This window comes from Muscardinus avellanarius (assembly GCF_963383645.1).
Source record: "Muscardinus avellanarius genome assembly, chromosome: 11".
NCBI classification, from domain to species: Eukaryota; Metazoa; Chordata; class Mammalia; order Rodentia; family Gliridae; genus Muscardinus; species Muscardinus avellanarius.
Genome location: NC_137797.1, coordinates 51,989,853 through 52,134,031, shown reverse-complemented (window position 1 = coordinate 52,134,031; position 144,179 = coordinate 51,989,853). Strand labels below are relative to the sequence as shown.

Below are 144,179 nucleotides of genomic sequence, written 5' to 3'. Positions count from 1 at the left end.
GCTTCGGACAGGCGCGCGGGCCCCATGGTGCCCCGCCCTGATCCCCAGGAGAGCCGTGCAATTAAAACTTTACATGCCATGTGTACCGGACCTCTCTCGTGTTTTTCACACTCCGCCGTACGCACATTATTTTTATTTTACTCGCATTAATTTTTTATTTTACTTATCAGTTGAGGCTGGCCTTGAACCTGAGATCCTCCTGTCTCAGCCTCTCAAGTACTGGAATTACAGGCATGTGCCCTGTCTTTCATCCCACCCTACTACACTAACACTCAACCCACTCTATCCACAGACCTTCCCATGGTTTTTTGTTTTGCTTTTTACTACTGGGTATTGAATCCAGGAGCATTCTACATCTGACCTACACCCCCCGCCCCAGCTCTTTTTACTTTTTATTTTTGAAACAGGATCTTCCCATAATTTCAATTTTCGCATGTGTGGTACTGGGGATATGACCCCGGGGGCATTCTACCTCCAAGCTATACCCCCAGCCCTATTTATTTTGAAACCGGGTCTCACTAGGTTGATGAGAGTCTCACTACTTGCTAAGGCTATTCTTGAACCCGTGATCCTTCAGTCTCAGCCTCCCAAGTACTGAGATTTCAAGCATGTGCCATGCCTAGCTAATTTCAACATTTTTTATGGCGTAGTTTAAAACTACACATTGTTATCAGCTACTGATATTCCCATTAATGTGCTGTCTTCACTGAAAACTCACATGTCTCTTCTGCAGATTTCAAAGTGCCCATTCATTCTGAACTTGACAAGGAAAACTCCCTGTCTGTACCTACACACTGTCTGGAGTGTCAATCACAGAAACTAGCCTCTGTAGTCAAACACCGAGACAACCTGACCTCACACAGGGTTGTGGGATCAGGTTGCCACGGTAACCTCTCCTCTGATCTTCTCTAAGCTGTATTGTTCAGTTCTAAAATTGTATGCTCTTGGGGTCCCTCATGCTTCAACTTCGCCAGGCCTCAGCTGGCAGGAAATTAAGTGGTGGTGTTATTACTCACCATAATTATTTGCTAGTCATAATTTATACTCAGAAAAATGAGCAAATATAGAAAAAGGAGAATTTTTAACAGGGCATTTCAATCCACCTAATGCTGCTTTGGGCTTTAGGACTGAAGTTGCATGTTCTAGGAGCGGTCTCCTTACTTTCCTGAACCCCCCCCCCAAGTCACTGTACCCCCTCACTTTTCTCTAACTTGCCTTCATTTGTTTTTCAAGATGAGAACTCATTGAACTTGCCTTCTTGGTCTTGTCTTTTAGAAAACTAAGCCAAAGAAAAAAGATAGGAGAGAACACACGATGGACCTCTTTTTTTTTTTTTTTTTGCGATACTGGGGTTTGAACCCAAGGATATTCTACCTCTGAGCTATACCCCCATGTACCAGTATTGGGAATGGCCTAGGAAGATTTGAGAAAGCTGTGATTATTAATATATTCCAAAAACTGGGTGAGAGGCAAATCTGTGAAAGGACTTGGTTTCTGCCTAGAAGCAGGCAATTATTCCAATGTAATTTAACCTAGCTAAAGGTAATTAGCAAGTCTATAGGAGAGGGGAACTAGGACTTCCTCATCCTCATTCTAAAGACAGGTTTACATAATAACTGGATGATCTAGCTAGGATGGGAGGAGGGGTCGACCTTCCTGAAAGTAGACTCCTTGCCACACCTTGCTGGGGGAGGCCCTTACAAGAACATTTACTACTCAGAATTACGTAAACAAGATGGAGGTCATGAGTATAAAAAGTCTGGTCCATGTGCTGTATCTTTGGTGGGGCATTCTTTTGAACCACCCCCCCCCATACCATTCTGGCATGGGGCTGTAACTATCTTCTGTATTTCTATCTTTTTAATAAACTTCTTTAAATCTTCAGCAAGAGTCCGGGCTAATGTTTATTTATACTTAGCTCAGGACAAGAACCCGCGCTTTTCCTTTTCTGGGTTTTTTTTGTGTCCTGAGGGAAATTGTGTTCAGAACTTTAACAGAGGTCCTCGATCACAGTTTCCCTAAAACCATTTCATCTCACACCATAACACCCCAGCCCAATTTTTCTTTTCTTTTTTTTTTTTGTGGTACTGGGGTTCCTGGAAGCCCTTTTACCTCCGGGCTACACTACCAGACCTATTTTTACATTTTTATGTAATCCTATCTCCTAAGCCAGCATGCGCGGCTGGCTTCGAACCTGCGCAATCCTCCTGTCTCTGCCTCCCAAGAGCGGGGATTACAAGCGTGCACCACCATGCCCGGCAGCCCAATTTTTATTATTTATTTTGAAACAAGATCTCATCAAGTTACGGAGGGCCTTACTAAGCAGCTGAAGCTGTGCATGAACCATGATCTTTCTGTCTCAGCCTCCTAAGTACTGGGATTACAAGTGTGCTCTACCATGCCCAGCCCTAAAATGAACTTCTTTTAAGTTGTGAGAAGTGAAAGGCCTAGTTTTTTGTTTGTTTGTTTTGTGGTACTAGAAATGGAACCCAAGGAGCATTCTACCTCCGAGCTACACCTCCAGCCCTATTTTTTAATTTTTTTTTTTTGTGTGTGTGGTACTGGGGGTTGAACCCAGAGGCTTTCTACCTCCGGGCTATACTCCCAGACCTATTTTATACTTTATTTGGAGACAGGGTCTCACTAAGTTGCTGAGAGCCTCACTAAGTAGCTGAGGCTGGCTTCGAACCTGTGCGATCCTCCTGTCTCAGCCTCCCAAGCGCGGGGATTACAAGTTTATGCCACCACGCCCAGCTTATATTCTTTATTTTTGAAACAGGGTTTCACTGAGTTGCAAAGGGCCCCGATAAGTAGCTGAGGCTGTCTGCGAACCACAATCTCCTTTCTCAGCCTCCCAAATGCTGCGATTATAAGCATGTGCCACCTCACCCGGCTAGGCCTAGTTATTAAAAGGAAAATGAAGCCAAGAAGGTGACACACACCTGTAATCCCAGCTAATCTGGAGGCTGAAGCAGGAAGATTCCAAATTTAAGGCCAGTCTGGTCTATTTAGCAAGACCCTGTCTCAAAATTTAAAAAAGCCAGGCATGGTGGTACACACTTGTAATCCTGTACTTGGGAGGCTGAGACAGGAGGATCACAGGTTTGAGGATGGCCTCAGCTGCTTAATGAGGCCATTTGCAACTTACTGAGACCCTGTTTCAAAATAAAAAATATAAAATAGGGCTGGTGGTTTGGCTCAGTGGTAGAATGTCCCTGGGTTCCATCCCCAGTACAATAAATAAAAAATAAATAGGTAAATAAATAAATAAATGCTATAAGAACTGTGAGTAGACATGGCTTCCAAGGCCCCAGTATGGTGTCTATACGGGCGAAGAATCTGAAGGTCCTGAGAAGCAAAACCCCGACTTGGTACACTGTGTTTTAGTCTCTGACAGGCAGAACTTGGGGTCGTTAAATAAAAACTATAAATAGCCATTGTTTTGGATTAGGTCCCCTGTACTGTTCCCCAACAGACGAGATTAAAAATCAGAATGGAATTACTTATGCGGAGGTTCCATGTCACCACCAGTTGCCATCTGGCCTTCTGAGAAATCAGGAGAGAGAACAAATTTCCAAATTTACCAACAGGCCAGCTGCAGTTGGTATCGTAATGAAGTTCCCTCCGCTCCAATCCTTACAAAAAGTAACCTGGAGTGACCTGTGTTAACCACTGAGTCGTTTCTCTCTCGTTCTTTTTCCTTGTCCCTACCTTCCAACGTCACCTTGAAAAGACTAATCTTCTTCTTGTTTGTTTCTGCTTTCTTTAGCCCTTCTCTGTCTATAAAAACAAGCACTTCTGAACATTTATTCTAATTTATGGAAAGAAGTGTTGTTTGATTCTAGAATAGAAAATAAAGCCAATTAAGATCTTTAAGCTAAATTGTAATTTTGTTCCTCGACAGATCAATGTTCCAGGAGTCAAGGGCTCAGAGTTTCAAGGAGGCAGAGTGTTCTACTGTGCCAAGTGCTACAGAAAGGAGTTCAATTGGGGACTAAAAAAGAAAAAAAGAATCTATGAGTTTGGCAATTAGGAGGTCAACATGCCCTTGGCTAGACAGATTTTATTCTTTTGAGCCAGAGTAATGCTTGACTGAAGAGAGGTAGAGATAGAAGTCTGTGTGTATTGAGCTGGCAAAAGGGAAGAGTCACAGGATTCAAGAATTTTCCTCAGTCCAAAAAGTATCATTTATGATACACACACACACACACGCACACACACACACATGCGCGCGCACACACACACACACACATACATATACATATATTATAGTTTACATTGAAATTATTTGTAGGGGTGTGTGTGTGTGTGTTTCTGGGGATGAAACTCTCAGGGACATTCTACCTCTGAGTAGCATCCTCAGCTCTATTTTATTCTTGTATTTTGAATCAAAGGCTCATTAAGTTGTGGAAGACCTCTCTAAGTTGCTGAGGCTGGTCTTGAACCTGTGATCCTCCTATCTTAGCCTCAAGTACTGGGATTACAAGCATGTGTCACCACACCTGGCTTTCTTTATTATTTTTTAACAGGGTCTCACTAGGTTATTAAGTCTTAGTATGTTGAGCTTTGAACCTGTGATCCTCCTGTCTCAGTCTCTCAGGTACTAGGATTACAGGTGTGTGCCACCACACCCAGCTGTGGTGTTCCACTTTTTCTTTTCTTCTTTAAATGTTTAATAATATATCCACATTATTTTCAAAATGAAAACATTTAAACACAATAAAGGTATATCTTGCAAGGAATTGGTTGGTAATTACTCTAAAAAAGTCATAGACCCATTGTTTTGGACTAGTGTCCTGAGCTAGGGACCAGCAGACCAGACCAAGCCAGAATGGAGTTAATCTATGAAAATTATCAAAAAGCTTTATAATGATTCAGTTTTCTAAAAATGAAAGAAAAGGAAACTCTGGAGACTTACAGCAATCAGTCAGATGAGGCCTGGTTTACTGGAGGCGCATCAGAAGCTCCCTCTTTTATTTATTTATTTATTTATTTATTTATTTATTTAGGTGGTATTGGGGTTCCTGGAAACCCTTCTACCTCCGGGATACACTCCCAGACCTATTTTTATACATTTTTTAAAATTTGGAAACAGGGTCTCTTAAGCCACCGTGGCTGGCTTCGAACCTGCATGATCCTCCTGTCTCCGCCTCCCAAGCTCAGGGATTACAAGCATGCGCCACCACGCCCGGCAGAAGCTCCCTCTTTTAACAGCACTTGACATAACCAATCCACTTTTTGTCACCTGTTTCTGCTTTCTTCAGCCTTTTTCTGCATATAAAGCCAACTACTTTCAGCTCAGCTCAGCTCAGCTCAGTGGAACACACATTCAGAATTGTAGATGAGATGTTGCCTGACTCTAGGATTGCAAATAAAAGCAGTTTAATCTTTAAAGTAAATTTGCTGTAATTTGATCTTTTGACACTCCAGTTGAGTAAAGAATGACAAGTAAGTGTTGTTTTCAACATTTGAAACTTTTAGTTTGATCTATTCCAGCAGAGATTCTATGCATTTGAGTATCAGGTAAGTGTAGAGCATTGAAACCATCAACCTACAGGTTTAATCCACTAAATGCTTAACTCTGAGTGCATTTTAGACTCACCTAACAAGCTTTGGAGAAAAATGTTAATGCTCAGACCAATCATATCTGAACTTCTGGGGGTGCAGCCCAAATGTGGGTAGTTTTTAAAGCTCCCAGGAGATTTTATGTGCAGCTTGCATGAGAATACCGGATTAAGCTACGTGCACAACAGTACTATATCTGGAAATCATTGGCTTTTTTTTCCTCTTATGCCAGATTTATTTTATTTTATTTATTTTTGAGACTGGGTCTCACCAGGTTGGCATTAAACTCAAATTATCCTCCATCTCAACCTCCCAAGTAGCTGAAGCTACAGAGGTCTACCATCATGCTGGCATGGGACCAGACTGAGTCACCCTGACACACTTTCAAAGCAGCTTTTGCTCCTCTGTCAGTCACAAATTATTTATGCATGTATTTGTGTGGCTTGCCCATTAACGTCTGCTTTTCCAATGTGTTGGGTGGTTTTATGTATTATAATCTGCTTTAAGCACAGTGCCTGGTATAGAATAGGAACTCAATAAATACTTGTCAAGGGATGAGGATGTGGCTCAGTGGTATGTGTGAAGCCCTGAGTTTGAGCCCCGGTATCACACACACACACACACACACACACACACACACACACACACACTATTTAGTTAACTGAATAAGTCAATATCAAAATATCTACAGAATAGATGGTGGATACTGAAAAGTTCCTTCCAACACCATCTGGGTTTTCTACACTTCAATTCAATTCCGACACTATCTGAAGTCAGTGTTAGAAGCCACAGGTTTGGGCCCAGTTCCACAAGACTGCCCTCAGTTCAGAGACCAGTCACAAGTATCTGGTCTCCTGGTTATTTACAGTTCTCTTTTATTTGGTTACAAAGGTGGGCGTTCCCACAACCTCCTTCTTCAGGTTCAATAATTAACTGAAATACTCATAGGATTCAGGAAAGTTCTTTACTTACCAGATTATTATAAAAAAAAAATACAACTCAGAAACAGCCAAGTGGAAGAGATGCAAGGGCAAGATCTGGGAGGGGGTTAATATTTAACTTCCAGGCCCTCTCCTTGTACCAGTATTGGGAATGGCCTAGGAAGATTTGAGAAAGCTATGGTTATTAATATATTTCAAAAACTGGGTGAGGAGCAAATCTGTGCAAGGACTTGGTTTCTGCCTAAAAGCAGGCAACTATTCCAATGTAAATTAACATAGCTAAAAGTAATTAACAAGTCAATAGGAGACGAGAACTAGGCCTTTATCTAAAGACAGATCTTAGGAGAGGAATGTGCTAGTATTGGGAAGAGGTTTTAAAATGTATTAATGTATCAGTATTGGGAAATATTTCCAATTTAAAAATATATCTTTTATAGTAAGAAAGCCAGGGCTAGCTAGCAAAAAGGGGGGACTTGTAATTTACATTTCTAAAAGAGAAAGAAGAAAGCCAAGCCAGGGCAGAGGTTTCTTTACATTTCTAAGGAAAAACAAATGGCCTAAGGGAAATCTGAAGAAAATCCCAGACCCCTGAGAAACAATTTAACACATCTTGGGAGGGATTAAACAAAAGATAGAGGCCTGTGTTTGGAGGCAGGACAGCCTCCACAGAGCCGGCTGGAGATAAGGGGTAGCATATCTACAGATCAAAGGACCTGCTGCTGACAGATAAAACACTTAGTAAACTGGAGTTCTGTGGTATTTTGATTCGAATTGCCTCCCTGTGCCCCTCTTCAGCACAGGGCTGTAACTATCTCTGTATTTCCATCTTTTTAATAAACTTCTTTAAATCTTCAGCAACTGTCCAAGCTATGCATATTTATTCTTAGCTTAGGACAAGAATCCACGGTTTTTCTGTTTTTGTTTGTGTGGTTGTGGTAGGGGAATTACTTCTCCCCTCACACACCAAACACATTTCATCTGCAACAAGGAGAACTAGGCCTTTCTCTATCTAAAGACAGATCTACATGATTAGATAAGCCAGCTAAGATAGTAGGAGGGGTTGACCTTCACGAAAGGAGACACCTTGCCACACCTTGTTGGGGGAGGTACCTTACAGGGTTAAGGCGAGGTACCTTACAGGGATGTTCACTACATCAGAATTACACAAACAAGTTGGAGGTCATGGGTATAAAAAGTCCTGTCCACATGTGATCCCTTTGGTGTATTCATTCGAGTCACCCCTCCATGCCACTCTGGTATGGAGCTGTACCTATCCTTTGTATTTCTATTTATTAATAAACTTCTTTAAATCTTCAGCAACTATCCAAGCTATGTATGTTTATTCTTAGCTTAGGACAAGAACCCGCAATAATTTTCTGGTTTTGGTCATTTAGGATTTTGTTGTGGTTTGAGGGAAATTGTGTCCGGGACCCTAACAGGGGTTCCCAGGAACAGTTTCCCCAAAACCATACTCTCCCAATCCATAACACTCCCCAAAAGTTCTTCCTAAAAGGTAAAGAGGCTTCACCAAAATTGATTAAATCACTGGCCATTAGTGATTAACCCAGTCTCCAGCCCTTCTCTTCTACACAGAGAGGTTGTGAGGTAGTCAATGCGCTGAAAGTTTCAAGCTTCTAATCAAGCTTAGTCTTTCTGGTGACCAGTTCCCATCCTGAACTGCCTAGGAACCCTCAGGTACCAATCATCTCCTTACCATACAGAGACAATCATCATTCCAGAGATGCCATCTTAGGAGCTGTGTGCCAGAAACCAAGCACAAAGACCAAATGCTATTATTTTTATAGTATTTGTTTGCTTATTGTGTGTATACACATACATATGTATATTTTGTTTGTTTGTTTGTTTATTTATTTATTTATTTATTTATTTATTTATTTATTTTTGGTGGTACTGGGGTTCCTGGAAGCCCTTCTACTTCTGGGATACACTCCCACAGGCTACACTCCCAGACCTATGTTTTAACTTTTTTATGTGGAAACAGGGTCTCTTAAGCCAGCGAGGCTGGCTCTGAACCAGCGCAATCCTCCTGTCTCTGCCTCCCAAGCGCAGGGATTACAAGCGTGTGCCACCACGCCCAGTGTCCATACATATATATTTTAAATAGTTTTGTTCCATTTTTCTTCATGACATAGGCCAGGCTGGCCTGAGGGGGGAAATAAACCTAACCATAACCAGAGCCTAGGGCAAGGCTGAGACTAAATAGAGCCAAGATCAAGGTATGTACACAATGGGGAGCCAGGAAAAGTTGAAGCTTCAAATACTAGAAACAAGAGAGAAGAGAAGTGTGAGATTTGCCAAAGAAACACAGGAAGACATTCAGAGGGAGGTACGAAGAGCTACCATCATCCCCAGGGCCAAAAGCCTTTTACAGAGACCCAAGGCCAAGTGCCTGAGCAGGGCGGTGCCTAAGAACACCTACATTGTTCAGATGAATTCCAAAAGGGATCTTTGATTCCTGAGAGTCTATGATACTTTGACACTTATTTAAATAGCAACTGTCAAGGAGCTTTCCTGATGTTGGGAGCATGGTTTGTAGGGGTGCTGGAAAGCAGGCTGGAAGAAGCGCTTTCCCCTCAGTATGAGAAGTTAACTAGAGAAGTCTTCTTCCGTATTAGGATTAGAAATAAGGTATTAAAATGTAGAGTTAAGATATAGAAGTAAGGTAGGATTGGAAATAGAATGAAGATCCATAAGCCCAGCTGCCCAGGTTGCAGGATTCAAGGACGAGGGTAGGGGACCCACAAGGTCAAAGCCTCTAATCTCCAGCTTGCCGGCCAAGGTCTTTGTAAATGGGACCCCATCCCCATATCTCTGAGCTAGATCAGCAAACAAGGCCAGGCTAATCTGCTCTCCAGGCAGATTCTTCAGTGCAGAGATAAGCCTGGCCCAGCCAAGGTGGGTGGGAAAGGCAGCCCTAGGGAATGAACACGTGTGTGGATGCATGTTTTAAAATTATTGATTGTACTTGTTTGCCCTTGTATCTGATTTGTTGTATTCTAAGGTTGGCAGGCTCGAACTTTTGGCGGGCTCTGACGTGTGTAACCACTCCCTCGTAGGGTTATAAAATTCAGAGCGTGGAGTGGGGAGGGGTCGAACCTCGACCATTTAGTGTCTTGGTCTCGACCCCTGTCTAGCCGGGACAGAGCTGCAGCACAATAAACCTCGCTTGCATTTTACATCTCTTGTGAGTCCTTCAATATTTGGGTTGGTGGGCGATTCTTGGACCCTTCAGGTTAGTCAACTACTTTGGGGTCACCTCATTCTGGTTTGAGAAGGTTACAAACTAAACTGCCCACCCAAGTGGGAACTGTTTGCATGCAGACAAGTTTCCTAGGACCTAATAGGACCAATAACCAGGGACCCTGACAGTTTCCTTGTTTACCCTTGATCACAGATGAATTACCCCATGATTCCCTGACTCACCCCATGATTGACTTGTTATTTTTTGTGATTGATAATATGATGTTTTGCTTATAACCCTCAATAAAAGCAAAATGCTAGTGGAAGGACGGTAGGAATAGAGACACCTCTCTTCTCCCTGGCCTCCCCAGCTGCCTCCGCAGTTGCCTTGTTGACTCCATTGTCATTCATGTGAGAGACTACTTTTCATCAATCTCTCAACATCAAAGCCATCTGCTATACCCAAAGCAGGAGGAAAAGGGAGAGGAGAATGAGAAAGAAGAAGGTAGACAAGGAAAGACTATTGAGAAAGTGCAAGGTTTTATTCTATAAACCAAAACCCAGAATCAGTGAATTAATGTTGTGTAAAAGTTTTCTGCTTCAAAAATGTGCACAAGCTGGGGATGATGGCGCACATCTGTTGTCCCCAGCTACTTGGAGGCTGAGCCAGGAGGATCACAGGATCACTTAGGCCCAGGAATTTGAGACCAGTCTGGGCAACATAGCAAGATGCCCCATTTAAAAAAGAAAGAAGAGAAGAAATTCAAATGGCCAACAAATGCATGAAGAAATGCTCAACATCATTGGCAATCAGAGAGATGCAAATCAAAACTACCCTGAGATTTCACCTAACTCCAACTAGAATGGCAATCATTCAAAACACAAACAACAAATGCTGGCAAGGATGTGGAGAAGTGAGAACATTGTTGGTAGAATTGAAAATTAGTGCAACCACTTTGGAAAACAGTATGGAGAATCCTCAGAAGAATGGGAACAAATCTACCATTTGATCCAGCAATACCACTTCTGGGTATCTACCCAAAAGAAAGAAAACCAAACTACCAAACTAATGCATGTGTATCTATGTTCATAGCTGCACCATTTATACCAGTATTGGGAATGGCTTGGGAAGATTTGAGAAAGCTCTGATTATTAATAGATATATTTCAGAAATAATTGTGTCAAAATGGCAGACCTGGAGAGAGAAAGGCTTGGCTTCGGTGAGGAAGCAAACAGCTATTGAAACTTAGATTGACTTAGCTAAAAGTAATCAGCAAGTCAATAGGAGAGGGGAACTAGGCCTTTCTCTGTCTAAACACAAATCTACATGATTAGATAAGCTAGCTGGGATGGGAGGAGGGGTCGACCTTCATGAAAGGAGACACCTTGCCACACCTTGCTGGCGGAAGTACCTTACAGGGACATTTCCATCAGAATTACGTAAACAAGATGGAGGTCATGGGTATAAAAAGTCAGGTCCACGTGCTGTATCTTTGGGTGGTGAATTGGCTCGAACCATCTCGCCATGCCATTGGCATGGGGCTGTAACTATCTTCTGTATTTCTATCTTTTTAATAAACTTCTTTAAATCTTCAGCAAGTGTCCAAACTATGTATACTTATCCTTAGCTCAGGACAAGAACCTGTGGTTTTTCTGGTTTTGGTTCTTTTGGGGTTTGTTGTGGTTTGAGGGAAATTGTGTCCGCGACCCTAACAGGGGTCCCTGGGGACAGTTTCCCCAAAACCATATTCCCACACCATAACACAATTCACCATAGCCAAACTATGGAACCAGCCAAGATGTCCATCAACAGATGAATGGATTACAAAACTGTGGGATATGTACACAATGGAATTTTACTCAGCCTTTAAAAAAAAAAACTCAATTACATCATTTTCAGGGAAATGGATGGAACTGGAGGACATTATGCTAAGTGAGATTAGTCAGTAACAAAAAATAAGAAAACAGATGCTTTCCCTAATATGTGAGAGTTAGGGAGAAATGGGTCATAGGAGGAACTCTAGATGAAAAAGGAAATCCTATAGAGGAGCAAACAAGACAACCTAAAGGAGGGAATGGAAGGGGAGAAGAAGGAAATTCTCTAAAACACACAATGTACTTAAACATATCAAAGTCAACCACTAAGCCAAGCAAGGGAAGGAGGGATGGGGAGGGAATGGGGTGGGAATTGGGTAGGGGTTAAATCAGTGATGTGCACATGTATGTACACACAAGTTTTTTACCCCAATATGATGTATGAATATAATGCACCAATAAAAATAAAATAAAAAAGAAAATTTTAAAAAAGAAAAAAATAAAGAAGAAAAAAATAAAGAGCCAGGCGTGGTGGCACATGCTTGTAATCCCCGCGCTTGGGAGGCTGAGACAGGAGGATTGCACAGGTTCGAAGCCAGCTTCAGCTCCTTGGTGAGGCTCTGAGCAACTTAGTGAGACCCTGTTTCCAAGTAAAATGTAAAACAGGTCTGAGAGTATAGCCCGGAGGTAGAAAAGCTCTGGGTTCCACCCCCAGTACAACCAAAAAAAAAGAAAAGAAAAGAATGAAAGAAAGAAAAAGAAAGAAGGAAAGAAAGCAAGAAAGCAGAAGCAGAAGAAGCAGAAGAAGCAGAAGAAGCAGAAGAAGCAGAAGCAGAAGCGGAAGCGGAAGCGGAGGAGGAGGAGGAGGAGGAAGGAGGGAAAAAAGAGAAAACTGTGTGCAACTTGTGGATGAATGGCTTAAGTCAAATGATAAATATAATGCCTTATTTAAAGAACATCTTAAGTTTGTAATATCTCCCAAAAATATAATATAGAGGAACAAGTGCTTCAAGTAACCCTCATTTCTAAAATGACTCCAAGACATGATCGATCCAGTATTTAATAGTGAGTGGCTCAACATTTCAAAGGCTGATTCTAAACACATTCACGTATTGCTGCAGATACCCTCTACCTATATTCAAAGACAAAACTGAAAAATGCCAAGGACACATGCAGAATGTCCCACAGCCTACTTATTAAAGGATGGGTTTTCTTTATATTCAGATAACCATTTGCTTCTAAGGCATTTGTCTGAGTTGGTACAAAGCCTCGTAAAAAAAAAAAAACAACAGAAATTTGAAATAAACTTTTTTATTGTTAAAAGGGACAAAAATATTAAAACTTATCTTGCATAAACATCTAGAAATGAAAATTCTAAGTAAATTAAAAAAGTAACAAGTATCAATGTTTGAGACCTTCATTGTATATACTAAAATTTTTAAGGTTGTGGAACTGAGGCAGAGACAGGATTTTACAATTTTTAACTAGTTCAAAAGAAAGTTCATCCAAAAAGAAAGCATTTTTTCATTAGGGATCAGTGCTGTTTTTACAAAACAATTGTAAAATTAGGGATTGTGGATGAATGAGGCAACCAAAACAGTCACTGAGGCAATTCTTTTAATCAATAGAAACACAGCTATACAAAGAATAGACAGCAATGTCGAGTCTCCAACCTCTTCAAGTGCCTTGGGTATACCAAACAGTGCACACAGGAAAGCCCTCCTCCTGACACCCCAGTTTCCTCACTCACAAAAAACTCTCATTCAGAAGCACATGAAAAAATTGAGCGCGCCTTCCTTCTGCTAGATCCCCTGCCTGGTGGGAGTGTGGCTGTCTTTGTTTTCTGCCCTAGGCAGGATGTCATTTGACCTGCAGTTGGGCAGCTCCCTGGCCACTTCTCTCAGAGCCTGCTCCAAGACAGTAACAAGCACATCCTAGCTGCCTGCCACCTGCCCTGCCGCCGTGCCACCCGTGTCTCTGCAGTGTGACTAGGCTCCCACTTTGCTTCCTGAGAGCGGCTTCATCAGTGTTCTCGCTGAGCAAATGACAGTCACCACGAGCAAAGCGCAGAATACAGATGTTCTGCACAATCCTCCAGGTACTAGCCGTCGTCAGTCGGTCTCCGCACTGGACACGACTGCAGAATAAATGATTGGCACGGACGCTGCTGCTGCTGTTGCTCAATGCCAGGCAGGCAGCAACAGGACCGCAGTCCCAGGCAAAAGCCTCGGGGATTCTTTATCTGCTACCTGAGTGTTCTTGCACAAAAGGAAAGCAGTTCTTTGGGTGTGAAAGGAGATGCCATTTGGGGGTCTTAGGTCTTCCATTGGCCAACTGTGTGATTTCTGGCAGGGCATAATTTCTTCATTGGAACCATGTCCATGTGCTCCAAAGCTCCCTCTCTTGGTCGGTCCATGTCAAGCTGCTCTAAATTAATCCAACTCCCACTCCCACCCCCACCCCACTGACCAAGTACAATTTTTTGGGAGCAAGTCTTTTTTTTTTTTTTTTTTTTTTTTTTGCAGTACTGGGGATTAAACCCAGGAGCATTCCACCTCCAAGCTGCATCCCCAGCCCTTTTCTTTTTTTTTTTAATTTTGAAATAGAGTCTAAGTTGCTGAGGGTCTCATTAAATTGCTAAGACTGGCATTCAGTCTGCGATCCTCCTGTCTCAGCCTCCCAAGTACTGAGATCACAGGCATACACCACTGGCCTCTTGCCTAGTTCACAAGCTAGCAGACCCTCCACACTCTGTCTTTACCTAGCTCCAGTACTCTTTTTATTTTGTTTTTGTTTTTTGTAATGCTGGGATGGAACCCAGGGGCATTCTACCTCTGAGCTATACTCCTAGCCCATTTTCTTTTTATTTTGAAACAAGGTCTTCCTAAGTTGCTGAGGGACTCACAAGGTTTCTGAAGCTGACCTTGTTCTCATCACTTATACCTGTGGTATTCATAGGTTAATTCAATATATATTTAGGGTTTTGATAAGTCGGGTCCCTCCCCTCCCCCACGTGATCTTGCAGCGGGAACAGGAGGTGGAACCCTGGAAGCCAGAAGCAGAGATATTGCGAGAATCCAGGTGCCTCGAGACTCCAAATATCATTGAGACTACAGATGTAGCAAGAGAATCAGCATGCCTATAAAACGTGCCTCCGATCCACCACGTGACTCAGGCAGCCGATCAGGCCATGCCGCAGGCCCGGCAAGCCACACCGCCTGCCTGACACTGCCCATGCGACTATGTGCAACTCTCTAGACAAGTGGTGCATCGGTCCCTTCCCCTACAGCCGCTGACTCCCCAGAGGGTACCGGGGTTGGGGCCAAATAAAGCAGCGGTCTCTGATGACCCGGTTGGTGTTTTTACCTCCCTCCTAAACTCTCTAACTCTATTTTCAACCCTAGTACCATTACACACACACACACACACACACACACACACACACACACACACACACACTTGTAATACCAGTACTTAGTAGGCTGTGAGAGGATGACAGGTTTGAGGCCAGCCTAAGCAAATTCATGAGACACTTAGCAACTTAGCAAGAACCTGTTTCAAAATACAAAAATAAAAATGGCTGGAGGTGTAGTTCAGAGGTAAAATGCCCCAGGGTTCAATCTCCAGTATCAAAGAGAAAAAAAAAAATCTTAAAAAAATCATCTTAGTTTATAGCTTTTAGAAAACAGGGAAATTATAAATTCTCATTATAAGACATTGATGCTAAATTATTTTTATGTTGTAATACTATTATAATAGTTTTGCTAATGTACAAAAAGGCAAAATAACTCTAGTACATTTTTGTTGTTATTGTTCTGGGGGTTGAATCCCCTATTTTCTTTATTTTTTTATTTTGAAATGAGGTCTCGCTAAGTTGCTGAGGCTGGCCTCAAACCTGTAATCCTGCAATCTCAGTCTCCCAAGTACTGGGATTATAGGCATGTGCCATCACACCCAGCAGAGAGCTAGTGTGCATGTGTGTATGTGTTATTGGAGGTCAAACTCAGAGACATTCTAACGCTGAACTACACTCCAAGCCCTTATTTTAATTTATTTTTTTAAACAGGGTCTCACTAGGTTGCCGAGAGTCTCCCCACATTGTTGATGCTGTCCTCAAACCTGAGATCCTTCTCTCTCAGCTTCCCCGTCCCTGGGATTACAGGGATGTGCCATCGCTACCAGCTGAAAGCTAGTACTTTTAAATGTACTTATACCAAATATTTATTGATATTCTTTCCTAAAATAGGAGACTTTCTTTAAAAATTACAACTACTGTGGCTTTCAATTTGGGTGTCAGAGGATGGAAGGAAATGAAGATCCTGATAAATCTCATGAAAATAAACTGTAATAAAGAAACAAAAAATGAATTTTAGAATAAGTGATTAATCATGACTTGTGCATATAAGAACTTCCATATGGTAGGGTGTTAATAAATTGAGCGCACATTTAATAGTGTATTGCTGAATGACAATTTACATTGATGATGTCCTCGCCCTTGCCAATTCAAGCAAACTTATTAATGAGCAGCTTCAAGAAGAAAATAAGATGTTAGCAGAAGCTGGAATCATGATTAATTCACAACTGCAATCAACACCTTGCAAGGTCTCAGTAGAGAAGCAGCGGTGACATAATTTGCTTATATCAGAATGAAACCGCAGCCGTGATGTGGGGGCAGGTCATAGACTCTTTTTTTGTGTGTGTGGTTCTGGGGATAGAACCCAGGAGCATTCTACCTCTGAGCTACACCCCCCCTCAAGCCCTGTTTTTTATTCTTTATTTTGAAACAGGGTCTCACTGAGTTGCAAAGAGCCTCACTAATTAGCTGAGGCTGCCCACAAACCGCAATCCTACTGTCTTAGCTTCCCAAATGCTGGGATTACAGCCACCACTCCTGGCTACAGACTCTATTTTATTTTATTTTATTTTATTTTATTTTATTTTATTTTATTTTATATTTTTGGTGGTACTGGGGGTGGAACCCAGAGGCTTTCTACCTCCGGGCTATACTCCCAGACCTTTTTTATATTTTATTTGGAAACAGGGTCTCACTAAGATGCTAAGAGCCTCACTAAGTAGCTGAGGCTGGCTTCGAACCTGTGCGATCCTCCTGTCTCAGCCTCCCAAGCACGGGAATTACAAGCGTGCGCCACCATGCCTGTCTCAGACTCTCATTTTAAAGAAAGAGAAGACTTAGTTTTTCTGGAACTAGGTTTATATGATCATTTGTCTTAATATTTTAAAAGAAATTCTCAAACGCAAGTAGTATCTCTACTTACACACACACACACACACACACACACACACACACACACCTCCTGGTTTCTTCAGGAAACTAACAAAAGAAATGTGGGGATCATAAATTATCACATCTACTTCCGCCTCTCCCTACAGTCTGTGCATAACTGTAATTTGTGTAAATCACTTCAGTGTCTGAATTAAAATTCAGTTTTTAATTTGCGTTCATAGGCCAAGAATGTGCAGGTGTTACTGAAACAACTGGTGCACAACCAACGTTTTTTCCACACGAAGCACAAATAAAGGACTGTCCTGTGGTGCGTGGCTTCAGCAGCTATTCATAGGACCGGCCTCTGCAGTTTTGCTTCTGAGCCAATAGGAGACCAGCTATCAGTCCGATTGCCTTTTATATGCTAGTTCACATTGCCTGCCACTCTGCATAGAGATCTGTTCCTCAAGACAGGCTCCAAAGTGGTTGATCACTGTGAGACAAGCTGTGAGACAAGCTAACCAGTTGCTTGAGAACTGGCTGCTAAGGCAGCAAAAGCCACCAAACCATCACAGGTTGGCGCAGCTGAGCAGTGGCACTGGCAGCTGCTACCTTGTTCACGGAGGGTCTGTGTGAGATGGTGCTGAAGGAGCTAAGGATGCGCCATCTCAAACCATCTCAAATTATGCCAGATTGGTATATTGATTATTTCATGGCTGAAATCACTTGAAGAATTATCATTTCTGACTTCAAATGGGCCATTTGACCTTTCTTCTTTTTCTTTCTTTCTTTCTTTCTTTCTTCCTTCCTTCCTTCCTTCCTTCCTTTCTTTTCTTTTTTTTTTTTTGTGATGGATGTGTGTGTTACTAGGGGTTGAAACTAGGAACATTCTACTTCCAGCCCTATTTTTTTTTTTTTTGAAACAAGCTCTCACTAAGTTGCCAAAGCTGGCCTCAAACCCACAATCTTCCTGTCTCAGCCTCCCAAGTATTGGGATTACAGGCATGTACCACTACACTGTGCTTGGCCTATCTTTTCTTACATACAGTGAACCATAAAGATTCTTTCAGGATGGGGAAGAGCACCCTTCACATACCAAGGCTGGAAAATGGTTTTGATCACCAGAGACTGGTAATTGGGACTACAGTGAAACTGAGTAAACACATTTATCTTCCACAGTCTTCTCTGTAACCATCTCCCCAACCTGTCTCTTACTAACATCCCTAAAATGTACTGCCCTGGTCCAGAGATCCATCTGTCCTGTCATTTCTTCACATATGTATTGTTCTTGTCTAAAAAGTATGAAAGAATTATGCTTTGGTTATTTCTTCAGACTTCACTCTCTTGTGATGATCCCCACGTACATGTACTTTTGATAAAATTTTTATGCTTTTCTCTTGTTCATAGCATTAACTAGTATTAATTTGGTTCCAAGATCCAGTCAAAGAGCCTTCAAAGGAAATAAGAGATGGGGCAGGAAAAGAAAAAGAAAAAAACACTAAAGGTGGTTAGTCAGGCAGTCAGTCACTGTGACCAAAATGATTTACATAAACAACCTAGAGAAGGACAGGTTTATTCGGCTCACAGGTGCAGGGACTCAGCCCAGGGTTGGCCATCTCCACTGTTTGGGCCTGAGGTGAGCAGAGCATCCTGGTGAAAGGAAGAAATCTGCTTGCCTCTGGGAAGCTGGGAAGCAAAAAGTGCCTTTCCAGGGAACACCCCACAGCCCTACTTCCTCCAACTAGACCCCACCTCCTAAAATTTCCACCACCTCTCATAATGTCACCAAATTGTGAATCCATCAGTAGGCTAATCCACAGAGGAGGTCAGAGTCCTCAAATGCAATCACTTCCTGAAAGCCCTCTTCTGAATGTTGCTGAACTGGGGGATGAGCCTTCAACACATGAGTTCCTGGGAGACATTTCACATCAAAATCTCAGTGGGGTGGAGGAGCTCTCTCTCACTATAATGGAGTAAGGGCTTACATGAAAGTCAGATCAAACTGGGAGAGAGAGAGAGAGAGAGAGAGAGAGAGAGACAGAGACAGAGACAGAGACAGAGACAGAGAGAGGATTGTTACTGGAGATTGAACCTAGTTTCTCACAGCTAGGCAACCATTCTTTCACTGAGCTGCACCCCCAGCAGTGGGCTGGAATTTTGGCTGAACCTCCTGTTAGCAGGATGGCCTTGAACTATTTCTTGATCTCTTTGAGCTTAAATTTTCTTGTCTGTGAAAGGTAGATTTCTATTCTGTAGAATGCCACAATGATCCGAGATAATCTATTCAAAATTTCATCACAGAGCCTGGCACATAGCAGACACTCAAGAGAAGAAGGCTGGGCATGGTGGTGCACACTTGTAATCCCAATACTTGGGAGGCTGAGACAGGAGGATAGCAGGTTTAAGAGGCCAGTCCCAGCAACTTAGAGAGGTTCTCTGCAACTTAGTGAGACCCTGTTTTGAAATAAAAAAATAAAATAGGCCTGGAGGTGTAACACAAAGGCAGATCACCCCTGGGTTCCATCCCCAGTAACACACACACACACACACACACACACACACACACACACACAAGATGGGCAGCGTGATGAATGCAGATGGTGGACACTAGTACTTGGAAGGGCAAGCTGAGATCTACATCTGTGGCTGGCAGAAGTAAAGAGTGATGGCTTCCCAAATGGAGATAAGCCAGACTTGGCTGGAGAAGACAGTGAGCTGTGTTTAGTAACTACCAAGTGGCCAGGAATTCTAGAAATCCAGTAGCAAGAGAGAATGCAGTTGTTGGAGAAACAAAGGTGGGACCCGGATCCTGGGATGGAGAATATACAGAACACTGGTGCTCAACTGGACAACACACTCCAATCACCAGGGAATGTTTTTAAATTGTGATATCAGGCTATCAGGCTCTCTCCCACGTAGATTATAATTCAGTTAGCCTAGGCAAAACCCAACCAGTGTGTGTGTGTGTGTGTGTGTGTGTGTGTGTGTGTGTGTGTATGTTTAAGTTTCTTAGGTGATTCTATTATAAATTCAGCATTGAGAACTAGTGGTCTAGGTTAGTTGAGGCTCTTAAGAAGCAACTTGCTTAGCTGGGTTTGGTAACACATATCTGTAATCCCAGCTCCTCAAGAGGTTGGGGCAGGAAGATTGCAAGTTTAAGGCCAGCCTGGGTAACTCTGTAAGACCCAGCCTCAAAATAAAAAATAAACAACCTTTTTCTTTATAGCTACATCCACTTAACTGCAGTAAGATAATTTCTTTTTTTTTTTTTTTTTTTTTTAGTGGTGGTACTGGGGTTTCTGGAAACCCTTCTACCTCCGGGCTACACTCCCAGACCTATTTTATATTTTTATTTGGAAACAGGGTCTCTTAAGCCGGCGCATCTGGCTTCGAACCTGTGCAATCCTCCTGTCTCCGCCTCCCAAGCGCGGGGATTACAAGCGTGCGCCACCACGCCGGGCCCAAGTAAGGTCATTTCTAAACTAGTTCAATCCCATTTTCAAATAGTTAATCTTGCCAAGCATGACAATAGAGAGGTACTGCTGATTCCACTCTGACAGAAGCTAAGTACAACACTTACACCTGGGCAAACAGGGCCCCAGAGCTGGACCTTATATTTCCTCTCTCTGTGGATCTCTTCCTCAAATTCTTCTAGTTCCTGTTCAGTTCTTGGAACCCAAGTCTGGACTATGATCCAAGTAGCCTTGGTCCCTATCTCTTCTCTTTGGGGTACTCCAACACTGGACCGCCACTTCCCTCACACTCCCTACCCAACAAGTGGGTGTCACCAGTTGCCCCCAAGAGCTCTGGCCCCACCACTCTGGAGCCATCTTGGGCCTCATGAATGGCCCCATTTTCAGGAGGACAGACTGGTGAGCAGCTGGCTTCACTGGCCAGTTGGCACTTTTTCCTGCCATGTGAGGCTGAGCCATCGGAATGGCGCTGACACACTGCCTTGGGGAGGCTCAAATTGCTTATGTAGACTAAGCCATGCCTCAGGGTGGTCCTGCACAGGAGAATTTTAACTTATTCTCTCAAAATAAATTCTTGCTTCTGCCTAGGTTCCTGGATAATTTCTCCTTTTTACCAACTTCCCCCAAACCAGATTCCTTCTGGTACCTCACAGTCTGGATTCCTTGCCTCTCTAAAGTCCATCATTCTCATGATTGAGTCACGAATATCAGCTGATGTCTGTCTTGAATGCTAGCTTCATACAAAGCCCCTTCTATTTAAGTGATTTCGGGATGACCTGTCCTCTCCCTGGAGATGGGACGCAGGGCCTCATTGCACTCTACCTCTGAGCTACACCTCAGGAGGCCTGCATAACCAGGATCTTAAATTCAGTATGAACATTTGGCTAATGGCATTTCGTACTTCTTTCCCCTTTCCCACTCCTTCTACTTCTTTCTCCCACCAATGATCTAAAGTCAGTCTTAAATACATATCCTCAGTCCTTGTTTCCATGTTGAGACCTACAAGCTTAACCATGAATCTGTTTACATTCTGGTCCTAGCCTTTTCTGCTCTACTCTAGTTGGTCCCATCAAAAGCCATGTTGTGATAGGTGCTAGAAAGCCCTTGCTAGAGCAGGAAGAAGCGTGAGGATGTGGAGAGTTCTGGGTTTGTAGACACAGGTAGTGGAGGGACTTTGCTGGCTAAAAAATTTAAATAACTGGGTTGGAGATGTAGTTGAGTAATAGAGTGCTAGCCTAGCATGTGAGAAGCCCTGGGCTCAATGTATATAAAATAGCTGCTATCTACTGAAGTTATGGGCCAAGATAATCATGAGGATGGTTCACATTTATTGCACATTTACTCCAAAATCACTTCTGACACTTCAAAAAGTTACTATTTACTGAGTGCTCACCATAGTCCAAACAAAAGCACACTATGAATTGGGTGTTTAATCATAAGATAGTACCCATTTTTTCCCGATGAAGTGATGAAGGCACAGAGAGGGTAAATAATTTACCCATGGTCACACAGCTAGTCAGAAGCAGGGCTGAAGCAGGAGACCAGCTGTATCTGACACAGAGCTGTGTCAATTAACCACCTCATAATACAGTACCATCTCCCGATGAGTTCTGCCTTTAAAAAAGAAAAAGAAGCAGCTTTTTTTCTATCACGCAAATAAATTTCAACATTTGAAGGATGATAATATCCTTTGCTACTTAAATATGCAAACCCCTAAGGCCACTGAAGATTCTCAGCCAGGAGTCTAACAATACATGCAGAAAAAGTGAGAATGAATTTTATATTTAACTAAGGACATTTCTAGAAAATGAGATTTCTTTTCCCATCCTTTAATGAAAAATACATATTAATAATTATTTGTTTTAAGTGTGAAATTAATTTGTGTCAGATATTTTATTGTTCTGGAAATTAATGTCAGTTTAAGTTGAGGTTCCCAGCCAACTGCTATTCTGGCAGATTTCTGAGAAAGAAGCAGCAGATTGATGCTCTGGTACAATTCAGAATGTCTTTCCTTTCCCTTTACACTTATGCCCCCACGCTATCCTTTCATCTGAACTTGGAATTAATCAAAATGTATCTAAAATTTAAGATCAAGTAGCATGTTTTTAAAAAGGTGATTTTATTTATTTTCTTAGTTTGAACACCTGACACTTACGTTCCTGTCCGTGGTTGCACAGCCAGTCTAAGTTAGAACTTCCTCCATGATTTATTCATATTATTAAAGGATTTGTGGGAATGGCCATTCCTTGGTGGTTATAAGTCTGTGCTATATTTTATTTTTCTATCTAAGAAGTTCCAAGGTGTGACATTGACTCAGGAGGAGAGTTCCACTAAAGGACATTCAGTGGTAGATTTTTCGATGATGCCATTTGCTTGATAACATGAATCAGCAGAAGAATCAGCTTGGACATGGTACAGAGAACAGAAAAACAAGCTGCTTTCTTCCTAGAGGAACGCTGTGCCTGTAGGATCGCAGTCTTCTCATGGCTGATGCGCGATGGTGGTCTCTCTACATAGCCTGATTATTTCTAAGTTACTATGAAATATGTATTATTTTATGTTTCAAGGAATCTGGTGGATTTTTTCTAAGTGGCTTTTTATTGATCTGTTATTTTAAAAGGACAATTTTATTCCCTTCTGGGCTTCTGGCCAACAGTTTGATAGGCTGACAAAAATTCAGATTTCACTTTGGCATAGTTTCTAAGCAAGATTTCCCTTGCTCTAGAAGCAACCGCACTCTGTGTCTCTTACTACCCTCTCTGAGCTGGAGCGAGAAGTTCAGGCTTGGTGGAATTGCATCATCAGTAACCTAAGATCTGTTTAGAGTAGAAATGCAAGACACTCTGCTCCAAAAAGGTCACCTGCCAGAATGATTTGACTTTTAGTATCTCACAAACTTAATCTCTGTTTTTGCAGACATAAGATTAACATCCCCATATAGTGTGGTGGTATTGGAAGATTGGAAGATCTTATAGGCAGACCTCCTATTTCTCTCTGACCATGGGAAAGATAGATATAGCTATAGATATAGATATAGATATAGATATATAGTCTTTCCTAATTCTTTGTAACCCAGACTGACCAGGTCATTGCAGAAAAGAATGAAACAGTGTTATAAAACACCTAAAATTTCTAGGAACAATAAGGTGCCTAATTAATGTCGATCTTTCAATCATCCTCCCCGACACTTTCTCATGCACGCCTACAAATATTTCTAGAGATGAATTCGCAGCAAAACACTTGCTCTGCATGCTTTGCTATGATGCATGACGTGACCTTACAGTACTGATGTACTACTTGATCTTAAAACTACATCCTAGCCTAGAAAATCAATTGTAAAGCTCAACTTCACATAAATTGGATTCCAAGTTTTGTGTGTGCCGCATCACACTTGCTTCTCCTTTGGGTAACTATGAAGTATGGTTGCCTTCTGCAACCACCATTATTTTTTGTTTACTAATTTTTTTCTTTGCTTCCTTAAGGACAATGGACTGATGTTTGTGTACGTGTCCGATCACAATTCACATGTTGAAATCCTAATCCTCAATGTGACGGTATTAGGGGTGGGGCCTTTGAGAGGTAATTAGGTGATGAGAGTAGAGACCTCGTGAATGGAATTACAGCCATTAAAAAAGGTCTCTATAGAGCTCTCTCACCCTTTTTACATCACTCCAGGACAGAGAGAAAATTACCATCTATGAACAAGGCAGCAGGTCCTCAACAGACACCAAATAAATCTTTCCATGTCATCATCTCAGACTTCCCAGCCTCCAAACACTGAGGGAAAAAAAAATTATGGTTTATCCATTTTATGGTATTTTTAATAGCAGCCTGAACAAACTAAGACACTAGGTTTAGTCAGGCATGGTGACACGCACTTGTAATCTCAGTGATTAGGAGGCTGAGACAGGAGGATCGCAGGTTGCAGCCAGCCTCAGCTACTTAGTGAGGCCCTCTACAACTGAGTGACACCCTGTTTCCAAATAAAATAAAATAAAATCGGGCTGGGGGTATAGTTCAGAGGTAGAATGCTCCTGGGTTCTATCCTCAGTAACACACACACACACACACACACACACACACACACACACACGGTTTGGTTTTGTTTTGGTGGTGCTGGAACTCCCGGGAGACCCTCTACCTCCGGGCTACACTCCCAGACCTATTTTATACTTCTTTATTTGGAAACAGGGTCTCTTAAGCCAGCACGGCTGGCTTCGAACCTGTGTGATCCTCCTGTCTCCGCCTAACAAGCGCCAGGATTACAAGCATGCGCCAACACACCTAGCCACACTAGTTTTTTTTTTAAAAAAAAAAAAAAAGACAAGCCGGGCATGGTGGCACGCACGCTTGTAATCCCAGCATTCGGGAGGCTGACACTGGAGGATTGCGGTTCGTGGACAGCCTCAGCTACTTAGTGAGGCCCTCCACAACTTAATGAGACCCTATTTCAAAATAAAGAATAAAAAATAGGGCAGGAGGTGTAGCTCAGAGGTCAAATGCCCCTGGGTTCCATCTCCAGACCCACACAAAAAAAGACAATTCTTTGTTGACGTTTCATCTTTAATAACTGGATGCCACTAAATATTGATGAATATTGATAAAACTAGAAACAAAGAGATTGTGTTTACAGAAAGCGGTTACCTAGTGGGAGTGGTGCTAGAGATCAGCTGGAGAGGGAGGCAGGAGACTTTTACTTGGATTTTAGAATCTCCTGCATTGTTTACTTTTTTAATGTGTATGCGATAATTTCACTTTTTTTTTCTTTTTGAGGTACTGGGGATTGAATCCAGGGGCATTCTACCTCCAAGCTACACAGTCCTATTTTTTAATTCTTTTCTTTAGAAACAGGGTTTCACTATGTTGTAGAAGGCCTCACTAAGTAGCTGAGGCTAGTTGGGAACCCAGAGCCTTCTGTTTCGGCCTCCAAGTACTGGGATTACAAGCATGCATCACCACACCCGGTTAATTTTACAGTGTTATTTTATTTTATTTATTTATTTATTTATTTATTTATTTATTTTGTGGTACTGGGGTTCCTGGAAGCCCTTCTACCTCTGGGCTACACTCCCAGACCTATTTTTATATTTTTATTTAGAAACAGGGTCTCCTAAACCAGCGCGCGCGGCTGGCTTCCAACCTGCGCGATCCTCCTGTCTCCGCCTCCCAAGCGCGGGGATTACAAGCGTGTGCCACCACGCCCAGCTACAGTGTTATTTTAAACCGTTTAAGTCTTTCAAAAGTAGTGAGTTTAGAGATACTTGAGCCCTAACTTCTGTACCTGGAGCATGTTAGTGATTTATATGGTAGGCGAATCAACCCCAGAGATTGTAATAGTCCAAACACCAGAGAAGTTTATTTTTCAGTCTCTGGGCAAGGTAGTTCCAGGTGGAAGAGATGGAGCTGGAAAAGTGGGAGGAGGTGGAGGGAAGGTACTCCGTTCCACACATTCAGGGACCAAGACTGGCAGAGCCTCCATGTGGTCCTGAAAGTTACCTAAGCATCAACACCCTGCCAGCAGAAGCATGAGATAGTATGCATAAGAGGAAGAGTGTGGATCAGGCCCAATAGTGCTCACCAAAGGCCATGTATGTCTGCTTACACTGGGTGGACCTCCATGAGTTGGTTACACCTACCTAGAAAAAAGGCTGGGAATACCCTACACAGAGGAGAGCATGCACTCAGTCAGCAGCTAGCAGTTCTGTCACAGAGGGTTACTGAAGATCTGAAGATTCACCCTCAGATCTAATGATGCTAAGATTAAACCCTCACTCCAAAGACAAAACGTACAAGATGGTTTGGGGCATATCTCCTCAGCACACCTTTGATTTCAGCTGATGCCAAACAGTTTCTGTGGTGATATGGATTTTAAATGTCCCCCAAAATTCATGAGTTGCAAATGCAACCAGGTTCAGAGGTGGAGCATAGCTAGAAGAAATGGATTGCTGGGGGCGTAGCCTTGGGGATCTATGTGTCATTGGCCCCTTCTCCTTTCTCCCCTTGACCACTATGAGCTGTATGTGTCTCTTTCTCCTCTATTCCTTGAGCACTACCACTGTGCTGTCTCTGCCACCACAAACCAGCAGATCATGGGCTGAACTCTGAAATCACAAGCCCCAAATAAAACTTTCTTCCTCTAAGTTGTACTGGTCAGGTATTTTGGTCATAACAATGAAAATGCTGATAAACCAGAAATTGGTAGCAAGAGTGGTTTGCTGGCTGCAAACCCAGATCCTCCTGTCTCAGCCTCCCAAGTACTAGGACCATGGGAAACAATGGTTTGTAGGAGTTTGAAAACATTTGGAGATGCAGCCTGGAGAAGCCTTAGAGTGTCCTAAGCAGAGCATAATGGGTGGTGTCAGTCAGAAGGCCAGAAGAGATAGGGGAGGAGGAGTGAGGGACAGACACATTCTCCAATGCTACATCCTCAGGGACCCACCTCCAGCCAGCCACACCCTGCCGCTGCACCTGCCTGCATTGCCTAGCACATGAGCTTTGGGGACAATTTAAATCCAAACCATAATACCCATCCATGGATGAATAAATACATTGTAGTAAGCTGGGTGTGGTGGCACACACTTGTAATCCCAGTACTTGGAAGGCTGAGACAAGAAGATCACACAAGTTCAAAGCCCTCCTCAGCTACTTAGTGAGGCTCTCAGCAACTTAGTGAGACCCTGTTTCCAAATGAAAAATATAAAATACGTCTGGGAGTGTATCCCAGAGGTAGAAGGCCCCTGGGTCCCATCCCCAGTACCACAAAATACATACATACATACATACATACATACATACATACATACATTGTGGTATATGCATAAAATGGAATACTACACAGCAATGAAATAGAACAAACTACCGGGAATAAGAAGCAACATGGAGGAATCCCATAGATGTTGAGCAAAAGAAGCCAAATTAAAAATATATACTGGGCAATTCCATTTACACAAAGTCCAAGAATGAATAAAAATAGTCGATGATGACAGAAGTTAAAATAACAGATACTTCCCCATGGGGCTGGAAGATAGACTAAGAGGAAGCCAAGGGGAACCTTTGGATGTGATGAGAAGTTTCTATACCTTGTCCTGTGTGACGCTGACACCAGGGTATATATATGCAAGAATTCAGCACGCTATCCACTTGGGATTGCTACTGGTAGTGTATGTGTATTCTTCATCCATAAGTTTCAGAAAATGCTGACAGTTCTTTCAGTAAGGAACTGTTGGAAAACAGTGAGTGGTTTCTGTCACCCGCTCCAGAGCCTGGAAACAGCAGCTCCTGGGAGGCTGGTGGAGCCAGGGTCCTGTGAGCCCAGAATTCTAGTCCAGTGTTCCTCTGATTGTTGTTAGATTAGTACCATGGCATGCAAAAAGAACTCGGAAGAATCAGCTAGAGCGCCTCAATTTGAACCTATTATCTAAAATTCTATTTCACAGGCATTGTGGGAGGCCCAAGTTTTGGTGTTGGAAGCTGCAGCATAATTCTCCATGGTAAGCACAAATAAGGGCAGCTCTCGGTTGACCACGAGGAGGCCTCCCTTTCTTCCTGATGTTCTCATCCTAAAACTGCATTGTTATCTGTGGTTCCTAAGGTCTTCTATGGGGGAACCTAGGAGTAGCTCCTCATGCATTTTATTGGATTAGAAGGCTCCATTTAAATAGAGCAGCAGGTGTTTCTGCTGTCAAAATTATTCAAAGTCTGTTCTAAATGACTTCCTCCAAAATACAGACCCATCTGTTTGTTAAACATTCCATTTAAACTCTATGCCTATTTCAGATCGAGGATTTCTGGGACAGTATTTTATACAAGATTCAGTGGAGTTTCAAATACAGATAACTTCTCTGTTACCTAACAGAAAAAAACATTCAAGAATGATAAAATACATTGTCAGTTGCCTTATATTCTTTTTGGAATTTTTATGGTTTTTAAAAAGTATGTGTCTGTATACAACTCCATACATCTGTGTGTGTGTGTGTGTGTGTATATATATATATATATGTGTGTGTGTGTGTGTGTGTATGTATATATGTATATATGTATGTATATATACATATACACACACATATGGATATGTATATACATATATATATATAACTTTTAAATTTGTGATCTTATTTTTATAAATTTTTAAAGAACATAGGTTTCTTTTTTTTTTTTTTTTTTTTTTTGGTGGTACTGGGGTTCCTGGAATCCCTTCTACCTCTGGGCTACACTCCCAAACCTAATATATATAATTTTTTTGTGTGTGGTACTGGGGGTGGAACCCAGAGGCTTTCTACCGCCAGGCTATACTTCCAGACCCATTTTATATTTTATTTGGAAACAGGGTCTCACTAAGTTGCTGAGAGCCGCACTAAGTAGCTGAGGCTGGCTTCGAACCTGCGTGATCCTCCTGTCTCAGCTTCCCAAGTGCGGGGATTACAAGCGTGCACCACCACGCCTGGCTTTAATTTATATTTTTTTATTTTTGGAAACAGGGTCTCTGAAGCCAGCACGTCTGGCTTTGAACCTGTGTGATCCTCCTGTTTCCGCCTCCCAAGCGCGGGGATTACGAGCATGTGCCACCACGCCCGGCTAAGGACATAGGTTTCTTATTTATTTTATTTTCATTTGTATGTATGTGGAGGGGGCAGTATTACTGAGGATTGAACCCAGGGTATTCTACCTCCAAGCTACACCCCCAGCCCTTTTTCTTTTTTTATTTTGAAACAGAGTCTTATTTGCTAGGTTGCTGAGCACCATACTATGTTGAGGAGGCTGGTCTGAAACCTGTGATCCTCCAGTCTCAACCTCCCAGGCATTGGGATTTTAGGTGTACATCACCGCGCCCGGACAGGGTACAGTTAAGGGTACAGTTAAGTAGTGTTGAGTGGCACTGCTTTGCAGCAGATCTCTAGAATTTTTCATCTTGCAACACTGAAAATTCAATACCCATTAGACACTATTGCCCTCCCACACCGTCCTTGGTAACTACCTTTCTACTGAGGATACCCTCTCATTGTACCTTTGAAATGAGGAGAATGCAGCAGATTGTATGTTACAAAAATGACCACAATGATATTTCTGGTCCCACAAGATCTTTCAAACTTTGTTACTTCCTACCAACACCTGGCATCTCTCTCTTCCCCTTGCATCTGGGAAGACCTTCGTGCATGCCCCAACGGCCAAACGGTAGAAGTAACAGTACACAATTTCCTAGGACATGTCACCAAAGTAATACAACTTTCAGGTGGGGTGTAGGCTCTCAGCCTGGCTGCACCCCCCTCTATTTAGAGTTCTGAGTCACTTATAAGAAATCCAGCTATACTGGCTAAGTACACCAGCGCACACTTGTAACCCTAATACTTGGGAAGATAAGACCGGTGGATCACAGGTTCAAGACCAGCCTGGGAAACTTAGCAAGCTCTTGTTTCAAAATGAAAGAGAAAATGGAGCTGGGGATGTAGCTCAGTGGTAAAATGCCCCAGGGTTCAATCAATCATCAGTCTCACACACACACACACACACACACACACACACACACACACACACACACACACACGTCTAGCTACCCTGAAACCAAGCCACTAAAGAGAACACTTGCAGAAAGAGTTGCTCAGGGAGCCTACTATTCCAGTCTCTCGCAGCCCAGCAGCAGAGCTGTGAGTGAGCAACTCCCTCGAGAGGATTCCAGTCCCAACCACTGCCCGACTATAACTCAGAAAAGCTGAGTAAGAAGTACCTTGCTAGCTGGGCATGGTGACACACACTTGTAATCCCAGTACTTGGGAGGCTGAAACAGGAGGATCGCAGGTTCAAGGACAGCCTTAGCAAGTAGTGAGACTCTCATCAACCTAAGGAGACCCTGTTCCAAAATAAGAAATAAAATGGGCTGAGGGTGTAGCTCGGGGTAGAATGTTCCTGTGTTCACTCCCCAGTGCCACACACACACACACACACACACACACAAGTATCTTGCTAAACCAATGTAAGAGATTGTAATAATGACATTTTAAGCCACCAGGTGTGGGGTGGTTTATTAGACATCTATAGATAATGGGAAGAGAACATTTAGATCATTTGTTTAGATGCTCTACTTTTCATAAAAGCTTGTAAAAAAAAATCTCATTTGATAGCTAAAGTATAACTCTGCCACCAAGCAACAGGGTATAACAACCACCCTTCAGGCCTTGAAAAACAATCAAATGCCAATGACCTCTTCCCTACCCTTATTAATGGTCTGGTTCAAAGAGAGGATCTCAGCAGAGAATTGTTTTTCAACAATTTTTGTATTCCTCTTGATTTTCTAGATGTACTTTGATTTAGTTAAAAAAAAAATTTTTTTTCTGCGGGTCTTGGGATAGAACTCAGGGGCATCAACCTTCAAGCTACACTCCTGCCTTTTTTTTTTTTTTTTTTTTTTTTGGTGGTACTGGGTTTCCTGGAAGCCCATCTATCTCCGGGCTACACTCCCAGACCTATTTTATTTTTGGAAACAGGGTGTCCTAAGCCAGCGCGGCTGACTTCGAACCTGCGCGATCCTCCTGTCTCCGCCTCCCAAGCGCGGGGATTACAAACGTGTGCCACCACGCCCGGCCTCCTGCCATATTTTTAATTCTTTATCACTAAGTAGCTGAGGCTGTCCACAAACTGTGATCCTCCTGTATCAGCCTCCTGAATGCTGGGATTACAAGCGTGCACCACCATGCCTAGCTTAGTTGAAATTTTAGAAAGTTTTGATCTTAAGCAGCATTTCCTTGGTATCTAATAAAATTGCTTTCAATGAACTTCACTGTGTAGATCACACTATAGGTTTATTGCTATAGGGCACAGCTGTAGGAAAGCTCTATTGGATTTGCTATGAGCCTATCATTGACCTGCATCTATAATCCCAGAGACTCAGGAGGCAGAGGCAGGAGGATTACAAGTTCGAGAGCAGCCTTGGCAACTTAGCAAGACCTTGTCACAAAATAAAAATAAATAAATAAATAAAAACGGCTTGGGATATTATCGCTTGTTGGTAAAATGTCACTGGGCTCTATCCTTAGTACTGAAATAATAATGATAATGATGATAATATCATCGAGGGCACGATTTACCACATCCCTTAATGTCCCAGATATAAAGTCTTAATTACCAATAAAAGCTTAAGAAACTAGAATCTTCCACCTTTGTAGTCAAGAGAATCATGATTGACTTTCATTTATTTCAGTAGAAAACTCAATCCAAATCTGTAGTTACTCTTAGATAATTAGGTGCAGACCTATTGCTTGTATATCTCATTCAACTCCTCTAACTTTTTATTTTTTTCCCTAGTTTATGTTTCTCCTGATGCTATTTTTATTTTCTATTTGGTTATATGTATTTTCATAAGCTTTTTCAAATTCCTTGTGGAAGAGGACATAATAGTAATTATAAAAGGAGAAGGAGATGAATAAATAAGTAAATTACCTGAGACTTCACTGAATTATATGCCTCCTGCGAGACTAATTTAAGGATTCATGCATTTACTTTCAACTGTGGATTAAGCATCTACTACGATACAGGCCTCTATTAGGGAGGGTCAGAGCTGAAGAAAGAATTAAAAGCCCGTAGTCCACTGGGCATGGTGGGACATGCCTATGATCCCAGTGCTTGGGAGGCTAAGGGAAGATTGCAAGGTCAAGGCTAGCTTCAGCAACTTAATGAGGCTCTCAGCAACTCAGGAAGACCCTGTTTCCAAAAAAAAAAAAAGGATGCTGGGGGTGTAGCTCAGAGTTAGAACACCCCTGAGATCAATCCCTAGTAACACACACACACACACACACACACACACACACACACACACACGCTCATAGTCCTTGCCCTTAGAACAGAATGCTTGAGGATGGTCCAAAACTTTGGGGCCCAGTAGCAGCAGGTAGATATCAAACAGTGACAGCTTCGAGGTCCTATAGTTGTCACAAACTCAGATCTCATGATCTTTCTCATAAATAAGCCAGAAGGAAAGGCAGATTGAGATGAATATGTTCTTCAGGTTCCTGGCCAGGAACTTCCATAAGCTACCATCTAAGGTTCTGGAGAAACTATTCGCTAAACCTGACCCTCGGACTTGAATTGCCCTTTCTATGCTGACCAGTTCATTTGTCCTGCCAGGCCAATGCTTATAACTGTGGTTTGTGAATTTGCTGCTGTGTTTACTTCATACTTATTCTCTGTCTTCTTCAACTTAAGTCCACTGTTTGGGTTTGTTTTGTTGTTGTTGTTGTTGTTGTTTGTTTGTTTTGTGTACTAGAGATTGAACCCAGAAGCATTCTACCTCTGAGCTACACCTCCAGCACTTTTTAGTTTTTATTTAGAAACAGAGTCTTGCTAAGTTACTATGCACTAGCCTGGAAACGGTGATTCTTCTGTCTCCGCCTCCCAAGTACTAAGATTACAGGTGTGTAACCTATCTCTCAAAGATTCTCTAACACTGGAAACTCTCAGCTTCTCCATCTGCCAAGTATAACGGTAAACATACTCTCCCTTGTCAACCTTAACCCTTCTGTTACCAGGGGAAAACCTAAATAAACCTTTTAGCTTAATTTGCTTTTAGTTGACCTAAAAATCACTAATTAGCTGGGTGTGGTGGTACACACTAATAATCCCAGTATTTGGGAGGCTGAGACAGAAGGATCACAGATTTGAGGCCAGCCCCAGTAATTTATCAAGACCACAGCAATCTAGCAAGACCTTATTTCAAAATAAAAAGGGAGCCAGGCATGGTGGCACACGCTTATAATCCCAGTACTTGGGAGGCTGACACAGGAGGATCTGGGTTTGTGGCCAGCCTCAGCTACTTAGTGAGGCCCTCCACAAATTAGTGAGATCCTGTTTCAAAATAAAGAATAAAAAAAATTGGGCTGGGGGGTGTAGCTCAGAGGTAGAATGCCCCTGGGTTCAATCCCCAGCACCACAATAAATAAATAAATAAATAAATAAATAAATAAATAAATAAATAAATAGGGATGGCAGTGTAGTTCAGAGGTATAATGTCCCTGGGTTCATTCCTCAGTAACACACACACACACACACACACACACACACACACACACACCATTAATCTTGGAGGTTACGGCTGAACAGTACATTGTTCATCTCTGCCAGCTTCACTATAGATAATACTCTGATGTGTGGGTCATGATGATAATGTTGTGGGGCTAATCCACGAGAGTCACCATGAGCCAATATTAGATTTAAAGAGTTTATTATAGACTCGAGCCCAGTCTCTCGGCTCAACAGACACAGCTGTGAGAAACAAGAGCCTTTATTCAAGCTTAAGCTTGGGTGCCTGACATAAACCGACACAGTGGTTCAGTACAGGGACCCTGAGCACATTTTGGGTTTTACTTTTATATCCTTTTAGACAAAGAGCCTCTATTGATTGGACAGTTCTCATGGCCTTTACCTCTATTGGTTGAGAAGAGCTATAGTATTAGCTGTTCATGGGGGATTGGTTACTATGTTTCTGGGCAACGATCTCAAGGCTGGGGTCTATATTTTGACATACTTTTCTTAACTTTCCAGAATATTAACACAAATGTTAGCTCATAGAATGTCATCTTGACCTGGTCAGGAAGGGACCACTAGACCACCAAGGACATTTTGTTTTTAGTCCTTGGGTAAGGGGATCAAAAATAGCCCTAGGTCAGGCCTTTTAGTCTTTTTTTTCCAGCAATGTTTACTTAACTATTGAACTGCCATAACAATAATGGTTGCCTAGGTTACTCTTCAGGGACCTGAAGGCCACTTTTGCTGCAAGCACTTTCTCTTCACTTTGGCATACAGATGTCCAGTGGGTGACTGGAATGGGATAGAATGCTTGGCTTCTTTGTCTTGATACTGTGTTTGTTTCCTATGTTACCTTAACCTTTGTGGTGCTAGAGATTGAACCCAGTGGCAATCTACCTCCAAGCTATATCCCAGCCCAATTTTCTTATTCTTTATTTTGAAGCAGGGTCTCACTAAGTTGTAGAGGGCCTCACTAAGTATCTGAGGCTGTCCGTAAACCAGGATCCTCCTGTCTCAGCCTCCCATTACCTTAACCTATGGGTCATATTCTACTCAGCACTACTTGTGGACATGTGGACCATTTGAGGAATGTTTTTTCTAGAGCTATAACATAGGGTTGACTTTACCTAGACTTGCGTAGGTAAAGTCAACCCTATGTTTCCTTCTTTCAAAGCTAAAGATAACTACCAGTTCCCATGACCAGAAACACCAGACCATGAAAGGATTGAAAAGAAGTGGTACCCTAGTTCCTGGAGTATTTCTACCTATTCTTAAGAAAGACAGCTGGGCATGGGCGCACACTCTTGTAATCCCAGCATTCGGGAGAAGGAGACCAGAGAATCGCAGTTCACGGACAGCCTTTGTGAGGCCCTTCACAACTCAGTGAGACCCTGTTTCAAAAATAAAAAGACTAAGCCAGGCGTGGTGGCGCACGCTTCTAATTCCCGCGCTTGGGAGGCGGAGACAGGAGGATCGCGCAGGTTCGAAGCCAACCGCGCTGGCTTAAGAGACCTTGTTTCCAAACAACAAATATAAAATAGGTCTGGGAGTGTAGCCCTGAGGTAGAAGGGTTCCATCCCCAGTACCACCAAAATAAATAAATAAATAAATAAATAAAACCTAGGGCTGGGAGTGTAGCTCGGAGGTAGACTGCCCCTGGGTTCCATTCCTAATCTGTATCTGTAACCCTCTCCACCCTGAGAGTTGAGAAACTGATGTGTGAGCAAAACTCCCTCTTCTCCATTCCCTGACCACTGATTAAGACCTAATTTTCATCTGTCACTTGTCTCTCAGGCTTTTTTTCCCCATGGTATGAGCGTCTCAGCCGGGGTTCAAAAACACTTGTTTCTGAAAGTCCAGCATGGTGGTCCATACCTATGATACCAGTACTTGGAAAGCTGAGATGGGAGGATTGCAGGTTTGAGGCCAACATGTGCAGTTTAGCAAGACCCCATTTCAAAATAAAAGGGCTTATGGTGTAGGTCAGAGATAGAATGTCCCTGGATTTAATGGAAGGCAGGCAGGCAGGCAGGCAGGCAGACAGGTTATGGTCCACATTATTTCTGACTAATCCTCAGAGTTTCTACAGTCCTTCTTCATGCTCTTGCCACCAGAAGTTCCTCCTACCACTTAAAGGACGAAAGTCTCTTCCAAGTTACCCTTCCCCACCCCCTACATTCCTGGCAAATGTTGTACTAATTTCATTGCTTTAGAATCTAGATTCAGAATAAGATGCCTGAGTTGCTAATGTACATGTTCAGAAATACTTTGTAATTAAATGATAAATCCCTTTGGCTTCTCTAATGTCTGGGTCCCAGTACTTATAATAAAAATGCAAATAGGCCGGTCCTTCTGAAGGTCTTGTCTATGGGTTTTATCAAACTGTAGTACTGTGTGGTAAACTTACATAGGTATAGATTTTTTTTTAAATATTGATATGTTAAGCCGGGTGTGGTGGCGCACTCTTGTAATCCCCGCGCTTGGGAGGCGGAGACAGGAGGATTGCGCAGGTTCGAAGCCAGCCGCGCTGGCTTTAGAGACCCTGTTTCCAAAAATAAAATAGGTCTGGGAGTGTAGCCCGGAGGTAGAAGGGCTTCCAGGAACCTCAGTACCACCAATAAATAAATAAATAAATAAATAAATAAATAAATAAATAAATAAATAAATAAATATATTGATATGCTAACCAGCATGGTGGCACATGTCTGTAATCCCAGTATTTGGAAGTTGAGACAGGAGGATCACAGGTTCAAGGCCAGCCTCAGCAACTTAAGGAGGCCCTCAGCCTCTTGGTGCAGCTTTGTTTCAAACTAAAAAATAAAGACAGGTGTGGTGATGCACACCTATAATCCCAGTACTTGGGAGGCTGAGACAGGATAATTGAAGGTTTGAGACCAGCCCCAGCAATTTAGTGAGATCTTGTTTCAAAAAAAATAATAATAGTGTTGGGGGTGTAGCTCAGAGGTAGAATGCCTCTGGGTTCAACCTTCAGTACCAAAAATAAATAAGTAAAAAGGGCTGGGGTGTAGCTTGGGGGTAGAACAGCTCTGGGTTCAATCCCCAGTACCAAGGAAAAAAAAAAAGAAGCATTCATATTCTGTCTTCCATTTATCTAATAAGTGATACATAGCCTCAAGTAACTTCCCTGGAAAATCACTTGTTGAAAGAGTACTCTTCACAGCAGCTGGACCTCAAGGTTGCCACTTATCTAAATGAAAAGAGATCCCCTTTCCATATTTAGGAAAACCATCTAGGGGTGACCTTAGTAACCGTCCTCTGACAGACCTGTCACTGTCCTGATTGTTGAAAGCGTCAGTGAGGTAAAATGAAATCACACTCAGGTAATGATGGCCGTGACCTCAACAGAACCCTGAAGGCCGAGGTTATCCCTCACCAGTACTGTATATTTCATCTGTCCTGGCACTCTATTAACGCCATCTGCCCTGGCTTCCCCTAACATTTTGTCAAAGAAATATCCACCTCTAAAAGCTATGATACCAGTTCCAAAGGATATGCTGCTTTAAAGGATATGGTTCAAAAAGATAATTTTGCACTCTGTTTACCTTGTTTGGGGCATTAGGTAAATATTAGAGAAATATCTCCATGCCATGTTTCTATGGAGAACAGTTAGGTCTATCCCTTAACCAAAGAAAAGTTTATTCACAGCTCCCTGCATTTATCTACCCAGAATACTCTCTTTCACAGAAACTGGTTCCATATTTGTTATTTCCCCAGGTCTTTGGTGGTGGTTGTTGTTGTTGTTGTTGATTGAACCCAGAGGCATTCTACTTTTTTTTTTTTTTTTTTTTTTTGCGGGTCTGGGGATGGAACCCAGGGGCATTTGACCTCCGAGCCACACCCCCTCCCCTATTTTTTAATCTTTATTTTGAAACCGGGTCTCACTAAGTTGCAGAATGCCTCACTAAGTAGCTGAAGCTGTCCGAGAACTGCGATACTCCGGTCTCAGCCTCCCAAATGCTGGGATTACAAGTGTGCGTCACCTCGCCCGTCCCCAGGCTCGGCATTCTACTTCTGAGTTACACCCCTAACCTTTTTATTTTTGTTTTGAAACAGGGTCTCACTAGGTTGCTGAGAGTAACCTGCTGAGGCTGACCTTGAACCTGTAATCCTCCTGTTTCAGCCTCCCAAGTATTAGAAGGTGTACTATCACACCCTAATTCCCCTTATCTTTAAGCATCACCATTACCCCAGCAACTGGCCAGTACCTATAGAAGCCATAAACCATTCGAGAAAGCCTGCAAGAAAAGCTTTGATGGAGCAATCTGTGTTTATTACTAATGAGCATCAAGGAAATATATTTAAGTAAGGGACATCAGCATAGTTATTTCTCTTATGCAGACATATCACTTGTTCATGCTAAAACTGAGATGACTGGCACTGGGGTTCCACAAGGTCTTGAAAAATATTGACCTCATGACCTGCTCTGTCAAGCCAGAACACTTTGTATCACAAGTAACAGAAAAATCCTTAAAATGAGTTCAACAACATAGGCAAATTGTTGGCTCAGGGTTCATATACCTCAAAGGTCTCGAGTGAGGACTGGCATCAAGAGAGGCTTGAGCTGGGCGTGGTGGTGCACATTTGTAATCCCAACATTTGGGAGGCTGAGACGGGAGGATCGCAGTTTGCGGACAGCCTCAGCTACTTAGTGAGGCCCTTTGCAACTCAGTGAGACCCTGTTTCAAAATAAAGAATAAAAAATAGGGCTGGGGGTGTAGCTTGGGGGTAGAATCCCCCTGGCTTTCATCCCCAGTACCGGAGAGGAAGAGAGAGACTGAGAGAGAGAGAGAGAGAGAGAGAGAGAGAGAGAGAGAGAGAGAGAGAGAGAGAGAGAGAGAGTATTGAAACTGCAGCGCAAACCATGGCGTGTCACTCAGGACCAGGGTTCTTGCCATCTCTCTACTCAGTGTTGGCTCACCCTCAGACTCCACACCAGGACTCCTATTCTAGAATTCTCTCATGGTAACAAGATGGCTGCATCAGTTCCAGCACATTCCATCACGGTGCACCATCCAGGCAGATACGAGTCATTCCTGAAGAACTGAGAAGCTCACCTGGAAGCCACAGCAGACATCCCCTTGGGTCTCAGCTGTGATCCAGACACTTGACCACCCCTGAACAAATGACTGGTACCTCAGGGATAAACGTGGAGTGGCTGTCCAATGACAGTGGATGGATTGGGGGATGATGGAATAACATCCATTAAGTCTTTCTACCTGCCCATCTAAACTGATGCAATTCTTCAGTGTTTTCATCAAAGGGAACCACTTTTCCTGGGTTAGCCCATCTACTACTACAAGGCCTTAAATGCCATCCATATGAGGCTGCCTCCCAGAGCAGCACCTTCAAATAGAATGTTAAAGAGATTTGCTTAACTGTCTATTAGTTACCTACATTTGTTTTTCTCAAAAACATTTCAAACTCATTTGTTTGTTTGTTTGTTTGTTTGTTTGGCAGTACTGAAGATTGAACTCCGGGGAATTCTACCCCCGAGCTATAACCCAGCCTTATTTTTTATTCTTTATTTTGAAACAGGGTCTTACTAAGTTGTGGAGGGCCTCACTAAGTAGCTGAGGCTGTCCACGAGCCACGATCCTCCTGTCTCAGCCTCCCAAATGCTGGGATTACAAGTACGAGACATCACGCCCGGCCAAACTTTGTTTTTTAAAGTATCTTTATCTTTTAGATTGACATGCTGAAATATTTACAAAAAATATAATATATTCATATCATACTTACTCATATGAATAATCTCATTGCAAGCAAGGCTGGGAAGCATATTGTCGTTCTGGATAACCATGTGCAAAAGTGAAGAGTTTTAATACTAAGAAAGAAGAGAAGGGACAATGGGAGACAACCGACATTTCTGATCTGTTCTGCTTTCTAGTCATCTAAATATTCATACATACTTTTCTCTCCCCTCATTTATTTCCTCTCTGGAGGCAGAGATCACCAAAGTCCCATCCAGTTTCTGCAACCAGATAAAAGATCCCAATCTCCAGTTAATATTTAGTCTTCTTTATAACATCCACATGTGATTCCTCATGGTCTGGTAGCCTACCCTCTAAAAGATAAATTATCTGCTTCCAATCTTCCTTGTGTAATCATGGGTTAGAAAGAGAGAAACCCAAGCCAGGCGTGGTGGCGCACACTTGAAATCCCAGCTTTCGGGAGGCTGAGACAGGAGGATCGCGGTTTGCCGACAGCCTCGGGTACTTAGTGAGGCCCTTTGCAATTCAGTGAGACCCTGTTTCAAAATAAAGAATAAAAAATATGGATGGGGGTGTAGCTTGGAGGTAGAATGCCCCTGGGTTCCATCCCCAGTACCACAAAAAATAAAAATAAAGAATAAAGAATAAAACAAATAGGGCTGCGGGGTGTAGCTCAAAGGTAGAATGTCCCTGGGTTCCATCCCTGATATCACAAAAAATAAATAAATAAATAATTTTTGAAAATAATTTTTGAAAAGGAGACAAGTGGGAAACACACAGAAGACTCTGGTTCATAACAATCATGAAATCCCACAAAGCATTAATTGCAAAGACACCCCCCTGTCCTACAAATAGGGTAAATTCCAAGGTTTTCCAACCTGGGAGTTCCTATTCCTGCTCCCTGGGGAAGGGTTTGTGGGAAAAAATGGACAACTCTTTCCTGAATCCACGGCCTCAGGATTTGTCCCATAGGAAGTTCTGCTCATCCTACTCTCTGGCCACCTAGGAAGTAGGTTTTGTAGAATGTGCACCACTTGGGGCTGCTTAGTTTTCAAAAGAGACTTTCATGATACAAGATTGGAGACATTTGTCAAGTAAATACAAGCCAAAACTTCCTCTAGACATTCTTGAAGTCTAGAGCCTGATATTTTATGGAAAATGTATGGGAACAGATCCTCTGTGAAGCCTCCAAAGGGGATCACATCCCTGCCAACACCTTGATTTCAGGCCATAGATACCCACGTCAAACTTCTAACTCCAGAACTGTAAGATAATGAATTCATGTTATTTTAAACCATGAGGTTTGTGACAGCAATAACAGGAACCTGATATAGCCTCTACTTGTTAATACAGGAAAGCTAGCCAGATGTGGTGGTGCACACCTGTAGTTCCTATACTTGAAAAGCTGAGAGGAGAATTGCATGTTTAAGACCAGCCTCCGCAGCCTAGTGAGACCCCGTTTCAAAACAAAAATGGGGGTATAATGCCTCTGGGTTTAATTCCCTGTATAAACACACACACACACACACACACACACACACACACACACACACACACACTCTGACACTGCTGAATCCTTTCCATTCCAAAGGAGGAAAAGCTGGAGAGACGAGGAGAAGTGTGTTGGTGTGAGCTCTGCCCCTGGTTCTTTGAACGCCTCGCCTCATGCCAGATGGAGAAGCACAAACTGGTAATAACAACTTTCAACCAGGCACCCAGCCTCAGGACTTCAGCAAATCTGTCATTTTGCTCCCTGGCTATTTGATTCTGGGCACAGCTCTCTACCTTGCTAATATCTGCCTCTGTCCTCTGCCCTCAATCTGGAGACCCAGACCACCAGCTCCTGCAGCCCAGCTCTCCATAGCTCTGTGTGAGCTATGCGTCCCGGGTCCCTGGGGGACTTACAGCCGCATCTAACAGACCTTCTCCCCACCACACAGGCCGCAGCATTCCCACCATCTGGCTGGGTTTATGACCAACTAGAGGGAGCAGAGCTCAGCGAAGAAGGATGGTGTGATTGGAAGACTGACTGTACTGCCGAGGACTTAGCATCCAGTAAATGACAGATTCCACCCACGAGATATTGAAAAAGCAAAAAAAACTGTACAGCACGTAACAATGAAGAATAAGTGGTTCAAGCCTTATAAAACAAATAAATGTTCTATCTGCATAGCCTTTCTAAGAAGACCGATGGTACTATGAAGAATATAATCTAGCAATTCAGCATTATTAAGTCATAAACTTGACTAACCCAGGGCAAATATGCTAATTATATAAATATTAAATATTGATTGCTAGACTTCAATTAATGGTTTGCTGGCAGCTTCCTTGTGTCTAGAATAATTTTGACAGAAACTAAGGACCCTCATGAAAAGATACTGTGAAGATGGGTGTGGTGGCACGTGCCTGCAATCCCAGTACTTGGGAGGCTAAGACATGAGGATCACAGGTTTGAGGCCAGCCTCAGCAATTAAGCAAGACATTTTTTCAAAACAAAAAAATAATAAAAAGGTCTGGGGTGTAGCTTGGAGGTAGAATGCCTTTGGGTTCAGTCTCCAGTACCTTCCACACATACACACACACAAAATATGGTTGAGGGTCTAGCTTGGAAGAAGAATGCTCCTGAATTCAATCACCAATACCAAAAAAAAAAAGGTATTTTAAAAAACAGCTTTAGTTTTATTATACATTATGAAACACCCTATATATTCAACAAGAAAGCAATAGCTAAGTAAATTATGCACAGAAAAAAAGATAAAGTATATTTGATCATTCTATTTATTTTTATAAAAAACCCTAATATGAGAAATTGCTTATTTTATTTCTTTTTCTTTTTTTTTTTTTTTTTTGGAGGTACTGGGAATGGAACCCAGGGGCTTTCTACCTCTGGGCTATACTCCCAGACCTATTTTATTTTATTTGGAAACAGGGTCTCACTAAGTTGCTGAGAGCCTCACTAAGTAGCTGAGGCTGGCTTCAAACCTGTGCGATCCTCCTGTCTCAGCCTCCCAAGCGCGGGGATTACAGGCGTGCGCCACCATGCCCAGCTGAAATTGCTTATTTTATAGTACATGAAAAAGCAAGATTGAAAATGATACGTGGTATTATTTCAACTTTATAAACATATGCACTGAGAAATATTAGAGTAAATCAGAGTAGATAATATATATGCATTAAAGCAATAATTGTTGATTTGAAAGACATCTACATATATTATGATGCCATTTTTAAAAACAAAGTATAAAGCTGGGCGTGGTGGCGCACACTTGTAATCCCAGCATTGGGAAGGCTGAGACATGAGGATCAGGTTTGCAGACAGCCTCAGCTACTTAGAGAGGCCCTTTGCAACTCAGTGAGACCCTGTTTCAAAGTAAAGAATAAAAAATAGGGCAGGGGGTGTAGCTCAGAGGTCGAATGCCCTGGGTTCCATCCCCAGACCCGCAAAAGAAAGAAAATCCCAATATTTCTTAAAAGAAGATGCACTGTTTTATTATTTATTTATTTATTTATTTATTTAATGCCACTGAGGATTGAACTTAGGGGCATTCTACCTCTACTCAAAACCCCTAGTCCTATTTTTTAATTTTGAAACAGGGTCTCACTTAGTTGCTGAGACCGACCTTGAGCCTGTGCTCCTCCTATCTCAGCATCTCAAGACTTTTTTTCCTTCAATGTTTTTTTATTTTTATTTTTTTATGTATTTTTTTTTTATTGGTGCACTGTATTCGTACACCATAGTGGGATACAAACTTTTGTAGACATACATGCACACATCGCCCAGTCAGCCCCCACCCGATCCCCACCCCATTCTCTCCCCATCCCTCCCTCCCATGCTTGGCTTAGTGGTTGACATCTAGTATTATAGCAATTTATCCAAAATTAAAAATGATAATCTCACATAACAGTTTCATTTGTCTGATACCAAGCTTTTGATGACTTAAAGATAACATTTCAATATTTCTTTTTACTTTTTTTCTTACCAGAGAATTTTTTTTCTATTTTTTTAGGTGAAACTATCATATATTTATATATTTATTTTTCAGAAAAAAAAATCTATCCTAATATGGAATATGGACTCTAGATACCCAAAATGATCTTGAAAAAGAACAAAGCTAGAAGATATATATTTTCTGATTTCAAACCATATAAAGCTACAATAATTGAAACAGTGTAGTACTATTCTAAAGGCAGATATATAAACCATTGGAGTTAAATAAAAGCCTAGAGCTAAATTCTTCCCTATATTGTCAAGTTATTTTTGACAAGGTTTCCCAGAACATTTGGTGGTGGAAATAATAATATTTTAACTAAATATTGTTGAAACATAATAATTACATGGAAAAGAATAAAGTTGGACCCTTACCTAATCCCATATACAAATATTAACTCAAAATAGATAAAAGACCTAAATATAAATCTTAAGACTATAAACTTTTAGGAGAAAATCTGGGTCATAAAACCTCACAACACTGAAATTGGCAGTGATTTCTTGGATATGATTTCAATGGCACAGGCAACAGAAGAGTATACAAACTCCCTAAAAAATAAAAAAAAAATATTGTATATCCAAAGACAATGTAAACAGAGTTAACAGTTACTAATAGAATGGGATAAAATATTTCCAAATGCTATATCTGAAGGTATATTAATATTCCAACTAGAAATCCTAAAAATTAACAACAATAAAGGCAAACAATACCATTTAGAGATAGGTAAAAGACTAACATAAGTAATGAATCTCCACAGATAACCAATCTTAGTTGACTGTTGGATGGAAACTCTTGTTTCTCTGGTTCTGGTGTGTGTTACCTATTTCTTCTTTGTAGTTAATCTCTTTGAGTATTTTCTCTAGTGCTGGTTTTGAAGACAAAAATTCCTTCAGTTTCTGTTTGTCATGGAAGCTTCTTATTTCTCCATCTAATTTGATAGAAAGTTTTGCTGGGTAGGTAATTTTTGGCTGGAAGTTGTTTTCTTTCAGAGTTTGGAATATGTTACTCCAAGCCCTTCTGGCTCTCATGACTTGGTTTGGGAAGTCTGGAGTGATTCTAATTGGTTTGCCTCTGAATGTCACTTGGCCCTTTGTTTTTGTTGCCTTTAAGATTCTCTGCTTGGCTTCCACATTGGTCATTTTGACAATTATGTGGCATGGGGATCCTCTTCTCCGATCCTGTCTAAAGGGAGTTCTATAAGTTTCCTGGACCTGTGTATCGACCTCATGCTCTATGTTTGGAAAATTTTCTGCTATTACTTCCTTGAAGAGATTGTTGATCCCTTTGGTTTCACTTTCTTTTCCCTCCTCTATTCCAATTATTCTTAGGTTAGCTCTCTTAAAATGGGCCCATATTTCTTCAATATCAGATTCCTGCTGTTGGATATTTTTTTCTAGATTAGAAACTATGCGTTCATTTTTGGAATGATCATCTTCTAAGAGCGAGATTCTGTTCTCCATGTGGTCTAATCAGTTGTTTGTGCTTTGAATTGAGGCCTTTACTTCATTAATTGCATCCTTTATCTCTTTTTGGCTCTCTCTGAGTTCTTTTCGAAGCAACTCTATTATTTCTTTTTTTTTTTTTTTTTTTTTTTGGTGGTACTGGGGTTCCTGGAAGCCCTTCTACCTCCGGGCTACACTCCCAGACCTATTTTTACATTTTTATTTGGAAACAGGGTCTCCTAAGCCAGCGCGCGGGGCTGGCTTCGAACCTGCGCGATCCTCCTGTTTCTGCCTCCCAAGCGCGGGGATTACAAGTGTGCGCCACCACGCCCGGCATGCACCTCTATTATTTCTACAGTTATTTTCCTAATTTGATCTTCTAGAAATCTCTGATTTTCTGTTTTATCGGGTTCTGATGTTGTGGGGTTGTGGGCATTCATTGCTCCAGTGTTATTCCTCTTTCCCATGATTTAGGAAGTTTGTGCCTTCTCTGGGTTCTTCCCTTGGGTCACTATGACTTCACTTAAGGTGTTCTGGATCTCGAGTCAGTAGTATCTCAGACCCCACTACTCCTTTACTGGGTTGTATCACAGAGTCTCCGACCCAGAGAGTCAATAGAGGCTGCTTTAGACTGTGGGGGGTGCCAGGTTGCACGTTCTCCTATGGTGTGATATCTCTGCCACCGCCACTCCCCCACTGGGTCAAGTCCCAGGGAGTACAGTACTGGGATTTCTCCTCTGTGGCCCGCAATTTGACTCACTGTTCTTGAGTACGCAGATGTAGCTGTACTGGATTCGGTGAATTCTCTGCTGCTGCCGCCGGTGGCAATATGGCGCCACTGCTACGCCCTCAGCCGTGAGGCTGGCGTATTTCTTCTTGGTTTTGATTTCCACTCTGAATCCCTGAGTCGTGTGCTGAGCTCAGCCACTTGGAGCTTTAGATTTTACCTGCGGCGAGAAATCCCGCCTGGCTGTTCCACAGCGGCTCACCTCGGCTTGCTGTAGCTGTCCGGTGAATTTGCCGCTGCCGCCGGCAGTATGTCGCTGCTGCCGCATCCTTGGGTGTGAGGCCGGTGTGTCTCCTCTGTGGCTCTGAGCTCTGTTCTCAGTCCGCTTTCTCTCTGGAGCCTGGTGATTTTTTTGTTTCTCTGGTGATGGTGTTTTCTGGCTATGAACGGCGCTGATTTTGTGGTAATGGAGATTGGTTGTTAGCGGGGCCTTAAGCCCCGCTTTTCTCGGTTGCCATCTTCCCGGAAGTCTCCCAATGTTTTTTTAATCCCTTAAATTTTCCTTAATCTGATATTAACATAGCTACATCACTTTCATTTTGTTTGGTATTTACCTACTCCACTTTCCTCTCTCTCTCTCTCTCTCTCTCTCTCTCTCTCTCTCTCTCTCTCTCTCTCTCTTGGGTGGTACTAGGGTGGAACGGAACCCAGGGGCTTTTCTACCTTCTGGCTATACTCCCAGACCTATTTTTTAATATACTTTCTGGAAACAGAATCTCATTAAGTTTCCCAGAGCCTCGCTAAGTAACTGAGTCTGGCTTCGAACCTGTGTGATCATCCTATCTCAGCCTCCCAAATGCTGGGATTACAAGCGTGGACCACCACACCCAGCTACTCACCTTTTTCTATCCCTTTATTTTTAATCCTCTGTGAGCCTTTGTTTAGATATGTCTCTCATATAATATTAAAATTGTATTATTATATTAATTTGGATACTCTGTCAGTTATTTATTTATTTATTTATTTATTTATTGCAGTACTGGGGATGGAACCCAGGGGTGTTCTACTTCCAAGCTACACCCCCAGTCTTTTTTTTTTTTATTCTTTACTTTGAAACAGGGTCTCACTGAGTTGCAAAAGAGCCTTATTAAGTAGTAGCTCAGGCTGTCCTCGAACCACAAACCTCCCATCTCAGCCTCCCAAATGCTGCGATTACAAGCATGCACCACCACACCCAGCTACTTTACCTTTTTCTTTCTTTTTTTTTTTTTTTTGAAGTATTTTATTTTAGTTTTGAATAAATTTTTATTGGTGCATGGTAGTCATACATCTCAATGGGATAAAAATCTTGTGGAGATATACATGCACACATCACCCAGTCAGCCCCTATCCAATCTCTAACCCCTTCACTCCCCCTCCTTCCTACCCATGCTTGGCTTCCTGATTGACTTTGATATGTTTAAGTAAATTATATGCTTTAAAGAGTTTCCCTTATCCTCCCTTTTATCCCCTCAGATATGTCACCTTCATTCCTCCTTTATAGGGTCCCTTCTTCATCTAGAGTTCCTCCTGTTACCCATTTCTCCCTAATATTTTGCACATTAAGAAAAGCATCTGATTTCTTATTTTTTGTGACATTTCACTATAAATGCCATAATTTTGTTCTCTTTTATGGCTGGGCAAAATTCCATTGTGTACATATCCCATAGTTTTGAAATCCACTCATCTGTTGAAGGACATCTTGGCTGTTTCCACATTTTGGCAATGATGAACTGTGCAGCTATGAACATGGTTGCTCATGCATTAGTTTGGTGTTTTGGTTTTCATTCTTTTTGGTAGATACCCAGAGGTGGTATTGCTGGATCATATGGTAAGTTCGTTTTCCTTCTTCTGAGAATCTTCTATACTGTTCTCCAAAGTGGTTGCACCAACTTGCAATCCCACCAACAATGTATTAGAGCTTCTATTTCTCCACACTTATTACCACTTACTGAAAACCTGAAAGCCAGAAGGTGAGTAACTTTGACAGGATGATCCACTCACAACCTTTTTTTTAAGTAGAGGTCACTTAAAAATCTGCCGAGAGATTAGGTGAGGTAGCGGCAGCTTCTATTGCTTCCTGGCCACCCAGTTGAAGAAACCTGCTGGCCCTTTGCTGTGAAGCAGGCCCCAGTTCCAGGCTCCAGACCCGGCCACACTGTGCAGCAGGCTCCGGGCCCAGCCTGCTGGCTCCAGACCCAGCTTCACCATGTGGCAGGCTCCAGCCCTGGCCCGCTGGCTCCAGACCTGGCCTCACCACCTGGCAGGCTCTGCTTCCTGTTACTGTGGGCATGACGTTTACAGAGTTTGAGTAGGAGAAAACAGCACATGTCATTTGCAGAAGCTGAGAGTCCAATACCAGAGCAGCAATGGATTTTATCTCCCCACTGAAAGTGGAGGCTCACAGCCTCACCGTGGAGAGCGGGTTCCGCTGCTCCAAGCACACCCTGACCCCCAGTACAGCACAGAGGAGCGCAGCGGCCATGAGCTGAGGTCTCCCGGGACACCCAGTGCAGCACATCAGCCCAGCAATATGGGCGGGGCTCCCTCTGACTTGCCCCAGACATTTTTCTTATATAGTATGCTGTCTGGAATGCATGCACATGTACAGCAAGAGCAGTCTACTTTGGGGGAGATATTTTCAAAAATTCAAGGAGGATTGGATTGGATCCCTCTGCCTCTTCTGAATACTGGCCACTGCCGCTACCGCCATTTTGGTCCATCTCTGCAAAACTTTTTCTTACATAGTATGTTGTTCAGAGTTCCTGAGCATGTGGGGCAGGAACAGTCTACTTTTGGAGAGATTTCTTCAACAATTCAAGGTGGATTTGGTTGGATCTGTCTGCCTCTCCTGAATAACTGGCTGCCACCGCTGCCTTCTTGGTCTCTCCTAAAGTATGTTGTTAAGTATTGCTGTGCATGGGTGGCAGGAGCAGTCTGCTTTCTGATCTCTTCTGGGATATCCCTCCAAAAATCACTTTTCTTGCAGTGGCGGGAGCCGCGCTGCAGTCTTGCCTCTAATTCCACCATTTTCCACTCTCTCTCCTATATTTCAGATAGGAAGTCATGACTGGAAATGTTTCTGTGTGTTGTCTCAATCAGCTATTAAATCAAACTCTGTTGTCCAGGGTTTCTCAGGGGGATGCATATCCTATTCGGCTGCTGCTAACCATCACTCTGCGGCCATGGTCGCCGCTGCAGCTGTAACTGCAGCCACCACCATCTTCCTCCCTCTTCAATATTTTTTAATAAAAGAAAACATTACATGTCTTTTGCTGGAGTTGGGGGCCCAAGTGCTTATTAGCAATGTGTTTTATCTCCCCGCCAAGAACGGAGGCCCACAGCTTTACCATGGAGAGCGGGTTCTGCTGCTCCAAGGGCACCCAGCCCCAGTGCTGCACAGAGGAGCCTGTGGCCAGGAGCATCCTTGGCTCCCAGGATACACGGCACTGGCCGACCTGACTATGTGGGGCTCCATCTGATGCACCCCGAACATTTTCTTGCATAGTATGTTGTCCAGAGTTCCTGAGCATGTGGGGCAGGTGCAGTCTACTTTCAGGGAGATTTCCTCAAAAGTTCAGGGTGGATTATGTACCAGTATTGGGAATGGCTTTGTGTCAAAATGGCAGACCTGGAGAGAGAAAGGCTTGACTTCAGTCAGGAAGCAAACAGCTACTGAAACTTAGACTGACTTAGCTAAAAGTAATTAGCAAGTCAATAGGAGAGGGGAACTAGGCCTTTCTCTGTCTAAACACAAATCTACATGATTAGATAAGCTAGCTAGGATGGAAGGAGGGGTTGACCTTCATGAAAGGAGACACCTTGCCACACCTTGCTGGGGGAGGTACCTTACAGGGAAATTTACTAGTCAGAATTACATAAACAAGATGGAGGTCATGGGTATAAAAAGTCAGGTCCACGTGCTGTATCTTTGGGGTGGTGAATTGGCTCAGATCACCCACCCATGCCATTCTGGCATGGGGCTGTAACTATCTTCTGTATTTCTCTCTTTTTCTGTTTTTCTCTTTTTTCTTTTTTTTTGTTTCTTTGGGGGATTTTCAGGAAATTATTCCCAGGGGTCTAACAAAGATCCCTGGGGACAGTTTCCCAAACAGTAACAGATTAGAATGAATTTACCCGCCTCTCCCTGATACTGGCCATTGCTGCCACCTCTACCTTGGCCCTCCTCACCAGCATTTTTCTTACATCGTATGTTGTCCAGAAATCCTGAGCTTGTAGGGCAGGAGCAGTCTTTTTGGGGGGAGATTTCTCCAACAGTTCAAGGTGGGTTGGATTACTTTTATCTACCTCTCCCGAATACTGGCCACCGCTGCCACTGCCATCTCTGCCATCTTGGTCCGTCTCTTCTTTCTTATATTTTAGTTAGGAAGTCATGGCTATAATGTCTATATATTGTCCCAATCAGATATTAAGCCAGAATCTGATGTCCGGGGTTTCTCAGAGGAATACCTGTCCTATTTGGCCGCTGCCAGTTATTGTTGCTGCGGCTGCGGTCACCAGTGCAACCGCAGCCGCCACCATCTTAGCCCTTATCTCTACTTCACCTTTTCCTATCCCTTTATTTTTAATCCTCTGTGAGCCTTTGTTTAGATATGTCTCTCACATAATATTAAAATTGCATTATTGTATGAATTTGGATAGTCTGTCTTTTAATTGGTGGGTTTAGTTTGTTAAGCATATTATGTCCTGACATATTTAAACATAAATATTTTGTATATTTTATTTTGGGTTTTTACTTATAATTCTGTTTTTCTTTCTTTCCTCCTTTATTAGTTCTGATTGGATTACCAAAATTTCTACTCTGTGTGTGTGTGTGTGTGTGTGTGTGTGTGTGTGTGTGTGTGTGTGTTTTGCTGAAGACTGAACTCCAGGGCATCCTGTCTCAGAGCTACAGCCCCAACCCTATTTTATTTTAGTTATTTTTTATTTGGAAACAGGGTCTCACTAAGTTGCTGAGAGCCTCACTAAGTTGCCAAGCCTGGCTTCCAACCTGTGATCCTCCTATCTCAGCCTTCCAAATACTAAGGTTACAGGCATGCTTCCACCACACCCAGCTTTTTTTTTTTTTTTTTTAATCTCAATGATGTGAAGACTATATATTATGTTTCTCTGACTTTAAGGGTTACTCTTTATTTTTGCACTTGGGATTGAACCCAGAGACAATCTATCACCAAGCCACATCCCAGCCCTATCTTATTTTTTATTTTGAAACAGGGTCTCACTAAATTGCTGAGACTGACCTTGAAGAACCCATCATCCTACCTCCCAAGTACTAGAAATACAGGTGTGAGGTATCACATCCAGCTTCAGTTATCCTTATTTTAATTTTATTTTTTTCTGGTATTGAGGATTGAACCCAGGGGCACTTTACCACTGAGCTAAATCCCCAGAACTTTTTTATTTTGTAGAAAGTATCTTACTTAGTTGCCCTAGCTGGCTTCAAACTTGCTATCCCCCTGCCTCAGCCTTTTTTTTTTTTTTTTTTTTTTTGGCAGTACTTGGGATTAAACCCAGGAGCATTCTACCTCCGAGCTCCTGTTTCAGCCTCCCAAATACTGGGATTACAAGCATGCCTGGCTCACTGCCTCAGCCTCTTGAGTAGCTCAACCATAAAGAAGAACAAAATTATACCATTTGCAGGAAAATGGATGGAACTTGAGAACTTGAGACTAGTTTACTAAGTGAGTACACTCAGTCTCAAAGAATGAGTCCATGTATGTTCTCTCTTACATGTAGAAGCTAGAGAGATATTCAGAAATAAAGGCAACACCAAATAGATGGGCAGAGACTCCAGGTAGTGACTGAGGGTGATTAGGAAAGGAGAGGGGGAATGAAGTCATAAAGAATGCAATAGTAGAAACAATGCTATGAATGTATAAAAAGTGCCAGTACCAATCTCAAAGACTAGCGAGCTGAGGGTGCCCAATGGGAAGGCAACAAAGGTTGTGTGCATGTATTTTTCTAACACTCTGTACCCCAATATAATTTAAAATTACAATTTATCCAATAAAAATAAACAGAATCAAAGTGAAAAGTAATAATAATAGTAATAATACCAGAAGAGAAAATATCTGAGAGGAGCTGGGTGTGGTGACACACGCCTGTAATCCCAGTACTTGGGAGGCTGAGACAGGAGAATCTGGGTTTATGGCCAGTCTCAGCTACTTAGTGAGACACTCCACAATTCAGTGAGACACTGTTTCAAAATAAAGAATAAAAAATCAGGCTAGGAGTGTAGCTCCAAGGTAGAATGCCTCAGCACTACAAAAAAAAAAAAAAAATCACAACTTGATTTCAATTGCTTTTACTTTTTTATTCAAAGATGTGTATGATTGCTACCCAGAATAACTACACAGCCTGGCTGAACTCTTGCCTAAACCCTAACTCTGATTATCTTTAAGAATAGATGTTTAAGCCAGGCATGGTGGCGCACACTTGTAATCCCAGAATTCGGGAAGCTGAGACAGGAGGATCGTGGCTCGCAGACAGCCTCAGCTACTTAGTGAGGCCCTCTGCAACTTGGTGAGACCCTGTTTCAAAATAAAGAATAAAAAACAGGGCAGGGGGTGTAGTTTGTGGGTTGAATGTCCCTGGGTTCCATCCCCAGACCCAGAAAAAAAAAAAAAAAAAAGAATAGATGTTTATAGTCAGAGTTGTACGTGACCAGACCAGATGAAACCAGCTAAATTCAAGATGGCACCTCAAGTGACTTATAATAGACCCCAAGCCGCATTATAATGCCATCTGTATGCTAAATGAGCACACACCCAAGTGCCCTGCCTGTCAACAATTGCAGCAACCATGGCTGGAAGAAACCATAAAAGGAGCAAAAAGAAGTGGTGTCCAAATCCCTTGAAAACGTCCACCTATCCTGGGAAGAGCCATGACTATTCTTCCCCTTTATTAACCTATTCCCTCCTATCATTTCTTTTACCATATACCTATGACTTGCCCACCTCTAACAGCTTGAGAAGTTGATTTGTGAGCTAGGCTCCCTCTTCTCCACGCTGTGGCCGCTGAATAAACCGGTGCTGCTGACGCTCAACCTCAGCCTTGTCTTTGGCTTCATGACACCAAATGGAAAAAGATATCCCTTTCGTGGGGTCCCAGTCTTAGGACAGAGGCCAACAAATCATGAATAACATGAAGGAACCAGCACTGTTCTACCATCAACCTGTTTAGGACTCAGTTTCCTCTTCTGTACAAAAAAAAAAGAGGACTTGGATTCATAAGTCTTTTGCAACTCTGAAATTTGTTATTTCTTTTTAACAATTCATTTCAGCCAACATTCATTAACTACTTCATACTAAGGCTTTCTTCCAGATGCTCTGGGAATATAAAGATGAATGATCTGTGCTCCCTGACCCAAGGAGTTTACAGTGTAATAAATGTGCTGGAAAGGTTCATCATCTTCATCATCAACAAAAACACTTGTTTTTTTTTCTTCAGAACGTCTTGCTTTTAAGGCCAATCTTAACTTTGTTGGAGCCTAATATAGAGATAATTTATAACTTCACCCTAGGTATTTCTATGTAATTTAGGTTGAGAATTTCTTGAGAGAAGAGAGGCAGCACACAGGAAAAAAAGGAGAGGACTGGCAAGCTTGACTTCATTGTGGAAGGGTATGTGAGGATGAGACGGACTAGGCGATGTAATGGCTTGCCCATCAGAACTCACACATGACAGTGGCTTATTTAGCTCTTGAGATAGATGAACCACTTTTTTTTTTTTCTTTTGCAGTACTAAGTATGGAACCCAAGGGCATTGTATCTCTGAGCTACACCCCCAGCACTATTTTTTAGTCTTTTTATTTTTGAAAAAGGATCTCACTGAAGGCAAAGGGCCTTGCACTTAAGTAGCCAAGACTGTCAGCAAACCATGATCCTCTGGTTTCAGCCTCCCGAATGCTGGGATTACAATGGTGCACCACCAGGCCCAGCATGAACCATTTATTTTTTCTTTTCTTTTTTTTTCTCCTGTGTATGTGTGGTTGAACCCAGGGGCATTCTACCTCTGAACTACATTCCCAGATCTTTTTGTGTTTTACTTTGAAACAGGGTCTCACTGAGATACTGTGCTCTGGCCTGAGATTCTTCTATCTCGGCCTCCTAAGTACTGGGATGACCGGTATGTGCCACTACACTCAGATGAGATAAAACGTTTCTGGACTGTGAGTGAGGAAGAGACTTTAAAAAAAAATTGACATAAGTGCTCATTGTTGAACAATTTAATCACTAAATAGGTCGTGTTGAAGATTTAACTAGAATTGAACAAAAATCTCTTCAGAACAGGTACGAAAATAAAGCCTAGCCTCCAGTGATCCCCTCTCTAAAGATCATAGCCTCCAAAATAATAGATCAAAGCTCTTTGACTCCACAAATGAACCTACACGGGAAGTAACATTTTTTTTCACCTCCACAAGTCCTGTGCTGGATAGTCCTCCTTTGTTTCCCTAAATCTATTTTCTACGTTTCTGCACCCTTCTTTCTGCTCTCAAAGTAACCTTTTTAAAATTGTTTTTCTTTTTTTAATTAGCGTATTGTGGTTATACAGGACGATGGGACTCGTTGTTATAGATGTGTCATGCACATACATGATGGGGTCCCTTCATTCATTGGGACCTCCTCTTTCTCTCCCCTTCTGCCTTCCCGGGTTCTCTTCCTCCACTCTGTGGGTCTCCCTTCTATTTTCATGAGATTCCCTTCCCCCTCTTCTTTCCTTTTTCTCTCTAGCTCCATATATGAGAGAAAGCATATACCCCTTGACTTTCTGAGTTTGGCTTATTTTATTTTTAACTTTTATTGTTTTTTTTTTTTTTCCTGTTGCTAGGGATTGAACCCAGGGGCATTCTACCTCTGGGATACACCCCCAGTCCTATTTCTTATTCTTTGTTTTGAAACAAGGTTTCATTAAGTTGCAGAGGGCCTAAGTAGCTGAGGCTGGCCACAAGTGGATTATAAGTGTGCACCACCATGCCCAGCTGAGTTTGGTTTATTTTGTTTAGATATTTCGACCAGCTGAGTTTGGCTTATTTTGCTTAGATATTTCCACTCATTTTTCCTGCAAGTGATTTAATTTTTTTTCTTTCTTTCTTTTTTTTTTTTTTTTTTTTTTTTGTGGTACTGGGGTTCCTGGAAGCCCTTCTACCTCCGGGCTACACTCCCAGACCTATTTTAACATTTTTATTTGGAAACAGGGTCTCCTAAGCCAGCGCCCGCGGCTGGCTTCGAACCTGCGCGATCCTCCTGTCTCTGCCTCCCAAGCACGGGGATTACAAGCGTGCGCCACCACGCCAGACATTTGTTTTCTTTTTATGGCTGAATAAAACTCTATTGTGTATGTGTGTGTTTGTGTATGTGTATATATATGTGATATATATATATCATATCTTTGTCTGTTTATCTATGGACAAATACTTAGGCTAGTTCCATAATTTAGCTTTGTGAATTATGTTGCTATAAACATGCATATGCATTTATCACTCTAGAATTCTAACTTTAATTCTTTTTGGATTAATACCGAGAAGTGGTATAGGTGGATCATATGGTGGTTCCATTCCTGGTCTTTTGAAGAGCCTCCATATTGATTTCCATAGTGGATGTACTAATTTACAGTCCCACAAACAATGTATAAGCATTCTTTCTCCCCACACCTCAGCAGCATTTATTATTTGCATTCTTTTTTTTTTTTTTTTTTTTTTTTTTGCAGGTCTGGGGATGGAACCCAGGGGCATGCGACCTCCAAGCTACACCCCCTGCCCTAATTTTTATTCTTTATTTTGAAACAGGGTCTCATTACATTGCAGAGGACCTCACTAAGTAGCTGAGGCCATCCACCAACCAAGATCCTCCAGTATCAGCCAGCCTCTCAGATGCTGGGATTACAAGCGTGCGCCACCAGGCCTGGCTCTATTATTTGCATTCTTGATGACTGCCATTCTAAGTGGAGTGTGATGAAATCTCAATGTAGTTTTCTCAGGCGTGGTAGTACACACCTGTAATTCTAGTACTTAGGAGGTGGAGACAGGAAGATCTCAGGTTCAAGACCAGCCTTAGCGTAGACTTTTGAGACTTCCGGGAAGATGGCGACCGAGAAAAGCGGGGCTTAAGAGTCCCGCTAACAACCAATCTCCATTACCACAAAAAGAGCGCCTTTCATAGCCAGAAAACACCATCACCAGAAAAACAAAAAAAACCACCAGGCTCCAGAGAGAAAGCGGACTGATAACAGAGCTCAGGGCCACAGAGGAGACACACGCGCCCGAGGACGCGGCAGCAGCACCATACTGCCGGCGGCAGCGGCGAATTCAACTGACGGCTACAGCAAGCCAGGTGAGCCGCTGCGGAACAGCCAGGCGGGATCTTTCGGCGCAGAGAGGATTTAAAGCTCCCAGTGGCTGAACTCAGCACACGCTGCAGGGATTCAGAGTGGAAATCAAAACCAGAGAAGAAAAAATACGCCAGCCTCATGGCCGAGGGCGTGGCAGAGGCGCCATATTGCCACCGGCGGCGGCAGCAGCAGTGAATTCACTGAGTCCAGTACAGCTACATCTGCATACTCAAGAACAGTGAGTCAAATTGTGGGCCACAGAGGAGAAATCGCAGTATTGTGCCTCCTGGGACTTGACCCAGTGAGGGAGTGGTGGTGGCAGAGATATCACACCATAGGAGAACGTGCAACCTGGCACCCCCCATAGTTTAAAGCAGCCTCTATCGACTCCCTGGGTCGGAGACTCTGTGATACAACACAGTAAAGAAGTAGTGGGGTCTGAGATAATACAGACTCGAGATCCAGAGCACCTTAAGTGAAGCCATAGTGACCCAAGGGAAGAACCCAGAGAAGGCACAAACCTCCGAAATCATGGGAAAGAGGAATAACACTGGAGTAATGAATGTGCACAACCCCACAACATCAGAACCTGATAAAACAGAAAATCAGAGATTTCTAGAAGATCAAATCAGGAAAATAACTGTAGAAATAATAGAGGTGCTTCGAAAAGAACTCAGAGAGAGCCAAAAAGAGATAAAGGATGCAATTAATGAAGTAAAGGCCTCAATTCAAAGCACAAACAACCGATTAGACCACATGGAGAACAGAATCTCGCTCTTAGAAGATGAGCAATCCAAAAATGAATGCATAGTTTCTAATCTAGAAAAAGATATCCAACAGCAGGAATCTGACATTGAAGAAATATGGGCCCATCTTAAGAGAGCTAACCTAAGAATAATTGGAATAGAGGAGGGAAAAGAAAGTGATACCAAAGGGATCAACAATCTCTTCAAGGAAGTAATAGCAGAAAATTTTCCAAATATAGAGCAAGAGGTTGATACACAGATCCAGGAAACTTATAGAACTCCCTTTAGACAGGATCGGAGAAGAGGATCCCCACGCCATATAATTGTCAAAATGACCAATGTGGAAGCCAAGCAGAGAATCTTAAAGGCAACAAAAACAAAGGGCCAAGTGACATTCAGAGGCAAACCAATTAGAATCACTCCAGACTTCCCAAACCAAGTCATGAGAGCCAGAAGGGCTTGGAGGAACATATTCCAAACTCTGAAAGAAAACAACTTCCAGCCAAAAATTTCCTATCCAGCAAAACTTTCTATCAAATTAGATGGAGAAATAAGAAGCTTCCATGACAAACAGAAACTGAAGGAATTTATGTCTTCAAAACCAGCGCTAGAGAAAATACTCAAAGAGATTAACTACAAAGAAGAAATAGGTAACACTCACCAGAACCAGAGAAACAAGATTTTCCATCCAACAGACAACTAAGATTGGTTATCTGTGGAGATTCATTATTTATGTTAGTCTTTTACCTATCTCTAAGTTGTATTGTTTGCCTTTATTGTTGTTAATTTTTAGGATTTCTAGTTGGAATATTAATATACCTTCAGATATAGCATTTGGAAATATTTTATCCAATTCTATTAGTAACTTTTAACTCTGTTTACATTGTCTTTGGATATACAATATTTTTTTTATTTTTTAGGGAGTTTGTATATTCTTCTGTTGCCTGTGCCATTGAAATCATATCCAAGAAATCACTGCCAATTTCAATGTTGTGAGGTTTTATGACCCAGATTTTCTCCTAAAAGTTTATAGTCTTAAGATTTATATTTAGGTCTTTTATCTAGTTTGAGTTAATACTTGTATGTGGGATTAGGTAAGGGTCCAATTTTATTCTTTTCCATGTAATTATTATTTTTCAACAATATTTAGTTAAAAGATTATTATTTCCACCACCAAATGTTCGTGGAAACCTTGTCAAAAATAACTTGACAATATAGGGAAGAATTTAGCTCTAGGCTTGTATTTAACTCCAATGGTCTATATATCTGCCTTTAGAACAGTACTACACTGTTTCAATTATTGTAGCTTTATATGGTTTGAAATCAGAAAATATATATCTGCTAGCTTTGTTCTTTTTCAAGATCGTTTTGGGTATCTAGAATTCATACTCCATATTAGGATAGATTTTTTTCTGAAAAATAAATATATAAATATATGATAGTTTCACCTAAAAAAAACAGAAAAAAATATGCTCTAGTAAGAAAGAAAGCAAAAAGAAATATTGAAATGCTATCTTTAAATCATCAAACGCTTGGTATCAGACAAATGAAACTGTTATGTGAGATTATCATTTTTAATTTTGGATAAATTGCTATAATACTAGATGTCAACCACTAAGCCAAGCATGGGAAGGAGGGATGGGGAGAGAATGGGGTGGGGATCGGGTGGGGGCTGACTGGGCGATGTGTGCATGTATGTCTACAAAAGTTTGTATCCCACTATGATGTATGAATACAGTGCACCAATAAAATAAAATTAAAAAAAAAAAAAAAAAAAGACCAGCCTTAGCAACTTAGTTTCTGCCTATGTTTTAAGCTTGATTTTTAGGATGTCAATTCATAAGCTCACTAATAACCTCGCAACAAGTTTATGTGTGTATAGGTGTGTGTGTGTTTGTGTGTGTGTGTGTGTGTGTGTGTGTGTGTGTGTGTGTGTGTGTGTGTTACTGGGGATTGAGCCCTGGAGTGTTCAACATCTGATCTATTTTATTTTGAAACAGGGTCTTGCTGAGTGCTAAGGGCCTCACTGAGTTATTAAAGCTGGCCTAGAACCTGTGAGATTCCTGTTTTAGCCTCTCAAGTACTGGGATTACAGGTGCGTGCCACGACATCTTTCTTATTATTTGAGTCTCAATTTATTTACTTCCAGCTGAATGTATCCTAAATGATATATTAAGGTGAACCTCTGAATTTACCAATGTTGACTATTTTTGATTTATGAAAACTATAATTTCATATGGTTTAATTTAACAGAAGTTGGTAAGAGAAACTATATTGCTTGAAATGTAGGATTGACAGAATCAAGGAAATAGCAGGTGTGATGCATCACTTTTCTGGGCTTGGAATAAGTCTTTCTCACTTAGCAAAATGGTTACTAGCAATAACTATTGGTAAACCAGGCATGGTGGCGCACATTTGTAATCCCAGCATTTGGAAGGCTGAGACAGGAGGATCCAGTTTCACAGCCAGCCTCAGCTACTTAGTGAGACCCTTTGTAACTTAGTGAGACCTTGTTTCAAAATAAAGAATAAAAAATAGGGCTGGGGGTGTAGCTTGGAGGTAGAATGCCACTGGGTTCTATCCCCAGACCCCCCCACACACAAAATAACACCTTAGCCAGGTGTGGTGGTGAACACTTGTAATCCCAGTATTTGAGAGGCTGAGACAGAACACCCTCAGCTACTTAGTGAGGCCTTCTGCAACTTAGTGAGATCTTGTTTCAAAATAAAGAATAAAAAACAGGGCTGAGAGTATAGCTCGGAGGTAGAATGCTCCTGAGCTCCATCCCCAGTACTGCAATAAATAAATAAATAAATATTAAAACTACTTTTTATGGCACATATTAGCATATAAGCCTTTATTCCAAGAGGTATTTATTTTTTCACTTGTAAAAAAATAATGTTTCCACATAAAGAACTCTGTTATGTCCTAGAGGACTTCTATATTTTTATATTCAGTATAATAAAGACTTTAAAGCAAAAAAAAGCTACTACCAATAAATATACTAATTATTTCTGAAATGAAGTATATAAATCTATTCACTGGGATATGGAAAGATACTAGATTTTGTACTTTTATATATCTTATTTAAAAAATTAAGTTTCTAGTATTAAACATATGGATTGGCATTGGTGTCCTCGATCAGTTCACATGTCAAATGGTTTCCTGCCACTAAGGTTATGAGACAGACATAAATCTAGGTTTTGTGAAGCCTAACATGTCTATATTTGGGGGGCTTATTAAAGAAAAATAATTTAAAAATATAAATACAAAATAAGGTATAAATGTACAACCACATGTTTGTGTAATAAAAATTTGTTTAACAATGAACCACTTTTGTGACAGCGGTCTCAATAAGACTATAGTGGAGCTGAAAATTTCCTATTGCTTAGTATTTTTAATGTATTTTTCTATGTTTAGATATGTTTATATATACAAATTCTTCCTGTTGTATTACAATTTCCTGCAGTGTTCAGAATAGTAATATGCTATACACGTGTATAACCTAGTAGCAACAGGCTATACCATATAGCCTAGGTGTGGAATGGTCTATGCTAAGTTTGTCTAAGCAGACTGTGTCTATGATGTACACACAATGACCGAATTGCCTAACAACATATTTTTTAATGTGTCCCACTGTTAAGTGATGCATGGCTGTAAATAGTTATTTAGAAAAAGAAACAGGAATTCCAGCTTCATGTGATTTTCTCACAGAAAGAAAAAAAAAAGTATGGTGAGTTGGTAATTTTATAGCCGAACTGTTTAGTGTATTCCTGCCAATAGAGACTTCCATTTTGACTAGGCAATAAGAACCAAATCTTCCTCTTACAAGTTTGCATCTCTCAAAAGTAAACTAATTTCCCACAGAGTGGCTAGTGTGTGGATCCAGACGTTCACTTCCCCAATACTCAGGATTGAGCGCAGGGGTGTTTCTACCTCTGATCGATACCCTCAGCTTTATTTTATTTTAAAATGGGTCTTGCTAACTTGCCAAGACTGTCCTTGAGCCTATAATTCTCCTATATTGGCCTCCCAAGTACTAGAATTATATGTGTGTCACCATGTCCAGCTCAGCACCTTTTATTTTATTTTATTTTATTTTTTTTATTTTATTTTTGCATACCCCCAAGCTTCACCCCAGCCCTATTTTTTCAGTCCATTTATTTATTTATTTATTTTTAGTTATTTTGGTGGTACTGGGGTTCCTGGAAACCCTTCTACCTCCAGGCTATACTCTCAGACCTGTTTTATATTTTTTTATTTGGAAACAGGGTCTCTTAAGCCAGCAAGGCTGGCTTTGAACCTGAGCCATCCTCCTGTCTCCGCCTCCCAAGTGTGGGGATTACAAGCGTGAGACACCGCCCGGCCAGTCCTTTTATTTTTGAAACAGGGTCTCACTGAGTTGCGAAAGGCCTCGCTAAGCAGCCGAGGCTGTCCGCAAACCTCGATCCTCCAGTCTCTACCTCCCGAATTCTGGGATTACAAGCGTGCACCACCATGCCTGGCTAGCACTTTTTATTTTTTAAAACAGGGTCTTGCTACATTTCCCAGGCTAGCCTTAAACTTGTGATTTTCCTGCATCAGCCTCCCAAGTAGCCAAGTAGCTGGGGTGCCAGGTGTAACTGGGACCCCATCCTCTGGTGTAACTGGGATTACAGGCAGGTACCACTGCATCTAGCTGGCTCCATTAACTTCATTAGGTACCTAGAAATTCCTCTTTTGGTATGTGGTATGTAGGCAATTCTTAGGGAAAAGGAGGGAAGTTTCACAATGTACAGTATCCTAAGGTAATTCCTGCCATAGGTACAAAAACTTTGCTTGCAGTGTATTATGATACATGACAATTTCTTAAAGTACAACACATAGGCCGGGCGTGGTGGCGCACGCTTGTAATCCCCGCTCTTGGAAGGTGGAGACAGGAGGATCATGCTGGTTCGAAGCCAGCCTCACTGGCTTAAGAGACACTGTTTCCAAATAAAAATATTAAAAAAAAAATAGGCCTGGGAGTGTATCCCGGAGGTAGAAGGGTTTCCAGGAACCCCAGTACCACCAAAAAAAAATACAACACATAGATCTATGGTTTCTATTTTCTACTGTGTGTGTGTGTGTGTGTGTGTGTGTGTGTGTGTGTGTGTTACTGAGGATGGAACCCAGGGGGCATTTTACATTAGAGCTACACCCCCAGCACTTTTTTTTTTTTTTTTTTTTTTTTTTTTTGGTGGTACTGGAGGTGAAACCCAGGGGCTTTCTACCTCTGTGCTATATGCCCAGACCTATTTTATATTTTATTTGGAAACAGGGTCTCACTAAGTTGCTGAGAGCCTCACTAAGTAGCTGAGGCTGGCTTTGAACCTGTGTGATCCTCCTGTCTCAGCCTCCCAAGCGCGGGGATTACAAGCGTGCACCACCATGCCCAGCTTTATTCTTTATTTTATTTATTTATTTACTTATTTTGGTGGTACTGGGGTTCCTGGAAACCCTTCTACCTCCAGGCTACACTCCCAGACCCATTTTTATATTCTTATTTGGAAACAGGGTCTCTTAAGCCAGCGCATCTGACTTCGAACCTGCACGATCCTCCTGTCTCCGTCTCACAAGCGTGGTGCGCCACCACACCAGGTATTATTCTTTATTTTGAAACAGGGTCTCACTGAGTTGCGAAGGGCCTAAGTAGCTGAGGCTGTTCGTGAACTGCCAACCTCCTGTCTCAGCCTCCCAAATGCTGGGATTACAAGTGAGCAACACCACGTCCAGCTTATTTTCTAGTCTTAACTAAGCTAATCATCAAAGAATGTGCACATGTCTTAAGGAAAAATTCCTAAGGACCATATTTCATAGCTGATACGCATAAGAAAAGTATAAGTGGAAGACAAGAAAATGACAGCGCCTACACTGGTACTTCTAATATGAATTTCTGTCAAATATATAATGAGATGAAAATGATGTAACCATATTTGACAAGAGTTGGCCCCAAACCATCAAAAATTTCAAGGAGAACACATGAAACATAGATTTACACCCACCAATGATAGTATGAGGCCATTACGATTGGCAAGACATTTAAAACTCTTATTTATTAGCTAGAAGTTGTGATGCATACCTATAATTCTAGTGCTTGGGAGGATGAGACAGGAGAGCACAGGTTTCAAGTCCATCTCTCAGCAGCTTAGCAAGGCCTTCAGCAACTTAGTGAGATCTTGTTTCAAAAGTTAAAACAAAAATAAAAGAAAGTAAGGTTGGGGATACGAACATCCTTGGTTCGATCCCTAGTACCACAGGAAAAAAAAATTGTATTCAAGCAGGGTGTGGTGGTGCTGAAACCGGAGGATCGTGGTTCACGGACAGCCTCAGCTACTTAGAGAGGCGCTCTGCAATTTATGAGGCCATCCACAACTTAGTGAGACACTGTTTCAAAATAAAGAATAAAAAATAGGGAAGAGGGTGTAGCTTGGAGGTCAAATGCCCCTGGATTGCAACCCCAGACCCACCAAAAAAAAAAAATCATATTGATTTCATTCTCTAAAATTTCTTATTTGGATTGAGTTTATGGTATAAAAATAGTAATATTGCCAGGTGTGGCAGAACATGGTACAACAGGAGGATTGCAAGTTTGTGGCTAGCCTTAGCAACTCTGTGAGACCCTGTTTCAAAAATAAATAAATAAATAAATAAATAAATAAATAAATAAATAAATAAAGCTGGGTATGATGATGCATGCCTGTAATGTCAGTATTTAGAAGATTGAAACAGGAAGATCACAGGTTCAAAGTCATCCTTAGCAGCCTAACCTCTCTGCAGCTTAGCAAGACCCTGTTTCCAAATAAAAATTAAAATTGGTCTAGGCATATAGCTCAGTGGTAGAAGGTCCCTTGATTCAATCCTCAGCACAAAAAAAAAAAAAAAAAAAAAAAAAAAAAACCAAAGGACTGGGAATGTAGCTCAGACATAGAATGCTCCTGGGTTCGCTGTCCCTGAGCTTGGGAGGCGGAGAGAGGAGGATCCTGCTGGTTCGAAGCCAGTCTCACTGGCTTAAGAGACCCTGTTTCCAAATAAAAAATATAAAATAGGTCTGGGAGTGTAGCCCGGAGGTAGAAGGGTTTCCAGGAACCCCAGTACCACCAAAAGAAAGAAAAAAAAGAAAAAGAAAAAGAATGCTCCTGGGTTCAATTCCCAGTACCACAAAAGAAGAAAAAAAGTAATATAAAATGCTATAATGGCTAGAGGTAATTTTAAAGTATGAGGACCACAGAGCTAAACCATGGCCTGTAGTAGGTGAAATCCAAATCATGATCCTACAAAGATTATAGTCTTGGTTCATTAGAAGTAAACTGGGATGAGAGCAAGTGTTAAATATTTATGGATTTGCAAACCATCCCTAACCATCATTCCTTAGTTCATGTATTGTCATCCACTTGGTGCAATGTGTTAGAAATCCTTTGGGATGTTTGCCTGGCTCAAAACAACCATCTCAACAAGCATTCACCACTTTCTAATTTATAGGGTAGGATTTGTCAGCCATAGTTTTTGTTTTGTTTTCCAATGCTGGGGATCAAGCTAAGGTGTTGAGCATGCTAGGAAGGCATTCTACTGTAAGCTAAACCTCTAGCCATGTTTTTACTGTGACTCTATTCCCTTGGAAAAATTTGGCCTAGCAGTAGATGCCTACAAAAATTGAACTAATTAGATGCTTTCTCCTTAGATTGTGTGTGTGTGTGTGTGTGTGTGTGTGTGTGTGTGGTACTGGGGGTGAAACCCAGGGGCTTTTCTACCTCTGGGCCATACTCCCAGACCTATTATATATATATATATATATATATATATATATATATATATATATATATATATATTTTTTTTTTTTTTTTTTTTTTAATTTGGAAACAGTCTCACGAAGTTGCTGAGAGCCTCACTAAGTAGCTGAGGCTGCCTTTGAACCTGTGTGATCCTCCTGCCTCAGCCTCCCAATCCCAGGGATTATAAGTGTGCGCCACCATACTGGCTTAGATTTTTTTTTAATTGAAACTAAGACAGCTACCCATTTTCTTGGGTGGTGGTTATTTGAATTCCATTGCCATTGTGGCATATCCATGCACATAAAAAAGAGAGAAAGCTCTTTTGTACAAAGAAGCAGCAGATACACAGAAAACCTTAGAGCATTATCTCCATTCCAACTTCTTCCCTATTCTTCATAAATATTTTGATTTTGTATTGTTTATATTGTGGGAGTAATGCAATTGCAGGAAGGGGACCACTGCCAGGGAATGTGGGAAGCTGTTAAAGGCAAGATAATGGATTCTCCCCTAGATTATCCAGAAGGAACACAGACAGCCTTGCTGGCATTTTGATAAGCCTAGTAAGACCATTTTTGGATTTTTGACCTCCAGAACTATAATAAATATGTATTTTTTAATTTTTGTTCTCTCTTTTTTTTTTTTAGCAGTACTGGAGATTGGACCCAGAGGCATTCTACCTCCAAGCTGCACCCCAGCCCTATTTTTTATTCTTTATTTTGAAACAGCGTCTCAATAAGTTATGGAAGGCTTAAGTAGCTGAGGGTGACCATGAACCTGGCATGATCCTCCTGTCTCAGCCTCCCAAGTACTGGGATTATAAGCATGCACTACCATGACCCGCTTAAGTATGTGTTGGTCTAAGCCAATAAGAAACTAACACAGGTGGGTTAAAAGACAGTTCTTCTCCAACATTTAACCTATCATAATTCAAAATCCTCTTAAGGAAACTTTGACTTTCAGTTCTTTATCAACTTAAGTGATAGAATTTCAGAACAGAGAGGGACTTTGAAGAACTTGAGGTAAAAAAAACAAACAAATAAACAAACAAAAACTTGTCAAATGTTACTTGGCTAGTCAGCTGCTGAGCCAAGACAATAACCGCAGTCACCAACCTTTTACCATGAAATGTCCAACAAAGAGACTGGTATGCAGAAGACACCTGATAAGTGCTAATTTTGTTACTACACATTTTTTCCTTATAATCTACACTATATTTCAGTTTTTGACAGTTGCCAACTAAGGAGGTACCCTGCAATCATGTTTTAAAATTATCAAAGAGCCGGGCATGGTGACACATGCTTGTAGTCCCAGTACTTGGGAGGCTGAGACAGGAGGATTCAGGCTCGCGGACAGCCTCAGCTACTTAGTGAGACCCTTTGAAACTCAGTTAAGACCCTGTTTCAAAATAAAGAATAATACAGGGCTGAGGGTGGAGCTCAGAGGTAGAATGACCCTGGGTTCCATCCCCAGTACCGCAATAAATAAATAAATAAAATTATCAAAGAACAAAGAAACCGGGCATTGGGGTACATGCTTGTAATCCCAGTACTTGGGAGGCTGAGACAGGAGGATCCCGGGATCACAGAGAGCCTCAGCTACTTAGTGAAGCCTTCCACAACTTAGTGAGACCCTGTTTCAAAATAAAGAATAATAGCCGGGCGTGGTGGCACAAACTTGTAATCCCCGCGCTTGGGAGGCTGGGACAGGAGGATTGCACGGGTTCGAAGCCAGCCTCAGCTACTTAGTGAGGCTTTCAGCAACTTAGTGAGACCCTGTTTCCAAATAAAATATACAAAAGGTCTGCGAATATAGCCTGGAAGTAGAAAGTCTCTGGGTTCCAACCCCAGTACCACCAAAAAATAAATAAATAATGATAAGAAAATAATGATAAGAAAATTACAAGCGTACACCACCATGCCCGGCTCAAATAGAATTTTTTTTTTTTTTTTTTTTTTGGTACTGGGGTTGAAACCCAGGGGCTACCTTCCAGGTTATCCTCTCAGACCTATTTTCTATTTTATTTGAAAACAGGATCTCTCTAAGTTGCTGAGAGCCTCACTAAGTAGCTGAGGTTGGCTTTGAACCTGTGCGATCCTCTTGTCTCAGCCTCCCAAGCGCTGGGATTACAAGTGTGCTCCACCACGCCCAGCTCAAATAGAAATTTTAAAACTTAAAATTACAAAAATACAAAATTTCAATGGGTGAGTTAACACCACAAAAGAGAGAATCAGTAATCTATCAAATACATCAGAAAACAAGCTACCCAAAGAGAAGTATAGGAAGACAAAAGGATGGAATTAAAAATAAAAAAGAGAGAGAAGATAGGTGAACATGGTTGTGAGTGCCTATGGGTCTACCAGTCAGGAGTCTGATGTGGGAAGCACCACTTGAATCCATGAGCTTGGACAGCCTGAGATGTCTCAAAAACAAACAAACAAGTAAACAAACAAACAAAAGGGTAAAAGAAATAGTGGATAAAAATCCAATATTAAATTAGAGACATAGAAGGAGAGAAGAAAGTGGGGGAAGAACAATATTTGAAAATATAATGACTGAGAATTTTCTTCCTCTTCTGTAAGATCAGGTACATATGGATTTGTTCTCTGGAATGTAGTCATTCTCATACTCGTTGTCCCACGACATATATGGGAAATTTCTTCAGAGGCACCATAACCTCTAATTCCAGTTAATACTGCAAAGTTTTTCTCCTCAAAATTAAAGCATTTCCTTTATCTGGGGAGGATAAAATTAGAGAAGATGGCTGAGAATGTCCCAGAACTCATGAACAATGTCAATCCATATTGTCAAGGAGTTCAGTGAATCCAAAATATCATAAATAAAAAGAAATATCTCTCTAAACATACATCACAAAAGAGCAAAAAAAATCAAAGTCTAAGGGTGGGGGAAGCTTATTGTTAGCCAGAGGGAAAAAAAGATTAATTACCTCCAAGGAAGCAGTAGCCCCACTGACAGCTGATTTTACAGATGCAACAATGAAAATCGGAACACTGGAATGATTTTTACATACTGAAAGAACATGAACTGTTTCTGTTGTCACATCTTCTCTCTTTCACTTATAAGGACCCCTGTGATCACTTTGGGCCTACCAGGCAATCAAGGATAATCTTCCTATCTCAATATCCTTACTTAATCATATCTGTAAAGTCCTTTTTTTGCCTTGGGTCATAATTAGAGTGTCCCCTGAAGAGCTCATTTATCAAGCTCAAAGTTGACAGGTAATAGATTTATCTGGGTGGTGGCCCAGGCCTATGATGTGTGGCTGGAGAATGTAAATCCTCGGGGGTGCAGCCCTGGGGATTGTATGGTGTCCTCCCTTTCTCTCTCTCTTCCTTGCTTCTGGCCTCCGTGATGTGAGACCAAAGCCTTGCACTCTTCCTCTCTCCATTTCCCACCACCATACTTTGAGATCAGCCAACCTTTATCTAATATGGACTGAATCCCAAATCTCCAAGGAAAACTGTAAGCAAATCTTGCTTTAAGTTGTACGGTCAGTTTTTTAGTATTATACCTGTGAGAACACTGACTAAGATATCTTATAAAGTATATGAACATCTATGATGGACCATTATTCTGCCTACTATACCACCAATATAAAAAATGTTCCCACCTTTTGACTGGCTCCTCGCTAATGCTCTATGGAAGAAAGCAAATTATTATTTCCAAGAAGCAGAAGAGAATAGGGCACTTTTAATATTATCTCTTTGAATCTACTATCAATTTCCAATTTTGGTAGGGCAGATATTATTAACCAGATTTGAAAGATTCTAAGACAGAAGATGAGAGTAATTTGACTGAAGTCATCTATTTGGTTAAAAGTCTAACTAGAAAAAAATATATATTTTTTTTTTTTTGGTGGGTCTGGTGATGGAACCCAGGGTCATTTGACCTCTGAGCTACACCCCCTGCCCTATTTTCTTATTCTTTATTTTGAAACAGGGTCTAAGTTGCAGAGAACCTCACTAAGTAGCTGAGGCTGTCTGCGAACCGCAATCCTCTGGTCTCCGCCTCCCAAATGCTGGAATTACAAGCATGTGCCACCACGCCCGACCCTTCTAACTAGAAATTTTTACCCTGATCACCAAGATTAGTTTTCATGACTGCAGTCAAGCTTTTTCCACTATACCAAGTACAAATGTTGCTTGGCTTATTGTATGATTTCTAGCCAGTCTCTCTGAGGAAATACTCTGTGTGTGTGTGTGTGTGTGTGTGTGTGTGTGTGTGTGTGTGTTTAATGGGTGGAAAAAAATAAAGAAAGATCTAGGGGTAGAGGAATAAAATGAAAAGAGACCCTTAAATAAAGTATTAGGAACAGAAGGCTCTTACTGTTCTTGACCATGTGACCCTAGCTAAATCACATAGATTCTCTATTAGGCCCTCAGTTCTCTCTCATTTGTAAATCAGGATGTTTGGATCCAATGACACTTGTCTAAGTTCCCTACTGTTTATTTTTGTTGTTTTGTTGTTGTTGTAGTTGTGGTGGTGGTGGTGGTGGTGGTAGTGGTAGTGGTCTGGGGATGGAACCCAGGGACATTCTACCTCCGAGCTATACCCCCAGCCCTATTTTGTATTCTTTATTTTGAAATGGAGTCTCACTGAATTGCAAAAGGCCTCACTAATTAGCTGAGGCTGTCTGTGAACTGCAATCTTCCTGTCTTGGCCTCCTGAATGCTGAGATTACAAGTATGAACCAGACTCCTTAATTCCCTTTTGTCTTAGACATTCTGTGATTCTAAGAGAGAAACCTTGTCAGGCATGGTGGTATACACCTGTGATCCCAGAACTTGGCATTAGAAACAGATTCTAGGGAAGCCACAAAAAAAAAAAAAAAATACCTCATGAAATCAAAAGTAACTTGGCAAGGCGATATACTTCTGCAGATGGGTGTGTAACTGACAAAAAGTCTGGTAAGTAAGCATACTGAGTGGGTTGTATGCTCAGTTTTTATCCCTGATTTGATCCTGTCCCTTTCCCTGATTGGTGAAGGCCTGGGTTTACAACTCTTTGCAACTGGCTATTTCTATGAGAGGTAAGAGTTTTGAAACAAAGGTTAATATTCTAGAAGATTCTGGCCAACCAAAGGTTATATGAGCCAAGATGGCTGACATTCTGGAAGATTCCTGGTCAACTAAAGGTTATATGACATAAATGGCTGATACTCAAAAATATTTAGGGATACAGAAACATGTGCACAATTACAAAATAAATGCCTAAACTACAGTTATAAAAAGGAAAGTTGTATGCTTCTATGTAATTTTGCTTCTTCCTCCCTTTTTATTATATATTTTTATTCTTCTTTGAACTCTGCTAACATGAGCTGACTTTCCTCATCTGCATTGGTAAATAGAAAAAGGCTATCATTGTATGGGGGCAGAAGCTGTTTGGGAATGGCTATCTCTATAAGTTACTGGACTAATCCTTGTATGCAAGGAATTATATAGCACCCTGCCAAAATCATTACTCTCACAACAATGATAAGGGAGGTCAAATCTGATGTCATTAGTCTTTTCCATTTACCAAACCATTATTCCATCAGATTAATGAAGGGGTCATCTATTCCTGAATTTTCAATGAGTTCATTTGCTAAAGATGCTAATCCTTACAAAGCTTTGGTTACCATTCTATCTGGGGCCATATTACTGGGAATAAAATTACAATATTGTTTTCCAATAAAAACACATTCACTACCTTTTTTGGATACAATCATGCCTAGAGCTAATCTGTTTTCCCATGACATTTGGCTAGTGTCATCTAATTGTTCATCTATTCCTTGTACAGCATCCCTAGTATAGTTAACAAACCTTTGTTCGTTGTATTAGACAAAATTAATCCACTTTGAATTTTTATTAACTTTTGACCACCAAAATAACACACATTCAAATCTTGCAGCAATCTGGATTCTGGTCTTAAATTCATCTGGTACTCCTAAAGGTACCCCACTGGCATGCATCATCTATCTATCTATCTATCTATCTATCTATCTATCTATCTATCTATCATCTATCTGGATCAAATGAGTCTTCAGGAGGGTCTCAGCCATAAATATTTGCTACTAATAGATAGACTCTGGCTACAAATACTTGCTCAACATTTATAGTTAGGACAATAGGATTAAGTTGCAGTTACACTGTAATTATCAACAATTAAATTAGGGACTACTCAGTAAAAATGTAGCTTTTGTTTAAGGGGCTTCAAGGATGAAACTACCAATCCCAGGTTTGAATTTCATCTTGTACTCTGTTGACCACCATATATCATCCCAGCTAGGACAGGGCCCCACCCCAGTATATCCAGTGACTTAACAACTTCTGACAAATGAACTGCCTCTCTTTTTCAAGATTTCCACATGATACTACCTGGCAAGTATCAAAAGTAATAGAGGATCAGAGACTTGAGTAACATTTATGGTAAATGAACAGAAAACAAAAGGGGATGATTCATAATGCCTTCTGCTTAAGATCTGGTGATGGTCCAGGCTGAATCAGTTTCTCCTGAATCTGAATCCAACTAGAACCATTTTACCCAGTTGTAATAAATTCAGGCTCGTTCCATAGTTTGTTCTCAGTAGTCAGGAGCACTTGAGTAGGAATGTCCCAACAGGGCTAGAGCTTATCCTTCTTCCAGGTTTTAATTAGGATGTAATCCCCAGGTGGATGGTAGTGAGCCAAGAATTCAAGAGGAGGATTTGGTCCAAAAGCCCCTTTAACCTAAGGCAAAACAGAGTAGAAAAACACCCAAAATATAGTTCTTAAGAAATTAATATTTGGTTTCCATAGGGGAAGGTCAGTCAATCTCCCTATGTATGGCAACCCTTACAGCATTTAATAAGTTCTATGTCCTTTCTACAGACTGTCCTTATTTCTAGAAGGGAAATAGGAAGGCATTATGTTCAAGGAAGTTTTGTTTCTAAGATCAGTTTGATTACAGTATGTCACAGGCACCCTATTTACCCTGAGAATAGCATCACACAAGACTTGAGGTCCCCAGTGACTATCTCTGAGGACATGAGTCATAATTCCTCTCTTACTGTGTTTGGTAATCATTTCTATCCTATTTGGTTGTTTCTTCTTTCTTTCTTTCTTTCTTTCTTTCTTTCTTTCTTTCTTTCTTTCTTTTTTTTTTTGTGTGTGTGGGTCTGGGGATGGAACCCAGGGGCATTCAACCTCTAAGCCACATCCCGTGCCCTATTTTTTTTATTATTATTCTTTATTTTGGAACCGGTCTCACTGAGTTGCAGATAGCCTCACTAAGTAGTTGAGGCTGTCCGCAAACCGTGATCCTCTGGTCTCAACCTCCAGATTGCTGGGATTATAAGCGTGCGCCACCACGCCCAGCTCCACTTTCTTTCCTCATTGTTTTGTGTGTGTGTGTGTGTGTGTGTGTGTGTGTGTGTGTGTGTGTGTGTGTCTGGAAACCCTTCTACCTCCGGGCTACACTCCCAGACCTATTTTATATTTTTATTCAGAAACAGGGTCTATTAAGCCAGCAAGGCTGGCTTCAAACCAGCTTGATCCTCCTGTCTCTGCCTCCTAAGCGCGGGGGTTACAAGCATGGCTACCATGCCTGGCCCTTTCCTCATTTTTTACAGCCCCTACATTGGTTAACTATTATTTTTCCTGTTGGTTAAATTTGGGTTAACTGTTATAGGGAGCAAAGCTGGGGTCAAACAGAAGATAGATGCCTTAGACTGTTGGGTGGTTTCCTTAACAGCCTCATCAGCCATCCTGTTTTCTTGAGCCTCCAGAATTCCCTCTCTTTGATGGCCCAAGACATGGACTACAGATATTCAATTTGGCAACATAAGATTTTCTAGTACTTGAAGAACCAATTCCCTGTAGCCTATGTCTTTTTATTTGATATTAGGTCTCTTTTGGCCTATCTTTCCAGAAGTGTGTACTGTCCTATATAAATTGGAATTTATAGCCGAGCATGGTGGCACATGTTTGTAATCCCTGCGCTTGGGAGGCGGAGACAGGAGGATGGAGCAGGTTCAAAGCCAGCCACACTGGCTTAAGAGACACTGTTTCCAAATAAAAATATAAAAAAATAGGTCTGGGAGTGTATCCTGGGGAAGGGTTTCCAGGAACCCCACTACCACTAAAAAAATTAAAAATAAAATAAATTGGAGTTTATATACATTATTCTCTCCTGTCCCTTCAAGAGTTCTAAGGCTGGTTTATATATATATATATATATATATATATATATATATATATATATATATATTTTTTTTTTTTTTTTTTTTTTTTTTTTTGGTGGTACTGGGGTTCCTGGAAGCCCTTCTACCTCCGGGCTACACTCCCAGACCTATTTTTACATTTTTTTTATTTGGAAACAGGGTCTCCTAAGCCAGCGCGCACGGCTGGCTTCGAACCTGCACAATCCTCCTGTCTCTGCCTCCCAAGTGTGGGGATTACAAGCGTGCGCCACCACGCCCGGCCATCTAAGGCTGGTTTAAAGGGAACAAATTACAGTTCTGAGCAGACCAATTACTAGGCAATCTCCCAGATTCCAACACAGTTATTTTCATTCACTATAGAATTCCATCCACTATTGTGCATTTTGCCTTGAAATATGCTAGAGGACCCATCTATAATAAATTTCTGGTTAAGTCTAGGTAAATCTTTGTCTGATATTCAATTAAAAATTTTCCAAGAGCAGATCAATATCTAAAGAAAACTGTATTGTTTCAAACATAGAATCAAGGCATTGAGTGTAACTTTTAGAAAACTCTTTAAATAATTCCTTTTACTTTTATCCAGCTTCATTATATACAAAATTTCTTTCACAACTTTTACCCTTTACAAAGCATTTGCAACTTCTTCAAACCCTCTGTGGGTTGCTTAACACTGATTTTTGTTCTCTCTTTTCTCTTATGGAATAACTCAGTCATTGAGAACAAAGACCTTGCCACCTAAAAATCCCTTCCTACCTAAAAATATTTCCCTCTATCTTTTAAGAGTCTTTATTAAAATGCCTATTCGTATCTATACATATCTTCTTTTATTACTAGAGTTTATTTTGTCTTTTTAAAGCTCTGGTGGTGTGGCAAACTTTTTATCTCTTAGTGTGACCAGAGGAGCCATAGCTGATTTACCTTGATGACATACCATTTAATTTTTCCTTAACACAAACTTCAGTCTCTTCATTCATTTCCTGCAAAACAGATCCAGCTGCCAGATAGTGCTATTATTTACATTTCCCTCTGGTGGCCATCCTCCCTGTCCCAGCAGATTCTCTGACTACAACCCTAGATGCTTTCCTATTTGGTCTTTTAATCAGGGTAAGAACTCAGAGGGACCTTCATCATTTCCCTGCTGCATATTAAAGGCTTTTGCTAGGTTTTGAGAATAAGGAACTGCTTCTCTTATCCCCTTTATAATTAGTTTTCTAAAATGCCTCATATGATTTCTATAGGCCACATTACTTTATTTCATTCTGGCTCCTGCCTAGAAATCTTTTGATCACCAGGAGTGACCTCTGGTCTAATGGGTATTCTCTTTCCCTGTTTTCCAGGCAGACCTCCTAAGCAGACTCTTCTCCTCTCTGAGAGCATAATTATTGTAATGGGCATTAATTCCATCTAGGTGAAGACCTGAGGCCCTAAAAACTTATCCAATTGGTCTGCCAACCCATAGGATACTCTAGAAGAGTATGTAGTTCTTTTTCTTTTGTCATCTCTGAACTAGTAAGGGGTACATTTACAAATCCTATTCCATTTCTACCAAGAGGCACATCTTTCAGAGGTTATAATTCATGGGAAAGGGACTGTGGTGAAGGGAAGGAAAAGTTCTGAATATCCCGGCTACATTGTTCCAATTCTTTTCTTTTTAACCTTTCTTACCAAAAAATATCTTTTGTGTGTGTGTGGTACTGAGGATTGAACCCAGGGCCATTCTACCTCTGATCTGTACCTCTGGCCCTAGTGTTTAGCCTTTATTTTGAAATAGAGTCTCACTATGTTGTGGAGGGCCTAAGTAGCTGAGGCTGGCTGTGAACCTGCAATCTTCCTGTCTCAGCCTCCCAAGTACTGGGATAACAAGCATGTGTCACTATACCCAGCTATCCTTACCAAAATATCTGTATATCTCTCTTTTCTAAGTACTAATTCCTTTTTGCCTTGGTTCCTTCCTTAAATCTATTAACAATCCCACAAAATATCTGAACCTAGATATAATGACCTTTTCAAAATAATATTCTTTATGGTTTTCGTGTGTGTGTGTGTGTGTGTGTGTGTGTGTGTGTGTGTGTGGTACTGGGGGTGGAACCCAGGGGCTTTCTACCTCTGGGCTACACTCCCAGACCTATTTTATACTTTATTTGGAAACAGGGTCTCACTAAGTTGCTGAAAGCCTCACTAAGTAGCTGAGGCAGGCTTCTAACCTGTGCAATCCTCCTGTCTCAGCCTCCCAAGTGCTGGGATTACAAGTGTGAGCCCGTTTTCTGATAGTTTCTCCATCAAAGCATTGTATAATTTTCTCTTTAAAATTACAGATTGAGCCGGGCGTGGTGGCGCACTCTTGTTATCCCTGCACTTGGGAGGCAGAGACAGGAGGATTGCACAGGTTCGAAGCCAGCCTCACTGGCTTAAGAGACCCTGTTTAAAAAAAAAAAAAAAAAAAAAAAAAAAAATATATATATATATATATATATATATATATATATATATATATATTTAGGTCTGGGAGTGTAGCCTGGAGGTAGAAGGGTTCCATCCCCAGTACCACCAAAAAAAATAAAATTATAGATTTAAGATGGGTATGGGGGCACATGCTTGTAATCCTAGCATTTGGGAGGCTGAGACAGGAGGATCATCATTCAAGGAAAGCCTCAGCTACTTAGTGAGGCCCTTTGCAACTCAGTGAGACTCTGTTTCAAAACAAAGAATAAACACCAGGCGTGGTGGCGCACACTTGTAATCCCAGAGCTTGAGAGGCTGAGACAGGAGGATTGCACAGATTTGAAGCCAGCCTCAGCTTAGTGAGGCTCTCAGCAATTTAGTAAGACCCTGTTTCCAAATAAAGTTTAAAATAGGTCTGTAAGTATAGACCTGGATGTAGAAAAGCACCTGGGTTCCGCCCACAGTACCACCAAAACCAAAGAATAAAAAATAAGGATGGGGTATAGCTCAGAGGTAGAATACCCCTGGGTTTAATCCCAGTACCACAAAAAAATAAAAATTACAGATTGAGCCAGGCATGCTGGCACACGCTTATAATCCCTGTACTTGGTAGGCTGAGACAGTAGAATAATAAGTTCAAAGGCAACCTTGGCAACTTTACAAGGCTCCCAGCAACCTAGTGAGACCTGTTTTCTATTTATTTTTTTAATTAATTAATTAATTTATTTATTTATTTATTTATTTATTGGTACTGGGGTTCCTGGAAGCCCTTCTACCTCTGGGCTACACTCCCAGACCTATTTTTACATTTTTATTTGGAAACAGGGTCTCCTAAACCAGTGTGCGTGCGGCTGGCTTCAAACCTGCCCGATCCTCCTGTCTCTGCCTCCCAAGCGCGGGGATTACAAGCATGGACCACCACGCCTGGCTGTGAGACCTGTTTTCAAATAAGAAATAAAACGGACCTAGGGGGAGTATATTGGAGATAGAATGCCTCTGTCTCCAATCCCCAAAACAAAACAAAACAAAAAATCACACATTGACTCAAACCCTAATTGTTAGTAACCTTTGTTTCTTTTAGTAAAGATCCAAAACAGTTATCCCATGCTCTTGCTTTTCTATCTTGAAAACACATTTTGAAGCATTTTTAACTTGAAGCACATTTAATAGATTTAAATGTTACTTGCAGAGTATCCCTGAAAATCAAGACATCAGATAGGTATCATTAGTGTCTTTAACCATTTTTTTCTGCCACAAAAAACTCTAAAAATAATGAATACTGTATTTGAAAATATTCGACAAAGACAAATATAGTCCTGAGTGGCCATTTATCTAGGAGAAATGTGTTTGTTAATAATTTTAAGGACATTTCCAAATCTTAAATTTACTAAGTTGTCAGATTTATGTCATGTGAATTAAAGTGAACCCCAAAATCTATTTTTTTCACAGATAGGAAATGAATAATATGAAAACAGCAAGAAATACACTAACAAGCAAAAATATATGGGGAAGGAGGTACATGTAGTTTTGACTTAACTGAAGAAACCAAGAGACTGGTTTTTATAGGAAAATGTGCGTTCTGGAAAGTCAGATGTGACAATTTTAGAGTAGGAATCTATATTGACTCGAATCTCCCCTAATTCCTGAATAAAAATGATATCTTGCAATATTTATACTTCGTGGCTCAGACACCACCTCACCTGGCTCTATTCCTTACACAATCTAGCCTTTACTTAAATTCATCTGAAAAACTTGTGGATATAGCTTGAGAAGAAATTAACCATACATAATATTCCCCTTTCTGTAGCTACTTTAGACCTGGGTTTTTTACTACAAAATTCCTGAAGAAAATTTAAATATAAGTCTGACTTTGTTGAATCAAGTACCCAAGTTAATATTTAGAAAACACCCACTGTTTGGATTAATAGCATTGTTGGTGGTACTTGTAATAGAGGGATCACCGAACAAAGTCTGTGTCTCAAAACCAGTGTTAAATCAATCTCAGGGTTGAGAGAAAAAAAGGGGAGTCTAAAATCACGAGGTCAGACATATTTAGGATCCTTGTCCTTCTGGATCCACGCTTCCTTCAGGATCTCATTATAAATGTTCTCTGCCATCTGCCATACTTGCATGATACTGTCTTCTGATACAGAACAAATCACCCATGGTTCATTGGGATTCTAGGAGAAATCGGATATTTTGGCAGTATGACCACCATGAATAAACAACAATTCTGGTGGGCCATCTTCTGCATCTTCCGGGGACTGTTCCTCTCCGATTTTACTTAAATCCCAGACATTGAGTCTACGATCAGTACCTCTGGAAGCCAAAGTAGTCTCACTGTGAGGCAACCACTGAACCTGGAATATTTCATCCTTATGTGATTCAAAGGAATGCAACTTAAGCTTCAGATTTCTCAGATCCCATAAGGCAACAGTCTTGTCAGCTGATCCTGTAGCAAGAATGAATTCACTATGAGGATTGAAAGAGAGGCAGTTCACTTCCGCAGTGTGAGCATCAACTGAATGGCTTGGCTTGGAAGTCTTGTTCGAACGAGTTTCTGATCATCAGCAACTGATCCAAACAGAGACTCATGGAGCAGATGCCAGGAAACATCTTCTACTACTGCTGTATGTCCTGTAAAGATGGTCTTTGCATCGACTACTTTTCCTTCCTTTGGAACGGCACTGATATCCCATAGGCAGATGGTATGGTCATCTGAAGCACTAAGTAAGTGCCCACTGAGATTTGGGCTCCAAGAAAGCCCATAGCCTTCCTTCTGATGGCCACGGAGATGCAAGTCTGGGTTGCACTCTCCAGAAGGGTCTGGTTTGTTTGTTTGTTTATATTTTATTTATTTATTTTTGTGGTAGTGGGGGTGAACCCAGAGGCTTTCTACCTCCAGGCTATACTCCCAGACCTATTTTTTTATATTTTTTATTTGGAAACAGGGTCTCACTAAGTTGCTGAGAGCCTCACTAAGTAACTGAGGCTGGCTTCGAACCTGTGCGATCCTCCTGTCTCAGCCTCCCAAGCGCAGGGATTACAGGCGTGTGCCACCACGCCCGGCTAAGGGTCTGGTTTAGAAGGATGTTTTGTATAGTCAAAAACAAGCACGTCACTCGATCACTCGATGGAGTCTTTGTCGCAACGATGCAAGGGTTCTGGGGCTTATAGCGGCCCGGTTTACTTCTTCATGGTTGATCTTGATTTCTATTTCAATTTTCCCACTAACCAAGCCAAAGCCTCCAAATTCTCCTTTCTCACTGTCGTAGTGTGATGTATCGAACTGAGCATCACCATTAGAGAGCTGTACACTGGCCATCACAAGGTGGTGTTGTTCATCCAACGTATGTGTCCCCAGGACAAGTCAATGAATGCTGAAATATTTCCCTTCTGGTCTGGTTATATCTGGGAGCCACTGTGCAGTTAGGCTGGGCCATTCCAGAGCATGGGTCATCACCAAATCATATAGGAAAGGGGTGTTCTTTTTCCATATTTTCTACTCCTTGTTGATCACACGTTCTTCCACTGCGTCGTCATGGCGGCCATGGCGGCAGGCTAGTCTGGGATCCCAGGCCCAAAATCTATTTTTTGTGGTATTGGGGATGGAACCCAGGGACATTCTACCTCTGAGCTATACCCCCGGCCCTATTTTTTTATTCTTTATTTTTGAAACAGGGTCCTGAGTTGCAAAGGGCCTCACTAAGTAGCTGAGGTTGCATGCAAACCGTGATCCTACTGTCTCAGCCTCCCAAATACTGGGATCACAAGTGTGCGCCACTATACCTGGCTCCCAAAATCTTCTAATCGGAACAAAAATATATGTGTACAAACCCGGGTGATTTTAGAAAAACCAGGAGCTCACAAAAATGAAATGGCCCATAGTTATACCTCAGGACTAGGGTTGATATTGCCTATAGCATTTTCCATGTGAGACCACTGTTTTCTTTCTTTCCTTCTTTCTCTTTCTTTCTTTCTTTCTTTCTTTTGCTCTGTAGTAAGCCAAGAATCTCAGGTGGCCAATACTGAGTGTTGTTGGTACAACTTAATCACCTTATCCTTTAGCCCACATTATGCCAATCTGGTAACTATTTTATATAAATTAGAGAGTATAATACATTCCAACTCTAATCTAATTTTAGAATACTGAAAGGTAGTCAATCTAGCTTTAGCTTCTTGTTTTTCAGCCCATTCAAAGATTAAGTATGTAGGGAGAGCGTCCTTAAGACGTAAAAACAACAAAACAAAACAAAACAAAAAAACCTGGGCATGGTAGCACACGCTTGTAATCCCAGTATTCTAGAGGCTGAGGCAGGAGGATTGTGGTTCGGAGACAGCCTCAGCTACTTAGTAGGGCCCTCCACAACTTAGTGAGACCCTGTCTCAAAATAAAAAATAGGGCAAGAGGTGTAACTCAGAGGTCAAATGCCCCCCGGTTCTATCCCCAGACCTGCAAAAAAAAAAAAAAAAAAAAAAAGCTGGGGAGAGCTAGGCAGGGTGACACATGCTTGTAATCCCATTACTTGGGAGGCTGAGACAGGAGGGTCACAGGTTCAGGGCAAGCCTCAGCTACTTAGTGAGGCCTTCCACAGCTTAGTGAGACCATGTTTCAAAAATAAAGAATAATAAATAGGGCCAGAGGTATAGCTCAGAAGTAGAATGCCCCGGAGTTCAATCCCCAGTACTTAAAAAAAAAAAATGACTAGGGAGCCCCCATACTGGAACGCTTGGAGAGGGTGTGCTAGTATTGGAAAATTGATCCAGTATTGATTTTCAATAAAAATATAAAAGGTACTCAAGAGTCTGGGTGCTGCAGAGGTACTCAAGCAGGAGAGGCAGCAGATTTACCTCTACACTTCAGAGCTTCCCCTATCCTTTGTCCTAATGTTAACCCATTATAAGAATGTAGAGAAGATTAATGCCTTCAGCCTTAGAAATACATAGAGGCAATTAAAGGCTTTAGCCCTACAAATATATAAATATAATTAAAAGCCCATAGAGCACAGTGACTCTGCCTGGTGCATGAAGTTACCTGGTCACCATGGTGCTGACTGGGGCCCTTCCCCTACATTGCCAAAGCCTTTCTCCACCAGGTCTCAGCTAGTGAGGGACATTCCAGGTTGCTCCCAGAATCCGCAGGCTACCACAAAAAGGCATACCCCCGAGTGGGAAACCTGTGGCACTCACCCAAACGGCAGGGATCCCAGATGAGCTTCCAGTTGTTAGATTCTAGGGAAGCCACAAATAAAAACTCATGAAATCAAAAGTAACTTGGCAAGGCAATTTACTTCTGCAGAAGGGTGTGTAACCAACAAAAAGTCTGACAAACAAGCACAGTGAGTGGGCAGTCCACTGAGTTTTTATCCCTAACCTGCCCCTGCCCCTTGCCTTGATTGATGAGGCTAGGGCTCACAACTCTTCGCAAATGTCTATTTCTATGGTAGGTGGGAGTTTTGAAACAAAGTTTAAGATTCTAGAAGCTTCTGGTCAACCAAAGGTTATATGAGCTAAGATGGCTGACATTCTGGAAAATTCCTAGTCAACTAAAGGTTATATGAGCTGAAGGTTATATGATATAAAATAACTGGCACTTGGGAAAAGTTGGGGAGTGGAACATACAGAAATATCTACAGTTACAAAATGAATGCCTAGCCTGCAATCACAAAATGGAAAATATGCTCTTCAATGGAAAAGCATCTGAACTTTGCTACTTCGATAGAAAAGATTATTTTTATTTCTTATATTGTGAGGTTGACAGGAGGATTGCAAGTTCGAAGCCAGCCTCAGCAATTTAGCACTACCCTGTTTCAAAATAAAAAAATAAAATTGGCCTGGGAGGTGGGTATACCTCATAGGTAGAGTGCCCCTGGGCTCAACTCCCAGTACCTTAAATAAATAAATAAATAAATAAATAAATAAATAAATATAAAAAGAGGAGAGAAAGAGAAAGAGATGAAGATATAGAGATAGAGATGGGGGAGGAGGCCCTCTCTAGCCTCAAGATACATCTACCTATAAGTGGCTCTAAAATGTAGTTAGAAGCATCTGAACTAAGCCAGAGCAAACAGGCAGGTCTGAGGATGAAGGAAGAGTAACGAAGGGGAGGAGCGAGGAGGAGAGGTGGTTTGGGGGATATAAACAGTATGCAAATAACATAACCGTGTGCAGGATAACCAACCACCCAGGGGTATCTACCGCTTGCAATGCAAATAAAACTCAGCCGTTCTGAAGATGCCGGAATAGGACGTTGTTTTGTTCCGCAGTCGCTCACAAAACGGGCAGGGGGGTGGGGGTGGGGGTTTACATTTTGTATTTAATCACGGACCTCTAACTCCCATCTCTGGAAGCCCTGGCTGTGCGGCTTGGAAGAAAAATGAAATTATTTTAAAAAAACAAAAAAAGTTTGCGAGCGGGGGAAAATCCAATCTAAAGCAAAAAGGGGAAAGAAAAAAACTGTGCCGGAGGCAACGTGCAAAGGCAGACCCGGGGACGGGCCCGCGCGCGAGCGCTCCGCACCCACAAAGGCGCGGGCCGGCCGCCCCCCGCCCTGCCGCCCCCCGCGGCGGCCGCGGAAGTGACGCAGCGCGCCCCGCCCCCGCCGCAGAGCCGCTGTGCTGCCGCGGCGGGCGGACTGCAGGAGGCGGCCCAGGCCCCGGCCGGCGAAGATGGCGGACGGCGTGGACCACATAGACATTTACGCGGATGTGGGCGAAGAGTTCAACCAGGTAGGTGCGGCCCGGGGCCCCCGGCGCGGCGCGGGCGGCGGCGCGGCCTGGACGCGGAGCGGGGCCGGCGGGGCCGCGAGCCGGCGGCTGCAGACCGTGCGCCCTCGCCGCGCTGGGCCGCGCCGCCGCCCGCCCGGCGCCCAGCCGCCCGGCCCCGTCGCCGGCGCCGCTTCGCGGGCCCGGAGCGCGGACGCGGCCCGGTGCAGCCGCCCGCCCTCGGCCCTCCGCCCTCCGTCGGCGGCGGCGGGCGCTTCCCGCCGCGCTAGGCCCCGGCCGGGCCGCGTGTGCGCCGCCCCCTCCCCCGCCGCCGGGGCCCGGGCGGAGGAGCCCGCGGGCGCGCCCGCCCCGGCCCGGGCTCCGATTGCTCCCGCCGCTCCATTTTGTCTCCCGGGCCGCGCACGGCCGCCTCATGGAAGGCCGCGTTCACAGCCCTTTGTATCCCGCGCGCCAGTCTCCCGGGCTGCTGCTCGCTTTGCGACAGGTTTCGGCGTGGCGTCCTCCCCTCTCCCTCCTCCTCCTCCGCCTCCCCCCGGCTCCCCGGGGAAGGCGGCTTAGGGGTGAGCCCGGCTGCAACAAGTCCTTTGACTTTTGGACCCTTGGATCGTCTTTAAAAGTCGGTGCGCTGGCCGGCCTCATTGATCCACGGCTCGCGGTGCCTCTGAGGCCCGGTCGTTCTTGGCCTTTGTGATGGAAAAAAAAAAAAAAAGAAAAAACAGTGAAGATAAATGGCTTGGGCCCAAAGAAAGACTTGGAAGCGCGGTGGTTGCTCGGAACAAAAAGATAGTAGCTCCCCAGCAGATCAAAAGGATTATAATGAAGAAAGGACGTCCACCCTGAATTCTCAAGGTGTCGTGTAAAAAAAAAAAAAAAAAAAAAACAAGGAGCCTGTAGATGTGACCCTGTTTCGGAAAGCAGAGTGCCCCCCCCCCCTGGCCTCCGCGCTCTGCTTTATGTTTTGGAAGGCTGGAGAAAGTGAGAATGCAAGCCCCCCCCTCCCCCAGTTGCCTAGAACGAGCTGCGGAGCTGTGATGTCTGCTGATCAGCATCCTTTCAAAAGATCTTGTTATTGGGGTAGTGACGTTTAAGCGTTACACCTGCTTTTTACATCTTTACTGCATTTTATGGAGTAGCAGGCTTTTAAAAATCAAATTGTGCTTAGCTACGGTGCACCTAAAAGCGTTTTAAGAAAAGTTTCCAGGTCCGGACCCCTTCCGTTAAATCTAATTGTGACTAGGGGCTGAGGATTTTTTAAAATTTGGAAACCCGGAAATCTTTATTGTTCTATCTTAGAAATGACGTTGTGACTTTGATCTAAATATTAAAAAATAAATGTCCAGTAAGCTTTAAATATTTACTACTCCATTAAAAACTGGAAAAGTTTAAATGTAACCGATTGTAATGAAACGTTTAGTTTAAAATCTGGTTTTTTTTTAATTATGCTTATATTTTGAATACTTAATGCCTGGATGTGTCAGTTACAAATTAGAAAATTTCCTTGAATGCTGTTCACATTCTAATGCTTTTGAGGTCAGTAGACAAAGACCTCTAGGAAATTTCTTTTCCTTTCATTTGTCAAGTGAGCGTAGCAGCACATCCAAATGACCGCCATCACTACAAGTAAAGGAATACTTAATTGTGTGGAATTATCTTCATTAGCTTTTCTTATAAGAGAATACATGCTTCGCCTTTCTACACACAATAAAGAAAATTGGGATACGGTTTTAGAAGCTAAGCATTCTAAAGTAGTACTTCAAGATATTGTAGGCTTTTTTACATTCTTCGATTGCGAAGGACACCTTCCTTATCCTGATTGTTGAATGGAGGTCCACTGTCTTATCCTTGTGCAGTAACTTGAGCTAAACAGGAGGTAAGAAGAGATTAAAATTATGTGGGCCCGTTGAGGAACTGTCTTGTTGTTTTTAATGTAACTTCACTGATTTGTACCTACTGCATATGTCTAATACCTAGTCGTATAATTCTATCAGCAAAATATATGTTTGACTAGATCAGTGGGGAGATTAAATTGAGGCATTGTTTTTGTTATTCTATGATCAGCCTCTGGATTCTGCTTACTCTTAGTTCCTGAAGAAAAAATGGCCACAAGAGGATTATTGGTCATTTTCAAGGTTTTTAAATTTTTAAAAAAATCTTACTATCATTGAAATCTTTTTTGAACTTTATAGTTAGAACAGCCACAAAATTATTTTTGCACTCTTTTTAACTGACATTATTTCTCCAAGCTGCTATAGTAAACTGGAACTTAGTTGAATGAAATGTTTTAAATACTATTAGCCAGTCTTTACTTGTTTAGGCTTCTAAGCTGCTGTAGCTATTCTCCAGTGTGAGCTGCAGTTTTAATTGCATTTGTGTATTTTGAAATTCTTTGTAGTCGTGTATTTTTAATTTCCTACTATTTTAAAGGGTTGTACTTTGATGAAGCTTTTTACATTTTTGTAAAGCACAGTATTAACTTATTTTCAAAATGTGTGAGATACTAATCAGTCTTAGAAGAAATTTAGTTTGGGGATGGGCTGAGCAAAAGTGAAACTAGTTAAATTCTTTTCTTAAATGAATTTAAGAATGGAGAATGAAGGAGAAAGCATTAGGGACTGACTTCATGGTTGAGGGTTTTGGGGTGTCATCAAATTGAGAGTAGTTGCTTTAATGAAAGGAGAATTTGAATTACTCACCCTCTGCATTTACTTGAATTTGGAGTTGAGCATAATGAAGTTCTGTTTTATACTCTTGTATGTATCATTTAACTTTGCATTGGGATTTGTATTCAAGAATAGTAGTTGCAGTAGTAGTTTCAGGCTTGCTAATTTAGTCAAGGCTCAATAATTTCAAATACTCGGTTGTTCAAAATAATGATTCTTGAGTACCTATTAGTAACAACAAAGATGACAGCATTCAGATAGTCTCTGCCCCTGTAGTATGTGGTGGTGGAAGTGAGAGAAATAATTACATAATTAAAGCACAGACAAGTCCTATATTGTAGATAACACTCTTATGTCTGTCTTTATCTGAGAAGTTTTCAGTCATGGAGCAGTATCAAGAAATAAACTATAGACTTTCAGGAAAACTTTACATGGGTTGTATATTTCCTATCTAGGATCTGAACACTTCTGTTTTTGTTTTTTTGAAGTTGTTCTCATTTTGAGATATTTGCATTATCTATTACCAGTTGAGCATCCTTAATCTGAAATTAGAAATGCCCCAAAATTCAAAACTTTTTTTAGCATTTTGTTGGTGCTCAGAAAGTTTTGAAATTTTGGATTAGGGATGTTCAACTTTATGCTGCTTTGTAGAAGTGTGTATTTTACTAGTTTGAGAGTCAGAAGATCTAAATGTAAACTTCAGTTTCTAATCTTAGGCTGTGGTTCACTGCTAAAAGTACCGATTTAGTCATCTGACCACCCAACTAGAATAGAGGTTTGTAGATGTGACGGGAAATTTTTTATTTAGGAGTTAAAGACCTAAAGGAAACCTTTTTTTCCCCCTTTCTTTTCTTCTTTCTTTATGGTACTGAGGATGGAACCCAGGGGCATTTTACTTTTGAGCTATACCCTCGGCCCTGTTATTTATTTATTTATTTATTTATTCTGGTGCTTGGGGATGGAACTCAAGGCTTATTAGCACCTTTGGGCTACACTCCCAGACCTATTTTCTATTTTATTTGGAAACAGGGTCTCATTAAGTAGTTGAGGCTGGCTTCGAACCTATGCAATCCTCCTGTCTCAGCCTCCCAAATACTGGGATTGCAAGTGTGTGCCACCACACCAGGCTATTTTTTATTTTTGAAACGGGGTCTCACTAAGTTGCAGAGAGCCTCACTAAGTAGCTGAGGCTGGCTGAGAACTGCGATCCTCTGGTCTCTGCCTCCCAAATGCTGGAATTACAAGTGTGCGCCACCATGCCCAGTTTAAAGATAAATTTGTAAGCACCAGGATGAGGTAGAAAGAGATTGATTCAGAAATATGGATAGAAATGTTTGGAGAGAACTCTACACTTCTCTTTTATTATTTATGAATATAGTTAATTTAACTGCCTATAAATTGTGTACTTTGGTTATGTGGCATACTTTTAGTATCAAGTTGGCTTTCTTAACCATTAGTTGAACTTTTTATAGGGCTTACAAACTAATTTTTGCATCTTCTGAGAACATAATTGGAAAATGTGTTTTCTAAATAAATACAGCTAGCCCTATGTATTCACAGGTTCTGCATCCGTGGATCCAACCATTCTTAGAGCTTAAATATTTGGGGGAGATAATTCCTGTTCATACTGAATAAGTACAGACTTTTTTCTTGCCATTCTTTTATAAATAATATAGAATAGCAACTATTGACATTGTATTAGGTATTATAAGTAATCTAGAGAGGATTTAAAACATACAACAAGAGAATATGCATTGTATATATACAAATATTACACCATTTTATGTTAGGGACTTGAGCATCTACAGGTTTTGGTATTCTAAAGTGGGTTTCTGGGGAAAGGCTTGTATGCTGGAAACAATCCTCTGTGATACTGAAGGATGAATGAATTAGGTTATCTTCTTCTGGGTTTTGGTTTGTTTGTTTGTGGTGCTGGGGATGGAACCCCAGGGGTATAGCACCTCCGAGCTACACCCCAGTCCTATTTTTTAGTCTTTTTTTTTTTTATCTGTTTGTTTATTTTTGGTACTGGGGGTGTAACCCAAGTGCATTCTGGCTTGGAGCTACACTCAGCTCTATTTTTTATTCCTTATTTTGAAACAGGGTCTCACTGAGTTGCAGAGGGCCTCACTAAGTAGCTGGGGCTTGCAGCAAACTGTCATCCTCCTGTCTCGGCCTCCCAAATGCTGGAATTACAAGTGTGTGCCACCACACCCGGTAGTCTTTTTATTTTTTGAAACAGGGTCTCACTGAGTTGCAAAGGGTCTCCCTAAGTAGCTGAGGCTGGGTAATCCTCTGGTCTCTGCCCGAATGCTGGGATTATAGGCATGTGCCACTATAGCTTCTACTGGGATTTGTGTGTGTGTGTGTGTGTGGTGTGTGTGTGTGTGTGTGTGTGTGTGTGCGCGCTAGCGTTTCTGTGATATACAGTACATTTTGTAAATGCAAATGTAACCCCTCCCCCACAGTTCTGAAAATGGGAATGACTACTGTGTGTGTGTATAAAATTTATTTTGGCAGAACTGGGGATTGAACCCAAGGCATTCTACCTCCAAGCTATACCCTCAGCCCTATTTTTTATTCTTTATTTTGAAACAGGATCTCACTAAGTAGCTGAGGCTGCCTGCGAACCTGTGATCCTCCAGTCTCCCAAGTACTAGTGCTGGGATTACAAGTGTGCACCACCACACCGGGCTCCTCCTCCTTTTTTTAATAGAAGGGCCTTGAAACCTGTGGCCCTTACTTTGTGTTACTGGGAGTATCCTATAGCCATAAATAACTCCTTGGGAGGGAGGTAGATGGTACTAATGAAAAAAAGAGAAGTATTGCCTTAAGGGAATTGGTAGGATATCCGTCATTTTTCTGTCCATCTTGCCAACAGCTATCTTGCTTTTAGAATGATTGTAGTGATTTAAAATATAGGAAATAAAATAATTGACCTTTTAAATAAACTATATGTGCTGTTGTTTACTGGAAGTTATATATAATTTAAAGTTTTATTGATGATTAGCTAGCTCCTATAAAAAGTAGATAAGATTGGACAACTTTTGGTATAAAAGTAGATGATGTTGAAATTTTCTTGTTTTGAATGCCTAAAAAATTAAGGTAATTAAAAAGACCATAGTAGCATTTTACACTGTTAATATTTCTCCTTGATAAAGTAAACTTTTAGTTCAGTAGGTTTTCAGCACTTTCTATGTGTGTGTATGTGTGTAACCGTAATAGATATTTTTACATAATTAGAATATGCATATTTTCTCATTTGATAAAAGTGGGAACAAAGTTGCATGAGTTCCACATTTTTTAATGTGAGAGATAGGTATGGTGTAATGAAGCTGAAAAGAAGATTACTTCTACTATGGAAAAATTGCTTGGAATTGCATTTTTAATAATGGTGACAAATATATATTCGGATTCATTAGTACTTTTTCATCAAGTACGAATGTATACCATTGGGGTTAAGAGTATAGGCTGCGGCCTTGAAACAGGGTGAAGCTAAGTATTCCATATGGAGATCAAATCCCAGGACCACAGTCTCAATTAGCATCATACTTCAACCAGTTGGAAGCAGTCCAACTACCAGACAAAATGGCTAATCCTAAATATTGGTAGAATCATATCAGTATGGGAAATTGGTTGATGCTACCATAGGAACGCATGGATATGCAAAAATAGTAAGTTATTATAATGGACCAGGTTAGTGTAGCAGCAATAAATGCTTGTAAACTATTGTCTACTTGTGTAAACATTTTTATAGACTTAGAACTAATGAAAACATTGTATAATGTCTTAACCTTATTGTGCAAGTGAAAGTATAAATTTAAATACTTTTAGTCTTGTTATTAATAACCCTTGCATTCTTTTTTACTCTCCCTCAGACCATATATTGTGATTAGTCTCTGCTGAGGAGGATGGAAACACAACTCCCTTTGAATAATAATAATAATTCTACTTGATGTACAGAACCGGATTGCAAGAGAATTTAAAGTGCCCACCACCCCTTGTGGGAAGCTTTTTAGTTTCTTAAGTATATGGAGCCACTGCTGCAGCCACACCACCTGAAGCTTCAGCTGCATTCACTGAAACTTCATAACAAAACTTACCCTCCTTTTTTCTAGTTTTTACTGTCACGGCAATTTGAGTATGTTACAAAACTTCATCTCCTAGAGATTATTTTGGTATCACCATAAAAACAAAATAAAATTAATGACATTATTCATTGACTTGTGGTCTTAGTTTCTGCCCATTGCATGGCTTTGTTCTCTGGCTTAACCTTAATATCTTGGACCCCTAATTAACTCTTAAGAATGGCATTTACCTTTCAGGGTTTGGGGTTTTTTTGTTTTTGTTTTTTTTCCTTTTGCTTTTTTTTTTTTTTTTCTTTTAAGGAAATATTCTGGCTCTCTTTTGAATAACAAAACAACAACAGTGCCCCTTGGGGCCCAGGAGAGTATCTTACTGATTTGTTTGCTATCATATAACAAATGTTTCCTCTGAGTCATTATCCATGTAATAGTTCCTAAAACTATATGTGCTACTTATATGACAATTCCTTAATAAATTATAAACATGGGAGAGTATTTGAATTATGTCTGAACTCTTAGTTGTCTTGTAAAATTTGCCTCATAAGAATAAAATAGTTCACACTGACTAAAGTTTTTATGCTTGGAAAGGGAGGAAGTCAAGGTGGAGCTTTTCCTCTGCTGTAGTATTGGTGGAACTCCTGGGCCAGTAATGTTGCCAAAGGCAATTTAATGATGTTGCATGTTTTGCTAATGCTTATGCAGCATTTGTGTGTGTGTGTGTTTATTTACAAATTGAATCCACTCTTCTGTTTTCATCTGTTCACATATCTTTTTTTTTTTATTCTTCCTTGCTTATCATTTAGGCATGCGATACCCACTAGCATCACTTTAATTCTGCAGGTGACATTGGCAAAGTTCTACTCGATTCTTATTTTTATCACTTTTCTCTTGCTAATTTACTTGACTAGCTAAAAAAGTAGGTAAGCATTAGCTCTTTGTTGGTTGAGAATAATAAAATTATTGCGAGATGGAAAGTTTGATAGTTCTGCCACTATTTCGTTTATTGTTTCTTTCCTCAGATCATTTGTTATGACATCTTAAATCATTTACATACCTACATTTCTACTTTCCTATGGCTCAGCTTACTGTTCTATTTCTAAAACTAGTGGCTTTTCCCAAGTTGGGAAGCAGTATCTGAATACTACAGAAAGTAAGAGTTATGTATTGGGGGGTCAAAAGTTAAGGCTTTGTAGTGGCTCTGCTTTTTGTTACAATCTTCTCTCATATTTTTAAAAAAAAATTGTCTACTTTTATTCATGTATTATTAAGATTATTATATTTACAAGGAAAGTTTTGGTTTTGACCATTGTTCAAAAATACATTGTTGCATAAAGCAAGAAATATTTGTTCTAAAATCTGTTTTGTTTTTTTCTATTTTCAGTCAGATTTTTGAAGTTAAAAGTCAGAAGTATTTGTATTCAATTCTGTTTACATGCATTCTGACCATTGTATAATGTATAGCATTTCTATGTCTCAGGAAGCGGAGTATGGTGGGCATGATCAGATAGATTTGTATGATGATGTCATCTCTCCATCTGCAAATAATGGAGATGCCCCAGAAGATCGGGATTACATGGATACTCTCCCACCAACTGTTGGTGATGATGTGGGAAAAGGAGCAGCACCGAACGTTGTCTATACATACACTGGAAAGAGGATTGCATTATATATTGGAAATCTAACATGGGTAAGTAAAGTTAACATGAACTAAATTATTGGTGGTTGGTTTTGAACTGTTTCCAGGAGGTAAGGTTTTTGCCTAGATTTGAAGTTAATGTTTTTCTGTGTTGGCTTATACAGTAAGAAGGGCAGAAACAAGTGTCTTTAAAAAGTCATTAATTCCAGCCAGGCATGGTGGTACCTGTTTGTAATCCCAGGATTAGGGCGGTGGAAGATCACGATTCTAGGACAGCTTCAGCTACTTAGTGAAGCCATTTGCAACTCAGATCCTGTTTCAAAATAAAAAATAAAAAATGGGGCTGGGGGGCATGGCTCCGAGGTAGAATACCCCTGGGTCCCATTCCCAGTACCGCCAAAAAAAGTCATTAATTTCAATTCTTTTTTTTTTTTTTTTTTTTTTTTTTTTTGGTGGTACTAGCATTCCTGGAAGCCCTTCTACCTCCGGGCTACACTCCTAGACCTATTTTTACATTTTTATTTGGAAACGGTCTCCTAAGCCAGCGCGCGCAGCTGGCTTCGAACCTGCGCGATCCTCCTGTCTCTGCCTCCCAAGCACGGGGATTACAAGCGTGCGCCACCACTCCCGGTTCAATTCTAATTTTTTAATTCGTGTCTTTGATTACACTTTTTACATTAGTACTCCTATTGTACTTTAGATAGTCCAATTTTACTAAGAAAACTTCACATAGGGTCTCAATGCAGGATTTAGAAGTATAGTAAGAGACACAGTACTACTGGCTTTAAAATAAGTTTGATTTTTGCTGTTTTGCATTTATGTGTATGGTACTGGGGATTGAACCAAAAGGCATTCTGCCTCCAAGCTATACCCCTAGCCTACCAAAACCCTCCCCCTTTTTTTCTTTTGTTTTGAAACAGTCTTGCTAGGTTGCTGAGTCTTCTTAAACCTACTCTCTGCCTGTCTCAGCCTCTCAAGTACTGGGATTAATAGGCATGCACCACCATGCCCAGTTGATTTCTGTTCTTAAATTTGAAACCTGTTTTATAAAACACTGCTATATACTTTATATTTTAATTGGGGGTTTTTGTAGTATGAGGGATGGAACCCAGGGGCATTCTACCTCTGAGCTACACCCCCAACCCTGTTTTGTTTTGTTTTTTTTTTTTTTTTTTCTCTCTCTATTTTGAAACAGAGTCTCGGGCCTAAGTAGCAGCTGAGGCTTTCCTCGAACCGCAGTCCTTCTGTCTCAGCTTCCCAAATGCTGGGATTGTATTGTTCTTGAGACTATAATTGGTGGAAAGCTTCATTAGTTACATGTCTATTTCTATTTCAGCTATAACATATACTTGAAAACTTAAAAATTGTTTTTGTAATGGTGATTGAACCCAGGGGAGTTCTTCCTCCAAGCTGCTATTTTATTTTTTATTTTGAAACAAGGTCTCAGCTAAGGTGCTGAGGCTGTCCTTGAACCTATGATACTCCTGTCTCAGCTTCATAAACACTGGAATTACAGGCATGCACCACCACGCTCAGCCTTAAAAATTACATACCTTAAAAATGATTTAACAACCCAATCTGTCAATCTGAGCAGGCTTGACACTGTTAGAAACAATAGCACTGTACTTATGACAGTGTAGTTACTAAAGTAAGAATTTGAATCCTAAAGCTGGGCATGGTGGCTCATTCTTAAAATCCCAGTACTTGAGAGGCAGAGACCAGAGGATCACAGGTTCTCAGCCAGCCTTAGCTATTTAGTGAAACCCTGTTTCAAAATAATGAATAAAAAATTGGGCTGAGGTGGAGCTCAGAGGTAGAATGCCCCAGGTTAAATACCCAGTACCATACCAAAAAAAAAAGAATTTGAATCTTAGCTCCACTCTCTAATATTTTGCAACTTTAGGCAAGCTGTTTACTTTCTCTATTGCATCATATGGGATTTTAATGGGATTTATAATAACTAGAGAGTTGTAGGAGCAAGACATGGTGGCACATGCTTGTAATCCCAGCATTTGGAAGGCTGAGACAGGAGGATCGCACAGGTTCGAAGCCAGCCTCAGCTACTTAGTGAGGCTCCCAGCAACTCAGTGAGACCCTGTTTCCAAATAAATTATAAAATAGGGCTGGGAATGTACCCCTGAGGTAGAAAGCCCCTGGGTTCCGCTCCCTAGTACCACAAAAAAATAGGGCTGGGGATGTAGCTCAGAAGTAGAATGCCCCTGTGGGTACTCAGTTCATGCCAGTTTTTTTCTTTTCGCTTTATATTCAAACATAAAGATGAAGTTTGTTTTACAAAATACTTTAAAGGGAAGTTTTATTGAGTATTTAGTGTCATAGTTTAAGGCTAGAAGGAACCAAAAACTCTGAAGAATGAAAACCTATCTTATTTTTGAGGGCAATATATATACCTTTGAGGGTTTTTCTGTGTGTGGGGGGGGGGTACTAGGGATAGAACCCAGGGTCATTGCACCTCCAAGCTAAATCCCCAGCCCTATATTTTTGAAACAGTCTCGCTGAGTTGCATATGGTCTCGTCAAGTAGCTGAGGCTGTCTGTGAACTGTGATCCTCTGGTTTCAGCCTCCTGAATACTGGGATTACAAGTATGTACCACCACACTTGACTTAGTTTTCAAATTTTTTATCAGGGTAAAAAATTAAGTTCCAAGATGCTTTTGTGCTATTTAAAAATTAAAGGCTAAGCCAGGCGTGGTGGCACACATGCATAATCCCAGTACTTGGGAGGCTGAGACAGGAGGATCATGCAGGTTTGAAGCCACCCTGAGCTACTTAGTAAGGCTCTCAGCAACTTAGTGAGACCCTGTTTCCAAACAAATTATAAAATAGGTCTGGGAATGCAGCCCGGAGGTAGAAGGCCCCTGGGTTCTATCCCCAGTGCCACCAAAAAAAAAAAAAAAAAAAAATTAAAAAAAAATATAAGGTTGGGCTTGGTGGTTGCATGCTTGTAATCCCAGCATTCAGGAGGCAGAGCCTGGAGGATTGTGGTTGGAGGACGGCCTCAGCTCCTTAGCGAGGCCCTTCGCAACCCAGTGAGACCCTGTTTTAAAAAATAGGGCTGAGGTGTAGTTCTGAGGTAGAATGCCCCTGGGTTCCATTCCCAGTATCACAAAAAAAAAGTAAAATAAAAATAATAAAGATTAAAGGCTGACTGGTAGAAATTATACTTAGATTGATATTTGAACATTAATTTCTTCTTACCCTGTGTTTACCTTTAAAAACTAACTCAAGCCATGCATGGTGGCGCAAGCTTGTAACCCCCACGCTTGGGAAGCTGAGACAGGAGGATTGCACAGGTTTGAAGCCAGCCTCAGCTACTTAGTGAGGCTCTCAGCAACTTAGTGAGACCCTGTTTCCAAATAAAATATAAAATAGGTCTGGGGCTATAGCCTGGAGGTAGAAAGCCTCTGGGTTCCACACCCAGTACCACAAAAAAATAAAATTAAAAAAAAACCAAACCTAATTCAATCAATAAAAATCCTAGATGTGTTTTTTTGTTGTTTGGTTGGTTTTTTGTTTGTTTGTTTGGTTTGGTTTTTTTGCGGGTCCGGAACCCAGGGGCATTTGACCTCCAAGCTACACCCCCTGCCCTACTTTTTATTCTTTATTTTGAAACCAGGTCTCACTAAGTAGCTGAGGCAGTCCGCGAACAGCGATTCTCCAGTCTCAGCCTCCTGAATGCTGGGATAACAAGTGTGCGCCGCCATACCCGGCTCCTAGATATGTTTTAGTGGTTAATAAGGACTAAATGTCTTGCAGTGGACAACAGATGAAGATTTAACTGAAGCAGTTCATTCTTTGGGAGTAAATGATATTTTGGAGATAAAATTTTTTGAGAATCGGGCAAACGGCCAATCAAAAGGGTAAGAATTTTGCTTTCCTTTTTTCTAATATAACTTAAGTAGCTTTTGTTTGCAGTGTATGCTTTTCTTAAGGTTAATACTAACTACCCACCTTTTGGAACCATGATTACTTTACAAGGAGGGTCTAGGGTAGATTGTATTTCACATACCTTGTTATTTAGTACGCTAAAACCAGTAGAGTTGGAGGTATGGCCAGCCCAAACCTATTTTCAGATTTTCCTGGGCTTTCATCTATGGTTGTAATGACTATTAAAATGAAATTTACAGCCACGCATGGTGGCTCACACTTATAATCCCAATACATGGGAGGCTGAGACAGAAGGATTACAAGTTTAAGTATAGCCTCATACTTAAGTAGTAAGACTAATCAACCTAGTGAGACCCTGTTTTCAAATAAAAATAGGTCTGGGGACATAACTCAGAGGTAGGATGTCCCTGGGCTCAATCCCTAGTACCACACGCCCACACACAAAAAAAGACAATTTATGAAACAGTACTCTCCCTGTGATTAAGAGATGGGGGAAGATGGGCAACAGGAGAATAACATGAATAATCTTGATGTTTTGCTTTATGTTCTTAATTACTAAACAATACAAATGAAATAGTATTATTATGGGAATATTATATGATTACATTTTAGTGGATATACTTTCATTTTTCCCCTAAAATAATAGTTATATTAAGGATTTACATGTGTTATAACATGTTTGATACAAGAAGTAGAACAAATATTTTACACATCTTACCTGTCTTATTTTTTGTTATTTTGGTTTTTTATACTTTTGTCTATGATAAATGTTACAGTAGACTTTTATATAAAACGGCCGGGCGAGTTGGCGCACGCTTGTACTCCCCGTACTTGGGAGGTGGAGACAGGAGGATTGCGCAGGATTGAAGCCAGCCGTGCTGGCTTGAAACACCCTGTTTCCAAATTTTAAAAAGTATAAAAATAGGCCTGGGAATGTAGCCCGGAGGTAGAAGGGTTTCCAGGAACCCCAGTACCACCAAAAAAAAAATTTACTAGATGGAGAATGATAAGCACTCTGCTGATTTTATATTGTTTAGTTCTCAGAAAAGGTTGTACCAGTTTATACTAAATAATGTTTTCATAATTTACACATTCTGACCACTTCTTGCCATCTGTTCCAAGCTCCCATCATCTCTTTCTTGAACTTCTGCAATAGATTCCAACTTGGTGTCCCTCCTCTTACCCTAATCTCCGATGGTCAGTACTCCACATTCGTAGAAGTTTTAAATTTTCAAAATGACATCAGTAAAACCTAGGCATGGCGCAGAACACACCTATAATCTCAGTTCTTGGGAGGCTGAGATAGGAGGATCACTGGTGGCTGGCTTCAGCAACTTAGTGAGGCCTTTCATGACTTAGTAAAAAAGAGAATAAACTAGGGCTGGGGGTGTAGCTGGGGGGGTGGGGGTAGAATGCCCCTGGGGTCCATTCCCTGTATCACAAAACAAAATGACATCAATATTTGTCTACTTAGAATCTTGAGGTGGTTTCCTGTCTTGCGCCCTCATTAGCTTGGTCTCTAGAGTGCTCTGTGATCTGTTTTCCTACCACTTCTTTGACTCTACCATGTAATTCTTTGTTGCTTCTAATATTTTCCCCAAAAATAGCCACATGGCTCACTCTTTCACTTCAGTCAGGACTCAAAATGATGAGTTCTCTTTCTTGATCATACTGTGTAAAATACCAACTTTCTAAACCTGTGTCTGTTTCATCTTTTTATTTTTCTCTTGTAATGCATTTTACTTTATTGTTTTAGTCTCTTCCCACTAGATTGTAAACTTCATGGGAGCAGGGATTTTGTTATGCTCACTGTTGTATCTCCAGCCCCAAATTAGTACATGACATATAGGAGAGGGTGCTTGTGAATTTTTATTTTGTTTTGTTTGCAGTACTAAGAATTGAACCCTGGGGCATTCTGTCTATGAGCTACACACCCACTTTTATTTCACTTCCTTTTTTTTTTAAACAACCTCACTAAATTGTAGAGAGCTTTGCTAAGTTGTGGCCACAAAACTTGCAGTACTCCTGTCTCAGCTTCCTAATTATTGAGATTAGAGGTATGCACCACCATTCCTGCCTGGAAGGAATATTGTTAAGTGGATTTTTTTTTTCCTGGTGCTAGGGCTTTGTGCATACCAAGCTCATGCTCCACCACTGAGCCATCCCAAATTAAATTGTTTGAAAATACTGACCCAGGACAATCCCGGCTCAAGCAACAGGGCTATTTAAGGACTATATTGAACATTAACAAGAAAAAGGTTTGGGTCCTAAAAGCCTCTTTCTCACCAATAACCTAGAATATCCTATAATTGTACACATTGGAATTCCATTTTTTGAATATGTTTTTTATATTGAGGTATAATTCATATACCATAAAATTACCTCTTTAAAGTGTACAGTTTAAGGTGGGCATGGTGATTCAATGCCTGAAATCATAGTGCTTGGGAATCTGGGACAGGAGGATCACAGGTTTGAGACTAGCCTCAGCCACTTAAACCTTCGTTCAAAGTAGAAAATAAAAATGGCTGGAGATACACCTCAGAGGTAGAATGCCCCTGGGTTTAATCCCCAATACCAAAAATAATTTTTTTTTAATTTATTTTTGCAGTACTGGAGACTGAACCCAAGGGCATTCTACCTCTGAGCCATAATCCCAGATCTATTTTTTATTCTTTTTTTGAAACAGGGCCTAAGTATCTCAGGCTGGCTGTGAACCTGTCATCCTCTGGTCTCAGCCTCCCAAGTCCCAGGATTGCAGGTGTATGCTACCACACTGCCCCCCCAAAAAAAAATTTTTTTTTTTTAAGTGAAAGACAAGTTGAACAGCCATTGCTACTGATCTTACAATAGCTCATAGCCCCCCCCAAAGAAACCCAGTGCCTATTGGCAGATCCCCTCATCACACTTTTTCTCTGCTGACAACCACTAATGAACTTTCTATCTCTGGATTTTTGAAATCAAATAGTATGTGGTTTTGTGTCTGATTTCTTTGATTTAGCATAATCTTTTCAAGATTTGTCATAATACAGTAAGTATCAACATTTTTTTATAGCTACATAAAAATCCCATTACCTGGTTATAGCACTTTTTAAAAAGAATTCTCCATTAGCTGATAAACAATTTGGCTTGTTTCCAACTTTGGGCTTTTAAGGAAAATATTTTCAGTTCTGTTGGGTATATGTCTTGGAATAGAATTACTGGGTAATGTGGTAACTGCTTAACATTTTGAGGAGCTGCAAAATTGTTAGCCAAAGTTGCTGCACCACTGCAAGAGGATTCTAGTTTCTTCATATTCTCACCAACACAAATTGTCTTTTTTATAATAGCCATACTACTAAATGTGAAATAGTGTCTTACTGTAGGCTTGGTTTGCTTTTGGTTTTAAACAGGCTCTTCCTAAATTGTTGAGGCTGACCTCCAACCTGTGATCTTCTTGTCTTAGCCTCTCAAGTAATGGGATTATAGTCATTTAATACCATGTGTAGCTCCCACTGTAGTTTTATTTGTTTATTTTGGGTAGTACTGGGATTAAACCCTACTTTTGAGCTGCACACACCCCCCCCAGTCTGTTTTTTCATTCCTTATTTTGAAACAGGGTCTTACTAAGTTGTGGTGAGGGTCCTTGTTAAGTAGCTGAAAACTGGCCACAAACCTGTGATCATCCTGTCTCAGCCTCCCAAGTACTGGGATTATTAACATGTGCCACCACACCTAGCCTTATTGTGGTTTTGATTTTTATTTCCCTGGTGGTTGATGGTGTTGGGCTTTTTTTTTTTTCTTTTTCTGAGCATCTTTATGGCAATAAAAGTAAAAACAACTCAAATGCCCATGAACTTATATAGATGGAGTTTTATAAATATAATATGAAATGTTACTCAGTCACAAAGTATAGTGGCATATATTACAGCATGAGTGGACCTTGAAATATGCCAAGTGAAAACCTGATTGTATGGTAATACATGTTGTATAATTATGTTTGTGTGAAATCCTGGAATGGACAAATTATGAGAGATAAAAAATGGAATTGTGATGTCTAGGATTGACGTATGGGGAAAATGGTATAAGATTTGAGAAGTAATGGAGTTTCTTTTGGAGGTTGATGAAAATGTTTTAAATTTGACTGTTGATGGTTGTAAAACTTTTGGTTTACTAAAAACCACTGAATTGAATTTTTTAATTTTTTTAATTTTTTTTTATTTTTGAGGATGGGACCCAGAGACATTCTACCTCCGAACTACACACCCAGCCCTATTTAAGTGCCTCCCTAAGTAGTTGAGGCTGTCCGTGAACCTTGATCCTCGAGTCTTAGCCTCCCAAATGCTGGGGTTACAAGCGTGCGCCACCATGCCAAGCTGTATATTTTAAATGTGTGAATTGTGTAAAAAATGGACATGAAAATGTGAACTCATGTATAGCTTTAAAAAATAATCTCAGGCTGGGTGTGGTGGCCTATGCCTGTAATCCCAGTACTTTGGAAGTTGAGATGGGAGGACATAGTTTTGAGGCCAGCAGCAACAATTAAGAGATACTCTCAGCAATTTAATGAGACCTGGTTCCAAACAAAAAAATAAGAGGCCGAGAGTGTAGCTTCATGTAGAATGCCCCTTGGTTCAATTCTAGTACCACAAAATAGAAAAGAAATGAATGGTTCTCAAGATTTTTGTTTTTGTTTGCCAGGGGAGATAAAAGAGATTGAGGGCATTTTTTAATAGCAATAACATTTATCCGTGCTCACTTTCCTCCTCCACCACCCCTTTAATCACTTTAGATTTGCCCTTGTTGGTGTTGGATCTGAGGCATCTTCAAAAAAGTTAATGGATCTGTTGCCCAAAAGAGAACTTCATGGTCAGAATCCTGTTGTAACTCCATGTAATAAACAGTTCCTGAGTCAATTTGAAATGCAGTCCAGGAAAAGTAAGCAATTTCTTAGAGGCATTTTTTAAAAGATATGTATTTTGACCAGTGCTGCTAGCTTTTGTATATCATGCTAAGGGAGTTGTCTTAATGTTTAGTTCTTGGAGACTTCTTTTTTAAGAACGTCCATGCGTGTATTGCTTTAATCACTGGTTATGACTGTGAACCCATGTAACTAGAAACCTGCTCCCGTTCCATCTTTCTCAAGATATCCCAGACCCAATACTGTACAACAGTGTGCGAATTCTGTAGTGCTGCCATACTTGCCCTTGCATTCTCATATTAGTGAAAGGAAGAAATTACGTTATAATCCTTAAGTTGAAGAAAAGCTACATGGATATGTGTTGTGATGGGGGTGAGACCACTAATAACCAGAAAATATTCATTGATTTTATTTGGTACCAAGACCTTTCACCATTTGGTAAAGGAATATAGAAGAAATTTGTCATTACACACCTAAGAATGTTAACATTTAAAGAGATAAGATGGATAATAATTTAATGAGCAGAAATTCAATTGGTTGTTTCTCTTTGATCTGTGCTGCTGAAATTAATATTCCTGTTGAAGAATTTTGGTCTTGGCTGCTAAAGAGTATACTGGTATTTTGAAAGTAACTCATATTTACTCAGTGGAAATACATTTAAACTTGGATTTTTCAAGACTTCTAAAGAACTTAAGTAAATGAATGTCTTTCTAACAAGCAGTTTGTACAGGCCTAAAGCATCTGCAAATTAATATGGTATAAATGGAATTTTGAAATAGAATTATTTGTAATCACAGTGGATACATTTCAAAGAACTGTTTTAATAAGTGCTACTTATGAGTATTTGGATGTTTGCAGCTACACAATCAGGACAAATGTCTGGGGAAGGTAAAGCTGGTCCTCCAGGAGGCAGTTCACGAGCAGCATTTCCACAAGGTGGTAGAGGACGGGGCCGTTTTCCAGGGGCTGTTCCCGGTGGGGACAGATTTCCTGGGCCAGCAGGACCAGGAGGGCCACCCCCACCTTTTCCAGGTAAAACTTTTCTTAAATCATCATGGATAAAACATGTCTACCTAATACCTCTTTTCCTTTTCTCTCTTTTTCAAGTAATGCATTATTAATGTGACTTACTCTCCTTGTTATGCTATTTTTGGAATCCAGGAAATTTGATCAAGCATCTTGTTAAAGGAACTCGGCCTTTGTTCCTGGAAACTAGGATTCCATGGCATATGGGGCACAGCATAGAGGAAATACCCATTTTTGGCCTAAAAGGTCTTTATTTTTCTCCAAACTTGCTTGACTTATATATAGAATATTTACATCCGTCTTATTTTCTTACCTCTTAAAAATCCTTTCAAGACCATTTTTCCTTATTTCACTTTCTAGCTTGGCATCAGAGTAGAATATAAGGTGGGTGATTTCACTGTAAGAAGTGTGTGTACACTGAAAGATGGAAAATATCTCTAAGCATTGTAATGTTTTTAAAGTTTGTTCCAGTAATTTTTCTTAAGCATAAATTAAGTTAGTTAAATATGTAAGAATATACTTTACCTTTGTAGTTGTTAGTGTAGCATTTACCATAATGGGTTTTATTTAAAGAGAAAGAAATTTGGTCTATAAGTTATGCTTAAGTATAATCTTGGCATGCACAGGTTAAAATATCTGTATTATTAAAGTGTTTTTCTCTCTTTCCTTTATTCTGTAGCTGGACAGACTCCACCACGTCCACCCTTAGGTCCTCCTGGCCCACCTGGCCCGCCAGGTCCTCCACCTCCTGGTCAGGTTCTGCCTCCTCCTCTAGCTGGGCCTCCTAATCGAGGAGACCGCCCTCCACCACCAGTTCTATTTCCTGGACAACCTTTTGGGCAACCTCCATTGGGTCCACTTCCTCCTGGACCTCCACCTCCAGTTCCAGGCTATGGCCCCCCTCCAGGCCCACCACCTCCACAGCAGGGACCACCTCCACCTCCAGGGCCCTTTCCACCTCGCCCACCTGGTCCACTTGGGCCACCCCTTACACTTGCTCCTCCTCCGCATCTTCCGGGACCACCTCCAGGTGCCCCACCGCCAGCACCACATGTGAATCCGGCTTTCTTTCCTCCGCCAACTAATAGCGGCATGCCTACATCAGATAGCCGAGGTCCACCACCAACAGACCCATATGGCCGGCCTCCTCCATATGATAGGGGAGACTATGGCCCCCCTGGGAGGTAAGTTAGTATGTAGCAATAATAGTATTTGATCAGTAAAAGATAAGAAAGAACAGGCCGGGCGTGGTGGGGCACGCTTGTAATCCCCGTGCTTGGAAGGCTGAGACAGGAGGATCGTGCAGGTTTGAAGCCAGCCTCAGCTGGCTTAAGAGACCTTGTTTCCAAATAAAATATAAAATAGGTCTGGGAGTGTAGCCTGGATGTAGAAGGCCCCTGGGTTCCATCCCCAGTACCACCACCAAAAAAAAAAAAAAAAGATAAGAACAGTGGCTCTGTGAACAATCTGTTATATTGTAGAAAACGTTAACAAATCAGTTCTGCTCCTCCAGAAAGATTTCTAAGTTCCTGCTTCATTGCAGCTGAGACACACTGGTATAAGAGAAATTTGCTTAAACTTGTAACAACTCTGTGCCTGGTACATGTTAAAAACTGCTAGTATGAATTGATTTATAATTATGATTAAGAAAATTTGTTGACCATCAGTTAAAGGTTTTTTTTTTATATATAGGGAAATGGATACTGCAAGAACACCATTGAGTGAAGCTGAGTTTGAAGAAATCATGAATAGAAATAGGGCAATCTCAAGCAGTGCTATTTCAAGAGCTGTGTCTGATGCCAGTGCTGGTTTGTATATTTCTTCTAGTCTTAATATTTTTTATTTGTTATTAACAATGACAGAAAAATTGAGTGCATTCTTGACGATAGGTCACCTACATGTAATCTTTTTATATTCCTAAATCATCATTTTAAAAGTATTGAAGGAAGCTGTGTCACAGTATAGTGGAAAGACCCTCAGATTTCTTAGTAAGGCTTAGAGGGTTTTTTAATTTTATTTACTTATTGTGTATGTGTGTGTGGTACTGGGAGTGGAACCCAGAGGCTTTTCTACCTCCAGGCTATACTCCCAGACATATTTTATACTTTATTTGGAAACAGGATCTCACTAGTTTACTGAGAGCCTCACTAAGTAGCTGAGGCTGTGCAATTCTCCTGTCTTAGCCCCCCAAGCGCTTGGCCTTTAAGGCTTAGATTTAAATACTACTGTTGACCCTTTAAAGGCTCAGGGGCCAGAAGGCCACTTATTTATTCTCATCTTTGTAAAATAATAACTTGTTTGACACAGCTGCGATGACAAATTGTGTTAGTTTCATGATATGAAGGCCTTTTGCAGATGTTGAAACACTTAAAGACATTATCTTTTGTGGTCATTTTTAAACACACTGTTTTTTAAAATGCTTTATTACCCTATTTCCAAGTGATTTTGATAGTATTTTGAAAACAAAATTTACTTAACATCAAAAATAACCCTTTTCCTTCCCCCTACAGGTGACTATGGGAGTGCTATTGAGACATTGGTAACTGCAATTTCTTTAATTAAACAATCCAAAGTATCTGCTGATGATCGTTGCAAAGTTCTTATTAGCTCTTTGCAAGATTGCCTACATGGAATTGAATCCAAGTCATACGGTTCTGGATCAAGGTAAAACTTTCCTGTCTCATGTCTTTTTTAAATTGCTACTTAACAAAAGGAGAAAATACTGTATTTGAGAATTTAAAATAGGACTTTGAGTTTACTTAATAGCCAGAATGACTTTTTAAACTCTAAATCGTGGTATTTGGCTTCTACTTCCTTAAAATAAAATTATAAGCATCAGCCAGCAGCGGTGGTACACTCTTGTAATCCCAGCATTTGGGAGGCTGAGACAGGAAGATTGTGTCTTGTGGCCAGCCTCAGCTACTTAGTGAGGCCCTTGCAACTCAGTGAGACCCTGTTTCAAAATAAAAAATAAAAAATAGAGCTGGGGGTGTAGTTCAGAGGTAGAATGCCCCTGGTTCATTCCTCGGTACCCAAAAAAAAAAAAAAAAAAATTATATCTAGGGCACTATATGGCGCCTGCTTACTGTCAGAATAAGACTATAAACATTGAGGCACTGGATTGATTATTCTGTCTTTTCAGACTCATCTTGTACTTCTCCCCTTATTCACTATTCTCTAGCCAAATTGGTCTCCCTTCTTTTGGGAACCCTTTTTCCTGTCTCTTCATATACTTGGCTTCCATACCCTTCATGTTTCATTGTGATTTTTTTATGGAAGGTTTTGTTTTCTAGTTTTTTGTTTTTGTTTTGTATGATTAGTCTTGTCATATCATTCTATTTCTTTCATAATATTATAACCTTTTCTTAATTGCTATTAATGTCCATTTCTTCTCACTAGCACATATTGAATGAAGACAACTACTATATTTCTCATGTCTAAACATTGCCAGTTACAAGAATATAATTTCTTGAATGAAGAAGGTATGAAAAAGTGAATGATCCCTTCTTTGATTGATTGAACCCAGAGGCACTCTACCTCAGAGCTACGATTCCTGGACCTTTCTCTTTTGAAACAGGGAATTGAGCCGGGCGTTGTGATGCACGCTTGTAATCCCAAGCTTTTTTTTTTTTTTTTTTTAGATACTGGGGATGGAACCCAGGGCATTCTACCTCTGAGCTATACCCTCAGCTCTATTTTTTATTCTTTATTTTGAAACAGGGTGTCATTGAATTGCAAAGGCCCTCACTAAGTAGCTGAGGCTTATCTGCGAACCGTGATCCTCCCAAATGCTGGAATTATGAGCGTGCGCCACCATGCCCAGCATCTTTAGAGTATTTTGCCTTAAACTAATAGATAATTCTTATTTCCTTACTATGAACTTGAAAGTTCTTAGAAGTTTTTTAGGCTTTAAATTCTGTTGTTTTGTTTTTTGCTTTTAAAGCAAACCTGGAGGTGGTGGTCCACACCTGTAATCTCAGTACCTGGGAGGTTGAGACAGAAGGATCTCAAGTTAATGGCCAGTCCCAGCAACTTCGTGCCTTGTCTTAAAAAAATAAAATAGGGGATATAGCTCAGATGCAGGATGTCCTGAGTTCTGTCCCCAGTATCCAAAAAAAAAAAAAAACAGCTCATGAAAACATTTCTGCTTACTAAATACAGTTGTGAATACAGTAACAATCCTTTCTACTGGTCATAATTACTAGGTTTTTCTTCTGCCTTCCCTCCCTCCCTCTAAACACATACACACACATAAAAGGGTTTTAGTGGAGCATAGTACTTCTGATGGATCTTGTTGTAGTTAGCTAGAAATGTAAAGCTGATGTTTATATACAGTGGTTTCTTGATGTCTTTGGGGGATGTGTCTCAGGACCTCCAAGAATACCAAAATCTGTAGATGCTCAGGACCCTTTGTAAAATTACATATTTGCATATAACCTATATACATTCTCCCCTGTGCATTATTTTTTTCTCCCTCTCACTGCTCATTTCTATATATTTTAAATAATCTCTAAATTACTTTTTTTTTTTTTTTTTTTTTTTTTGTGGTACTAGGGGTGGAACCCAGGGCCTTTTCTACCTCTGGGCTATCCTCCCAGACCTATTTTATACTTTATTTGGAAACAGGGTCTCACTGAGTTGCAGAGGACCTCATTAAGTAGCTGAGGCTGGCTTTGAACCTGTGCGATCCTCCTGTCTCAGCTTCCCAAGCACTGGGATTACAAGCGTGTGCCACCACACCCGGCTCTCTATATTACTTAAAATCCCTATAATGCAAATGCTTTGTTAATAGTTGTTAATACTGTATTAAGGAATAATGATAAGGAAAAACTATACATTTGTACAGCTGCAACTTTTGTCCCCAAATATTTTCAGTTCTTGGTATGCTAAATCTTTGGATACAGAACTTGTTTGTTTGTTTGTTTGTTTGTTTATGGGATTGGGGGTTCTACCTCTGAGATAAACCACAGCCTGATTTTATAACTTATTTGGAAACAGGGTTCTCACTAAGTTGATGTTAATAGTAGATTATGTGTGTATGTTGAATGATTGTGTGAATTTTATACTGTAACAAAACTATATTCAGGATGTTCTTTAGCTTAAAACACAAGTGCTTTGAAATTTTCTTTACCTGTTTGTTAATTCAGTAACCACTCTGTTTTAATGTACTAATTTTAAGTAGATTTGTTTATATCCCCATAATGTGTCTTATTTATAGTTTTTGGTGAATACTTAATAAAATTTTTGGCTCCTGCATATTGATGGGTTGGTAAATTATTATTGACAGGTGAGTATAGTTAAGTCAGAGAATTTTAGCCAGACGTGGTGGCATACCCTTATAAACCCAGTATTTGGGAGGCTGAGACAGAAGGATTATAGGTTTGCTGCCAACCTCGGCAACTTAGTGAGGCTCTCCACAGCTTAGACCTGTTTCAGAATAAAATAGGGCTAGGAGTGTAACTTGGAGGTAGAATGACCCTGTGTTCCATCTCTAGTAATCTCCCCTCCCCAAAAATGATCCTCTTAGAGGTGTGTGTGTGGGGGGGGGGTATGTTGGGGATTGAAATCAGAGGCATTCTACCTCTATTTTTTTATTTTAAACAAGTTCTCACTAGGTTGATGAGAGTTTTACTGTTTTCTGAAGGTGTTCTCCAACCTGCAACCCTCCTATCTCAGTCTCCCAAGTACTGGGCTTACAAGCATGCATCTGGCCTTCTTAAGATTTCTTAAACAATATGCAGTAGTCCTCCACTTTTTCACAAGGACTTCATTCTAAGACCTCAGTTGATTCCTGAATCCCCAAGTTGTATCCAACTGTAATGTCTTTTTCATCTTAACTAAGCACATTACCACATACTGTAGTTGTAACTTCTGCATTTTAAGGTGTGATGGGCAGGATATACTGACAAAGGTATATAATTCACATCCTTGGGCAGGATAGAGCAAGTCAATATGATAATTCACACTATTAAGAGATGTGTAATCTGAAATTTTTTCATTTAATATTTTCATACTATGGTTGACCATGGGTAACTGAAACCATGGAAAGTAAAACCACGCCTAAAGGTGGGGACAACTCTGCTATCTTTTTAAGCTATCCAATTATGGAGAGCACTAATCCAGTAATTTCTTTTAGAAGACGTGAACGATCGAGAGAGAGAGATCATAGTAGATCACGAGAAAAGAGTCGGCGCCATAAATCCCGTAGTAGAGATCGCCATGATGATTATTACAGAGAGAGAAGCAGAGAACGAGAGAGACACCGGGATCGGGACCGAGACCGGGACAGAGAACGTGACCGGGAGCGAGAGTATCGTCATCGTTAGAAGGTAGGTATTCTTTGTTCCTGTTATATTTAGTGTGTGTGTTATTAACAGTAATTATAACTCCAAGGCTGTTGTTTATACAGTATAGACCTACATTTTAAATGGTCCAAGTACTTGTTCTGAATTTAATCTTCTGGAAACATCTGAGACAAATAACAGGTAAGTGATCACAGGTAAAAATTTTGACTTTTTATCCTTGAGTATTGTATTATTGAATTAATCACCTTTAGATTTCAGATTGCTAATGGTCTTAAACCCAGAAAAATAATCAAGAGGACTCATTGTGTACTTCTAAAAATCTAAAAGTTTGGATTTTGTAATCACATACATAGTTTGCATGTGATTTAAAGTATTTAAAACATAAAATACAGGAAGTTATTTCAGGTATAAATATTATGGGCTTGGATTTTTTAAAATAAGGTTTTCTTTTTTGAACTAACTTTATTTGTCCCTAAAGTTTCTAAAGAAAATCTAACACTATAATAGTTTATAATACAAAAGGATGTTTTCTGAGACCTTTTTTTAAAGCACTTTTTTTTTTTTAGAAAAGATGCTGTTTTCCTGGAATCAGTTTTTGTTTTAAAAGAAATTATCCTTCTAATTTGCAAGAAGATATTAAAGTTACTCAAAATGGGTTCAGGTTACATATCCAAAATTTTTAAATTGTTTTAAGCCATACATCCCAGGTTAGAATAAATTTAAAATATTATTTGATGTTTCATTCATAAACCATAATCATTGTCTTTTTTTCTGTATTTTGAAACTATTTCTTGTGGACATTTTTCATAAAGTGGGAAGAGTTGTCTGTTCTTCATTTTCACATGTGATTTTATTTTTATATTTGTGAACAGCATTTATTCATGTGAAGGGGGCACTATAAGGCTTGTGCGTGTGACACAAAGGTTATTCTGTAAATGAAAAATTTTTTAAAATATGTTGGTGGCATACCTAAATTAAATTAGTCTCAAAACAAACCCCTTATAAATCCTCTTTATGCAATTATTTTCAGTAATCATGGGAAACTTAATACAGAGTCAGTCATGGTAATTGTTAGTATTTAAATTGTATTGGGCAAAATCAAATGCTTTATCAAATGTATGTAATTCTGTGACACAATAGCAGTTTTTCTTTAACCATAATATTTTAATATTATTGTAGAAAATAAACATGTAATTCTTATTTTATGGAATACAAATAGGCTATTATGCTGTTTGCGATTTTGAGGGCTTTTTAGAGTGAGAAGACCCTTTGATATTTTACCTTCCATTTTGAATATGCAACTTGAATACCAAAACTTTATTTTTTATATAGTTCTGTATTGTATTGCAAAATTTAATATAAATAATTGAGACATTCCTTTAACATGAAACAAAACATCTTTCACTTTTAAAAAAACTTAATGGAATTGGTATTGTTTTGGGGTATGAAAATTAAATGCTGTATCATGTAAATCTAAACTCTAAACTTTAAAGATGTAGCTTCCTTTCCCCCAGTTGAATATATTCTCATCCATTCTTATGAAAATTTCTTAATGTCTGGCAGTTGATTAAGGTGGATTGTTGCCAGGTAATTACTTGAAATGTTTATCTTACACTATCCACTACATAGAAAGGTATAGGTTCTACAAGTTATATATAATTTTTAGACCTTGTAAGTCATCAAGTTTTCTTGTTATTCAAGGCATGTTAATAAAACTTGAATACATTTTTAGTTGTCTACAATATTTGATGTGCCCATCAAGGAGCCTCTAAACTACTTTATACCCCAAGTTATAATTAATGACAATTTTCTTACTGGTTTTAGTAAAACTAGCTTAGTCAACCAAGAAATTCCTTCTGAAAAGTTCATTGTTAATTTTACATACTTTGAATTTACATTTCAGTGAGTGCACCTAAATAGAGCATGGCTTGAGGTTCATTACATTCAGATACTAACTATGAATTCCTAACGTGCAAACTATTGTTAACAATCACTGATGTACCAAACAAAAATTCCCTCGTTTTGTTTGTACTTTTACTAGAATAAGCTGTAACACTGTTAATGTGCCTTCATTAAGCGAAGCTTCACATAAACCTTTCCAGGGCAAAAAATTCTGTTATTCTGGGTTATTGTACCTTTGCTATACCAAACAGTATTTATGATGGTAGTAGACATGAGTAAAGGGGTGGGGACTGGGATTAAATATATCCAAGTGAATAACATTTTTTAAAACAAAGAATATTAGCAAATTTTATTACAATCATAAGGTCTGTTGTTGACCTCTTTAGAAGTTTTAAAATATGAGTCCTTTTGAGCTTTCATGTAAATCTTAAATGGAATAAATGGAATGAAAGTGACTTGAAAGCTAAGTGAATGTCAGTAGTAAATCTGTATACAAATAAATAATAATGTAATCTATTATTCAAGTGATGGTGAATGACTAAAAGGGCAAGTTCTTAATCTAACTGGAAACTTAATGATGTTGGCAAGTGTTAATGTCTGTCCCATCTTAATTTTTTTGTGTGTGTTTGAACTGTTGGGTAATGTTAATTGCATTCTCATTTTTAAAAATGTATTAGTTTTTCTAAAAGCATTCAATATCTAAGTTCAAATAGACAATATATCAACAAAAAATATCAGTATTGTAAATTTCAGTGTGTAAATTGTGGTTCTAATCTGTAACTTTTGCTTCTATTCTCAGACCACTCTGAGCAAAATAAATGATTTTAAATTGTATATTTTCAGAAATAATTTACTTTCAGTTACTTTCTCTTAGGTTGCATTCCTCACATTGTTTGAAATAGCCCTACTCATAAGTTTCTGTTGATTTATTTCTTGTGTACTGAAGAATAATGAAAGCAAATCATTTTTCTAAAATACTTTTATTGAGGTTTTCCCTCTCCCTATTTTATGAGGTTTTACATACTCTCAAGTCATTATCCATTTCTTTGATAAAAAAAAATTTAAGTGTTGTATATTAGGTCTGGATTAAGTAACTTTGCTTTGGCAATGTCATTACTTCTGCCACAAATAGCATGATCTTAGATTTTATTACTGTACAGGATTTAGGATGCTTTGCATTGCTTGTTCACTTTATTATAGTTTTGTTGTTAATTTGTAGAAAACCAAGAGCCAAAAGAATAAAAATTTCTTATATTTTAAGATGTTTAATTTCCATAGGAATTAGTGTTACATTGATTGCCTGAATTATAACTGTAATTGGTTGTAAAAGTTATTTCTGCAACTCTTAGGTCACCTGAGATCTGCCTGATATTTCCTTCCCAGCCTCGTATTTCCTTATATGTCCTACCTGCTCTGCTTCATCTGGATATGCCAGCTTTCATTTCTTTAGCTCTGATTTTTCTTGCTTTTAGTATTATTTGCAAAACCTATCTGATTTACACAGTTATCTTACTTGAAGTGACAAGAGATAGTAGGAAGTAATCCCTTGAATGGATGTATATAGTGTGTTTTGCTCACTGTGGTTTAAGAATACAGTTTTGTTTATAAATGATTACTGTTTCTTGTTTAAAAAAAAAATTCAATGCCAGCATGAGTCACCTAGCTCTCTCACCTTCATCTCAGTGTGAAATTTACTACCATTGTTTTAGTTTGTAAATGAGATTGTTTTGAATAAGTAATGTTTTGAATGAATAGTTAGCATTGTTTAAAGAAAACCTAACAGTAAGAGAAATTATGCCATTTATGCAAATTTATGAATTTGCCTTCTGTGGTAGCATGTTTTAACTCTCACTGTGGATTCTGAATAACCAGTTTATTTTGAAATGTCCACTTTGTGAATCTTTTGAGGGCAAGGCTGGTTTTTCTATGTGATGGAGCTTATTTCTACTATTTGGTAGACTGCCTAGAACAACAATTGTGTACATATGTTTCATAGAGTAATAAAATGCTTTAGCTGAAAGGAGGTAAGTACCATGTCCAGAGATAGAAAGGTGAAAATATGAAAGATTTTGGTAGGAAGGAACTTAGTAAATATCTGCAGCAAACAAAATTGGTTTTGTACAGTATGTTCTATGCAATATATAGCAAGATTTTTTTGGGGGGGTACTGGGGATTGAACCTAGAGGCATTCTACTTTTATGTAGAAAGCCTCCCCAACTTTGTTTTATTTTTATTTTGGAACCAGGGTCTCACTAGGTTGATGAGAGTCTTAATTGCTGAGACTGTTTCCATGTACTTGGATTACAAACCTTTGCCTCTATGCCCGGCTAAGAAAAAAATTTATTTGAAACATGTGTTTAGATATATTTCTCTTGCGCATCTCATCCATTCCTCCCATGAAGGAGAAATTTTCAGATGCAGAATAGTAATTTTTTTTTTTTTTCATTGACTTGAAAAGAGTATATCTTGGGCTGGGAGTGTAGCTTTATGGTAGATTGCTTGCCTCATATGTGCAAGATACTGGGTTCAGTCCCCAGCATTACAAAAAAAATAAATAAATAAAAAATAAAATGCATTTCTAAAATTAGGTGAGAAAATCTTATTTCAGTATTTTAGCATGTAAACCTACAAAAGAGCCCTTAAGAACATATATTTGAGTATTTCACTTAACAGTTGAATTTACCATGAATTTATAATAAGACTAACAAATTTGCTTAAATAAGTTTCTAAAAGAAACATTCATAATTTGAGTTGTTAATAATACCTTGATCTTTATTGTCTCACAATAGGTATTACTGTGTATTGAGTTTTTATATAGTGCTCACTTTAGTTTATAGACTTAGCTATAGATTCCATTTGACTTAGTTGTTTTAGCAATTCTTTACATAAGTTCCTTTTATAACTGATAGCTAAAGCAATCAATTGTATGACTTTGACATTACAAATTTGAACAAATCCTATTCTGAAAACATGAGTATTGAATGTATGTCATTTTTAAGCTTTTTTATATCTTTATGTAGATGTCTACTTAGATATTTGAGGCTATAATATAGATTTAACTATTGGAAATGAGTTGTATTGCCTTCAAATTTGCATTTGTTTGAGATTGTAAAATTTGTGTGTCCAAGTGGATAAATGTAAAGTGTTTAGAAATAGAAACAAAAACTATCCCCCAAATTTTCTGAATGGTGAAAATTAGATTTATTAATAGTAAAGGCCTATCTATAAAGCATAATCAAGCAAAAGATAAATGCATTAATCCTGGATAAAGATGTATATTACAACTGCACAAACAAGATTCTCTATATTGAAAGTAGTAAAATTCTCCATTGGGGTGGTAATTGATTAAAAAATTTTTTTGTTGGATGTGTCATGGTTTGGGAGGAGTGCTTTGTTTTTGTTTTGGTGAAACTGGGAATTGAACCAAGAGGCACTCTTACATCCCCAGCTATTTTAACTTTTTATCCTGAAACAGGGTCTAGGTTGCCTAGGCTGATCTTTAACTTGGTCTCTCTCTGCCTAAGCCTCTGAGTAATTGGGATTATCAGTGTGTGCCACCACATCTGGGTTATACCAAGTTTTTTGGAAAGGTTGTTCATGGTTTTTGTTTTGCTCACTAGAACTTGAAGTAATTTTTCCCTTTTTTAGCACACTCACCTTTTAGCAGGACAAAAAAAAAAAAAATGTAGGGAAGATAGCATACTTTTGTAGTAAGATTTATTAATTTTTCAATACTCTTTCAGATTAAAACATATGCCCTCTCTCCTCTTCCCTCCCTCTCCCACCCTTTCTCCTTCCTTTATTCCCTCTCTCCCTCCCTCACTCACTTTTTAAAACTGCATTGCAAGTCTGGCATGGTGGCACATGCTTGTTATCCCAGCATTTGGGAGGCTAAAACAGGAGGATTGCAGTTCACAGACAGCCTCAGCTACTTAGTGAGGCCCTTGCAACTCAGTGAGACCCTGTTTGAAAATGAAGAGTAAAAAATAGGGCTGGGGGTTAGGTACTGCAAAAGAAAAAAAGTTCATTTCAGGCTGTAGCTCATTGTAGAGCACATGCTTAGCATGCAAGAGGTCCTGGGTTCAATCTTGAGCACCAAAGGAAAAAAAAGCATTGCAAGTAATAAAAATAAAACAGTTGAAAACTCACATTTTAGAATTATTTTCTATCAGTTTCACTAAATAAACTTTAGCAGTGTAAGATAAAGGGACAGTAAAAGGTAACACTGAAGATGGCTTAATTATCTTTTTGAAAAATATAGGCATATACAAATTATTCAGAAGAAAAAGATTGCAATTATAGCATATGTTTTTTTTTTCTTGCCATTGTTAGAGTTAATTTTTTATTGCTAGGCAGTGTGTATTTGTACTGGAATTCTTTATATGCTTCCAACCTAGTTAGGAGAGAAAGGATGTAAAAAATAAAATTTTATAGTTGTGACAGAAATTTCTGCTTAATTATAGAGCAAAAAATATTTTTAGATTATTTTTTATGGCAGAATCACTAAACATTGTGCCCATTTAACTCTTAAATCACTTTATTATGAAAAGGCTTTCTTGGAGTTAATATTTTAAATATCTGATATTTAAGTGATCACTTATCTCCAAGGTAATCAAATGTTTCTTTTGTGAACCTCTGCCTTCAGTTAGCATGAATATGTATTCTTGAGACATTACCAACTTTTCTTGAGTTTGGCTTTTTTCTCTGTGAGGTTTCAATTAAATTTATCACTGTAGATTTAACTTTGTTTTCTATATTAGATGTTTTAGGGTAGGTGAAATAGAATGAAAGTAAAGTAAATGTCTCAAATTTGTATTATGTCTATAAAGATTTGTACATGGGTGTCATTTATTTAAATGTCCATACTAAGCTATCTTACTGATAAATTTTGTAACATGGAGCATCATTTGATTTATAACAATTGCAGAAGTTCCTGTATGCTGTCAAATAGTTAATTTGTAAAAACGTATTACATTTTATATTCAGTTCAGCACTTAATTGTTAAATGAGTTATTACAGAATTGATGTGGGTGAATAAAAAATATCTACATTAAAATCATCCAAACATTTTTTCATTTATTTTTGTAGTATGCATATTTTAGAAAATGATTTATGACTGTTTCCATCATCACAGAAACAGTAGCTGCTGAATTTTCATTTCTGTTTCAGGGATTAAATTTTAAAGGCAATAATATCTAAGACAAATGAAATCAGAATGTCTCATTTTAAATGATCAAATAAATTGGGAGCATTTCTCCACCACACAAGCGGCTACTGTTTCATTTAATTCTTATTTTGTGTTAGAATACATAACAGTGAAGTAGATGCACGACTTTTGTATGTATAGTTAAGCCAACGTTTTTCTGTGTATTATGGGGAATAGCAAAATCTACATCACAAATTTTGACACATTACAGCTGAAGGAAGAGGAACACCTTCCAAGACAAAAACAGTCTTCATGGGGGAAAATGACGCTTGTCCAGCAGTTTGCTTCTTGTGATTGAACTGAACCTGTAAGGATTCATGGATAAACTGAACAGGAATAGATCTGAATAAAGCAAATCTGCATAAATGGTAACCAGTAGCTCTACTTTTATTTTTTATGTTGCTTAACTGTTTATTTGAAGGAAACCTGTGTGATTTAAAAAGTTAATAGCTTTTGCAACTTTTATTACTGGTTATATACATTTGGCCATTATAATGTGCAAGCAAATGGAAAAAGTCAAGTAAATGCTTGTTTTTATAGTAGTTTGTTCTTGTTAAAAATGTTCATATGATAATGTCTGTAAACAGCACCACTTTGATTATAATAGATGTAGTGTTGTAATAAACTGTTTAATGGGGCTGATGTGTAAAGCTGTTCAAGTTATTTGATGTTTACACCTCAGGGAAAGTCTTGTGTTCAGCAATATCTAAAGATAATGTTATTATGACATTTCTATTGTCCTTCAAAAAAGCATTGCAATAGCGGTTTTGGATATGCATCAATCTAATCTTGCGTTCAGTGAATTAAACATAACCAATTAAGTGTCTCTTGCCCTTGATTTTGATAATAGAATAGGTAATTACATGGATATTTAATATTTCTATATTCTGCTTTTCTAGCTGTTTTTACCTAGTTAGCTTGTGACTTTGCTGTATGGTATGTAAACTTGTAAAATCTAAAATTTGACCAACATAGCAATCTAGTCAGTGTGTTAGGGGTCAAAAATGTGAGGTTTTAACATTTTAGTAAAAACTTATACATATTTGCTACAGTAGTACAGCTTAATTACAACACAGATGTACTGAAACACAACTGTGAACTGCTAGCATTGGAGAGAGATTTTGATAACTATTGATGCTGCAGTGATTTGCTGTTTCTTATGGATGTTGCTTATGGTTTAATTTTGAAGCCATAGGCAGTGTATATACAGCCATGCAGCAGGTAAATATAAGAGAGCCTTGATTTTATTTTCCTGTTGGTATAGATTTCTAAAGGATGTGATGTTTATTAACATTGGATTGTATTCTCCAGTGTGATTATAATAGAGAATTATAGGTGTACCCTGTCTCCACAGTTCAAGGATTTCTGTGTATATTCATGCAATCTGTTGATTCGTGCTAGAGTTTTTTTCAAATCTGCCTTACATAAAGGCTTACATTAAAAGCACCTGGCTAGCATGTGTTCTTAATTGCGAAATTAGCGGAGACAGATTGTCATCCTGATTAGATATTTTTATGGCAAGGTAATTCTGAATCACTAGTTGAAGAGTCTGAGTTAAAATCCTTAAGCAGATTAATTTTGTTTTTAATATATTTTAAAGATAAGATTCTCTTTGAGAGATCTTATAGTAGTACACATCAGTTTTTAAAGAATGGCCAAATTTTAGAACAATGCTTAAAGTATTTAGGTACCCTAGATACTACGTAATGTGCAACTGTAGAATTCTTCTAGAAATTTGCACTGCTTTTCTTAGGTTTCATCTTGTCTGGTATCAAACTTTTCATAGAATTAGCTGTTTCAAGTTACTCATATTACTGCCAGTTTTATTTTAAAACATTTAATGAGTGAAGTATTTGTGTATGGGATCATTGATGTTTACCAGAACTGTTTGCTCTCAGAAATGATTTTTAAGTGTTTTGTTGAAAATGCAGTTTTGCCTTTTTAACATTATTTGAGAGTTGTATCAAAATCTATTTTCTTGTTTTGTGTATAGGTGTTGTAAATTGTCATTTCTTAGCTTTTTTATATTTTAATTACAATGCCCTAATGTGAAGAAGTTTGGACATAACATATATTACAAGGGAAATTAGTTATTAGTAAGATTTAAAGGTAAGTAAAATGTCCGTGAGAATAAAGTTTTCTCTAAACAATTTTAAAATGGAATCATAAAAATCTATACTTGAAACTGGAAATTTTGTACCAATTTAATCCTTTGTATATCTTTTTTTCATCAGTGGAACCTTTTAATTGTTCCTCTATACCATTCTCTCTGGCTGATTTCATTACATGACGTTTTTTGCAGGCAGATTATACTGTAATTATTTGCTGCTAGAGGTGTTTTTTTTTTTTTTTTTAATGTTTTCAGGAAGAAAACCTTTTCTTTTTTTGACCAAGTAATTTTGTAAAGTCTTTTTCTACCTGATAACAGGTGAATGTATAGCAGTAATGGTAAAAATTGCAAGCTTTTTTTTTTTTTTTTGTCATACCCATTCTGTTGTTTATAAGTTGATGTTATTTGAAAACCTTTTAATGTTTAAAAATAATCCAAAGATAAAAATCTTTGCAGACACCAAAAAAGAGAGAGAATGTGTCTCAGAGACCTTTCATTTTTCTTCTTTTTTTTTTCTTTTTACAACTGTTGTGAATATGAAAGCAAATGAAAACGAGTTGAATTTTAAACCATAGCATTTATTATTTGCTATGTGGTCACATTCCTTTCTGCTAGTAGTAAAATTATGGGTAAGCAATACAGCACTGCAGTGGTATTGCTTCTGAAGCAACACTTTGAATTGAAAGTGCTGCTTCTGGAAAAGAGAAAGATGTAGAAAAAGATGCTCCAATGCAAATTTATGAGATTTTATTTTTTCAGTTTGCTTTAATAGGCAAGTTTTAGGGTAACTTGCTGTGTCTGTTGATCATAAGTTAGCCCATTTAATGGCTCTCCTTTTACCTAGAATATTCTTAAGCAGTTAACTACAATTCAGAGTTCACAAATAACTTGTAGCTTAAGGTATTAATTTCAGTTGATTCTCCTGTGGAGAATGTTGGTTTATTTTTTACTAGTTTAAGGTCAGTTCTAAAAATAAACACAGAGGTTTTAATGGATGTTGTATAATATTTTATAGTGAAAGGGGAAAATTATTGAAAGGGTAAAGACTTTCTCTTTCCCTTATGTATTTAAATGTGCCAATACCTAAATACATGCTGTTTTATATAACAAGATGCTACTACAAGACTTTTCTGTTGGAGTGCTCTCAACATTTTGCTTTTTATACCTGAATGGTCATTGCATTTTCTGTATCTTATAAGGTGGCTCCAATTTTGTGTTTTAAGCTTCAGCTTAAATTCTTTTAAGAGGAAGTTTATGTTCTAATTCTTCACCTCTCCAGAGTCTCACTGTTTTACAGATAACTGCTTTTTAAATTTTATTCATTAAGTTCATTTGCATCCCATAGCCCTCTGTAAATGTTTCCCCAGCTGTATGTATTTAAATGCACGCTTATCCATTGTACATATTAGCCATTTTTGTGCTAAAAATAAGTGGGATTTTTGTAGCATTCTATTTTTTGTTCTTAGAGTGTGTGTGTATATATGTGTTTTTAGCATTAACCTTCAATTTAAACACTGGTATACTTATTTTTATTTTTATTTTTTTTAGCAACTTGACTCTTAGAAGCCTTAGACTAATTTTTAAAATAAATACCTAACCAAAAAAATTATAAATTTATTAAGATGTGGCCTTATATGTGGCATTTCTTGTGTTCATAATGTGAGGTTTTTTATTTAGAGAAATTATGATTCAGAATTAAAGTTTCATTTTAAGTCAAAATAGAAAATATGCTAAAATGTCTAGGCTTCTGGGAGGAAGTTCTTTATAATCTTCTTTCTTGGCATTAGAAAGAAGCAATATGAATTTTTATGAATATTCAAAATATTCAGGCAATTGTATCTTGTGAGGTTGATTTAGGTTTGTTTTAACCAGTGTTTCTTTAAAATTTCAGGTTGTTGGCATTCACTATCTGAAAATACAGCCTCTATGAGTTTTGTATGGATGTATAAACACTTGGTTACATAAAGACAGATTTCAGTGTTTTAAAAACTTCCTGCTACGTTAATTAGCTTTGTACTAGAAGGATTTTTAAATATTAGGTAGAATTTAATTGAAGTCACACAAATCTTGAAATGGTATCTGCGGATAGTAAACACTACCAAGAGTTTTTCATGTGGGAGTATCCTAAAACTCCACCATGAGTGTAAATGTTTTACATTAATTTCGTAATTGGGCAGACCCTGCATATAGTAAAGACATTTTATTTTGAGGGCGTGTTCTTTGTCGCACTGTTACTGCGTAACATTTCTCAGCACTCTGTAAGTTAAATTATTTTAAAATACAATGGTAAATTCATGTTTATTTATTTTTTTACTTTGAAAATTGTAGTACTCAGGTGGTATTTAATGGGAAATGATCCTTTGGGGTATCATAATGTATTCTAAGGAATGCATCTATAACATTGATGACTTTAGCCTTAAAAAAAAGGTCTATTATTCCTTCTTCCTCTGCATCCAATGGTATATTAGCAAAGTAGTTTACAGCCCAGTACAGCCTTACAAAGTTGTTTTATAATTTTTAATGGAAAGCCCTTAATAACAGTAACAAAAATGTACCATATTACCAGTATCCATGGATTATTGAATCACAGTTTGTAAATAATTTGTCTAATATCAGAAGGCCAAAGAAAGTCGCAAATTTTTAGCTATTGACTCTATGGTGAGTGACTTCACAATAAGATTTCTGTGCAAAAGGTAAGGTGGTTATTTGATCAAATAGACATCTTTTGATGTCCATGAGAACTAGACTTCCATATTAGCTTCTATTAAAAAGCTTATTCCCATTTTATTAAAATGTTTGTAATTACAATTTTGTGTTTAATGTTTACTTTGTCTTTTCTTTCTTTAGCATTTAGGTGACTGTTCAGCAGTTTGCTATATGGCCACTGTTGGCCTTAAACTGCACTAGTAACAAGCATGGTATTTATCTTGTATTGAAAATAAAGCAGTTTTGATAATAATTTGCATTTTGTCCTTTTTGTTTTGTGATTTGTTAAACCATGTGCACGGTTTTGAGTATTGTCTCTTGGCAATATACAATATAACAGAATTGGACGGTTATATTTTATTTTTAAATCAGCCTCTTATAGTGATTATTTTCTTCTGTTCTGGTATGTTGCTGCTTTTTAAAGCAGATTTTTCTTGACTAGAATTAAGATTAAGGAACCCAAAAGATTTTCAGGCTGTTTCATTCTTAGATTTAAAATTCAGGAAGCATTTGTCCAATTTTAGGGGTTTATTAACCTCACTCGACTTTTGACCCAGTAAAAATATTTACCAGTTAGCTTAGAATCAGCATAGGGTTCTTTTTCAACAGTAACAAATTTATTATTTCAATAAATGGTATGGTTCAGTAGTATATCAGGCCCCAGATTTCTCACTTGAAATTTTCAGAACATTTTGAAGGTAGCAATTATGAAGCCTTGAAATAAGTTGCCATTAATGGAGTTTCTTTAAGTGCTTTATTAAAATTATGGTTTAGGGCCCAGTATGATGGCACATACCTTTAACCCCAGTACTTGGGAGGCTAAGACAAGGGAGTTTGCAGATTTGAGGCCAGCCTCAGCAATTTAGCCAGACCCTCAGCAACCTATTAAGACTCTTATCTGAGAAATTTAAAAAATGAAAAGATTTGAGGGTGTAACTTGTAGGTAGAATGTCCCTGGGTTCAATCCCTAGTACCACAAAAAGAAATAGCTGGTTGTGTTGGTACATGCTCATGATCCCAGTACTTGGGACGCTGAGAGGAAGATTGAGGACAGCCTCAGCAAGTAGTGAGACTCTTCAGTGAGACCCTGTTTCAAAATAAAATGGGGCCAGCGGTTTAATTCAGAGTTAGAATGCCCTGGGTTCAGTCCCAAGTGCCACAACAAATAGTGGTTTTGGTTTTGTTAGACCCATGTCATATGTTTACATTTTAAAAAGGATTGCATTCATCAGTCCCCACTTTGGTTGAATTGAGATTTGTTATATGACCTCCAGGGGCTGAGAACCTTTATAAGAAAAGATTACTGGAAAACAAGTAATTGTTATTGGAAATAGTTTCCAGGGCTGTCCTGGGTATGTATGTATGTATGTGTGTATGTATGTATTTGTGGTACCAGGAATAGAACCCAGGGGCTTTATACCTCTAGGCCACACTCCCAGACCTATTTTGTATTTTATTTGGAAACAGGGTCTCACTGAGTTGCTGAGAGCCTCACTAAGTAGCTGAGATTGGCTTCGAACCTGTGCGATCCCTCCTGGCTTAGCCTCCCAAGTGCTGGAATTACAAGTGTGCGCCACCACGCCCGGCTAAATTGCAGAGGCTGGCCTCAAATCTGCAAACTCCCTTGTCTTAGCCTCCCAAGTACTGGGGTTAAAGGTATGTGCCATCATACTGGGCCCTGGATTTTTAAATGGCACATTAATCCTGACCAACTTGTCGGTGTCAGGTAAAAGATTACATATGTTGTTTACCTATAAAAAGGAGAGGGAAAGTTCCTGGTAGGCAAGAGAGAGTTTCCAAAAAAGACCTTTGGGCAAGAGGATGCATATTAGGAGGAACTAAAAGAATGTCTAGCCTGAGTGTAGGGCTTGTCAATCATGTTAAAGGTCAAGACAGCCCTGTGTGATGCATTTGAGTAAGACCTCCAGGTGATTTGTCTGTGCATTGAAAGTTGACAGGGTTTTCAATGTATAACCTGGTATTTTAACTTACACCATATTGTGACTACTATTTGTCATTGGGGTTTCAGGTTCACTGGGGTTTTATTACTAGTATTAAGAGTTATACAATGGATGCCTTTGTATTGAATATTGGCACAAATCTCTTTCCAAAGATTTCTTTCTTGAAGTGCTTGATCCAGAGTACGAACAGTTAAGGTTTTTGACGCATTGTTACCCAATTTACCTTTACTACAGCTGGGTGCATATTTCTCCCATGTACTTTTGAATATTGCTTTAAAAACAAATTTTGAAGGTAAAAACTGGTATCATTTTTTTACATATTTTGTGATTTTTTTTTATGATGGACTATGGTGTTGAGGATTCAATCCAAGGCCCATGCATACTAGGCAAGCACTGTACCACTGGGATACACCAGCTTAGGTTTTTAAATATTAGTGTACTGCCACCTAGTGACATCTAGGTTTATGTAAATAAAAGGGAAAAGATTTGGTAATTCCATTTTATAATTGAGGAAATAGTTAAGTGAATGCAGTCAGCACCCAAGCTATAATCAGTAAAGGGTAGATCCAGGAACCAAGGAAGGTCTGAAATAAAACTTTCTAATCCAAAATTTCTGTTACGTAATAGTCCAGTCAGGTGGAAATGAACACAGTAATATGTTGGTTTCAGTGAAATCAGTTAATCGAAACCCATTTTATTTATATATACTGGAAATATTTCTAAATTTGTTAAATTCACAATAAGAGTCACTTAAAAGTAAGGAGCCGGGCGTGGTGGCGCACGCTGGTAATCCCAGCATTTGGGAGGCTGAGACTGGAGGATCGCAGTTTGCGGACAGCCTCAGCTACTTCGGCCCTCTGCAACTCAGTGAGACCCGGTTTCAAAATAAAGAATACAAAATAGGGCAGGGGGTATAGCTCGGAGGTAGAATGCCCCTGGGTTCCAGACCCGCAAAAAAAAAAAAAAGTATTTTGAACTTAAATGTTTTTACCTTAATTAGAAAATACACTTAAGCCAGACGTGATGGCACACACTTATAATCCCAGTACTTGGAAGGCTAAGAATCAGATTCACAGCCAGCCTCAGATACTTCCAGATGCCCTCTGCGGCTTAGTGAGACTTTCAAAATAAAAAACAAGGCTGAGAATTTAGCTCAGAGGTAGAATGCCCCTGGGATCAATCCCCATTACCACACAAAAGAATATGGTATGTCCGCTGATTAGTGAGGCTCTCAGCAGCTTAGTGAGACCCTGCTTCCAAGTAAAGTATTAAGAAATGGTCTGGGAGTATAGCCCAGAGGTAGAAAAGCCCCTGGGTTCCACCTCCAGTACCACACAAAAAAAAGTAATAAAGAGAAACAGTAGTTTAAATGCATTAAGAACTAATGATCATTAAAAGACTGAAGAGATACTTGATAAGTACAAAATTTATAAAAAATAGAACCCTGATAGAGAAATGGGCAATGGTCATGAACTGACATTTCACAGTAGGAACACAGTCCATAGATATATGAAATAAAATTCAACTAGTAATTTAGGAAATCCACCTTAAAATTATGTGTTATTTTATACCTGCAAGGTTGGCAAAAGTATATTAAGTACTGGTTAGGATTTGGTACATTGAAAAGTATTGCTGGAGAGTATAACTTTTGGAAAATAGCATTTAAAAAAAAAACATGCGTGTATCTCCTAAAGAAATTTGAATCTTTATACTAGGAGACATTCTCAAAAATATTTATAGCATGTTTTTTTTTCTTTTTTGGTATTGGGGATTGAACCCAGAGTTGTACTCTTGAGTTACACTCCCACTCCTGTTTTATTTTTTATTTTGAAACAGGGTCTCATTAAGTTGCTCAAGCTGGCTTTGAGCCTGTGAACCTCCTGTTTCATACTGGAATTGTAGGCAAACACCATCACACTTAGCATCATTTTTAGCAGCAAAAAATAAACACTGGAAACAACCCAAATATCCATTCATATAATAATATATATAATATATATTATAGTATAATATATATTGTTTATACTACACTCCCAGACCTATTTTATATTTTATTTGGAAACAGGGTCTAAGTTGCTGAGAGCCTCACTAAGTTGCTGAGAGCCTCACTAAGTAGCTGAGGCTGGCTTCGAACCTGTGTGATCCTCCTGTCTCAGATTCCAAATATTTTCTTCTTTTAAAATAGCTTTGCCTGCCAAAGTAAATCTATATTTAACCCATTCAGTTATTATCTATGTATAGCACAGACACTAAGATCTTATTTTAACTTTTTCATCTCAGAGTAATTGCTATGCAACTATAAATTGTGGTGTGTGTGTGTGTGTGTGTGTGTGTGTGTGTGTGTGTGTGTGTGTGTGTATGACATTCATATAATACTATGTAGCCTGAAAACGTAAGAACTTTAGCAATATACATCAACACAAATGAATCTTAAAATTGCATTGACTGGAAGAAGCAAATCACGGATTCACACAGTATTCCCTTTATGTAAAGTTTCTAAAGCGACAATACAAGGAAATGATTAACAAAATTCAGCATTACAATTCTTGAGACTGGGAAGCAGAGAAAAAGCAATTTAAAGGAGATCCCACAGTGGGTTCTTGTTTGCCCTAGGTGTAATTTTTTTGTTTTGTTTTTTACCACAATGTTGAAATCCATATGTTTTTACCCTTTTTTTTCCCCCTACCTCTGGGCTACGGTCCCAGACCTATTTATATTTTATTTGGAAACGGTCTCAAAAGGCTGCTCAGAGCCTCATTAAGTAGCCGAGGCTGGCTTCAACCTGCACGATACTCCTGTGTCAGCCTCCCAAGTGCTGGGATTACAAGCGTGCGCCACACTTGACCCCATATATTTTTAATTTTAAGGCTATAAATATACATTTTAGAAACCAGACGTGGTGATACACGCTTGTAATCCCAGCTGAGACAGGAGAATCACCCAGGTTTGAAGCCAGCCTCAACTAGAGTCTCAGCAATTTAGTGAGACCAAATTGCTGTTTCCAAATAAAGTACAAAATAGGCCTAGGGGTATAGCCCAGAGGTAGAAAAGCCCCTGGGTTCCACCCCCAGTACCACAATATACCATATATATATATATATATATATACTCTAGACCATTTAAACTACTGTCTTGCCAAGCATGGTGGCACACGCTTGTAATCCCAGCGCTTGGGAGGCTGAGACAGGAAGATTGCATAGGTTCGAAGCCAGCCTCAGCCACTTAGGCTCTCAGCAACTTAGTGACACCTGTTTCCAAATTATAAAATAGGGCTGAGGTATACCCAGAGGCAGAAAAGCCCCTGGGTTCCATCCCCCAGTACCACATAAGTTACCATCTTACCTTAAAATGAATAGAAATATTTAAGCCATGTAAGGATGACACATACCTACAATCCCATCATCTCAGGAGGCTGAGGCAAGATTGTTTTTGATATACTTTTATTGGTGCATTATACTCTCACATAATGTAATCATGTTGACAGTGACATACATGCACACAGCACTTAGTGCCCCCCTAGGTAGGGTCCCTCCCCGTCCCCCCCCCCATACAGGGTACTAAGATTGGCACTGGTATTTTCACATATGTACAAAACGCCTTTGGTAGTAATTTCTTCATTGATCCTCTCCCCTCCCTTTCCTCTAGAGTATTATAAATTTGGAGCCAGTCTGGGCAATTTAGCAAGATCCTAAAAAAGAAAAGAAAGGGCTGGTGATATAACTCAGAGGTAGAATAATTGTCTAGCTGTTACCCCTGGTGTGACAAAAAAAAAAAAAAAACTTGGAAGGGGATGGGCAGGTAAGTTACATAGCCTTACATTTTATCACTGGCTGTTTTGTTTTTTGAGGTACTTGGGGGCGGAAGCCAATTTGGAAACAGGGTCTCACTAAGTAGCTAAGGCTGGCTTCCAACCTGTGCCATCCTCCTGTCTCAGCCTCCCAAGTGCTGGGATTACAAACGTGCGCCACCACGCCCGGCTTTTCACTGGTTGCTTTTTGAAGGATAATCCTAAAGTACAATTGTGGAAGCAGGCAGAGCACTGGGATGGCTTTGCATTAATATAGGTGAAACATAGTGGCTTAGGTTAGGTAATCACAGTGGGGATGCAGTTAAGACTTTGAGCATACTTTTAAGATAAAGCCAACTTCATTTCTTGTCAGACAGGTGAATATGAGAAAAAGAATCAAGGGTTTGGTTTTTTTCTTCAAAGTTTTTTTTACCTAAGAAAGATCAAGAAATGGATTTGCTTTCTGCTGAGGTGAAGATAACTGGGGAGGGGGGTGGGAACTTCTTTGGGAGGGTAGGAACCAAAAATTTCATGTTGAATATGTTGAGTTTGAGAAAACAGCTCATGAAGTGATACTGTAATAAATGCTGGCAAGGATGTGGGGAATTATTAACTCATATACTGTTGATGAGATGGTTAGTTAGAACAACCACATTCAGCAATACCACTTCTGGGTATCTACCCAAAAGATAGGAAAACAAACTACCAAACTAATGCATGTGTATCTATGTTCATAGCTGCACAATTCACCATAGCCAAACTATGGAACCAGCTAAGATGTCCATCAACAGATGAATGGATTACAAAACTGTGGGATATGTACACAATGGAATTTTACTCAGCCATTAAAAAAAACTCAATTACATCATTTTCAGGGGAAAGGATGTTCGGAACTGGAGGACATTATGCTAAGTGAGATTAGTCAGTCACAAAAAATAAGAAATCAGATGCTTTCCCTAATATGTGAGAGCTAGGGAGAAATGGTCATAGGAAGAACTCTAGATGAAAAAGGAAATCCTATAGAGGAGCAAACAAAACAACCTAAGTGGGGGGTTGGGAGAGGGGAAGAGGAAAATCTCTAAAACACACAATGTACTTAAACATATCGAAGTCAACCACTAAGCCAAGCAAGGGAGGGAGGGACGGGGAGGGAATGGGGTGGGAATTGGGTAGGGGTTAAGTCAGTGATGTGTACATGTATGTACACACAAGTTTTTTACCCCAATATGATGTATGAATATAATGCACCAATAAAAAATTTTAAAAAAAGAACAACCACTACGGGAATCAGTGAGGAGGTTCCTCAAAAGACTATGGATAGAACCATCATATGGCTCAGCCATACCAGTCCTTGGTATTTTTCCAAAAGAAAGTCAGAATGCTGTAGTGATACATGCATAACCATGTTTATAACAACATAATTCACAATAGGCATATTGTGGAACCAACATAGGTGCCCATCAACATGAATGGAGAAGGAAAGTGTGTTATATGCATACAATAAAATTTTAGCCAGCCATCAAGGACAAAATTATGTCATTTGCAGGAAAATGGATGGAACTGGAGAATAATTATGCTAGGTGAGATCAGCCAGTCTCAGAAAATCAAAGGCTGTATATTTTCTCTCATGTGGAAGCTAGAATGAAAATAGGAAAAAAAGACTTCAGTCGAATGAGGAAAGTTTGAAACCTGTAGAATAGTGGAACAGGGTTGGAAGAGGAGGGAAATCAGGACTGAGGAAAGGAGCATTTCAAATAAGTTTACATCCATACACAAAGGTATCTATCAATCTCACTGACGTGTGGGGAAGAGGAAGGGAGTAGGGTGGGATTTAGAGAATACATCCACTGATGAAGCATGTATGTTCATTTCACTTTGAATTTATGCTGTATAATTACAGTGCACTAATAAACATTAAAAATCAGTCATTTGAACATACATATTTGGAATTCAGGGTCAAGGTCAGTGCTGGAGATAACAATTGTTGAAAGTATGGGTGTAAAAATACTTTATACCACTGACCAGGTGAAATCACTGAGATGATGGTTAAAGATGATGGTTGGCAGGCTGAATCATGGAGTGCTACTATATTTAAAATAGGAAAACTGAGCCAGGCGTGGTGGTGCACGCTTGTAATCCCCACGCTTTGGAGGCTGAGACAGGAGGATCACATAGGTTCAAAGCCAGCCTCAGCTACTTAGGCTCTCAGCAACTTAGTGAGACCCTGTTTCCAAATAAAATATAAAATAGGTCTGGGAGTATAGCCCAGAGGTAGAAAGCCCCTGGATTCCACCCTCAGTACCACACACACACAAAAAAAGGAAAACTGAAAATGATTCAATAAAGAAGACAGAGAAAAGAGCCAAAAAAGAAAAAATGAAAGGAGGGAAGGACGGAGTGTCTCAAAAGCCAAGTTTCACAAAACTGAAGTGTCTGCACAAGCTAGTGAACTAAGATGAAGATTTGATTTGACTATTTAGTTCACTGGTGACTGAGTAGTATAGTTTCAGCCAGGTGGTGAGAACAAGGGGACAATTCAAATAAAATCAGGAGGGGACATAGAAATAGTGTTTAAAAAGAGTATTGTGGGACATCAGTAAGATAATAGAACATGAAACCCTTGATCCACCCATACAGAAACAAACTAAACAATAATGCACGGATAAAATGCCTCTGGGGAAAATCTAGTTAAAGGTTCTTGTACCACAAAGAAGTCAGATCAACCTCACTGAAGCCAGGTGGGAAAAGTCCAGGAATGAACGCTTACCAGAGCCTCTCAACACACCCTCTCTCCCTGCACAACATGGTGCAATTGAGAGGACTTTTTAACTTCGTTTTTTTGTTGTTGTTGTTGGGGCAAGAAAGATGTAGAACATACACACCCAATATTATGCCTGCAAGAGGGACTGTTTTTTTCTTAGCTGAAACCAAGCACTTTTTTCTTAGCTGAAACCAAGCACTGATGGGAACAGAGTGGACATGTCCAAAGTTGGGATCTTAGCAACAAAGGAAATTCAAGTACACCAGAGTCTATAGTACCACAGACAGTCAATAGATGGAGATCCAGTATGTGATAACCACAGCACCAGAGTCCCTGGTATCAGACAACAAAGTTCCTGTGTCAAAATCAGTAAACATCTTCAATTAGATTACACACACACACACACACACACACACACACGAAAATGTTTAAAAAGCCTCCAGAATCTAGCCAGGCTGAGTGGAGCAAGTCCTCCCTGTATAAAACAGGACCACAAAATCTGGGAGAGGTGGGTGATTATTTAATGCCTAACTCCTCACGAAAATGAATAAGATATATAAAGTAACAGAAATGTAGCACATTTAAAGAACCAGACCTCCAGAAAATCAACCTGAAAGAATTGCATTATATATGAGTTACCAAAGAATTCAAAAGTATATTACAAAAATGCCTAATGAATTAAAAGCACAAAAAACAAAATCAGGACAATGGTGTTGTGGTTGGGGAACTGCTCCAGGGACCTGTTGGGCTCCCAGAACTGTTTCTCTGTGAGACAGACAGACAGACAGACAGAGAGACAGAAAGAGAGAGGTAGCTGCAGGTTCTTGTTCTAAACTAGGTATAGAAAACTCTAGTCCGAACTCTTGCTGGAAGCTTAAATGAGTTTATTATTACAAAGATGGAAAGACAGAATGTAGATTATTACAGCCCTATACCCAGGGTAGTATGGGGGGGGGTGACTTGAAAAGAAGTCACCGAAGGCTTCTGGATCCAGAGCATTTTATACCAATAATCTTCTGACCCAACTAGATCCGCCCTTTCTCTGGAGGCAGGTCTTGTTATAATTATGGGGATTTCTGGCTGGCCAAAAAAACCTTCCTGCCTTACTGCGGGTATAAGCCTAGATTTCTTTGTTAGGATCAGAAGGATTCAGAAGGTCAGGGGCCAAGTGGTATCTGCTCCCCTTTCACCGAGATCTGTACCCTCCTCCCACACTCTTGGGGAATTCTTAGCTTTTGCTAGATGTCACTTATTTTGTAAACCTGTTTTTAGAATGTGAAGGTCCTAGATCCCAACTCCTTGATCCACTTGCTAACTACTTTTAGTGAGGGTTCTTTGCATTATAACAGCTACCTGAGTGTCTGGCAGTAACCAGGCCCTTACTGCTTTTCTTTTTACATTTTGAACCCCACTTTTGATAAGCCAATTTTTGATACATTGATACCAAGACTATTTTCAAATATTTTTAATCCATTTCCTAGTATTGGTACAAATGGTACATGAACAAACTGAATATTCACAAGGCAAAACTGTACAGAAGAACCAGACAAACTCTGAAACTGAAGAATATTATGCCTGTGTTGAAAAATTCACTGGAGGGATTGTGCAGCAGATTTGAACTGGTATGTCTTAGCTTGGCATAACTATAACAAAATACCTGAGGCAACTTTCTTTTGCGGTACTGGAGATGGAGCCCAGGGGATTGTACCTCTGAGTGACACCCCAGCCCTTTTTTATTCTTTATTTTTGGTGGTACTAGGGGTGGAACCCAGAGGCTTTCTACCTCTGGGCTATACTCCCAGACCCTTTTTTTTTTAATATTTTATTTGGAAACAGGGTCTCACTAAGTTGCTGAAAGCCTCACTAAGTAGCTGAGGCTGGCTTCAAACCCGTGCGATCCTCCTGTTTCAGCCTCCCAAGTGCGGGGATTACAAGCGTGCGCCACCACGCCCAGCTTTTATTCTTTATTTTTGAAACAGAGTCTCACTGACTTGCAAAGGGCCTCATTAATTAGCTGAGGCTCTCCACGAACCGCAATCCTCCTGTCTCAGCCTCCTAAATGCTGTGATTACAAGTGTGCATCACCACAACCGGCTCTTTTTAGATATATCAATGTGCTTTTATTGGTACATTATAGTTTCACATTATAGTGTAAATCACATTGATCAGGACATAACACAAAGCATTTTGACTAGTGGTTCTGGAAGCTTCAATCCAAATTAGGTAACCTTTTTGCTTTGGGCCTCTATTGAGGGTGCTGAATAACAATGGCAGGTAGTGTGTGTTGGAGCAAACCTTTTACATCAGGAGCCAGAAAGCAGAGAGAACCAGGTGGGTGGGGCCCTACAATCTCCTTAGGAGGCACACTGCCAAGGACTTGAGGAAAGCCCACAAGGCCCCACCTCAAAGGCTTCAACGCTTCTCCATGGCACCACACATGGGACCAAGCTCATAACACGTGGAGCTGGGTGGACACTCATCTGAACACAGCAAGGTAGAGACAGAATCCATGAACTCAAAGATAGGACCTTTGAAACTACCAAGCAGGGGGGAGAAAAGACTGAGGAAGAAATGACCATCAAGCAGAACAGCATACACATGATGAGATTCCAGAAGGAAAAGAATAAAAAAGCAGAGAAACTACTTGAATAAATAAAGGCTGAAAACTTCTTTTATCTTAAGTTTTAAAACTGGACATAAAAATGGATGTCCAGTGTCTCGAATAAAAGAAGTAACTCCACAATTGGGATAAATCGAAGGAGATCACAGCAAGTCACATCATAAACTGAAAGCCTCAAAGAGAGGATCTTGAAAGTAGCAAGAGAAAAGCATGTACAAGAGCCTGTACAAGAGAATGTCTATTAGATATCAGCAGATTTAACTATAGAACCCTTGCAGACTAGAATGGAATAGTATGGTGTATTCAAAGTACTGAAAGAAAAAACTGTCAGCCAAGAATATTATGTCTGGCAAAATCATTCTTCAAGCCAAGTGTGATGGTGCCCGCTTGTAATCCCAGCATTTGGGAGGCTGAGACAGGAGGATCTCAGTTTGAAGACAGCCTGAGCTACTTAGTGAGGCCCTTTGCAATTCATGAGACCCTGTTTCAAAATAAAGAATAAAGCCGGGCATGGTGGTGCATATTTGTAATCCCTGCTCTTGGGAGGCTGAGACAGGAGGATCGCACAGGTTCGAAGCCAGCCTCAGCTACCTAGTGAGGCTCTCAGCGACTTAGTGAGACCCTGTTTCCAAATAAAATATTAAAAAAAGGTCTGCGTATAGCCCAGAGGTGGAAAGCCTCTGGGTTCCACCCCCAGTACCACCAAAAATAAAAAATAAATAAAGAATAAAAATAGGGCTAGGGGTATAGCTTGGAGTAAGATGCCAATAGGTTCCATCCCCAGTACAGAAAAAAAAAAAAAATCATTCTTCAAAAATAAACAAGAGCCGGGCATAGTGGTACATGCTTGTAATCCCAGCATTTGGGAGGCTGAGACAGGAGGATCACAGGTTCTCAGACATCCTCAGCTACTACTTAGTGAGGCCCTTTGCAACTCAATGAGACCCTGTTTCAAAATAAAGAATAAAAAATAGGGCTGGGGGTGGAGAACAAAGTGGAGAGAAGACCGAATTTTTAAATATAAGGGAAGTTAGTTTAAATATACTATTATATCTTTTTTTTTAATCCATGTGTCCAAGGCATGAACCAGGCATGGGCATAGACCAGAAGCCAAGCTGGGATAAACAAGGGGTTGTTTTGCCCCCGGCTGATATGAGATGAGCACCACCAACTCGATGCCACTCTACCCAGATCAGAGATAAGGCTATTATATCTTTAAGATGACTATTTTTTTTTCTGGTCTAGGGGTGGAACCCAGGGGCATTCGACCTCCGAGCTTTGCCCCCTGCCCTATTTTTATTCTTTATTTTGAAACAGGGTCTCACTGAGTTGCAGAGGGCCTCACTAAGTAGCTGAGGCTGTCTGTGAACCATGATCCTCCGGTCTCAGCCTCCCGCATGCTGGGATTACAAGCGTGCACCACCACACCCGGCTAAGATGACTTTTGTAATCTCAGTGTTAACCACAAAGAAAATATGATCAGTTTATACAGAGGGAATTGAGAAAATAATCAAAATTTGTCACCACACCAAAAAAAGACAATGAGAGAAGAGGATCAAAAAAGATACAAATCAGAAAAACATTATCAGAATGGCAATATTAAATCCTTCCCTATTAGCAACTACTTTAAATATAAATGGATTAAACACAACATTTTAAAATCATACAAAGCCAGGCATGGTGGCACATGCTTGTAATTCCAGCATTTGAGAGGCTAAGACAGGAGGACTGAGGTTTGTGGACAGCCTCAGCTACTTAGTGAGGCCCTTTGCATGCAACTCAGTGTGACCCTGTTTCAAAATAAAGAATAAAAAAATAAGCCAGGCGTGGTGGCGCATGCTTGTAATCCCAGCATTTGGGAGGCTGAGACTGGAGGATTGCGGTCCGCGGACAGCCTCAGCTATTTAGTGAGGCCCTCTGCAACTCAGTGAGACCCTGTTTCAAAATAAAGAATAAAAAATAGGGCAGGGGGTGTAGCTCAGAGGTCAAATGCCCCTGGGTTCCATCCTCAGACCTGCCAAAAAAAAAAAAAAAATAGGACTGGGAGGTGTAGATCAGAGGTAGAATGCCCCTGCAAAAACTGGTGGGGTAAAAGTGAGTAGTCATTTGTCTATTAAAGGAATTACATAATTCCTGCAAAGAAAATACTAGATGAATTATTCCCAACATTTAAGGAAGGAACATTACTAATTACCCAAACCTTTTCAGAGAATAGGAAGAGTGGCCTGTCCCTATCGAAGGATGAAGTGGGAGTTCATGAGGGGACCGGGTGTAGAGTCTGGTGAGGGTCCAAGCTGGTGATGAGATTGCCCACATGGGGGCAGCCCTACATGGGCTATCAGAACACACAGCATCAGGAGGGTGTCCACATGGAAGAAGTAGCCTGCTGTGAGTGAGACTGAGCCCAAGACTTCCCCATGGAAACTAGCCTTGTGGCTTCTACAGCCCAAGTAGAATGAGGAAGGCGTCCATGATTGTGTGCATCTTGACATGGGAATCAGCGATAAGGGGAAGAATGGCCGATGGTGAGTTGCCACAGCCCTAGGAGAAGGAAAGCATCTGTGGGAGAGTCATCCAACATGGGAGGCAGAGGCCCAGTGATAGGAGGAGAGCATCCATGCTGGCCTGGTTTAGGCTGTGAGAACCCAAGCAGTAGAGAGGGGAGAAGAGGTCCGTGTGATTAACAGTGGGGATGGGGGACTAGTTCCATATGGGGAGAGGGAAAATGGAAGACAGGTGTTTTTGGGGTTTTTTTGTTTTGTTTTGTTTTGTTTTGTTTTTTTCATTAAGAAGAGTTAAAATATGGAAATGATAAAAGCTGGAATGAACTCAGGTGATGAGTGGGATGGATGGATGGATGGATGGATGGATGGATGGATGGATGGATGGATGGATTTATTTTCTGGTTCTATCCACTAAGAAGGAATGATGATATTTTATTATTAGTGAAGATTCTTAGTATCCAGATCTTGGATTGATTGATTGCAGTACTGGGCATTGAACTTAGGAGTAGTTTACCACTAAACTACAACCCCAGCCCTTTTGAATTCTTGAGACAGGGTTTTGTTAAGTTGTCTAGGTTGGCCTTGAACTTGTGATCCTTCCACTTCAGCCTCCTTAATAGCTGGGATTACAGATATATACCACTGTGCCCAGTCAGATCTTGGCTTGTTAATGCTATATCCACTAAAAGGAATCAGGGATCTTTAGAGAAATAGCTGATATTGAGGATGGTGCAGGGAAAGTGGATAATGAGATTGTAACCTCTTGTGCCAGAAAGCGGAAGTTCTCAAAGAATGGTGGAGACATAGCAAAAGGTCTCAGAAACCAGCTAGAATGTGTGCTTACCTGATCAAATTGAGAACAATCTAGACAACAAAAATGTGACAGCACAGACACACAGGCCAATTTCTGGAACAGAACAGGGTCCAGAAATAAAGCTTGTGTACATGGTCAAATGGTCTTCAGTAAGGGTGCCTAGACCATACTTTGGGAAAGGACAGTCTCTTCAACCAGTGGTGTTGGGAAAATCTAGATATCCACATGCAAAAGCATGGAGTTAGATCCTTACCTTATACTGTGTATGAAATTAATAGCTGATTCCAGAACTTAGCATAAGATCTAAAACTATAAAACTCCTCAAGGAAAGTATGCAGAAAAGCTTCAGGACGTCAGATTTGACAATTACTTATTGAACATGATGCCCAAAGCAAAAGTGAACAAATAGAATTCATCACATGTGAAAGCTTTGCTATGTCTAAAGAAAAATCAACAAAGTGAAAAAGCAACCACAGGATGGGAGGAAATAATCACACACCATATATCTGATAAGGAATCAATATCTAAAATAAATAAAGAACTTTTACAACTCAAAAAAAGCAACTTGCCGGGCGTGGTGGTGCACACTTGTAATCCCAGCATTTGGGAGGCTGAAACGGGAAGATCGTGGTTTGCGGACAGCCTCAGCTACTTAGTGAGGCCCTCTGCAACTCAGTGAAACCCTGTTTCAAAATAAAGAATACAAAATAGGGCAGGGGGTGTAGCTCTATTAGAATAACCCTGGTTTCCATCCCCAGTACTGAAAAAAAAAAAAGTAACTTGATTTTAAAATGGGTAAAGGACATAGCCGGGCGTGGTGGCGCACACTTGTAATCCCCGTGCTTGGGAGGCTGAGACAGGAGGATTGCACAGGTTTGAAGCCAGCATCAGCTACTTAGTGAGGCTCTCAGCAACTTAGTGAGACCCTGTTTCCAAATAAAATAGGAAATAGGTCTGGGAGTATAGCCCGGAAGTAGAAAGCCCCTGGGTTCCACCCCCAGTACCACCAAAAAAAAAAAAAAAAAAAAATGGGTAAAGGACCTAAATAGACATTTCTCCATAGATACACAAATAGCCACCAAGCACACAAAATATTTAATATCACCAATCATTAGAGAAATACAGATAAAAATCATGATGAGATTTCCCCTAGTATCTATCAGGATGACCACTATCAAAAGAACAACAACAAAAAAAAAAACCCAGCTAATATTGTGAAAGTGGTAAAGTCAGTGTGCTCTACTGGTGGGGATGTAAAAGGGTGCAGCTGCTTTACAAAATAGTTTGCAGATTCTTCAAAACTTAAAAATAGAATTGCCATAAATGGAACCAGCAACCCCACTCTGGGTATACATCCAAAATTGTTGAAAACAGGGTGTCAAAATGTTATGTGCACAAACTTGGGTTTTTTTTTTTTTTTGCAGCATCATTCACAATACCAAGAGATGAAAGGGAGCCAAATGTCGACCAAGGGATGAATAAAGAAAATGATATATAAAGTCGGGCGTGATGGCGCACGCTTGTAATCCCAGCATTCAGGAAGCTGAGACAGGAGGATCCTGGTTTGCGGACAGCCTCAGCTACTTAGTGAGGCCCTCTGCAACTCAGTGAGACTCTTTCAAAATAAAGAATAAAAAAATATGACTGGGGATGTCTCTTGGAGGTAGAATGCCCCTGGGTTTCATCCCTAACACCACAAAAAAAAAAAAAAAAGAAGAAGAAGAAAAAAACAGGGCTGGGGGTGGAGCTCCTATCTCATTCTCCCAAGTCCTGGGATTACAAACGTGTGCCACCACACCCAGCTTCACATTCTCTTTTATAAAAATTTTTAAATTGATGGCAGTATTCATACTCATTGTGAAGACTATTTTTCATGTGTATCATACTAGATTGACAATGTTTACTTTTCAATACTTTAAAGATGTCACCATGCTTATGTAGTTCCTGAGAACACTGATGCCATCCTTGTTCTTCCATATATGACGTCCTTTTTTCTTTCATTGAATATGTGTATGTATATAGATTTTTAATATATACATACAGATTTACATATATAAACAGATTTATTGGGCCGGGCGTGGTGGCGCACGCTTGTAATCCCAGCATTTGGGAGGCTGAGACTTGGAGGATCGCGGTTCGCGGACAGCTTTAGCTACTTAGGCCCTCTGCAACTCAGTGAGACCTGGTTTCAAAATAAAGAATAAAAAAATAGGGCAGGGGGTGTAGTTCAGAGGTCAAATGCCACTGGGTTCCATCCCCAGACCCGCAAAAAAATAATAATAATAATAAAATAATATATATATATAAAATATTATATAATATATATATTAGGTCTGGGAGTGTAGCCCAAAGGTAGAAGGGTTTCCAGGAACCCCAGTACCACATACATACATACATACATACATATATATATATATATATATATATATGTGTGTGTGTGTGTGTGTGTGTGTGTGTGTGTGTGTGTGTATGTATATATATGTATATATATACATATATATATTAACATACAATTAAGCCCATTTAAAATGTATAATCCACTGGTTTTTAGTACATTTACAGATAAATTCAACTATCACCACAATCAATTTTAAAACATTTTTTTTATCACCCATTAGCAGTCACTTATTTCTTCCCAATGCCCCCAACCCTAGGAAACCACAAATCTACTTTCTGTATTTATAAGATTGCCTATCTGGAGAATTCATGTAAGTGGAATCATATACTATTTGGTCTTTTATGGTTGACATCTTCCATTTAACATAATGTTTTCAAAGTATACCCATACTCTAGCATGTATCAGTGCTTATTTCCTTTTTTGGTTGAATGACATTCTTTTTTTTTTTTTTTTTCGGTACTGGGGATGGAACCCAGGGGCATTTTACCTTTGAGCTACACCCCCTGCCCCTATTTTATTTTCTTTATTTTGAAACAGGGTCTCACTGAGTTGCAAAGGGCCTCACTAAGTAGCTAAGGCCATCCACAATCACAATACTCCCATGTCAGCCTTCCAAATGCTGGGATTACAAGCATGCGCCACCACACCTGGCTGAATGCCATTCTATTACATGTATTCAATTAAAATAAATGCCATAGCCGGGCGTGGTGGCGCATGCTTGTAATCCTAGCACTTGGGAGGCTGAGACAGGAGAATCACACAGGTTCAAAGCCAGCCTCAGCTACTTAGTGAGGCTCAGCAATTTAGTGAGACCCTGTTTACAAATAAAATATAAAATAGGTCTGAGAGTGTAGCCTGGAGGTAGAAAAGCCCCTGGGTTCCACCCCCAGTACCACAAAAATTAAGTAAAATAAAATAAAATGCCGCATTTTATTTACCCATCTATCAGTTGATGGATATTTGAGTTGTTTCCACTTTTTTGTTTTTGTTTTTGTGGTGGTGGTACTGAGGATTGAACCCAGGGCACAGTGCTATACCCCCAGCCCTTTTTTTTATTTTGAGACAAGGTCTCACTAGGTTGCCAAAGTTGGCTTCAAATATGTGATCTTGGCCGGGCGTGGTGGCGCACGCTTGTAATCCCCGTGCTTGGGAGGCTGAGACAGGAGGATCATGGTTTGTGGACAGCCTTGGCTACTTAGTGAGGCTCTCTCAGCAACTTAGTGAGACCCTGTTTCCAAATTATATATATATATATATAATGTCTGGGAGTATAGCCCGGAGGTAGAAAGCCTCTGGGTTCCACCTCCAGTACCACCAAAAAAAACAACAAAAACTAAACAAACAAACAAAAAAAAACAAATATGTGATCCTCCTGTCTCAGCCTCCCAAGTACTGGTATTACAGGCATGAGTCACCTTTCCTGGATGCTTCTACTTTTTGACAATTATGAATAATGCTGTTGTAGATATGAATATACAAGTTTTTTTTTTACAATAAATGTATGTTTTTATTTCTGTCTCAAAATGAAACTGAGGAATGGAATTTCAGGATTATGTAGCAAAAAATATATATGGATTTTTTTATTTTTTGGTGGTACTGGGAGTAGAACCCAGGGTCCTTCTACCTCCGGGCTATACTCCCAGACCTAATTTTTTTTTTTTTTTTTTTTTTTTTTTTGGTGGTACTGGGGTTTCTGGAAACCCTTCTACCTCCAGGTTACACTCCCAGATCTATTTATATATATTTTGTTTGTTTGTTTGTTTGTTTGTTTGTTTGTTTGGAAACAGGGTCTCTTAATCCAGCAAGGCGGCTTCAAACCAGCACAATCTTCCTGTCTCTGCCTCCCAAGCGCGGGGATTACAAGCATGTGCCACCACGCCGGGCTCCCAGACCTATTTTTATACTTTATTTGGAAACAGGGTCTCACTAAGTTGCTGAGAGCCTCACTAAGTAGCCAAGGCTGGCTTCAAAACTGTACGATCCTCCTATCTCAGCCTCCCAAGTGCTGGGATTACAAGCGTGCACCACCATGCCTGGTGTAATTTATGTACAAGAGCCAATTCCTACATACCCGCACTGACTAGGTGGTGGTTGCAGAAGGCTGGAGTGGCTGTGGACATTTCTTTATACAATGATAAGTTTGCTGCATTGTTCCAGTTTTTTCTCCTGGTCTATGTTCTGTGCTTTGTTTTTTAGCATCTTAACATCATCTTTGGAAGAGTGTCAGTTTTTACTTTTGATGAAGTCTAATTTATAAATTTTTTTTTTCTTTTCTTTTCTTTCTTTTTTTTTTTTTTTTGCGGTACTGGAGATGGAACCCAGGGGCCTACTATGTGATCCAGCTATTTCACTACCAGGAATTTACTCAGGAGAAATAAAATATGTATCTTTACAAAGACTCAGGTACAAATATTTATAATAGCATTATTTATAGTAGCCAAAACTTGGAAACAACCCAAAGTCCATCAACAGCTAAATGGAATAACAAATGTGGTATAGCTATACAATAGTCGTACTACTAACTCTTGGCAATAAAAACATGAACTATTGATACATGCAATGCTATGGATGAACTTCAAAATAATTGAGTTAAAGAAACTAGAAACGCAAATTCATATATAACAACAGAGAGAAAATCAACGGATGTTTGGGAATGCTAGTGTGGAGATAAGGGGAGAGAAAGATTACCAAGGGGTATAGAAACCTTGAAGATATGTTCCTGGTCTTGGTGGTGATTATCTCATGGATGTGTAGATATGTCAAAAAGTATCAGCTTGTAGGCTTTGAATATGTGATGGTTCACACTTGTAATTCCAGTACTTTGGAGGCTGAGACAGGAGGATCGCAGGTTTGTGGTCAGTCTCATGAAGTTATGAGACTCTCATCAACCTAGTGAGAACCTTTTCCCAAATAAAAGTAAAATAGGGCTAAAGGGGTAGCTTGGAGGTAGAATGTCCCTGGCTTCCATCCCAATTACACACATGAAAAAAAAAAAATAAAAAGAGGGAAGGAGAGAAAGAAAGAGAAAGAAATAGCTGCTTCCTTTGGAGAAATGCTGATTGGAAGGGGACATAGCGAGCCTTCTAGCTTGCTGGATATAATCTACATACTGACCTCTGTGTTGATTACTCAGGAATATGAAAAAATTCCTTCAGCTGGACATTTACAGCTTTCCTCGCAGTAAGCTATATGTCAACAAAAAAAACCACAAGAAATCAATAACAAACAACAACAAATAAATAGATACACAAATTCCATGAAATAAATAAGGAGAGACTGATAAGGAAAAGCACAGATGTTACAAGAAATGAAGCAGTGGAAATTTCATTCACGAAGATTTTTTGTTGTTGTTTTTGGTGGTACTAGGGATGGAACCCAGGGGCCTTCTACCTCCGCGCTATACTCCTAGACCTATTTTATATTTTATTTGGAAACAGGGTCTCTTACGGCAGCTAAGGCTGGCTTTGAACCTGCGCGATCCTCCTGTCTCAGCCTCCCAAGCGCGGGGATTATAAGTGTGCGCCACCACACCCGGCTCACGAAGAATTTCTAATCAAAATATAGAATTATATTTGCTGCTATCTGAGGGTGTGTGTGTGTGTGTGTGTGTGTGTGTGTGTTGCTGGGGCTTGAACCCAGGGCATTCTATCTCCAAGTTACAATTCCCAGCCAGCCCTATTTTATTTATTTATTTATTTATTTATTTATTTATTTATTTATTTATTTATGGTTTTGCGGTGCTGGAGATGGAACCCAGGGGCATTCTATCTCTAAGCTACACCCCCAGCCCTATTTTTTATTTTAAGGCAGGGTCTCGCTGAATTGCAAAGGACCTCAGTAAGTATCCATGAACTGCGATCCTCCTGTCTCAGCCTCTCAAATGCTGGGATTACAAGCATGTGCCACCATGCCCAGCTATTTTTTTGTTTGTTTTGAAACAGGCTAAGTTGCTGAGAGTCTCATTATATTGATGAGGCTGTCCTCGAATCTATAATCCTCCCATGTCAGCCTCCCAAGTACTAGGATTACAGGTGTGTACCATATGCCCAATTCCTGAGGGATTCTTCATTGGCTCTGGCCTCACCCCTTCCAAAACCTGATTGAAGTTATTTCAAGGGAAATAATGAAATTCTTTTTAAAGACTGAAATTCCTATTTCTTATTGCAAATGCCAAAGAAATCAAACTAAAATATGCACATTTCGTTTTTTTAAGTTAGTGACTTAGAGCTCCAGCCTAGACCTCAAAGGATCTAAGGACCCAACTGCCTACCTTCCAGGTCCACTTGGCATGTCAAACACAATATGTTCAAAATTGAAGTCATCATTTACTACCTCCACCCTCCTTCACATTTACCCCATCCTGCAGTCCCCGTACCTGACCACCAGAAACTGAAGTATCAAGCTAGATTCTTCTCTCTGCCTTACACCTCCCCATCCACGCAATAAAAAAAATTCTGCTGACTCTGCTCCCTTGATATTTCTCATCTGTCCCCTCCTCTGTAGGTACCTATTGCCTTCCTATCTTGACTTGTCAAGTCCCTATCTTGACTGTTTCTACTTTTGTAGAAACAGTAATTTATCAAGGAATGATTTGCAATCCATAGTTCTTCTAAGAGCTCATGATTTTGTGTGTGTGTGTGTGTGTGTGTGTGTGTGTGTGTGTGTGTGGTACTGGGGATGGAATCCTTCTACTTCTGGGCTACACTCCCAGACCTATTTTTTTATATTCTTATTTGGAAACAGGGTCTCTTAAGCCAGCAATCCTGGCTTTGAACCTGCGCGACCCTCCTGTCTCTGCCTCCAAGCGTGGGGATTACAAGCGTGCGCCACCACGCCCGGCTAAGAGCTCATGAATGTTTAAAATTTATTTATTTATTTATTTTTGGTGGAACTGGGGATTGAACCCAGAGGCATTCTACCTCTGAGCTAACCCCCAATATTTCTTATTTGGAAACAGGAGCTCACCAAGTTGCAGAGGGCCTTGCTAAGTTATCAATCCTACTGTCTCAGCCTGCTAAGTACTGGGATTACAAGCATGCGCCACCATGGCCAATTGAGCTCATGATTTTTTTTTTTAATGAGCATTTTGTTTTTTATTTTGGTGAACTAATAATGCAAAATTTTATACACTTTCATATATGACAAAGGACTAATCTCCATGTAGGTCTAAGAGTTTTTGAAATGTATTAATAAGCTGAAATTAGCATATTAATAAGATTCTCTGATTACTCTAAACTAATATTCTACACAGAAGTCTGGCTGAATACAATGTTACTGTATATAAACAATTGGAATTTCCCTAATTTTTAGTTAGGATGTCTTCTGATTATGTCAGGATTTTCAATTCTTCCTTTTTTGCTTTTAAAATTTCCCATAAATGCGGATTTAGATGCAAAGCTTTATTTATTTATTTATTTATTTTTGGGCTTGGGTTTTTTGTTTTGTTTTGTTTTATTTTTTTGTTTTGTTTTGTTTTGTTTTGTTTTGCAGTACTGGGGATTGAACTCAGGGGCATTCTATTTCTGAGCTACATCCCTGGCCCTATTTATTATTATTATTATTATTATTATTATTATTACTATTATTTACTTTTTTTGTGGTACTGGGGGTGGAACCCAGAGGCTTTCTACCTCCAGGCTATACTCCCAGACCTATTTTATACTTTATTTGGAAACAGGGTCTCACTAAGTTGATGAGAGCCTTGTAAGTAGCTGAGGCTGGCTTTGAACCTGTGCGATCCTCCTGTCTCAGCCTCCCAAGAGCGGGGATTACAAGCCTGCACCACCATGCCCGGCTTATTCTTTACTTTTGAAACAGGATCTCACTAAATTGCAGAGGTCCTTAGTAGCTGAGACTAGCAGCAAACCTGTGATCCTCCTGCCTCAGCCTCCCAAATGCTGGGATTACAAGTGTGCACCACCAGGCCCAACTATCCACAAAGTCCACAAAGCTTTAAAGATGAATTTTGGTACTCCGAGGGGCTGCTGTAATGGGGAGGTTTGTGCTTACAGGTAGGTGCGTCCCTTGCTGGTACTGGTGTGGTTGGAGCCGGGCCTCTGGGCTGGGATGACCGCACTTGTGGTAGAGGCAGAGGGTATAGCTCGGAGGTAGAATGCTCCTGAGTTAAATTCCCAGTACTCCCCACCAAAAAAGTTGGTGTCCCATGTGAGGAATGGCTACCGGTGCCCCAAGTGGGTGAGGAAGTCAGGGAGATGGGCCTCTGTTCTGGCATTCGGGACTTTCTGATCTTTGTGGTCGGCCCAGTTCCTTCCACTTAGGTTGTATTTGCTCATGAATGATCCCAGCCAGCTGTGGCTAAGCACTTTGGTCCTCAAAGTATGAGGGGGGAAGAAGGAAGGTGAAGATTGGGAGGGTCAAGAGCAGGGAGGAATGTGAAGCCGCTGGCTGGACAGCCATGGCCAGCACGGTGGCAGCAGTTGGAATGACCATGACTGCTGCAGGGTTTGCAGGGTGTTACGTTTTACAAGCCATGAAGCATGTGGAGCCTCAAGTCAAACAAGTTTTTGAAGGTCTGCCCAAATCTGCCTTCAGGGGCGGCTAGTACAGAGGTGGGTTTGAACCCAAAATGACAAAATGCGAAGCAATAGTAACACTAGGTGTGAGTCCTACTGCCGATAAAGAAAAAATAAGAGATGCTCATCGACGAATTATGCTCTTAAATCACCTGGACAAAGGAGGATCTTCTTATATAGCTGACAAAACCAATGAAGCTAAAGATTTACTAGAAGGTCAAGCTAAAACATGAAGTAAATGTATGATGATTTTAAAGTTCATAATTGGTTTATGTATATGAGTACCAACTTTTTATAATAAAATTGCCTTAGCCGGGCGTGGTGGTGCACACTTATAATCCCCACGCTTGGGAGGCGGAGACAGGAGGATTGCGCAAGTTCGAAGCCAGCTGTGCTGGTTTAAGAGACCCTGTTTCCAAATAAAAAAAAAATATATAGAATAGGTCTGGGAGTGTAGCCCGGAGGTAGAAGGGCTTCCAGGAACCCCAGTACCACACACACACACACAAAAAAAAATTATAATAAAATTGCCTTGAAGCTAGTTTAAAAAGTGATTTAGTACAAGCTAAATCAAAGTCTTGGTATAATATTCGTTTAAATTTGAGGATTTTAGCCGGGCGTGGTGGTGCACACTTGTAATCCCAGTGCTTGGGAGACTGAGACAGGAGGATAGCGCAGACTCGAAGCCAGCCTCAGCTACTTAGTGTGGCTCTCAGCAACTTAGTGAGACCTGGTTTCCCAATAAAATATAAAATAGGTCTGGGAGTATAGCCTGGAGGTAGAAAGCCCCTGGGTTCCACCCCCAGCACCACCAAAAAAAATATTTTTTTTGAGGATTTTAAAATCAGACTATAAGCATGTGGTGGTGCATGGTTGTAATCCCAGTACCTAGAAGGCTGAGACAGGAGGATCGCAGGTTCCAGGCCAGCCTCAGCTACTTAGTGAGGCCCTCCGCAACTGTTTCAAAATAAAGAATAAGTTCCAGGGCCACCGAGGCCGGGATTGGAGCCCGCGGAGTGGCGAGGCCAGTGCCGGGGCCTTCGAGAGTGGGATCGGAGCCTGCAATGCAGCATCCACAAAGAAATATCACAGAAAATAAAAAATCAGATGCTTTCCCTAATATGCAAAAACTAGGAAGAAATGTGTAATAGGAGGAAATCTAGTTGAAGAAAGGACCCTATAGAGGAGCAACTAAGGTGACCTATCAGAGGGGATGGGATGGGTGAAGATGGAATCTCTTTAAAGCACGTGGTATACTTAAATATATCAAAGTCAATCACTAAATCAAGCATGGGATCGAGGGAGGGGGAGGGAATGGGATGGGGATTGGATAAAGGCTAACTGGATGATGTGTGCTTGTATATCCTCACAAGTCTTGTATTCCATTGAGATGTTTGACTACAATGCACCAATAAAAATATATTAAATTAAAATAATAAGGAATAAAAATAGGGCTGGGAGTGTAGCTCTGAGGTAGACTGCCAGTGGGTCCTGCGCCCAGTACCGTGTACACACACACGCACACATGCACACACACACACACACACACACACACACACACACACAATCAGACTATAGTTTAGTATTTGGAGGTTAATGTTCCATAATTATAAACAGATGCATACCACTTAAATAGCATCATTGTTCATTACTCATTTAGCACATAATTTGGCACCTCTGTGTACCAAACTTTCATTTATGGGAGAAGCTACTCAATATACAACTGGCCCAGCTACTTGGAACCTGGTTTTTAAGTGAATTTTGCCACAACTTTAGCCTAACAATTATCTGTGTATACATCTGTATCACTGACAAGTCAGATTTAATACATTAAAAACTATAAAAATGTGAAAAAATAAAGATAAATATTGATTCAGATATTAATCACTCACAACCCTGGTGCAAAAGTAGCACCTAACTTAATTTTTTTTGGGGGGAGGGATACTGGAGATGAAACCCAGGGGTATTCTACCTCCAAGCAACACCCCCAGCCCGATTTTTTTTTTTAATTTGAAATAGGGTCTCACTGAGTTGCAGAGGGCCTCGCTAAGTAGCTGAGGCTGTCTACGAACCCTGATCCTCCTGTCTCAGCCTCCCGAATGCTGGGATTACAAGCGTGCAACACGGCACCTATCGGATTTGTCTGATGTTTTTCTCTTGCTAAGGCTAAGGTTATATGTTTTAGAAGGAATATCACAGAGGTAAATTATCATTTTATCATATATTAACTATATATTTTTATTTAGAGTAGCTTGAGATTTACAGAAAAAATACAAATACAACAGTTAGCTTCTGTATACCCAAAGCCACTTTCCTCTATTTGTAAGCTCTTATACCAGTAGGGTACATTGGTTACCACGAATGAGCCAATACTGCTCTGCTATTACTAACTGAAGTCCCTGTGTTATCCAGATTCCTTTCGTTTTTACCTAATGTTTCTTTTCTGTTCCAAGATCCTATTCAGGGGTTTATATAACATTCAGTTACACCAGGCGTGGTGGCGCACGCTTGTAATTCCCCGCATTGGGGAGGCTGAGACGGGAGAATCGCGGTTTGCGGACAGCCTCAGCTACTCAGTGAGGCCCTCCGCAACTTACTGAGACCCTGTTTCAAAATAAAGAATAAAAATTAGAGCAGGGGGTGTAGCTTGGAAGTCAAATGCCCCTGGGTTCCATCCCCTGACCCGCAAAAACAAAACAAAACAAAAAATCACTTAGTTACAAATCTTTGGGCTCCCTTTATCTGTAGCAGCTTTATATGTTTTGGAGTGGTGTGAGTATGTCCCCCAAAAGTTCACGTTGGGGAGCTTGGTCCCCAGCCTGGTGATACCGGGAGGTCATGGAACTGCTACGAGGTGGAGCGTAGTAGATGGATATTAGGTTACTGGGGATACCGCCCTTAGAAGGAATTAATGCAGATCTCATGGGATCCAGTTAGTTCCCTGGAGAGCAGG

The 144,179-nt window shown here is 40.1% G+C and overlaps 1 protein-coding gene and 2 pseudogenes across 5 annotated transcripts; 2 read left to right on the top strand and 1 right to left on the bottom strand.

Moving 5' to 3' along the window:
• Positions 1 to 76,736: 76,736 nt before the first annotated feature.
• On the bottom strand, positions 76,737 to 78,219 carry LOC308270503 (histone-binding protein RBBP4-like; annotated as a pseudogene). The gene is made up of 2 exons: positions 77,762 to 78,219; positions 76,737 to 77,510 (listed from the first exon to the last, which is right to left on the bottom strand). The product of its transcript is annotated as a histone-binding protein RBBP4-like (transcript).
• A 3,133-nt stretch (positions 78,220 to 81,352) lies between these two features.
• CPSF6 (cleavage and polyadenylation specific factor 6) lies at positions 81,353 to 105,945 on the top strand (the record flags this gene model as incomplete). 3 transcript variants are annotated; one of them, XM_080706164.1, is made up of 10 exons in its annotated part: positions 81,353 to 81,412; positions 89,632 to 89,841; positions 93,565 to 93,668; positions 98,465 to 98,610; positions 99,452 to 99,625; positions 99,755 to 99,865; positions 100,299 to 100,803; positions 101,312 to 101,427; positions 102,130 to 102,283; positions 105,759 to 105,945. In XM_080706164.1, 10 exons carry the CDS (start codon positions 81,353 to 81,355, stop codon positions 105,943 to 105,945), a joined length of 1,767 nt encoding a protein of 588 aa, XP_080562290.1. The 3 variants fall into 3 exon arrangements, with proteins under 3 accessions (XP_080562290.1, XP_080562292.1, XP_080562291.1); XM_080706166.1 differs by lacking the exon at positions 99,755 to 99,865; XM_080706165.1 differs by lacking the exon at positions 99,755 to 99,865 and having other exon boundaries at positions 105,756 to 105,945.
• Positions 105,946 to 141,108: 35,163 nt separating this feature from the next.
• Positions 141,109 to 141,459, top strand: LOC308269468 (mitochondrial import inner membrane translocase subunit TIM14-like; annotated as a pseudogene). Its single transcript has one exon. The product of its transcript is annotated as a mitochondrial import inner membrane translocase subunit TIM14-like (transcript).
• Positions 141,460 to 144,179: the final 2,720 nt, after the last annotated feature.